The following is a 144,179-nucleotide window of genomic DNA, read 5'->3' as shown; positions in this document are numbered from 1 at the left end:
TTTACATTGGCCCACTATATTTGATGTCATCATGTTAACCAAGCCAGATGAGAAGTGGCAAATTATCTGAATGCCTTGGCAGGATACATATGCTTCAAGAGATAGCATTTGTACAGAAAAACACTAAAAAGATTCAGGGGTTCACTACATTGGTAAAGTTTTTAGGGGTTTAGTGATCTGAACACGCTGGGTTATGGGTTATTCTGCGCATGCTGGGTTATCCTATCTAAAAAGTTTTTGTGCTTTACACCTTACACAAATAAGAAAAAAGTGCAATGCTTGACAGGCATCTCTGGGATTAGGAGGTAGCATACTCCATACTGGAATACTGATCTTTGTATGCAGTGACACAGAAGAATCCTAGATTGAGTGGGGTCTGGAACACTTCTCCAGTAAATCTCTTAAACTAGAATTTCCATCTCAGGCTCTGCTTCTAGGGAACCTTACCTGAGACAGGTGCTTCAGAAGAGACCACGTTGTTTAGAGCCAGGAGACAGGACACCTGGGTCTTAGTTCTATTGTGTTTTTTCCGTCTGAATGACCAAGGCATGTTATTTTGCTCTCCAGGCTTCCATGTTCTTATTTGTAGAATGTAGGGCTTGTGTTGCTTCAGCATTTCTTAACTTTCTTCCATCAGATAACAGACATGACAGATAAGATTTATATACATGACACACTCCCAAGGGTGTGTCCCTCTGCACCCATAAGAGCGGCTGCAGGTTATGTGCAGTTCCCAGCAGGCTGGCTATAACTCCACCCCTCTTTCCCACTCAGGAAGCGATATTGGAGTGCAGAGTGATAAAAGTGAAATCACAGGGTATGGACAACCTTGAATATGTTCTAGTTTGCTTTTTAAAACATCATTCGCAATCTATCATACTTCAATGTGTTCTTAAAAATCATTTTAACAAACCTCACTATGGGTGTTTCTTGACAACATGGTTCAGAACAAGTGGTTAAAAATACTCATTAAGATTACTTTCTGTCTCCAAAGTTGAGATTCTGAAAATCAGTCCCCACAAATTGAGTTCTGAAATCTTTGCATGCCAGTGCCCCTGTGATACCTTAAACAAAAACACTTCTTTGTATATAGAAGTTTGATAAGCTGAATATGTATCTGATAAGAGCTTCTTTCAGTTAATTACCTCCTGTTTACTGATTGCCTACTTTTGCACTATTTGTAAGATTCCAGAATTCTAAAATGTGCTTACTTGATTCAAATTTAGTGTCTTCATAGAGGCATTTCAAGAAGTTCACATTAATGAGTGTCAAAAGAGAAAAGGATTCTGTAGTCAAAGAAGTTTGGATCAATTAAGGTTAATCAGATGTCTTTGCTGCAGAACTTAAGTCCTTTAATCTAATTTGTTAAGATGCTTTGGGAATCTCCAGGAGATAAATTTAGTCTGTGATGTTTCTCCAAGATTTTGAACATGAAACCCCATAGAATAAATGCTCAAGGAACATACTTAAGAAAAATAAAAGAGCTTTACAGCAATATTAGCTTTCAATGGTTCCCAAGTAGTTTGAGATAATTCTGCAGTGATACCATCCATGCTGGCTTTCCAACCACCAAGAGAAGTATGCTCCTGAGTGATATACAGTGTTGCCTACTCAATATGTCTTACTCCCTTTCCATCCACTGTCCAGATTCCCCAAAAGCAAACAGTAGCTCCACGCTAGAAAGTATATTGCTACCCTTCTCAGGTACTGACAGGCTTTTTGTGAGAAAGTGAACCAGAGGTCAAAAGATACAGTTCTGCCCCAGAATAAGACCACACACCTACAACTATCTGATTTTTGACAAACCTGACAAAAACGAGGAATGGGGAAAGGATTCCCTGTTCAATAAATGGTGCTGGGATACCTGGCTAGCCACAAACAGAAACTGGACCCCTTCCCTAAACAATATACAAAATTAACTCAAGACAGATTAAAGACTTAAATGTAAAACCCAAAACTATAAAACCCTGGAAGACAACCTAGGCAATAAAGGACATAGACACAGGCAAAGATTTCATAATGAATACACTAAAGACAATTGCAACAAAAGCAAAAATTGACAAATGGGATTTAAACTAAAGAGCTTCTGCACAGCAAAAAACAAAAATAAAAAAAACTATCAACAGAGTATACAGACAAGCTACAGAATGGGGAAAAAAATTTGCGAACTATGCATGTGGCAAAGGTCTAATATCCAGCATCTGTAAGGAACTTAAATTTCCAAGAAAAAACCAAACAACTTCATTAAAAAGTGGGCAAAAGACATGAACAGACACTTTCCAAAAGAAGACACACATGTAGCTAACAATCAAATGAAAAAAAGTCCAACTGATCATTAGAGAAATGCAAATCAAAACCACAAGGAGATACCATCTCACACCTGTCAGAATGGCTGTCATTAAAAAAGTCAAAAAATATTAATAACAGATGCTGGTGAAGGTGTGGAGAAAAAGGAACACTTGAACACTGTTGGTGGGAGTGTCAATTAGTTCAACCATTGTGGAAGACAGTGTGGCAATTCCTCAAAAACCTAAAGACAGAAATTCCATTCAACCCAGCAATCCCATTACTGGGTATATACCCAAAGGAAAATAAATCATTCTATTATAAAGACACATGCACATGTGTGTTTATTGCAGCATTATTCACAATAGCAAAGACATGGAGTCAACCTAAATGCCCAACAATGGCAGACTGGGTAAAGAAAATGTGGTATGTATATACCATGTAACACTATGCAGTCATTAAAAACAATGAAATCATGTCCTTTGCAGGGATATAGATGGAGCTGGGGCCATTATCCTTAGCAAACTAACACAGGAACAGAAAACTAAATACCACATGTTCTTACTTATAAGTGGGAACTAAATGATGAGAACACATGCACACATAGTGGGGAACAACACACACTGGGTCTCTTGGAGGGTGGAGAGTGGGAGGAGGGAGAGCATCAGGAAAAACAACTAATGGGTACTAGGCTTAATACCTAGGTGATAAAATAATCTGTACAACAAATCCCCATGACACAAATTTACCTATGTTATAAATCTGCACATGTACCCCTGAACTTAAAATAAAAGTTAAACAAAACAAAAAACCCCAAACATCTAGTTCTGGACCTTGGTCTGGCACTAAGTAGCAAGGTGACCAGGGATGGGAGACTAAGAATTATATTAATGAAGTGCAATATTTAAAATAAAAATATTTGTGTTTGTGAAATGTGATGATGTTTTTAAAATATTGTTCAGAGATTTTTTTTTTTTTTTTGAGACAGGCTGAGCTCAAACTCCTGGCCTCAAGTGTTCCTCCCACTTCAGCCTCCCAAATTGTTGGAATTACAAGCATGAGCCACCATACCTGACCTAGGGATGTATTTTTTAAAATAAAGTCAAGCAACTGCCACATTTCCAGGTACATAGTCTGTGAGCATCTTGAAGATAAGAACCTGGAAAGTAATATTGTCCCGTTTATTAAACATTCTATGCCTGAAATACGCTAAGCATTTTTCTTTTTCCTTTTTTTTTTTGAGATGGAGTCTCGCTTTGTCACCCAGGCTGGCGTGCAATGGCATGATCTCGGCTCACTGCAACCTCTGGCTCCTGGGTTCAAGCGATTCTCCTGGCTTAGCCTCCTGAGTAGCTGGGATTACAGGCACACACTACCACCCCTGGCTAATTTTTGTATTTTCAGTAGAGACGAGGTTTCACCATGTTGATCAGGCTGGTCTTGAACTCCTGACCTCATGATCCACCCACCTTGGCCTCCCAAAGTGCTGAATTATTTTTCATTCAGATCTTTGCTCATATGCCACTTTGTCAAAGAGGGCTTTCCTAACTATCTTACTATCTTTTCTCAAATACTTTCCCTGCCATCCCTCTCCATCCCTAATCAGATTTATGCTTTATAGACTGTATCACTGCCCAAAATTTTATTCTATTATATTCCTACTTATTGTCTATCTCCCCAACTGAAACTTAAGCTCCATGAAGACAGATATTTTGTATGTTTTGTTCTGTATTGTATCCCTAACACCTAGAATAGTACTCGGAACATTACAGATCCTCAATAAGGTATTTATACAAGGAAGTAATCAATGAATGATCTTGTAGAATTCTAACCACAATCCTATGAGCTAAGTCTGTTACTGTCTTCATTTGGTAATCAAGGAGACCAGGCCACAAAGAGATTATGTCACTTGCTCAAGGAGATAGTATGAAGGAGTAGAGCCTGTATTCAGATCCAGGTCTGACTTCACAGCTTCAGCCACGAGGCCATATAGCCTTTAAATGAATATATTTTTGCTTCTCAGAGGTGGTATCCGTGCTCCCCTCAGGAAGGGGGCTCATTAAAGTGTAGATTATTGGGGTTTACCTGATATAGTGAAACAGAATGGGTGGAGGGAGAGTAAATGGTAAGGAAAGGGATGAGGTGAAAAGAAAAGAATCATCTGTCACAGATATCAATTCCCAAATGGATGAGTCTGGCTCCTTGACTCCTGTCTAAACCCTCCCAGAGAGAAAGAGATGCAGAAGCAGCAGAAGCAGCTGTTTTCACAGCAGACCCCATGAGATCTGGGATGCTTTGATGCCCAGGTAGGAAGATAAATGTCAATTTGGCTCCTTTTGTGTTACTGGCTCTGAGACTACCAAGAGACACAGCTCTGGCTGATGCCAGAATTATTATGAAGGACATAGAGGGACTCTCAGGTATCAGACTTCAACACAGAGGCTGGAGTGGAAAACAATAGGGCTGTGTGCAAATGCCTATAAAACATCACCTGGGACTCCCAGAAAGCCTTGGAAAGTGGGCAGAATTTGCCAGAATCTGAGTTTCCATGTTTAAGTGTGGGCAAGTGCTAGCTACTGACATTAGAATTATTATTGTGATTGTGATTTCATTAATAGCCACAAATATTATTTTTCCTCTTTCAAGGTCTCTGTCTTCTTTGTGTGGTTGGATCTGGGGTGGTTCTGCTCCCTTGGGCCAAGCTGGTCTACTGGGCTTTCCCCCTCATGTGAGCCAGAAGGGCAAGGCCAAGGTGCAATATTAATCTTTCCTTCTCAGGGACTATCTGTATTTCTCTGGTGGTTTTAAACAGAAAACACACACATGCAGATACACACACATGCCTTGAATTACACGGGAAGATTCAGAATCAACTCAGAAGTCCCACCTCCTGGTGTTCTCTCTCTTTGGACATGGGTGAACTGCAGAGAGAGAAAGGAGCCTTTTGTCCTTCCATTGGTCCAGGCCCAAGCATCTTGCTGTGCCTAAATTCCACACAGTGTCACAGGATTTGAGTGAAGTTGCCCTTCATTTCTAGTAACCAAGCTTTCTTGAGAGGCCGCTTCTGCATATTGAGCTGTTAACCCGCCACTCCTTTATTTACATATCAGTTAGATGAAGTTCACCCACTCAGATTGTGAAACACCTTTCATTGTTTTTGGCGAGTCACTCTTCAGGTGCAGTTAAGAAGTCTTCATTCTTGGGGGTTCAAAAGTGTTTCATACCAATGTCAACTCCATTGTCATGGCCCTAAGTAAAAACTGTGACCTGAGAGATGAGAAAAAGTCCCAATAGGTGAGGTAAGTAATTAAACAAGTGACTGCATTTTATTGTGTAAATTACACTACATTTACTGTAAAGCTAAACTGCCAATAACCCTTATAAAGTCTCAAAGGCAATGACTTAACCATGAATAGTGAGTTCCAAAGATGCAGAACAGAACACGTTTGTCCTTTAAGTGCTATTGGGAAAGAGAAACTAAATTTGAAAAAAGGCAGCTTTCCCAGTCTCCAGTCACTGAAGATTTGGCTTGGCTTCAGAGGTGGAATTCTGGTTTCCCCCAAAACCTCCCCAGTACTAAGTTATGCAAATCTTAGGTGTAGCAAGAGTTGGGCATGAAATCAATTGCAGTTGTGGACTGTTGGTAGGTTACGTGTGACTTGGTAGAATGTTATTTCTCTTCTTCAGGGCCATTTTGCTCCTTATTTCCCTGGATATGATAGGCATGTGATGATCACTCTCAGACCTATGTGTTTACAGAACTCCAGGGAGCACCATAACCATAGAATACAATTCAATGTTGCCTCCTAGAGTTGGACAATACACCAACCCTGATGCCTTTATAATGGGGCCATTCATTAGTCTGCCAAAAACAATGTCCATAGCCGGTTGGATATTCCATTCTAGCATGCTTTTCCTACCATCTGGTTCAGGTTAAGTGATTCTTTTAGCCTCAGTTTTTTGTTTACCTTTACCTGTTCTTCATTCAGATTGGGAGCTTTCATCCAGTACCAAGGGTTATGATATGCAACATATGTCACAATGAAGACTGGTGGGGAGTGAAAGAAAGACTATTTTCTAAGCTTTTCTAAAGAGGCTGGAACATTTGATCTGAAAAAGGTGTGAGAACTGGCTTTGTGATAGAAAATAGTGTTTTGGATCCCAGATCTTGTTTCTTGCATTGAGATGAAATAAGCACATGGTGTTCCTGGCAGGTGATGGGAAAAGGCAATCTGTGCCCCCCATATTCTCCAACCTAAATAGGTTGGTTTCTTCTTTCAGCAGGCCTTTACTTACAAGAACAGCTGGTTTCTTTTGGAAGCATGCATCCAACTAATCCTCCACACAGATACTTGGCTTCAACAGGGAAAATAAGTTTGCCATATTCGGCATTAAACTTGATTGCACTTGCCTCTAGGCCTTTAAACAAGCAGGGTTGCTTTATCCATTAGATTCTATAGGCATAGTGCCTAGGCTGAGGCCCAAGAACATTTCAAGAGATGGTTAAAATACTTGAGACCTGGAGGAGAAAAATAAAGAAAGAAATATTTTGATTCCATTGAACAATGTGATACCAAAATTTTTAAATGTGTAGTGACATAGCTGCAAATTATGACATAGGCCAATTTCATCAATTATTAAATTAAGTATTCACAAACATCTCATTATAGTTGCAAGCATTTGTGGATCAGTTTTTCTCACTTGAAACGTCTTACAGGTACCCAATGATTGCTAAGAAATCATAACCAATTGTGAATCAAAGGAATTACTAATACAAAAATAATTTGAAAACCAAATTAGAAAAAAACTACATTTTTTTGCCCCCAAATTATATTGGATGTGTGTACATTTGAATATGTTTCATAAGATATGGGAGGAGCTGCCTAGGACTTAGGGACCCCCAAGTGCTCTGGGTAAGGGTCATTTCCCTTCCCTGGGATACTCTCTGTAATTGTCTATACAGTTCATGTTCTTTCTCTGCTTTCAACTTTTAAAGGAAATTCCCTTTTCTTTATTCTAATCCACTGGGCTCCTTGACTATTTCTTTAGCAACCAAATGTAGAGAGACTTCACATTTGCTTGTGTTATGGACAACTTACATTCTTATATTTTTATTTTGAGGCCTTTCTTGAATCTATTATATGTATTTATTCTATATTTCAACTAAAGTGAGATACTTGGATGGAAAATCATTTATTTATTTATTTATTCATTCATTCAATGACACTACCATGTGCTGGGTGCTTAGAATATAAAGTTGAGTAAAGCAAAATACTTGGCCTCTTCTTTCAAGACATTGACAACCTCGAAAATAAGGTAGGCAGGAAAGCAGATAAATTGCTGCACAATTGCCTCCTGGCTGTTGACTATCTGTTGCTCAGACTGCTTCTGGGCTCAACAAGTTTTTATTTATTTAATAAGCAGTTTCTGTGTGTCAGCACTATTCTCAACACAGATGCTGTTTAATACTCTCATGAATTTATTTCTCAAAGCAGTCGTATGAGGCATTACCATTATCCCCATTTTGCAGATGAGGACAATTGAGACACAGAGAAGTTAAGTAATTTGCTCAGGGTCCTTTACACAACAAATAAGTAGCAGAGGCAAAATTTGAACCCAACCAGCCTGGCCCCAGAGCCCATACTGCTGGTTTGTAGGTTATGAACTAAACCATATGATCAGTACTAGTGGGGTTCAGAAAATGTTTCATAACTAATTAGGCACAGTTCAGATGAAATAGGCAGGGAAGTCTCCACTAAGGAAGTGATATTTCAATTGTTTGTATGAATAGAAATTTGTCCAACAGGTACATTTGGAGTACAGGATTAAGGAAAGGCATTCCAAGTAGAAAGAAAAGCCTATGCTATAGTCTATATAGATAAAACAAATATGTGCCAATATTTGTTTTGAGAAATGCAGATAGTGTATATGGCTGGTACTTATTTTGCTTAGAGGGGATTGATAGAGATGGGACATGAAAGGAAACCAAGGAAAATCTAATCTTGTTGATCACTGTAAGGAGTTTGGCTTTTGGTCAGTTTTGATTTGGGTCTGTTAAATGTTGATTGCCTCCCCTCCACTTCTACCCCTTCAGTGAAAGAAAATATTGATCACTTTAACTATGCAGAAAAATGATTTTAATATGAATGGAAGAAAATGCCACAAAGTCACAAGTCAACCAACAAACTAGAATAAAATATTTGTACTGCACAGCACAGTCCATTTTTCTTAATGTACTAAGTGTGAATACAAATCATTACAAGATTTAAAAAAAGACCAACAAATCAAGAGACAAGCACCGAAACAGAATTTTTTTTAAAAAAAAGGCATTTAAACATTAGTAAAGGTGCTTTGCCTACTCACAATAAGAGAAATGCAAATGAAAACAAGAATAAGATATCATTGTCACTGTTGGTTCAGCAAGGACTGAAAATTTGGTAACACCCTGGCCTGGCCAGAGTTTGGGGAAACAGCCACTCATATTGCTGGTAGGATGGTGACCTGACACAACCTCTATGAGGGTAATTGGGCAGTATCTACCAAAATTACACACGTACATATTTTTCAACCTGACAGTTATACTCCTAGGAATTTATTCTGCAGGTAGATTCACACATGGATATGATATACTTACAGGGATATGTATGTTATAACATCATTTGTAATAGGAAAACATTGAGGAACAAACCTAAACTAATAAAATTAAATAATTGATTAGGTCTCTTACAGTGCATCCATATCATAACATTCTTTGCTGTCTTTTTTTAAAGAGAAAGAGGCGGGGTCTCACTTCATCACTCCAGCTGGTCTCGAACCCCTGGCTTCAAGCAATCCTCCTGCCTCAGCCTCCCAAAGTGCTGGGATTACCTATGTAAGCCATCGTGCCCAGTCACTTTGGTGTCTTTAAAGAGCAAGTCTGTCTGATATGTATCAATGTGGCAGAATCTTCAACACCTGGTTTTAAAAAGTAGAGTACAGAATGATGGGTTAGGTTTGTTACCATTTGTATGTGAGTGTGCGTTTAAGGAAATATACACATATAGGCTTGAAAGTGCATTAAAGACTTCTGGAAGAAGTGTAGGAAATTGGTACACTGGTCGCCTCTAGGAAAGGAAACATTGCAGTTAAGAAGAGAGGGATGGTGCACTTCTACTTCTTATTTATAAGTTTTAAAATGTTGGTGACCCCACCCCTTTGCATTGTTCTGCATTTGGCAGGAGGGTCAGTTGATACATGTTTCATAGATTTAACTTTCCATAACACTCCAAACTAGGATTCTGAGAAGAGGGAAGAGAGTGAAGAACTTGACCATGATATGCTGGAGCTGCAGGTCAAAGATGGCACAGGAGGTTACTGCTTCTTCCCACCTGCTGGTGTGGAGCCAAGGCACCAGCCTCCCTGCAAGACAGGCAGGTGGAAAAGAACATGGTTCTAGGGAAAGATGTGCAGTGGAGCTCCTTGGAAGACTTGTGTTTACTCGCCTTTCCCAATGCTGCCTTTTTGTTTAATTAAACCCAGAGATAAATGTTGTGAAACTCCTGCCTGGCCTCAGTTTGCTTACAACCCTGAGTATGTGTCCCCTGACACATTCCAACATGTAAGTAATCTTCGCTGACCCTAATTGGAGCAAAGCTTTTGCTGAAAGGAATGAATTACGTACCTATTTTTAGTGAAGTATCTGGTATCCATCTGCTTTGGTTTAATATGCTTATGTAACCTCGTTGAAGGACTGATTTCCTCAGTTAATAAGGATGAGTGCAAAAGACCAGAGTGCCCACTTAAGAGAGACTATGTTTAGACCTCTCAAGGAATAATTAATAAAGGGAATCAAGGGTCAAAGATTATTTCAACTGACAAGTCTAGGCCCTTCTCATTAGTAAAAACTGCCCAGTTGCCTTGCAGTATTTTCTTTGCCAGGAGACAACTCCTATCCTAAATGTTTAAGTGACTTCTTGTTGGGCTGGTTTCGGAGGATTAAGCTCAGTGTAATTTCATCCTTCCCAGGTGTGAGACACTTGTGTGTGCAGTAATATGATTCTGTACTGTCAGGGAAAAGAGTGTGTCTTTGTCAGCAGTGTTTGACAGTCAAACCCCTGAATCATGACCTCACTTTCAGGTAATCACTCTTCGCAGGCTTAAAACCCCTGGCGTTACCACTTGCCCTTATGCTGAGAGACTTAAAGGTTTGGCTGCTGGCACGTGGTCCCCCTGGTCAGCAGAATGGAGATGATCTGTGCTGGCAGCCCAACTGGACTTCAGACAGCATTCCCTTCCCAGCTGTTTGGATTCAGTTTCTAAGTGCTGAGCAATACCATCTCTATGTTCAAGAAGGGCAAAAACCAAAATGAGTAGTAATTATTTGGATTTGCTTTAGCTGGTAGTTAGATCAATTCTTCTTCTGATGCTTTGGGTAATGTCCTCAAAATGATTTCCTACTGAATGTTTACAATTTCAACATGTAATACATACTCTGGATAAAGCACTAGCTCACAAGTCATCTCATCAACAAGGTGAATCCTATCTCTATCTTGGTCCACATGGAGACTAGCACATGTGATTGACAGGCAGATAAGGGCCGTATTGTCATTTGGCTGCACCTGTCCATATGGCGAGGGATCGGAAATGAGAAATGGTTGTATTCTAAGCTGGATTATAGAGCTGTGTTACTCTAAGTCTTACTGTCTTACAGTAGCAAGGAGCAAGAAGAGTCTTGAAAGAACGGAGCCTTAAATATCATAGGTCAAGCCCCATAGTTTCACAGATGAGGAACTATTGCCTCAGAGACAGAAAGCAACTTACACAAAATCACAGAGAAAATGCGAGTGGCCTTGCTGGGGTTAGAGTCAAAGTTTCCTGACACCCATCTAGTGGTCTTTCTGCTACATCTTTTTGTTTCCACAGAGTTTTACTGACCCCTGTATTAAAGAAAAAAAAAGATAAAGGAAAAAAAGCATGGTCCCTTGTTCTATGGTTTAAGGTCAGTCTTGTTCTTCAGCATCAGCACTTTAAGGATTTTTTTTTATCAGAAGTCTCCTTATGGTTAGCCTGAACCAGATGAAAATGCTGCTTTTATGAGTCAAAAAGTTAAATATAGTAAATTTCAGATAGTTCTACCTGAGAATTTTTCATTTAGAAAGTGGCAGTTAACGCCGGGCGTGGTGGTTCACGCCTGTAATCCCAGCACTTTGGGAGGCTGAGGCGGGTGGATCACGAGCTCAGGACATCGAGACCATCCTGGCTAACACGGTGAAACCCCGTCTCTACTAAAAATACAAAAAATTAGTTGGGCGCATGGTGGTGGGCGCCTGTAGTCCCAGCTACTCGGGAGGCTGAGGCAGGAGAATGGCATGAACCCGGGAGGCGGAGCTTGCGGTGAGCCGAGATGGCGCCACTGCACTCCAGCCTGGGCGACAGAATGAGACTCCGTCTCAAAAATAATAATAATAATAATAATAATAATAATAATAAATAAAAGGAAGTGGCAGTTAACATAGTTGTCCTTGAATTTAGTAAATTAGCAAATCATGTTCTCTTATTGGATTGCTTATTTAACCAAACCCTGCCCCCTAAACCTATATGGATACTTTCTACTTTTCCCTTTCCATGCAGAGGGAAACATAAAGCAATGTAAGAGGAATAGAGGAGGCTCACCATAGCTAAGACTTTCGCAAGGCTGCCAAATATAAGGTATTGCCAAAGTCTTCTGTGTTCTTGGCCATTAAACTTTAAGATATCCCTTCCTTAAGTCCAGTATTTATACCACCAAGACCAGGTCCAACTTCTTGATAGCACATTCTCATAGCACCTAATAGTTCTCTCTTGTAGCACTTCTACTTTTTCACTTACTTCTAAGGTTATTTTACTAACTTCTTCCAGATCCATGCGGGCAGGAACCTGACTGGTTTGCTTATGCTGCACTTGGAGCACTTAGCACAGTGTCCAGCATACTCAGCAAGTATGTGCTGAACGAATAAACAAAAGTCAAATGGTCTGATTTATTTCTATCCATCCCACTTGGTGAACCTTATGTCAGAACATTTTTGTTTATTTATTTATTTGTTTGTTTGTTTATAGACAGAGTCTTGCTCTGTTACCCAAGTTGGAGTGCAATGGTACAATCATAGCTCACTGTGACTTTGAACTCCTGGGTTCCAGTGATCCTCCTGCCTTAGCCTTCAAAGTAGCTAGGACTACAGACACACACCATCATGCCTGGCCCAGAATATTTTGTTTAAATTTAAATCCAATAATGGAAATCTGTGAGAAAACCCAATAATGTCACTTGGAGAGGCTCACCTGTCACAGGCCAGCCAGTGACCTACACCAGGTGCCAATGAACTCAGGAGGCAGGGCTCCCCTTGAAATTTCTTTGTATGTCAATAAGACTAATATGTAGGGTAACTTAAAATTTGGATCTTAAGCTTTCAGGGACTTTAAAATCCATCAGCAAGATATCCTCATAAACATTTGGTCATCATGCTTTCCAACTATTGGGAAGAGCATTCTGGAAGTCCCCATAATCCCCCTGGCTGGTGCAAATGAACACACAACAGGCCAAAGAAAAGTCCAGCTATGGACATCAGCTGGTAGAGCCACTTCAGCAAACAGAGGCAGGAGTTGGAAGTGAGAAGGGCAGAAATGGAAAGTCTGGTCTCCCCCAGTTCATGAGGGTCAGAGAAGTTTGTATATATTGGGTCAGAGTTAGAACCAAATGGGGTATAGTAGAAGGTGCTCTATAACAGATCTGGGCAGTGGGGAGGTCCTTAGATTTTTGAGCCAAACCAGAGCCTTCGCCCCTTGTCACTGACTGGTCCCTTTTGAAGAAAATTACCTGACCGTAAGACTAATCCATAGACTGTCAATGATCTAGGAAGGCCAAATCCACACAGACTAACCTAGATGCTGCCCTACCTGCATTCTAGAGTGGGATCTGATATCATACCTGATGTTCTTGGAGAGAATGAGACTTCTAGTGATTTCTTTGTTTGCCTAAGCCGAGGCACAGAGAGAGATCTTTTCCCAGCCAGAATAAGTACAGCGTGACTTGGTGCCTTAACTGCTCTTAACCACCTTACACTTTTCCAGTCAAGATCATTATCTGCAGGCTGGGCATGCTAGAAAGTGGAGTCTTCCCTACTGACATCTCAGCAGTATTTATGATCCTCTCTGCTTATGGAACATGAGAAAGCCAGGCCTTGGGGTACAGCTGAGACAGAATGCTTGCTTGAGAAACCAGCTCATCAAACAGGACTTACTTGAGATAATTGATCTAGGCTTCAGTTGAAACTGATGGTGGCATAGACAGAATTTCCCATGTCTGTCTTTTCACTTCCAAACTTCTTCAAGGAGTGGTCTATGTGGCTTCTCAAGGTCTTCTCCTTAACCCTCTAACATCTGGCTTCCATTTTTCAGTTGTCCTGCCCAGGCTGGGCAATCTTTGCTGTTGGATCTAGGTTGGTTGGAACTTTCAGAGGTTGCTACTGTCCTTGTCTTCAAAGTCCAACTAAAGGCAAGAGGAAATATTTTGCAGACTTCTGACTTGGGTTGAATCTGATGGTTGATTTATTTGAATGTTACATTGACTATGGGAGAGACAGATTCCAAATTTGACTTCTGAGTTGGGTTGAATCTGATGCTTGATTTATTTGGATGTTACACTGACTGTGGGAGAGACAGATTCCAACTTAGACTTCTGACTTGGGTTGAATCTGATGCTTGATTTATCTGACTGCTACACTGTGGGAGAGGCAGAGTCCAGCTCAACCCCACATTCTGAACTGTGAGAACCAGGATATATACTTTGTTTAAATTTCCAACTGTGTGATGGACCACATTCTCTAAATTAATAGGTAGAGGCATCTGAACACCAAATTGTAGTCCTAATTTGTTATAACTAAAGTCCCTTTTGATTGTGCCCTTTCTACATCTTATCAGAGGGACACATAGTGGAAGATTGTTAGTCTGAGATTAATAAACACTGAAAGGTTGATACACAGACACTGGAAGGTTATATGAGAAAGCATGTGCTGGATTTTAAAGTTTAAGAACTTAAGGCAAATTTCCTAGAGTACACCAATTCTCCTTTTTGCCAAATTCAAGAGTGAAACAGAAAACAAAATTTAAAAAACAAACTACTGTTTATTAAGCAGTATACTTGATGCTTTGCATATATTATTTTATTTAAACAACCCTTAAAGGAGGCATTTTTGTCCCCACTAAAGGAGATTTGACCAAGGTCACATCACCAATAAATGGTGGAGGTAGGACTCAAAGTTAGGTTTTCCTGAAACTAGAGTCCATGTACTTAACACTACTATACTGCACTTTTTCCCCGTCAGTCTTATTCTTGGTTTTTAGCAGCAGATGATATTGTACATTCTCTCTTCTCTTTGAAACTCTCACAAGTTAAACTAAATGTTATGCTCCTCTGGTTTTCCACATACTTCCTCTTTCTCCATTTCCTTTGTTAGTTCCTCTTCTCTCTCTTGCACTCCAGAATGTGCCCTAAAGCTTAGTGTTTCTTCACACCTTTGGAAAGATGACCTGTACACAGGGCTTCAATTTACACTTCCACATCCCACCAGACTCTGAATTTCAGGACAGTGGAGACCTGATCTATCTTATTCACTGGCAAATTCCTAGCATCTTGCAGAGTACCTGATACATAGTAGATGTTTAATAAATGGTCAAATGAATGGATGCATGAACTACAGATCTGCTGATAATTCTCAGATACTCTCCTGAAGTCCTGATACATATTCCTTGGTAACTACTAAATCTTTCCTCCTTAGTATCTTGCTATTGCTGTGAAATGGTAGTAAAAATTTGGTGAAGCCATTGAGGGTTTCAACAATTTGCTGGGGCTACCACACCAGCTGGACTCTCTCATGTTTTCCCAATGGAGGTGGCTTTATTACCAAGCTGGGATATAGACCTTCTACAGAGGAAAATGGCAGCCTGACTCCTTCCAATGATATGGGTTTGAGCTTCTTTGAGAGGGTCCCAGTGCAGCCTCTGGTTGGAGTCCCTGCTAAGTAGACATGGATAAAAGATGGCTGGATCTGAAGCAACTAGTAGCTCATTTGGGGTTGACAATACCACCACATTCATTTGGGTCAATGCATGCTAGTGTTAGGTGCCCAGGGAAGAGTTAATTCCAGGTGAAGTGTAGGCATGGAAGAAGAATGAGCACATAGTTGTGAAGAGTCACAATCCTAGCAGGGCCTCCAGATCTGCCTCCTGGCTGCCTCCTCCTGCTTTGAGTCCTCAGATATTTCCATGAAACTTGGCTGTGAATGCCAAAGTTGGTGGCTGTCCTTAATTACTAGGGGTGTGGTTCACTGAGCATTTGCTTAGTCTGAAATAATCAAACGACTTATTGTGGGAAGGATGATCAGAGAGAGCCTTAGAGGCTGGATGACCTCTACCTGCTGAGTTACCCTGCCCACCTAATTGCTTCATACTATATCTGTACTATGTGCTCCCTGATGGTCATTAACATGTGACCAAAGATCTTTGTACTTCACGCTTGCCATCATATCTATTCTCACACTTTCTACCCTAAGACAATTTGATTCCAATTTCCCAATCTTTCCTCTTCTAGGCCCCTGATCAGCCAGCCAGGCCATTTGCCACTGCCAGTGAATCTATAACTTTGGGCCATTTCTTTTGTCCATACAAAGTGGGTGACCAGATTCATCTCTTGATACTCTTTCCATTGGAAGAATTTTTCCCTCACCACTATCTTTCAAGGCCACCCCTGAGGGGATGTGTAGAGCAGCTGCTGACCATTTTTCGCTTGTAGTACATACTGAGTGGGCCCATCTAGAAATCAAGCCCAGGCTTTTTACTCCTGTGTCAGCTGGTTGTAAGGAATCCCCCAAGTGAACATAGGGAGCGAAGGGTGGGGCACTGGTGCAATAACAATGATTGACGTGAAAGCCTGGATAACTTGCTGTTGCAACTTGCTCATGACCTCTGGCCCAGCTAAGGCTTGACCCCAGGTGTACCACTTCTACTCATGATTAATTGTGGCTGGGCCTGTCTAAACTATGACTTGTTGGGGTAGACCAGGGGCCTCCCACCACTAGGCCATGGGCTGGTACTAGTCCATGGCCTGTTAGGAACTGTACAGCACAGCAGGAGGAGCAAGCAAGCAAAGCTTTATCTGTATTTATAGCTGCTCCCTATCACTTGCATTACCTCCTGAGCTCCACCTCCTGTCAGATCAGCAGCGGCATTAGGTTCTCATAGGAGGGTGAACCCTATTGTGAACTGTGCACGTGAGGGATCTAGGTTGCACATTCCTTATGAGAATCTAATGCCTGATGATCTGTCACTGTCTCTCATCACCCCCAGATGGGACCATCTAGTTGCATCTAGTAGCTCAGGGCTCCCGCCAATTCTACATTATGGTGAGTTGTATTATTATTTTATTATATATTGCAATGGAATAATAATAGAAATAAAGTGCCCAATAAATGTAATACACTTGCGTCATCCTGAAACCATCCCCCTCACCCCGTCTGTGGGGAAATTGGCTTCCATGAAACTGGCCCATTGTGCCAAAAAGATTGGGGATCACTGGGTTTGACAAAACCCAGTTCATGATGATGAGTGTTCTGGATGCAGGGTCACTTGGTGCATTAGTTAGGGTTCTCCAGAGAAATAGATGGACATAGACGGACACACACACACACACACACACACACACACACACACACACACACACAGAGTGGGGAAATAGAGAGATTTATTGCAAGGAATTGGCTCATGTGACTGTGTGAGCAGGCACCACCAGAATTTACAGAGCAGGCTGGCAGGCTCTCGGAAACACACGGAAAAGCTGATGTTGCAATCTTGTGCAATCTTAAATCCAAAGGCAGTGTGAATGCAGAATTTCTTTCTCCTCAGGGGACCTCCAACTTTTCCCTTAAGGTCTTCAACTGATTGGATGAGGCCCACCCATATTATGGGGGGTAATCTGCTTTACTCAAAGTCTACTGATTTAAGTGTCCATCATAATAAAAAATAGCTTCAAAGCAACATCTAGACTGATGTTTCCCCAAATATCTGGACATTGTCGCCTGGCCAAGTTAGCATATAAAATTAACCATCACCCTTGGTATCTCAGAGGCAAGTTCCATATTTATTAGGGCCCAGTAGCACACTAGAGTTTTTCAAAAGGCAAATAATTCTTCCTTGCAGATGGCATGGCTTTGCTCCAGAAATCTGGGATCTGCATAACGATTGTCCCACTGGGACTCACCATAAACTAACATGACATCTTTTCCCACCATAGGTACTCAAACATCATACGGTCTTCTAGGTCACTGGCTCAAATGTTCAGGAGTTACTGTAGAGCCCTTTTCTGCTCTGGGTTCCCTCAATGATGGTAACTTTCAAGACACCCAGCACATGGACTGGAGCCGCATTCCCAAGTGTGAAATGTGCTGACTTCAGAACCTCAAGAGGTCTACAAGGAATTGTGCTTCTTTCTTCCTAATGGGGAGTACAAGGTGTAATATCTGTCTTTCACTTTGGGTGGGATATGCTAGCATGCCCATCATCATTGGATCTTTAAAAAATTTCGCTGATGTTGAGCTTCTGAATCTTCCTAGGACTTACCTCCCACCACTTGAGCAGATGCTAGCTATTTCTTGATCATTCAGCCATTTAGCACAATGTCATCAATGTAGTGGATCAATATGAGGTTTGGTGAGATACTCAGAAAGCCCAAATTTCTTCAGACTGCATTACAAGAGTGAGAACTAACACAGCCCTGGAGGAAACTGTAGCTCTGTTGCCTATTTCACATGAAACTAAACTGTTTCTGGTCTTTTCTTTTTTAAGAGACAGGATCTAGCTCTATAGCCCAGGCTGGAGTTCAGTGGTACAATCATAGCTCACTGTGGCTTCTAACTCCTGGGCTCATGTAATACTCCTGCCTCAGCTTCCTGAGCAGTGGGGACTGTAAGTGTGAGACACTACACCTGGCTTCTGATCTTTTTTTCTGATAGAAATGGCTGGCTCCATGCTGTGTACCCAAAGCCATGTTCACCTGCTCTAGCACAGGTGCCACATCTGGCACAGGAGCTACAGCTGTGTTTGTGTAGTCTACTCTCATGCTCCAGGAGATCCATCTGATTTCTGGAGGGGTCCAGACTGGTGAATTAAGTGGAGATAAAATGAGGATCTCTACTCTGGCCTCCTTTAGATGCTTAAGGGTAGCATTAATTTCTGTCATCCCTCCCAGGATATGAATTTGTTTTGTATTTAGTATCTTGGCTGAGGGCAAGGTGGGAGTAGATGGAAATTTCAAAGGCTGCTACTTGGCCTTCTCTGCTATGATAGGCTGCTTTTACCCGACAGGCCAAGGATTCAATGTGGGAGCTGCACCATCTATCAACTATGTCTATTCCAATGATATATTTGGAAATGATCAGTAGGTAGGCCCACTGTGAGCTAGACCTCAGTCAATAGTCCACTTGTAAACTGGTCCCATATGATTATCTTGTAATAGGGAGGATCAAGATGACATTTCAGGTCTCCAGCTATCAATATCACCTCATATTCTATGTCCAACAGTAATCACATGCTTGGGTATTCCCTCTGCCCCCAGTGTAGGGTTATCCATAGGCCCCTTGGGTAGAGGACTGAATCAATATCTCTTGCGTTGCCATGGTGTTGCAAAGCCATTTTATCTGGAGACTATCCTCTCTTTTCATCAGTGGGTTCTGGGTCTCTATAACAATTGAGGTCATGAAACTGGATAAGAGATTGTGTTTTTACTGGGGTGACTGCACTCAGCCTCCTGATCATCTAGTTTTGATTTCTTCTCAAGGTACAAGTTGAGTGTCAGGCCTCTGAATATTTGTAGGGTTTATTTTGGGGTGCCTTTGTTGACTGTCTCTCTGTTTTGCTCCTGTGGATGCTGGGGTTTTTTGTTGTTTTGTTTTTTTTCTTTTTTTGTTTTTCTTTTCTTTTTTTTTTTTTTTTTTGAGACAGAATTTCACTCTGTCACCCAGGCTGGAGTGTAGTGGCACTATCTTTGCTCACTGCAACCACTGCCTCCTAGGTTCAAGCAATTCTTCTGCCTCAGCCTCCTGAGTAGCTGGAACTACATGCATGCACCACCATGCTTGGCTAATTTTAGTATTTTTAGTAGAGACAGGGGTTTTACCATGTTTGCCAGGCTGGTCTCGAACTCCTGACCTCAAGTGATCCACCCGCTTCAGCCTCCCAAAGTGCTGGGGTTACAGGCGTGAGCCACCGCGCCCAACCTGAAGCTGTGTTGTTTTAATCATCTATATAATTCTGCAGATGAGGCCCCCTTGGCTGTGATTTTGATCTTACCACTCATTATGAAATAATTGTGTCACCTGGTTTTTGACGGTGAAAAGCTGCTGACAGGTGTCTATTGATTTCTATTGTTTTGGGGTCTTATCACCATTGGTACCTGTAAGCTGAATGCTGTAATGATGTCTCCCACTTTCACCTGGGATAGTTGGTAATGCTGGGATCCCTTTCACCAGTGCTTTCTGTAGCCTTGATAAATAGCATGTCCAGGCCTTCCCATGAACTCTAATAATCTAGTGTGCTATCTGGCCTTACACTGTACATCCACTCCAGCCTGCCCACTTCCCTACATCTTTTAATCTATTCTTCCACCATGTGCTATGGAAATTCTTATATCTTAGTTTCACTCAGCATGGGTCCTTGCTTTTGCCACACTTCTAGGAGCCATCTACGTGGCAGGTTGGGCCCATCTGCTGGGATCCTAGCCAAAGTGTTAAATCTTGTATTTTAGGAAAATAAACTCTTTCATAACCAGCCTTATGTCCCAGCTTTCTTGATTGAGCACTCTTGGGGTTCATTTCCATGGACCTCCCGTGGCGCCTGCTGGTACCTGCTAGTTAGGCATTGCAGCTTCTTTGGGGACTCTTTCCTTTCTTGTCAGAACTAGCGCAACCCTGGCTGGGTTATTCTGTGACTTAACCCTCGTTATGCACCTCGTGGCCAGAAGGGGAAGTGAAAACAGATGCTGGGGACATTATATGTTGCCCTGAGCTGGAGAGGCAAGGAAGGAGTGCTAGCTCTTAACAGGGAGGGAATTCACTTTTGCAGGTTTGGGAAGTGCAAGAATCTGAGCATTAAAGATTTTCAGAGCCATCAATGCTGGTTTCCCCATCCCTTGTGTCAGATACCTATTTTTTCCCAACAAGGGCCTTGGCCTTGTCATGGTAGACCTGCCTTAGTTGGGAGTATAACATTCTGAATCTCAGGTATTCTGATGATTAAAACCTGAGCCTGTTCTTCAGCTTTCTCTGCTTTCCTATTGCAGAAGAGTCTTTTGGCTATCAAGGAAGCCCTCTGGCTTCCACTCTTCACTTTTAATTGCCCATTAATCACTCTCAGCCTTTCGTTATCTTTAACAAAGCAACAATCACAGTAATCATCCACTCCCACTGTTATTGTTGTGACTATTTCCTGCATAATTTTCAAATGCCTGATATATGGTGTGTACTGGTGTTTTCCCTTCCTTAGTGTGCTATCCCACTTCACCACTGGTGAAAGTTTCAATAATTGGACCATCACCTTATGCCAGGGGCTATCTACCCCACCCACTTCTAGATGGGATCCTCAATGTCAACTTGGTGGTAAGATATTCAGCTCCAAAGCTATCTTATCACCTACTTTCTTAGACCACTCTTGCTACTGACTGTCACAGGCTGAGGTTCCCCAGGAAGCAGTCTCTGAGAGAAAGTTTAGTATGCAGGATGTCATTATTAGGTGATGTCCTTGGTATCAACGCATGTGGATAGGATGACTCATTTGTCCCAGTTTTCCTGAAACAGCCTTAGTTTTAGCGCTGAAAATCCAGCATCCCGGAAACCCCCTCAGTCCTACGAAAACCAGGGCTGTTGGTGGTCCTGCCTGTGAAAGGGAGGAAGCAGAAGCAGAATCAAATTGAGGAGCAGTCAAGCTGCGATACAGGCCTGAGAGCCTCAGCTGCCCCAGGGAGAGCTCTGGAACTAAATTTGGCACATCAGACATGTCCAGCATCAGGCTGAAATGGCTGAGTCCTCGTACTCCTGCTCCCTCAGTCACTGGATATGGGCTTCCCTGGGAAGGGCATGGCCTTGGGTAAGCAAATCTGCAACTGAGATATCTGAATGGGGCTGACAGCACTCCTAAGAGTTGAAGCAATAAGTCCTCCCATGAAAAGGGATCTGGGTGGTGAATCCTTGTGTCCAATGCAGATATGTGTAGATATATTTTTATATTTGCATAGACCATCTGTGAAGGGATGTGCAAGAAATTGATACTGTGGTTGCCTCCAAAGAGAGGAAGTGGGTGACCAGAACAGGGTGGGAGGAAAAATTACTGTAAGGATATATTTTAGATTTTGAATATGTATATTTTGAATTTTTAAAATCGTGTTAAATGTACATGTTTATTACACACATGAATTTAAGCTGAAAAATCAATTAAAAAAGTGGAAATAACTTGAGAGTTTTCACAGATCTAAATAATTTCTCTACCATATCTCTTGTTAACCAAAGGAGTAAAAATATTTAAATTCTCCTACCAAATTTATGCTCTTATTTTTAAATCTAACCCCAAATAGCCAACCTGTTAGCATTGATACAGGAGCTAGAAAGAAATTATTTAGGCAGATAATGAGGGACAAGACTCCTCAGCAAGATTCCCCTTTTAACAAAAAGGAGCCCCCAAATAATTTCTAACAAAAATAAGCCTGAAAAATTGAACTGCAGACATTGATAAGCAAGCTGGAAACTTGCACGGTGAATGCCAGCAGTTCTGCCAATAGAAAAGGGCTACCTGGGGCCAGGCATGTTCAGCATGGAGGCTCCATCTTCCCTTTTCTTTGTGGCCACATGTGCAGTAAAGGAACAGGCAACATGGCGCCAGCCAGGTAGAGAATCTATCTGCATAATAAAATATTAGAGTGGAGGTGGGGGGCAGCCAGATTTTCATGCGCTATGCAAATGGCACACCTGGTCTGACCAATCTTTCATGCCCCATGTAAATCAAACACTGCCTACTCAATATAGGTCATCTATAAAACCTCCTGCACTTCACCACAGAAGTGACAACCCACTTCTCTTTCTTTCACCTACTAAACTTCCGCTCTGAACCTCACTCTTTGTGTGTCCATGTCCTAGTTTTCCATGGCCATGAGACAGTGAATCTCGGATATTTACCCCAGACAATGACACTGTTCAGCATGAGATAAATAGTAATAGTAATAAACTGGTTTGTTAAGGAATTGCCAATTTATTTGGCACAAAATCTGAATAGTTTATCTACCAACACATGGCTTTAATTTTGTTTTAGCTTTAATCTCACCCTTCAACTTTAATATCTGTATTTCTATTTCTTCCTTTCTTTCTCTTTTCTCCCACATCTTATTATGTAAATTTTAATATTATCTTATCCTATGTTGTGAAATATATATTTTATCTTTGTCTCAGGTTTCCTGGCATACAACTCCTAAAAATCCTTGGACTCTTCAAAGTGATGTGTCTTTTTGTATGCTAATGATTGACTGATGGCTGGCAGTCTCCAGGTAGCTTCAGGATGGGGGCTGGCCACCAGAAAGACCAAGGCAGGATTAGAGGGTTGAAACTTTCAGCCCCACTTCCTAACCTCCAGGGAGGGAAAAAGGGGCTGAAGGTTGAGTTGATTACCAATGGCCAACGATTTAATCAATCATGCCTACATAATGAAGCACCCATAAAAGCCCAAAAGGACAGAGTTTGGATAAACTTCCAGATACCTGAACAAGTATAGGCTTCTAGAGGATGGCATGCCTGGAGAGGATATGGAAGCTCTGCATGTGATTCCCCTGTGCCTTGCCCTATGCATGTCTTCATCTGTGCTCTTTGTAATATCCTTTATAGTAAACTGGTAAACATGTTTCCCTGAGTTCTGTGAGCCACTGCAGCAAGCTAATTAAACCCAAAGAGGGAATGGTGGATATTCCAATTTATAGCAAGTCAGTCAAGCCCAGGTCACAACCTGTGGCTTGCAATAGGCATTGGAAGTGGAGGGCAGCCTTCTGGGACTCAACCTTCAACCTGTGGAATCTGATGCTGTTTCCAGTTAGATATTGTTGAAATTGGATCGGAGGACACCCAGCAGATGGTGTCTGCTGCAGAATTGGTTGCTGGTGGGGAAAAATCCCCGACATTCATCTTGGTAACCAGAGGTCACAGAAGTTTTCTGTGTTGTTGAGTGAGAGAATGAAAAAACAGTTTGATTTTTCCTCTCTATATCTTCAGAGATTCTCAATCCTTTTCAGAACGAGTATGGGTGTATATAAATGTAATATAAATGCTTTAACACAGGGGTTCCCAACCTCCAGGCCGTGGACCTGTACTGGTCTGTGGCCTGTTAGGAACCGGGCCACACAGCAGGAGGTGAGCAGCAGGCAAGCGAGCATTACCCGCTGAGCTCCGCCTCATGCCAGATCACTGGTGGCATTAGATTCTCATAGGAGTGGGAATCCTATTGTGAACTGCACGTGAGGGATCTAGGTTGTGCACTCATTATGCGAATCTAATGCTTGATGATCTGAGGTGGAACAGTTTCATACTGAAACCACTCCCCCTGCCGCCATCTGTAGAAAAATTGTCTTCTACAAAACTGGTTCCTGGTGACGAAAAGGTTGGGGACCGCTGCTCTAACACCATATATGTGTTCCTGAAAAATCTATGCTGTACCAAAAATAATAAGGCAAATGGAGGAGACAAGGTTGAGGAAGACACTAAAAACTTATGAACTATGAAACCAGAATATCAATAAAAATATTACTAATAAAAATGTTACCACAGTTAGCTTTCCTCTAGTATTCATGGCTGTTAATCATTTGCTTCCTTATAATTTCCTGGACTTTTGCTTCCTCCTTTAAGATGTATTAGAAGGCATTTGCTTTTAAAAAACTCAATTTTCATCAAATTTTAAAATCGTATTCAGTCTGTAGCCTTCCTAATCCATTGTTTTATATAACTAGAAATATCTTCTTAGTGTCTTTATCCATGCCTGCTCCAGATAGCTTAACAGAATGAAAATTACTGAAGGTCCCTAAAGCTACTAAATCAGGCTTTTTTTCCCAATAGAGAATAAACTTCTGCAGATTTTCAGCTTTTTTTCCAAAATGTTTTCATATATCTTTAAAACTTTCTCATTAATTATAAGAAATCTTGCCCTGATTGCTTTAAAACAATGTGCTGAGAAAATTGTGTATGAATCCATGCAATTTCCGTATTATACCAATGTACCAATATCATTCCTTTATTTACCAATTTTGTATGAAGTAATATACATAAAAGACTTGAGTCTCATCAAGATTAATGCGAGTTAGCCTTTTATTTCATACAATTGCATAGCATTTGGTTTGATATACTATTAGACATTGTGTAAGACTCTATTATGAAATAAATCATCTCAAAATAACTTTTAAAAAAGCAAATCTGTTCATCTCTTCTGACTCAAAAGGCTGAAGGTGAATCCAAAGGTACTGCTAAATCCAAGTACTAAAATGCTGTAGTAGAACTATTTCTATATCTTGGCTCTGCTTTTTATACTTTTCTTTGTGTGTTGGTTTCATTCTCTTCAAACACAGACAGGCTTTCTTTATCCGGTAATGGAGGTGGGTCCTGGCACCTCTCCTTGAGTTAGGAACCTAAGACTTTGAACCCCTCTGTAGGCAGGGAAATGGTGTGCCATGACTGGCCAAGACTGGCCAGGTCCGGGTCACGTGGTTATGGCTGCAGCAAGAGGGCAGGCAGAATACTGTGACTGACATCATCCCAGAGCCTCGCGGGATGTGGGTGAGTGGAGGTGGCTCCGATGAGTGAGGGAAAGTGGGTAGACACCAACAGCAGCTTACCTCTACATACATACCAACACTTGAGCACTGAACAAGTACTGAGTACGAAAGAAGATTTGCTGAAATTTGGAGTTACAAGACCCTTAGAAAATGCCAACCAGAAAATGAAAGTTAAGTGATTCTGCTCAAGGTCAACGTAAAATTATTAAAAATGCTAATGATACAGGCATGAGGCGAGGAAATACTAGGTAGAAGAGGGCAGTTCCCTGGCAAAGGCCCCACCCTCAAGCCTGGAAACCCATGGACCTAAATGGGAACAGGCATTCCTGCCTTTACACCCAAATGTTGCCTTTTCTAAGACCACTCTGGCCTGCCATGCCCCTATTCTGTGCCCACATAAACCCCAAGCTCCATGAGCAGAGGAACAGAAGAGTAGCAGAACGACAGAGCAGCAGAGTGGCATGGCAGAGAAGAAGAGAAGAGAAGGAGCGTCTGAACATCAAGAAGAGTTAGTTCAGCTGGGGACAGTCAGAGAGGAGATCGGCTGTGGGACAGCTGAACTCTGGGGAAATATCACCTTCCCACTCCATCCTCTTTCCAGCTCCCCATCCATCCCACTGAGAGCTACCTCCATAACCCAATAAAATCCCTGCACTCACCATCCTTCAAGTCTGAGTGACCTGAATCTTCCTGGACACTGGATGATATGGTTTGGCTCTGTGTCCCCATGCAAATCTCATCTTGTAGCTCCCATAATTCTGTGTTGTAGGAGGGACCTGGTGGGAGATAACTGAATCATGAGGGCAGGTCTTTCCTCTGCTGTTCTCATGATAGTGAGTAAGTCTCACAACATCAGATGGCTTTAAAAATGGGAGTTTGCCTGCACAAGTTCTCTCCTCTTGCCTGCTGCCATGTGAGATATGCTTTTCACCTTCTGCCATGATTGTGAAGCCTCCCCAGCTACGTGGAACTATGAGTCCAATAAACCTCTTTCTTTTGTAAATTGCCTGGTCTCGGGTATGTCTTTATCAGCAGTGTGAAAACAGACTAACACACCGGACAAGGATCCAGGTACCAAGAGGGCAGGGTGTAAAAGGCTGTCACCCTGACTCTCTACTGAGCTGGTTTAACACTTAGCCGTCCACGAATGGCAACTGCTAAAAGAGCATTAATTGTAACACACCCCTAAACGCTACCGGGGCTGGAGCCCAAAATCACTTGCCCCACCCTGGCTCTTGCCCCCGCCCACCTGTGTGCTCCCCCTCCCAAAGGAGTTCGAGCCTGCAGTGGCTGAGCACATGAGCGACACCCCTGTCGTAAGTCCTGTGAGGGATCAGGGAACTTTCCCGTTTCACTAACATATGCTGAGAAAATGGGTGTCAGGTGAGAAAGTCTAAGATTAAGACAGGAGATTAAAAGAAAAAAACAAAAGATGTATGTTTAAAGAATAAAAAGGAAGAGAAGAAAAAGGCAAAGAAGAAGGTTATAAGGCAACAAATAAAATCTCTCAAATTAAGAATAAATGGACAGAAGGAATTGAAGGAAAGAAAAACTAGAAGGAAAACCTCAGTCCTAGGGTGTGAAAGCATTAAGAAGAATTATGAGTGATAATAGACATATATTATTATAGATTCGGCTTATTGTACAGTTTTTTTATTTCATATTGGAACTATAGATGATTCGTTTCTTAAATAAATAGGAAAAATGCCTGAACAATATGTGAATGGCATTGAATTATTGAAGATTAAGGCTTATAGTTAAGGCTTATACTTAAAAATCACATTTATTGGTAAGCTTGATGAGTCAGAATCAAGCAATGGTAAATGGTAAATGGCTAAATGGTAACAATTTTTACCAAGTTACTATGGGCCAAAGTAATATCCTTCAAAGTGCCAGCCTTCACAACATAGCAAGGTTTTTAAACAATGTCATTCTTGGCTGCAAAAGGAGCCAGCAACTTGAAGTAGAAGTTCAGTTTTGCTTTCTGGATAAAAAGAGGTAAGGAGAAAATCAGAATAAAGTTCTGAAATTTAGGAAGATAGAGGAAGGAAGTCTTTTTCAGAGTGTTTCTATAAATGGCACACATTGATTGCTGATATGACATTGATGAATGTTGATCAAAATGACTTAATTCATTCTATTGTGTGATAAGAGCACTAGAGATGTCATACAATTAAATTAACTGCAATAATTGCTAAAAACAAGGAGACTTGAAGGGCAGAATTATACCTGAAATCCTGTAAATGGCTTTGAAAGTGCCTTTGGAAAGTGTCACTTACGTGCAAAGCTTTTAGAGGTTTTAATTTAAAGCAGAATCAACACATTTTTAAGCTACATTAAACAGGGGTCATCAGGATCTTCATATCTGTGAAAGACTGCTAGAACAAAGTGGAAAGAGCAGAAATGTGCAGGCTTATCAGTTTAATTTTTCATTCCTAAAAATCGTAGAGGGAGATAGAGAAATAATTGCTTCTTGATAACATCCTAATATTCTTTTTTTTTTTTTTTTTTTTAGGATGGCTGGGCAGGGTTCTGCAACACAGCAGAAACCCCAGGCTTCCCAAGACCCAGGATCAGAACTGTATAATGTCACTTCTGCCTCATTTTGTTGGACAAAGCATGTCACAAGATCATCTCAGTGGTGGTGAAATTATTATTATTATTTTGAGACAGAGTCTCACTTTGTCACCCAGGCTGGAGTGCAGTGGTGTGATCTCGGCTGCTCACTACAACCTCCGCCTCCCATGTTAAGCGACTCTCATGCCTCAACCTTACCAAGTAGCTGGTATTACAGGTGCATGCCACCACAGCTGGCTAAATTTTGTATTTTTTTTTTCATACCTTAAGTTCTGGGGTACATGTGCACAACAAGCAGGTTTGTTACAGACGTATACATGTGCCATGTTGGTGTGCTGCACCCATTAACTTGTCATTTACATTAGGTATATCTCCTAATGCTATCCCTCCCTCCTCCCCCCACCCCACGACAGGCCCTGGTGTGTGATGGATAACATCCTAATATTCTAACATGGTGATGTTAATCACCTCTAGGCATATTGTTAAAATATGTATGCAGTTTTACTAAAATGTTAGAGAGAATATGCCTGAAATTTATATAAGGAATAAAAACAGATAAATCAACCTGAAAATGTCCCTATGTTTATTATCTTGAATAATTTCAAGATGCATGAATAAAATGCATAGATGTGCATTTGCTGAGAGGGATTCATTCATCCAGGTTGAGAAAATGCCACACAATTTAGAGCCAAAGGCCTAGGACAAATTCCCAGCTCTACTGCTCACAGGTCTTGAGCAAGTTAACCTTTCTGAACCTGTGTCTCATTGTTAACATGAGAGTTTATTCAAAAAGCAAGGATTTTTTGATTGTCTACTACGAGTAGGCACAGGGCTATGGAAATAGATAGGACATGGCCCTATCTCGCTAGAAGCTTATGTTTTTTGGTGGATGGTGATAACTGACATCAGGATTGTTGACAGGATGACTAGAAGGGTGAAAGTGCTTGCTAAACTATAATATTTCATGCAATTATTAAACACAGTTAATGTATAAAGTGATTCATAGTTTGCTACTGGGAAGACTTACACAAATTAAATACATTTAGTAAAGAGATATCAGATAAGCTCAACAAGATTTTGTAATCCTACTCTTCCCAATTCCTTCCTTTGAGATGTAATACATTACTGATTTATTTATTAACCACCCCATCCATTATTAACCACCCCTTCCATTCTGTCCCAAACAGGAATTTAAGACTTTCTCAGTCCTACTCTATTAACAACAATAACCAATTATGCCCCATAACATAAAAGTTAACATGACATTCATTCTTCTTAGGCTCAATTCTCTTAAAATGGAATTTGGAGGAGGTTACATAGACACTTCTTTTTACTCCTCAATCCCATTTAATATTGCTGGAGAACCAAGAGTCATTCATTCAACATTTATTGATATTTACTTGCTAACGAAGGTTTACAGTAATATCCCTTGAGGGATAAAGATTTCCTACCCAGCCATGGGCAGAAATATTCAGTACCCTGAGGATGTCTACTCCATTCTCTTGCCTGTTGGAACCTTCTTGGGGTGTCCTTTAGATCATTTATATCAAACAGATAAGCTTACAGATGGTCATCAAGGCTTTGACTAGGAGCATTTGACACCAACACAACACAACTTACTGTTTCATAAGTTTCCTCCTTACACTAATGTTTTTTTTTTTTTTGGTGGGGGGATGTCTAGGGTATTTTGCTTTTCACCCAATTTTTATAAAACAATGCAAGCCTAAATAAGCATAAGATTATACACATATAATACTTTTATGTTTAGAGCATGAGAAAGACATGTTTATTAAGAGAAAAGTTTAACCATGCATGAGTAAAGAGAACAGATCCTAACTGTCTAGTGGGTTCCAATCACAGTGTATTGAATTATTTTAAAGTTAACCTAAAGGGATTGTGTACCAGGAAAATAGCCCTTTTTCTTTACTTGTATTAAAAGCAATAGATGCAATTAAACCTGAAACTGACAATGAACAATTGTGAAACCAATGGAAAAATTTGCGGATGACTTAAAACACATTGTTCAAGATAAAAGGCTGGTGATGACTTGATCAACATCCTCAAGAAAAGAAACAAAACATGATTATCTGAGGACATGGATAAACACTATTGAATAAATGAAACAATCTTAAGTTCACAAATCACATATACAGTACTATATCTGATGGGTTATTTTAAAGGATTTTTTATGATAATTTTGACTAGTGGAAATTTTTACTTAACTTTCAAAGCTCTACTGTATATATACATAAAAAAATTTTCCTGGTTTCATTTCCAAAGATGTGGTACTTATTGCAATAATGAAGTAGGAAAAGTAAAAGGTACTTACTAAAAGTATGAGTAAAATAATAGAACATATTAAAAATTGTTAGAACCCTAAGTCCCTAATACTCATATCAGAAGCCAAATACACTTTAAGAGCATATTTGTGTTTATACCTTAAGACCACAAAAGAACACCTATTTCAGTGATTATTATCCAAAACTTGATGATTTAGTGCTTATAGATTACAGATCAGTGAAATGGAAACCAAAATCTGTTTTGTTTTGTTTTGTTTTTTGAGATAGAGTCTTGCTCTGTCACCCAAGCTGGAGTGCAGTGGAGCGATCTCAGCTCACTGCACCCTCCACCTCCCTGGTTCAAGTGATTCTTGTGCCTCAGCCTCCGAAGTATAGGGGACTACAGGTGCCTGCCACCATGCCTGGCTAATTTTTAAAATATTTTTAGTAGAGGTGGGGTTTCACCATGTTGGCCAGGCTAGTCTCGAAACTCTTGACCTCAGGTGATCCGCCTACTTCAGCCTCCCAAAGTGCTGGGATTACAGGCGTGAGCCACTGTGATGGCCCTTGTAGTCCTGCTTTAAAGAAACTTGGTGGGAGAATTCAAATTGCCTCTTGAATAGTGATGTCAACATTATTAGTTCCACATCTGACCATCTTGACTAGAACTGCTGATGAGACATAGCAAAATCTTCTCAAAAGGGAAATATTTGAACAAATTGAGATATAAAATGAAACACTCCTTAAGATTATGACTTTACCTTTCTGATTTTGGGACATTCTCTGGGGAGCTATGTTATTTTAAAGTATCTCTCACAAGAAAGTTGGGTGGGACCAAAAGGCTCTAGAATCATTTGAGAAACAAATGATAGTCTCTGGACTAAAATGTGTTAATCCCTTATTCAATCTGAGAGTGAATGGCATGTCCTGCACTTAATGAAATAAAAAATGTGTTTGATCTAGATCTCTTACCAGTTTAATTCTGCATTCATAACCAAATTTTCCTCTTATTTAAAGAAGCTGGAATAACTGAGAGAACAACAATCACAAGGGCATGTGAAGAATGCCTGCTTCCCCCTCCCTCATTCAATGAACACCTGTGTGGCAGGCACTGAGGATTAGCTCCCAGCCTGGATTTGTATTCATCTTTGGACCTCGGCCCCTAGCAGTCACACAGGAGGTATCATATTCTTAAAAAAAAAAGAGGATATGAACTAGGGGATACAGCCTTCCACCAGCTGTTCCCCCACCTCTAAAGCAGGTTTTGCAATCTTTTCTGCACTCCCAGGAAAGAAATATACAACTGGAGATGTGCTGCTGCTGCTGCATAGTTTAAATGGTTTACCTGCATGACAATTACTTTGAAGATAGCTAGGTGAGGTGTTTTTAGGAAAGGAAGTTTATATTTTGAGTGCATACATAGTATATGACAGGTACTATGTTAAGAAGTTTACCTATTTTCTCTTATTTAAATTCTACATATTTATTATTCCTATCTGAGCCTCAATTTTCTCATCTAAGAAAATAGGTATAATATCTATCTCAAAAGACTATTATGAGAATTAAAAGGGATTTTAAAAAACACTAATATTTATTGAACATCTACACTGGATTAAGCATTGTGGTTTGTTCCTCCACATACTTTATCTTATTCATTAGCTGCATTTTAAAATGAGGAAAATGAAGTTAACCAGAGGTGGCTAAAACTATTTTTCCCCAGTGGAAAAACCTCTGCCAAGAACCCAGAAAACAGGCTGGGGGCAGTGGCTCATGCCTGTAATCACAGCACTTTGGGAGGCCGAGGCGGGCAGGTCATTTGAGGCCAGGAGTTTGAGACCAGTCTGGCCAACATGGCAAAACCCTGTCTCTACTAAAATACAAAAATTAGCCGGGCGTAGTAGCATGCCTGTGATCCCAGCTACGTGGGAGGCTGAGGCAGAAGAATCGCTTGAACCCAGGAGGTGGAGGTTGCAGTGAGCCAAGATGGCGCTACTGCACTCCAGCCTGGGCGACAGAGCAAGACTCTGTCACAAAAAAAAAAAAAAAAAAGAAAAAGAAAAAACAAACCAATCCAGATACAGGCAAGGTTGCAGGGAAAAGGGAACCCTTACATAGTGCTGGTAGGAGTGCAAATTAGTTCAAACATTGTGGAAAGCAGTATGGCAATTCCTCAAAGAGCTAAAAGCAGAACAACCATTTGACCCAGCAATCCTATTACTGGGTATATACCTGAAGGAATATAAAGCATTCTACCATAAAGACACACGCACACAAATGTTCACTGCAGCACTATTCACAAGAGTAAAGACACAGAATCAACCTAAATGCCCATCAGTGCCAGAATGGATAAAGAAAATATGGTACATATACACCATGGAATATTATGCAGCCATAGAAAAGAACAAGATTATGTCTTCTGCAGGAACATGGATGGAGCTGGAGGCTATTATTCTTAGCAAACTAACACAGTAACAGAAAACCAAATACTGCATGTTCTCACATCTAAGTGGGAGCTAAATGGCAATAACTTATGACTACAAAGAAGGAAACAACAGACTCTGGGGTCTACTTGATGCGGGAGGGTGGGAGGAGGAAGAAGAGCATAAAAGATAACTATTGGATACTGAACTTAATACCTGGGTGACGTAATAATATGTACAACAAACCCCTGTGACATGTGTTTGTCTATGTAACAACCCTTCATGTGGGCCCCCAAACCTAAAATTTAAAACAATTTTAAAGAAAGTACTTTCTGATTACATCATCGCTTTGATCAAGATTTGTTTGGTTAAGGGAATTTGAGTTGATACCACCTGACCTGAATTTCACAACTGATCCCAATATAAAATGAGTGCCCTATTGTAGACTACAGGGAAACACTAAAGTTAATAGGGGAAATCTACAAAATTATTTTGACATTAACATTGAGGGATAAATTTGGACTTAATGTTTCATATATATTTTCTGACACCAACATTAAAACAAGAAAGTGCCCATTCCACAATGAGGAAATTTTCCAATGAATTTTATTATCACCAACATCTTTAAAAATTAAGAGGAATTCTCTGAGAGTATACATAAAAAAGAAATTAAAGGCAAATATTTTGCTGTTAAGGATTTAAAAATAAACAGAACCATAGAGTAAAAAATTTTCATTTCACTGTCCCCTCATTTAAAATTATAAGAATATAAGCAAATAACATCCAATGTCAGAAGAGATTCAGGGTGACCATTTGCAGTATTTAGTGGTAAATTAGTAGCATCATGAAAAATTTCAATTCATTTAAAAAAATAGCTTTCATTTAAATAATAATTACGTTTAGCTTTATCTCTGTATATAATTAGACTTTCTTTTGGCTTAGACAATTCCATTTTCTCCAACTGGGAGCTGTGAAGGATCAAGTCCTACTTTCTTCATTGATACGGCAATATCAAATAAATAGTCATAACACTCACACCTGTAAAAGAAAAAGCAAAAATAACCATTGTTTATTGAAACAGAGTTCTCCAATCCTAAAGAACCACATTTCTCCTCTCTTGCAGTTAACTCTGCTTTGTTCCTAGTACAGATTTTCTCTCAATTCTAGGCCAAAATTCTATTTTGCCCTCAACATTTTCAAAACACAGAAAGGAATCATATTAAGTCATGCAACAATATTACATACCTCTCAGGAAATAAAAGAGAGTTTAAAATATACTGCCTACATAAATTTACATTTTTTTAAAACTAGATGTCACTTTCTAAAATAGAACTTTTGTAACTTGGGATCTGTGTCTTCTTACTCTATCAACATTCCTAGAGCCTTGCCAAACAACAGCTTATCCAATCAATACTTCTTCATGAATGGATACATAATAAAAATAAAGTTATCTAGAAGTAATGATAAACAATTTAAATTTAAACCAACTGACATACTTTGTTTTCTTTCACATTTAGAGGGTGGTAACTTGTTCCCCATGTTCTTTGATTTACACTCACATGGTTTTGGCCTTCTCCCATGTTTCCCCCCACACATATACTCCATGACGTCTGACCAATACTGCACAGGAGTCTGGGTATTCATTCATTGCATGAGCCATTCTATCTTTGAGGTCTTTCTCCTCAGGTGTATTCTCAATAATGGGTACCACTAACATATCATCATATCTGTAAGACAAAACAAGCCATTTTTTTCCATTAAAACAAATCAAGCGTTGATATGTATACAATATGTAATTTTTTCAAGTGACCAGTTAGACATGCTCTTTGTATCTGAAAAGCCACTCCAAATTATGAACAGGATATTGCGTGTTATTCTGGGTACCTTGTATAAACATCTCTATCAAAAGGTACCTTGGGAATGTGGCAGGCTTGGTCTAATCCTAAGCCTAAGTGGTGGAAATTTGTAAAATATACCAAAACCTAACAAAGAAATCATCAAGATCATACAAATGTTTCCTTGAAGCAGGGACAATCACAATATTTATTAAACAAGGAGATGGCAAATGATACATTTCAGAATCAGAAGCACAAAAAAGATTAAAAATTGAATTATATATTAAGAATTTCCCAATTAATACAAAATCACTGTATTTCATTTCTGCAGAATCCCAAAGTATCTGAGATAGGCAAATCAATAAACACAAGCATGGTCTGTGGCACTAGGACAGCAAGAGCGTTCTAGAGATAACTATTAAAGGTATGATGCTTTCAGAACATTCTCAAATCTGTAGCATTAGAACTTCTTTTACTTCCACTTTCCTCTCAGGAAATACATGTGATGAAATCAGAATGTAATATTTAAACACATAATTGTCACTGGCAAAATTAAGTCTATTCTTGAAGTCATTTTTAACCTATAAAACTCAGACAAGCTTTCCTTTTTACATGAATTTCTCTTGTCTTGTTAATGTAACATCTGCTTTTTCATTACTTCTGTAGTGCTAAAACTTAAAAAAAAAAGTTCTAGCTGAAGTATTCAGAAATTGCTACTGTAGGGCAAGCACAGACTAAGTAGTCATCATGTGACTGATAACTTGGCCACCCATAATCATTAAGAGTATAGAGTTGCCCATTACTTCACTTAAGTAAAGCAGAGGTAATTATAGAATATTCTTAACTATGGCTGGGTACGTTGGCTCATGGCTATAATCCCAGCACTTTGGGAAGCCAAGGCAGGTGGACTGCTTGAGCTCATGAATTCAAAACCAGCCTGGCCAACATGGTGAAACCCTGTCTGTACAAAAAATACAAAAACCAGCCAGGTATGGTGGTGCATGCCTGTAGTCCCAGCTACTCAGAAGACTGAGGTGAGAGAATGGCTTGAGCCTGGGAGGCGGAGGCTGCATGAGCCAAGATCGAGCCACTACACTCTAGCCTGGGCGACAGAGCCAGACTTAGTCTCAAAAAAAAAAAAAAAAAAAAAAGGAAAAAAGTATCCTTAAATATTGAATGAATGAATTGCTAGTCTCAAATCTTTCTTAATATTGGCCAAGAGAACCACAAACTTATATTTTTCTCTAGCATGCACTCAGTAGTCAGAAATATTTTCAGGAGCAAAATAATTTCACAGCAAAATAAGACCTGAAAACGAATTCAGGCCAATCCTCCCACTTTACAAACATGACACTGATCCAGACAAGTTAAATCAGAAAGAGAGCCAGGATAGCCCTTTGACCCTCAAAGAGTATTGTTTTCACTGTACCATAGACACATTGCTTCTGAAAGGGAGTACAATTATAATATAAATGTTATGTATATGTATACATTATACAACTATATTATACATAGTATACATGTATATTATACACATTATATATATATATATCATGTATACCTATATATGTGTGTATATATATGTATACATGTATATATATGTATACAGGTATATATATACACATGTATACCTATATACGTATGCCTATATATGTTATGTATACCTATATAGGTATACATAACATATATAGGTATACATTATATATGTATATATAATATATATACATATACTAATATGCATATATAATATACATATATTTATATTATATACATATATAATGTATATATGTATATTTTATATATATAATACATAGTATACATATATTATATATACATATATAGGTATACATTATACAGATACATATGTTAACCTTCCCTAGTAAGAACTAGTACAGTTACTAGTACAGAAACTAGTACAGAAACATGGTTTCTGTCAATGTCAGACCACAGATATGATGGTGCTCCCATAAGATTATAACGGAGCTGAAAAACTTCTAACCTGCACGGACCTGGTGGACTGAACAAAGGGGGCGAATGTGGGAATAAAAGATAAAGACAAGACAGTACGTTTGGAAGAAGGGGTCAGGGGCACCTTGCCTCTAGTGGACAAGGGCCCCGAGCTGTACACAGCCCTCCGTATTTATTGGTAAAAGAGATAACGAGAAATGGGGGGCAATTGTCGGGCAATTGTCAGTCGGCCGCTTTGGTTCACAGCAGGCTTGTGAGACTGCATCCTTTGAACAATAGGCTCTAGATTTCTCAATAGATAACTTCAAGGAGCCCGGTGCCAGGGAGTGATGTCCCTCAGCAAACCTTTTGGTGGCAGGCGCAGTGTGAGTTTGCTCACATCCTGCATTCATGATAAACAGTTTGCTGTTTGATCATATAGCCTCCAGTGGAATGCTGAGTTGATCACGATCCCTTTGGCCTTTTCGGCTCCTATCGCCTAATGACCACATAGCTATCTTAGGGTCACAGCACAACATATTATGCAAATGTCTGTGGTGATGCTGGTAAACAAACCTACTGTGCTGCTAGCTGTATAAAAGTACAGCACATACAATTATTACAGTATGTAATACGTGATAATGATAATAAATGACTATGTTAGTAGTTTATGTATTTATTACACTGTAATTTTAAAACACTGTTTTAGGGTGTACTCCTTCTACTTATATGGTTTTTAAAAAGTTAACTGTAAAGCAGCCTCAGGCAGGTCCTTCAGGAGGTATTCCGGAACAAGGCACTGTTATCACAGGAGATGACAGCTCCATGCATGTTACTTGCCCCTGAAGACCTTCCAGTGAGACAAGGTGTGGAGGCGGAAGGCAGTGATATTGATGACCCTCAACCTGTGTACACCTAAGCTAATATATGTGTTTGTGTCTCAGATTTTAACAAAAAACATTTAAAAAGTTAAAAAAATTAAAATAGAAAAAAGCTTATAGAATAAGGATATAAAGAAAATATTTTTGTATAGCTGTACAATGTGTGTTTTAAGGTACTATTACAAGAGTCCAAAAGTTAAAAAAAAAAAAAGTAAAAGCCCAATAAACTAAAAAAGTTACAGTAAGCTGAGGTTATTATTAAGAAATGTTTTCAATAAATTTCGTGTAGCCTAAACATACAATGCTTATAAAGTCTATAGTAGTGTAATGTCCTAGGCCTTCACATTTACTCACCACTCACTCACTGATTCACCCAGAACAACTTCCAGTTCTGCAAGCTCCGTTCACGGTCAGGGCCTTAGACAGGTGTGCCACTTTTTACCTTTTACATTGTATTTATTTTTACCAAACCTTTTCTATGTTTAGATACACAAATACCTACCATTGTGTTGCAATTGCCTACAGTACTTTGTACAGTAACCCACTATGCAGGCTTGTAGCCTAGGAGCATTAGGCTATACCATATACCCTGGGTGTGCAGTAGGCTATACCATCTAGGTTTGTGTATGCACACACCGCTGTTCACACAATGATGAAATCACCTAGTGACACATTTAGCAGAACATATCCCCATCCACAGTGACAAGTGACTGTATTTTAAAGTTGTTCTTTATATAAAAGATAAACTTAAAAAAAATACAGTAGAGAATTTTAAACTCCATCCTTTCTTACCTCATCCAGCTTTCATTGCCTTTCTTTTGATTAGACTCAGGATTCTCTTCAAATTCAGATAAAATAACACTGCCTCCTGAGCTGTGATAATGACTCTATTACTCATTTTCCAGCTAGGCTCCAACAGAATTGCAAAGGGCCACCATGCTTGGCCTCTCCACAAAATTGCAAAGACTCTCTCTTATGCCCTGTTCCTCTACCTTACCTTTTCCCTCTTTTCAGAAAAACTGATTCTTCTGACCTATTTTTATTTCTTCACCAAAACAATAAAATTCATATGAAACTGATAGTACCCATAAGGCCTCTCCTTCAGCCCCAGATACGGAAGAGGCAATCTGGGGCTCTACTTTCTTCAGTATGTACACTTCTCTTAATTTAAATATTTAACTTTTGTAAATAGGTGTTTCACAGTCCTGAGGAATGCTTTAAGCACACAATAAATATTAACTGAAATCAAATCAATTTCTCAGTGCATTAGTTTAAACATGTACATTCCATTACATGGAGTAAGAATATGATATTGTGGTAATAACACTTTAGTAAAACTGGCACCGTTTTCCTCTAAACAAGGCAAGGTAGAATCAAGCCCTTTAGGAAATTAAGAGTGAAGGTTCAGGAATAAGAATGCTAATAAACTCAAATGAAATGCTTAGCTTGTCCCTGAACACTGAGAACATGTTTCTTCATGCCATTATATTCTAGAATTATGAAGAATTACTACACTTTTGTGGACTGATGAATTTATTTAAACTGATCTAGAATGGTAATCTATACTTACTATCTATATCACCTTCCACACTGAAAAATTCTAAAAATATAGAGATCTACTTTATTAAAAAAAACTTACATAAATATGAAAATATTCCAGAAATACTAAATTAAATCATCATGAAGTATAAACTTTAGTCACTGGTCAAATTTCTGAAGACAAAGTGAAGGTGAAGATATCTTTGGCTGCCTCAATACAGGAACATAGTCTTTCCATCATGATAGAGCTCTCAGTCAAGATTTTTTTCAGTTTACTTAAACAAACATTTCATTATTCATATTGCTAATAATTTATCATGGCTGGGGTAGGGGTGGGAGAGGAGGGAAGACATCCCATTTGTGTCATGAGAATAGGTCTGGAAGTGTAATATTAAATGGAGTATTATTTAACACAGATCCCACGACATCTCATTATATGCATAAAATGATCAGTATTCTATTTATCAAAGAGAAGGAAGAATTCTTTTCAAATTATTTAAGAAAAAGGAAAAAAAAATACCTGTAATACCCTCCGGAAGTACATTTCTTTATTCCTTTTATCATCTCTTGATGCGTAATTTTAAACTCCCGTCCTGGAAACAGAAGGGTGGCCATCACAGCAGCTTTAGAGTGGGTATGAATCACTGCACCTGCTCCTGAAGGAGGAAGAAGAAAGCCGCATGCTCAATGAAGACTGAATTACAGCTTTTAAAGAAAAAAAGTCCATATAGTTTTACATATATTTACATATGGTTATGGGCTTATTTTTCCTGGCATGGAATAAGCTGGTGGTAGGCAGGAGGGTAAGTGGAATAATGGACCTTCCTCATAGGTTGATGTGAGAACTGAGTAAGTTCATGCACTTAAAGTTCTTGCACATGGTGGGTATCCAAGAAATGTTAACTGAAATAATAATTACCATTATTTAGAGGAGCCTACTCTGCAAATATTCTTTATGTTGAATATATTTTCTTCATACCTCTCATTGTGTAAGCATTCATGAAAAGAGGAGTACACTGGCTTTTTTTTAGCTTCTTAGATGGCGAAGGTCCACTTATGTCCTTTTCATTTATATCACAAACAAACATGTCTTCAGGCTATTTATAGAGGGAAAAAAAGAAAAAAGAAGTCTTGTAAAATATCAGTTAGAAATGTTCCTTTTCTTGTGTACATATACATAAGAATACAAGAGAGTTTATCTATAGTATACATACTTGTGTGTATATTTAGTATACATATACATAGAGTGCTAATATATGTATATATTTAACTTACATTTTAAATATATAATTATAGTTTCTCAAAATAATTTAGCAATTTTGAGAAATAAAACAGTGATTTCTACTAGTAAAAATATTCTCAAAAGTTTAATACAAATCCCAAAAATTAAAAAAAATTTGAAGACAAAAAATGATATGGAAAATTACTATTTATGTAATGATTTTACTGCTGTCATTTCAACAATTTAGCTTCTCAACTTTGCCATATAATTTCACAACTGTATTTCAGAAAGCCTATATAAAGAAATGGACATTCCAAAGATGGGTGTTACAATTTTTTTCCCCACATTTTGTTAAGATAAAAGCAAAATTTTGAGTAAAATTTTCTAACCCTTGAGAAATTTAGCTGGTACTCAGAAAGGTTAATCTCAGTAAGGTATATTCTTATTAAAGTTTAAGAAATTATGTAGCTCTACAGGTTTTTCTTTTTTTTAACTTTTATTTTAGGTCCAGGGGTACATGTGGAGGTTTGTTACATAGGTAAATTGCATGTTACAAGAGTCTGGTGTACAGATTATTTTGTCACCCATGTAATAAGCACAGTAACTGCCAGCAGTTTTTCCATCCTCACTTTCCTCCCACCCTCCACCCTCCAGTAGGTCCCAGTGTGTATTGCTCCCTTCTTTGTGACTGTATGTACTCAATGTTTAGCTCCCACTATAAGTGAGAACATGCGGTATTTGATTTTTTTGTTCCTGCATTAATTCACTTAGGATAATGGTTTCCAGCTCCACTCATGTTGCTGCAAAGGACGTGATCTTGTTCTTTACTATGGCTGCATACTAATCCATGGTATATATGTACCACATTTTCTTTAGCCAGTCTACTGTTGATGGGTATCTGATCCACATACAGTAATGCATGCGTATTTCTGTAGCTTTTATCTGCCAGGATTTATTAAAAAACTACAATATAAATGTTTTATTAACAAAGCAGCTTTTCTTTTTTCTTGTGTTAGAAGTTAAATAATTATGTGTTTGCTTTAACTAGATTTGGGATATTATTCCGGCATTAACACAGAATAAGACTTCTCAAAATTTGAAACAAAGTTTCATAACTTGAAATCTTGAAATCAGAATAACTTTGCTATTAGGAAATATGAATTAATTTGGTTCATCTGAGACCATCAATCTGATTATTCCACCAGCCTGATAAAGATCATAGTGTCATAAAGCTGCAAAGTTATAATTGCTTTTTACTGTGATTTAAGATTGCACTATTCACTTTTGCCCCCTATAGGTTGAATGAGATTTCAAAACATACACTGGTTGTATGGAAGATATCTACCACCTTAAAAAACATTTAATAATTAATAAATGTTTGTTGATTAGTTATTCAAATTGTTGTCATAAAATGAATGTTTTCTCTTAAAATTAATTCCATTTCATAAAACAGTAATTAAGAAGAAAAGACACTGAGGTTAAAGAATCCCATTACCATACCTGAATTCGTTCCTTTTGCACTCCTGAAGGAGCAATGTAGATTTCATCGCTGGTAACACAAAACATACAAATTGGTATTTATTTATTTCCTGCTTTTGCACAAAGAAAAGTTTGCAGTCCAATCATGCATGTTCTTTATAAATCAAGCAATACAGCCAGTTGCTTGATTTAATTATGGATTTTGGCTGCATAGAAAGAAAGCCAAACTACATCAATGCCTTTGTAGTGCTGGTGGCATAGTAGAATATTAGTTGTTGCTTTTGTCTTCTACGTTTCATATTTTTTTTTTTATAGTGCAAAGTTGGTGGTAACCAGGCTTTTATCCTGTTAGGGGAATAAAAATCTGAAAACATAAGTCTTCAGCGTCTTTAAACATGAATAAGCAGAGTTTAACCTATGTGAAATACAGTTATTCTAAAATCCAATCTGGAAAATATGCTCAATAGAAGTATATTTCTGTCATGCAAAGAATCAGGTTTGATTTATTGTTTGAAATGCTCTTATTAAACCATGAAGTTCAGAGACCTCTGCTGGACAGTTTCTTAAATTACGGTTTTAACACTGGGCTACTTTTTGGATAGAATCACATGCTTCCCATTTGAAAAGCATACATATCTTGGAAAAAAATTTAGTAATAAAGCTAAAACAACCACAAAGAGTTCAAAATATCAGAATGGCTACATGTGAAGATCTCTTTGTACAGGATGTTGGACTAAGGGAGATGCTATAGCCTACTATTTACCACAAGGTGCTCTCAAATTTGATTTGGAAATTAATTTCAAATCTTCCCTAAATTCCCTCCACCCTCAACAACAACTAAACAAACGCCCCTTGGCTCACATATCAGGTTTTTTCTCTTCTCGCTGGATATCTTTGATAACTTACCAGTTTCAGTTGCTGCCAGAGAGTATTAATGAGCTACCGCATATATGCAAACCAAGAAAATGCCAGTACCTGCATGCTCTAGTTTCTGCTAGTAAGGCACAGACATAGGGATATTGAACAAATATCAAACATTTCATAGTGTAAATGAGGATGATGGCCTATATATCAAGCTGCTGAAGTTCAGGTTACTAATTAACCTGTAGGCTTGGAACCAATAAAAATGTAAGTTGAAATCAAAGTTTCTTTAAGGTTCCATTGATAAAGTCTAGAAAACAAATGTCTGATAATGTGAGTGGAAATCCAATGCACTGTAAGCTGCACGCGAGCATTCGCTTTGATGAAGTGGCTATTGTTTCCGAGTTCTGCGACATAAGGATAACATAAAGGGACATTCCTCTGCAACCAGTGAGAATGGGTTGGGATCATACTATTCACAAGGGCTCTTTGTGAATACCAGTGATCCAAATCTTGTGTCCTTGTGTAACATGGAAGAAGCTCTAGGATGGTACATGGTCCACTTACCTCCACAGATAAGTGGACTTGTGGGTCTTCTTATGTGGGGAGAAATTTATGCAGTCCTGGGAATAGACTCAAATAAAGTACAAAATGGTCTGCTGGTAAGTAAAACCCATCTAAAAAGTAGGAAAACCAAGGGTACTCTGTTTATTCAAGTGACTTGGTATAATGTAAATGTCTTTGTAAAATGGAAATTAATTTAGACTTTGATGAACTTTGGGTAATTAAAAGATTAGCCAAATGTTTTAGAAAAATACATTTACACCTACAAAGAAAGAGATATCTGGATAAAAATATAAAAATGACAGAGCTTTTTAGAATAGAAACATGCCAAATATTAAAGTGAAATATCTACTGGGTGCTTTAAGCCACAAACAGAAAGCATTTTGAATTTCAAGTTACTAAATTTTGCAATATACTTCTCTGTACTCCTGCATTTTCACTGTGGTAAGCAAGGGCCAAACCCCAAGAGGTCAAAATACATCTATGTTCAGTTGCTTCTATTTTTATTTGCTTTCTGGTCAGTTAAAAAATAATTTAAATCTTATAGTGCCTCGACTATTTTGTCTACAATATGACTTTATTAATTGTAGTTCTAATCACATGCAACAGGATCAGTCTCTCTGACACCTGTCAATATTACTCTGTGAAAATAGGAAATTATAAATTTGAATGATAGGGACCCAACCTAAACACAGTAGTTATTGAGTATCCTGGAATTGCCTTGATTACTATTATTTTCTTGGTCATTTATTTCCTTCTTCTGACTTAATTTTTGGTACCACACACTTGTAGCACAAGCTGGAATGGTCCAGTCAAACCTTGGAATCAGTAAATCATTTTATGTTCCCAAAGAGCTTATTGTCTGTATTATTCTGGAAACATAATTTATTGGGTTTGCACTTTATTCCAAATTTATTTGCCCTAAGCATCAAAGAGCCAAACTTTCACTAACAACATGAGAATAGTATTGCTGATAACGCTAGTGACTTATTAAGTCATTTAAATATTAGGGAAAAAAACCAACATTTTACTACAAAATATTCATTTTACTATGTAAAGCACAAATTTAATAAGATTCCAAATACAGTGCCATGTGACTGTGGCTCTTTCCTTCATTAAGAACTAAGGATAAAGCATTTCACATATAGGATGAAAATTTCCTATGAGCTGATTGTAGTGCTATAAAAGCCCATTTAATTTTAAAAGATGCGCCAATGAGTGGTTTATGGTGGTCACATAAAACGGTAGTGCATGGATTAGTAAAATTCTACCAGAAAGAACATAGTCCTTTATGGCTTTTTGATCAAAAAAATTTCATCTTGAGTCCTGCATTCACCTATTTTTAACTTTGCTAGTTTTTTTAAAGAGCCAGTTGGAAATGGTTATTTTAGCTATTTGGTAGAAAGCTTTATTTTATACATACACAAACTATTTCTGAAATGCAAATAAAAAGCAGTTAACTAAAGACAGCACTTAGAATATGATTTATTATAAATAATACAGTTGGGAAACTGTATTACTGGGACTCCACTTCTAAATGGATACATGAAACAAGAATAAATGTTGTTATCATAGGATTTGCTGTGAATAGGCCATCTTGAAAGTTTTGGCAAAATAATGAGAAAGCTTGAGCAATGCTGTATTTACACATTGGCAACTAGGCTGATGGTAAGAGAGGAGGCACAGATGGATTTATTGATCTACCATATGGAACATAATCTTACTAGACTAAGAGCATACTTTTATCCCTAACTGTGCCAGTTGTTAACAGATGAACCTCTTGTCATTTCCCAATGTTCAATGAAAATTTCATGAGTTAACTCAGTAAGTTAAAGCAGATAAAATTATAATGGCATCATCTTGTGGTGTACCATATAATCCCTTTTGTTCCAAATGTTCTGATTATATTTTACATTCTATTCCTTAATATGCAATGCAGCCTCCTTGGGGGCATGACTATATATATTTAACAGCACATAAATATTTTAATAATCCAATTTTGTTAAAGAAAGTGAATTAGAATGAAGTAATAAATCAACATCACTCAATTTAACACACAGCCTCCAGACAATAATATTCCTAACACATTTCAGGAGGAAAAAAAGATTAATCCTGTATTGGAAATCCTTGAATGAGATTCTATAATCTTAAGTTCATTGATAGCAAGTTACTTCTTACTAACAGTTACTAATACTTACTTTATTTCTTCATCTTCTTGAATAAATGACACTAAACAAATACAACGAGCAATTGAATACTATTTACCCTTTCTGCTTCAATTTAAGTCCAGTACATCTTGTTTTGTCCTCTGAGGAATACAGATTAGCAGGCACTATATTCATTAATGACACAGGTGCTTAGAAAGCATACTGCCGTTCTTTTGATTCAATAAAAAATAATTATTAGGATTTTTAATGATTAGTCATCTGTACTTAAGTGACTTTGAAATATGTATCTGGGAGGCCAAGGCAGGTGGGTTGCTTGAGCCTAGGAGTTCAAGACCAGCCCATGCAACTTAGTGAGACCCAGTCTCTACAAAAAAAAAAAAAAAAAAACAGAAAAAATTAGCCAGGCATGGACCTGTAGTCCCAGCTACCCGGAGGATGAGGTAGGAGGATTGTTTAAGCCTGGGAAGTCAAGGCTGCAGTGAGCCATGATTGCCCCACTGCACTCCAGCCTAGGTGACAGAGCAAGACTGTTTCAAAAACCAAAGTACCTGAACCTTTGAAACAAATACTATCTACCTGGAGAGGATCCTCTAGAATCTCAGGTATATGAACATACTTGGTAGCACGTTATTTAACTCTGGTACTCAAAAACTGAGGATTAAGTTATTGTGATTTGAAATTGTGGATCTTCAGTCTTTAGGTATTTGACATATCTGCAGCTTTTGTACATTGCTTCCATTCAGTTATACAAATGTCCACTTGTCCATTTAGAAACTAAAGACCTTCAGTATCACATAAAACTGATCACCAGTTGTTCTTTGGACATAACACATTAGACTCACTGTGGTCTACTCAAATGGAGAGTTCCCAGTAATAAAGGCTGCCAGAAACTTACCCATGCTTCAAACTAATTCCTCCTCCAGTCCCACTGACCCAGCCCAAATGGTAAAACTGTTTGCAAAGTTCTGGGATCAGGTATCTTGGATGCTCCTTGTCCTTAAAAAGAAGGAAATGATTTTTAAAACAGACATCATTTTATCAAGTAACTATTCCAGCTGGTGTTTCTAATAAGAAGCCAATTTAAGAAAGTTTAAGAAAACATACTATAGAAAGAGTACAGTGAGGGAAAAAACTATTACAAACATATTTTGTTTTTAATGTTTAGAAAGTGGATCTACTACATTATTTGGCAACCTGGGATTATTCAGTATAGGGCCATATAGTCCAACACTAAGGAACAGGCTGCAAAAACAAGGTGGGGAAATGCCTAGTATACATTACAAAGCATCAACTGAAATGGCTGAAAGAAAATAGAATCTCATGCTGAAGGACAGTCTGTCCAGAAGATTTATTTACACAAAACACCTTATTTAACTAGGCTTGATGATATATACATGAGATATTATGATAGTTACATGTTCAACACATACTCTGTGTGTTGGTGCAATGGTATTTTTGTTCCAAAAAAGTCCTTTTTCCCACAATGATTTTAGTTTCTCTTATTGAAAAAGCAATATATACTCATTATAGAAAATAAAGTGAAGCAAATTACAAAAAACACTAAGAAACAATCTCAATTAATACTTGCTTAACCCATTTTATGAAGATACGTGTTTATGAGTGTATGTGTGTGTATACAGACAGATGGCTAAATATCGAGCCTTATTTTTATAAGTCCAATGATTACTTCTTTAGAAAAAAAAGTCCACACCATTTTCTCCTGCTTTTTTGTGGTTTAAATTAATGAAAACAAAACAAAAAAATAAATAAAGAAGAAATACAATGAATTCCATTTTGGGCAGTATAATATACAATCCTTATCTTAAAAATAAGTACAAGTGCTGAATAAATTATTTTTAAAAATATTTCAAAATAAGTTGTTGAGCTGGCAAGAAAGTAAAGTTTCACAGGGGCCATAAAAAATGAGAATGAGACTCTCACACCAGTTAGAATGGCTATCATTAAAAAGTCAGGAAACAATAGATGCTGGAGAGGATGTGGAGAAATAGGAATGCTTTTACACTGGGAGTGTAAATTAGTTCAACCATTTTGGAAGAAAATGTGGCGATTCCTCAAGGATCTAGAACCAGAAATGCCATTTGACCTAGCAATCCCATTACTGGGATTCTACTATAAAGACACATACGTATGTTTACTGCAGCACTATTCACAATAGCAAAGACTTGGAACCAACCCAAATACCGATCAATGATAGACTGGATAAAGAAAATGTGACACATATACACAATGGAATACTATGCAGCCATAAAAAAGGATGAGTTCACGTCCTTTGCAGGGACATGGATGAAGCAGGAAACCATCATTCTCAGCAAACTAACACAGGAACAGAAAACCAAACACTGCATGTTCTCACTCATAAATGGGAGTTGAACAACGAGAACACATGGACACAGGGAGGGGAACATCACACACTAGGGCCTGTCAGCAGATGGGGGGCTAGAGAAGGGATAGCATTAGGAGAAATACCTGACATAGATGATGAGTTGAGGGGTGCAGCAAACCACCATGGCATGTGTATACCTATGTAACAAACTTGCACGTTCTGCAGATGTATCCCAGAACTTAAAAGTATAATAAAGCAACAACAACAACAACAAATGAGAATGAGACTACCTGGGAGAGAAGTGAGCTCCAAAGCCAGAATGTTCCTGAAGGTATTGCAAAACTCTGGTGACCCTGAGCTTCAATTTTGATAGCCATGTAAGCCACTAGAAACATGAGATAAAACCCAGGGCCTGATCAATTCCAGGGAACCTAATGAAAAATCCCCACATAAACTGGAAACCCCAGTGAGGTCTACCTTCAAGGTAACAGTGAACAAAATGAGATTCCCTGTGGAGAAAATCACAACAAGGAAGCATGCCTTTACAGATCCGATCACTGGGTAAAGGGGGAAAAACATCTTTGAGTTCAAAAAGGGATCATTATTTAACAGGCTGAATTCTCAGCTACTTAACTGAATACTTGAAATTGTGGTGTTTTTCCCCAGATTTAGTGCTAATGTTCTACTTACTCATTTTAAGTATTACAAATGATGACTGATGGAGTAACCTTCAAAATATAAAATTAAAAACATGAGAATCTAGAAATTTCTAAAAGTTCTGATTCAACGTAGACTTGGAGTTAGCGGACTTAAAAGTCAAATCCACATTACTGGATTTATTGCCTACATGACTTTGGGTGTCAGTTTACTTATCCATACAATGAAAATGCTGTAAGGATTAAAATGAGATACAATGGACATAATGCAATCTGCACAAAATCTGACACAGTCAATGTCAGTTTCCTTTTCATTTTAAAGAGCTGAAAATTCTTGAATTAAAATAGCAAAACTATTATAGGAGTTATTAAGAAATTATTTTAGACAGACAGGGTAAGGTTGGTAAGGTTTTGTTTTCTTTTAATAATGCAGCTCCAAAAACATTTCTTTTCTAGCAGAAAAGCGGCTTAAAGGGCCAGGCTGACAAGCTTCGATGTGCAAACGCCAGCCATTAGAAACTGGGTCCATCCAATATGGCGATTCCCACCCTCTTCTTGTCACCACGTGTGTCAAGCATCATGGCCACCCCAGATATCTTCACTTGTGCAGAACATCATGGTGGCCTGTATTTGAATATTAAACGGCTAGGGTGGGAGGGCTAGTTTTTTCGTGGGCTACATGAATGACATATCTGGTCAAACCAATCCCCTGGGCCCTATGAAAATCAGACACCACCTCCTCCAGCCTCCTAATAGAACCGACTGTTTTCCCACTGCACTTGGGGTTTTCTCTCTCTGCTTGGAGCCACCCTCCATCTCTGTACAGGGGAGCTTCTTTCTTCTTTCTTGCCTATTAAACTCTCCATTCCTTAAAACCACTCCATGTGTATCTGTGTTATTTATCTAAATTGGTGCAAGACAAAGGGCCCTGGTGTTCCTTCAGTTATCAGAGCCATATCATTTTGGTGCGTTGGCCAAGAATCCGAGGTACAACATTCATCGGATGGTGAGTATAGGAGCAAACTTAAAATCTGTTTTATCATTCTGAGGGGCTCTTGGCCTCTATTTTAAATCAAATCAAATCAATCAACAGGCATCCTTCAGCTGGTTAAAAATATGCTTATCATGACTGCCATTCTAAGGCCTCAGATGTTAGGCTTGCTGGTGAGAACATGGAGAATCCTCCCAACATCCACGGGTCATTGGGAGTGTTGGCCGTGTTTCGAATCAGTTTCCTTTCACGGGGAAACCTTACCATTGTGTGAGGCTGGGGAAGTTCTGGCCAGGACACACCCTGGCGTTATTCAAAGGCCTCTGGGTCGGACCCAGCCTCCAACAGCCCATTTCGGGTTTTGGCAGAGAATCCCCAGCTATCCTGTCACAAAACTTTCCTTCTTTTTCTATCCACGGTCAATCTCTCTCTCTGATGTGCGGGAATTTAGTAACCAGGAGTTTAGCTCAGGAATGCTGTTGCAATCTTCTAGGAACAGAGGGTTCCTTTCCTCCCCCTCCTCCCCGCACCCACCCAGAGTGAGCGTCTCTCTCTCGATCTCTCTGCCCTTGGTCTGGAGAGTGCATGGCATTTCCAGGTCTCTCTACTGCTTCTCTGGCGAGCACGTAGTATGTCTTTCTTTCTTTTCTTTTTTTTTTTTTTGAGGCGGAGTCTCGCTCTTTCGCCCAGGCTGGAGTGCAGCGGCGCGATCTCGGCTCACTGCAAGCTCCGCCTCCCGGGTTCACGCCATTCTCCTGCCTCAGCCTCCCGAGTAGCTGGGACTACAGGCGCCCGCCACCGCGCCCGGCTAATTGTTTGTATTTTTGGTAGAGACGGGGGTTTCACCGTGTTAGCCAGGATGGTCTCGATCTCCTGACCTAGTGATCCACCTCGGCCTCCCAAAGTGCTGGGATTACAGGCGTGAGGCACTGAGTCTGGCCGTGAGCAAATAGTATTTCAGCCAACAGTGCCACCTAGTGGAAACAGAGATCCTCTTCATGAGGCACATTTTTTTTTCTTTTATGGTAACACTGCAGCTTCCTTTTGCACCACTAGAAATCGGGCTCTAAGCCTCTTCTGTGAACAGGAAAATTCTGCTTTCAACAGATAGGAGTTAAATGTCTTCTGTGGCCAAATTTTAGTCTCGATATTGTCCCATCAGCAGGAAAATGGCCATTTGGTTCCCACGTTCCTTTAAGGCACCTATTCTGTCTCTGATTAAGGTAGTACTGAACTAGTAAGGGGATTTTAAGTCCAGAAGTTAACTGGAACCATTTTTCTAAGGGTAAATGCTTTAGCATGGGCCATAATAGCAGGATATAGAGTTCAATCTAGCATACCCCCTCTATTAAAGGGGCCTTGCCCAATTACATAGTTTTTCTTGAGATCTATTTTTTTTAGGGAGGTACACAGGTCGCAGAAGTCTAGGAGGTCAAAGGGAAATACAAGCAGAGGACTAGGGCTGCTTGGGGAAGTGCGACTAGGCCCAAAAGTCTAGTTCCTCTGGTGCCATGGCTTGGCGGGTCACACCTCTGGTGCCATGGCTTGGAGGGCAGCACATTTAACAGGGAGGTAGGACCCAGGAACCAGGGAGGGAAAATAGTTGGGGGATGCCCCCACTGTTTTCTTCTCCACCCTGGGTCATATATAGAAAGGAAGGAGACTAAAAGGACACTTTTATTCTCACTTCTCTTTCTAAATGGGTAACAGATCATCTTTAGCATGCAGTCCCCTGGAGTGGATTTTAAAACACTGTGACTGCTTCAACCCTGAGACTTTGAAGAAAAAGTGCCTCATAGTCTATTGCACAAGAGCATGGCCTTCTTATCATCTTGGAGACAGACAAACCTGGCCTGCTTGGTGGAGCCTTGATTTTAATATCATCCAACAGTTAGATCTTTTCTATAAACAGAAGGGCAAATAGACTGATGTCCCCTATGTATAGACTTTCTTTGCCCTGTGAAACCCAGACCTTTACAAGTTCTGCACAACTGACCCAGTTCTTTTACCAGCCATGGCAGGCAAGCCCATAGGCCTTCCCCAGAGCTAAAGCAGGTTCCAAAGGAGCAATCTGAGACAGCTATTGAATGTCCCAATCCTTCCAGTCCCCCTCCAATTGTACCATCGGCTCCTCCAGCTCCACCATTTCCAGTATATCCTATTCTCCCCATTTCACTCTTACCTCTGCAGGAAGTGCTTGATGGGAATGGTGCCATGAGGGTTCAAGTTCCCTTTTCATTACAGGACCTTAAGCAAATAAAGGGAGACTTAGGCCGATTTTCTGACAACCCAGGTAGGTATATAGACATTTTCCGAAATTTAACTCAGGTATTTGACCTCACATAGAGGGATGTTACGTTGCTGCTATGTCAGACCCTTACTGAAGCTGAAAAGCAGGAAGTTCTGCAGGCAGCAGAAAAATATGGAGATGAGCAACATGCCTCCTGTAGCAAACTGAGAAGACAAAGAGGAGATAGGGAAGGTGAGGAAGAAGTGGAAACTCCATTCCTACTAGGAAAGGAAGCAGTTCTGGTAGACAACCCTGACTGGAACCCCAGTAACTCAGGAAATGAATGGAAAAGGAAGCACCTTTAAGGTGTGTATTAGACGGCCCATGGAAAACCAGGGCCAAACCTCTCAATTACTCTAAACTGACCATGATAGACCAAAGACCAGGTGAGAATCCCACAGCCTTTATGGGAAGGCTGAGAGAGACACTAATAAAACATACCTATTTATCCCCTGATTCAATCAAGGGACAGCTCATTCTCAAGGACAAGTTTATTACACAGGTAGCTCCCAATATTAAAAGGAAACTATAAAAGCAAGCTATAGGGCCAGACAGTACCCTAGAAAACCTCCTGAGAAAGCCACTTCGGTCTTTTACAATAGGGATCAGGAGAAAACCCCATAAAAGGAAAGGAAAATACAGGAAAACAACAGAGGCTCTAGTAGCAGTGGTGCAAGCTTGCAAAGTCCAGAATCCCCAAGGTGCATCCACTAGCTGTTATCGATGTGGCAAATCAGGGCATTTTAAGAAAGAATGTCCCAGTAGCAAGACAAAGCCACCTCGACCCTGTCCAGCCTGTGACAGAGACCACTGGAGACAGATCTGCCCCCAGAGACGGAGGTCACTGGGTTCAGAACCAGTCTCACAGATGGTCCAGCAGGACTGATGGGTCCTGGGGCTCAAACCCCTAGCTCCAGCGACTCAGACTGACATTACAGCACAGGAACCTTGGGTGATTCTGGAAATCAAAGGAAGGAAGGAAGGTAGATCTCCTTCTGGATACTGGAGCCAGTCTCTCTCTTCTCCTCTAATCCAGGCCTCCCCTCTTCCCATAGTATGACTATAAGGGGCGTCTCAGGAAAAATTCTAACCTGATATTTTTCTCAACCTCTTACCTGCAGATGGGGGGACCTACTATTTACACATGCTTCTAAAATCATGGTTGAAAGTCCTGCTCCTTTATTAGGAAGAGATAGTCTAGCTTGCAAGGGGGCCAGCATCCGTACAGCCCCAGGACAAACTCTTTGTCTCCCCCGATGGAAGCTAACATTAAACTACAAGTGTGGGCAACTCAAGGAAGGATAGGTCGAGCTATAACCACTAGGCCAGTCCAGATCTATCTTAAGGATCCCACTTCTCTTCCTAACCAGAGACAGTATCCCCTGAGCCCAGAGGCTAGGAAAGGGCTAGAAGCCGTTATTAATAACCTAAAGATGCAGGGCCTCCTCAAACCCTTTAATAGCCCCTGCAACACCCCAATATTAGGAGTGCAGAACCCCAGTGGGGAATGGAGACTAGTTCAGGACCTTTGCCTCATTAATGAAGCTGTAGTTCCAATGCATCCAGTGGTACCTAATCCCTATACCCTGTTAACTCAAATACCTGAGGGAACTAAATGGTTTACAGTCCTAGATTTAAAGGATGCCTTTTTCTGCATACCATTACATCCTGATTCTCAACACCTGTTTGCCTTTGAAGCTTTCCCTCCGTCCAGACTGCCCAGTTAACATGGACGGTGCTGCCTCAGGGATTTTGAGATAGTCCTCATCTGTTTGGACAGGCACTGTCACAAGACATTTCTGAGTTCTCTCATCCTCAAGTTAGGGTCTTGCATTAGTTGATGATATTCTGCTCTGTGCCCCAACTGAAGAAGCTTCTCAGGAAGGCACCGAAGCTCTTCTCAACTTCTTAGCTAACAGAGGATAGAAGGTTTCAAAATCCAAGGCCCAGCTCTGCAAAACCTCAGTGAAGTATCTAGGATTAGTACTGTCCAAGGGGACCAGAGTATTAGGGGAAGAGAGGATTAAGCCTATTTCCTCCTTCCCTCGCCCCCAAACCCTCAAGCAACTAAGAGGATTTTGGGGCATTACAGGATTTTGTAGACTATGGATACCTGGGTATGGTGAAATAGCCCGTCCATTATATAACCTCATAAAAGAAACTCAGGGAGCTAAAACTCATCTTTCAACCTGGGAACCTGAAGCTCAAAAGGCCTTCAACCAGCTAAAGCAAGCCTTGCTCAAGGCGCCAGCCCTCAGCCTTCCTGTAGGGAAGGCCTTCAATAAAGGAAGGGAAAGGCCCTGGGAGTTTTAACATAGGCCCGAGGACCAGCTCAACAGTCAGTTACCTAAGTAAGGAACTTGATTTGGCGGCTAAAGGATGGCCAGCATGTCTCCGAGCCATTGCCTCAGTGGCTCTACTGGTCCCAGAAGCATCCAAACTAATCCTGGGAAATGATTTAACTGTTTACACCCCACATAACATGGCAGGACTACTGCACTCTACAAGGGAGCCTTTGGGCTAACAGCCAACTCCTTACATAACAGGCCCTGCTGTTAGAAGGTTCCAACATCCACTTAAAGACTTGTTCTCATCTAAATCCAGCCACCTTCTTCTCCGAGGAAACTGGGGAACCTGAGCATGATTATGAACAAGTCATAGTACAGACCTATGCAGCAAGGGAAGATACTGGGGAAACTTCCCTAGAGAACTCAGACTGGACCCTCTCCACAGATGGGAGCTCTTTTGTAGAACAAGGAATATGCATACGCAGTGGTCACTCTAAATGACGTCATCAAAAGTGCATCTCTCCCTCCAGGCACAAGTGCTCAATTAGCTGAGCTAATAGCTTTTATAAAAGCAATCAAATTAAGCAAAGGAAAGAGAGCTAACATTTACACTGACTCCAAGTATGCTTTCCTGGTTCTCCATGCTCATGCTGCCATTTGGAAGGAAAGGCATTTCCTTACCACCAATGGACCGCCTATAAAATATCACCAGGAAATTAACAGGTTCTTATCCTCTGTTTTTCTTACACAATAAATAGCAGTGATGCATTGTAAGGGACATCAAAAGGGAACAGATGAGGTAGCCGAAGGATACAGATTAGCTGATCAGGCAGCTAAATCAGTGGCAAGGAAGCCTCAAGACATCTACACACTTCACACCCCTCTAATCTGGGAAGGCTCCATAAGAGAAATTAAACCTCAGTACTCCCCTACAGAAATAGAATGGACCACTTCGTCTCAAGGGTATACCTTTTAGTCCTCAGGATGGCTACAGTCAGAGGATGGCAAACACCACTTGCCAGCTTCCAGCCAATGGAAAATCCTTAAAATCCTTCACCAAGCTTTTCACTTGGGAAAGGATAAAACTTATCAACGTGCCCAGAGATTGTTTTCAGGAGAGAACTTACCAAAAACAGTCAAGCAAGTTATTAATACCTGTGAAGTCTGTCTTAAAAATAATCCCCTGAAAAGGTGACTCCTTCCTCCTCAAACCCAAAGAACAGGAAGTTATCCAGGGGAAGACTGGCAAATAGACTTCACCCACATGTCAAAGACAAAGGGCATTCAATACCTGCTGGTATGGGTAGACACCTTCACTAACTGGGTAGAAGCATTTCCATGCCATACACAAAGAGCCTATGAGGTAATAAAAATGTTAGTTAATGAAATAACTTCCTGCTTTGGTCTACCGAAGTACCTTCAAAGTGACAATGGGCCCTCGTTTAAGGCAGCTGTCACACAAGGGGTCTCAAAAGCACTAGGCATAGAATATCATCTCCATTGTGCTTGGAGACCCCAATTCTCAGGAAAGGTGGAGAAAACTAATTATATTATCAAGAGACACCTCCGAAAATTATCCCAAGAAACTCACCTTCCTTGGGTCACTCTTCTTCCCATGGCCTTAACGAATAAGAAATACCCCTTCAGAATTAGGTCTTAGCCCTTTTGAGACGCTGTACAGATGGCCTTTTCTTACCAATGATTTTCTATTAGATTGGGAAACCTCTGAGCTAGTTAAGCATGTAACCTCTCTGGCTCAGTTCCAACAGGAAGCGACTAGCAAAAGCCCAACCCCAGGAAACTGGACCACCTCTACTTAACCCAGGAGATTTAGTACTGGTAAAGGCTCTCCCTTCTCTCTCTCCCTCCCTAAGCCCAGGCTGGAAAGGACCTTACACTGTTCTTCTTTCAAGCCCCTAGGCAATAAAAGTTACAGGAATCGACTCCTGGATACATTATATTGGAGTCAAAGCCTGGAGACCTGAGGGAGGAACCCCTGACAGCCCAGAGGAACGCCTTGAATATCAATGTAAAGAAAGAGGCAATCTAAACTGAAAATCACAAAAGATAAGTAACTGAATGAAAACTACTCATCTTAGTCTCACCCCTACCTCATCAAATACTTCTTGCCATTTCCACCTCTCCTGAGATTCGCTGCCAAATATTAGAACTTCTTTTTGATGGAAATTATTTACTATGCCACCCTTGCAGGAATTGTTTTACTCACTCTACTATTTGCAGTAGGACTATATGCTGTAGCACCCTCAGGGTAGAATATCAGACAGAGAATCTCAATTACTGTAGCATTCTGCTTAATTATTATTCTCATAGCAGGAATAACAGTTATGAAAAGGAAGTAAACATGAGCGTTTTACTATCACTCAGTCTGTTAGGACTTTTTATTGGACTTAGTAATACATCACACCCTTTAGCTCCTGCAATATCTGCCATGGTCCATTTGTACAACAAGACTAATTGTTGGGTCTGTCCTAAGTGGTTTGCTCAGTTCAGCGACGCTAAGGAAACTTACAATGACCCAGAATTCACCGTCTTAGGATTCCCTTTATTGGCTTTACCTTTACCCTTAAAGACCTAGCAGGCATAAATTAGACATGGTATGGGAGCAACACTCTGCTCCTAGTGCCGGAGAACACTCTGCCTGAAGATAAGCTTCACATCCTCAGGCTGGGACAAGACCTAGTAACAGCAAATGCCTCCCTCTGCTTTAAAAGCAGTGAGGAAGGACCATGCTTGGGAGATCTCAGATATTGTAACATCATACTTGTAATTGCTGTTAGTTCAAATATTTAGGGAGGAGAGTGCAACAAGGGTGATCTAAAAGGATCAGAAGCCCTAGTTGGGGGGCTTTCAGAATCTAGCCTCTCATTCTGGTTGGAAGCCCCAATGGGAGTGGCATGCTCTAAGTAACCACCTTGACTATATTGTAAAGAATAACAGATAGGCCTTTCCAAACATGCCCCCTCATGGAATTCCAGACCCTTGTATGATGTTTGCTAATAGTAGTGGCTTACAGATCTGTGGGCAAACTGGAGGCATCTGGACTGACAGCCCTTGCCACAGGATCATCTGAGATACTGGCCAGGGCATATTATGTCTCTAATTTTTCGAAACTCCATTTGTGAGGTGGATGCTTCTCACTTGGCATGTCAAATTCCAAATGGCATCGTAAATATTGTAAATATGGATATCCTTATCCCAAGGATGCCCCTATTATATGTAAAGAATGGAAACTTCCAAGATAACAGAAAAATCTGCCAGTGTCTCTCACAAGCCACAACTTAGAACCGTCTCTTCAAGGAACAGGGCTAATTTTTTTTTTGTGGCTCCTGGATACATTTAATCCTCCCAAGGCATTGGAAGGGAACTTGTACTATAGCAGCACTAGTTCCTGACTTATTATTTTTAAATTCTACCAAGATGGCAGCATCATCTGGAGTCATCCCTAATTGAGGCTCTTTTCTAGAGACTACACTATCTTGAATACGCCAGAGAAAGAGATCTATCATTTCTATGCCCTCATAGGAAGATTTAACTGAAAGAGCAGACTGGGGAGGGCATGCACACGACAATCCCATCTTAGAAAAACCATGAATGGGAAATTCTATAGCCAGAGGTCTAGTCTGGATTATGGGCATCCCTCTCCTTGAAAGATCAGTACTTAATATTTCTATTATGATGCAATGAGGGTGGAAGGCAACTATAGGTGCCATAGAGGCACAACAGCAATCCACAGACTCTTTCTCCTCGGTAGTAGCACAGAATAGATGGGGCTTAGACATCCTTACAGCTGAAGTAGGAGGTACCTGTGCACTTACAAATAAAACATGCTGCTTCTGGATTAACACCTCTAGTAAAGCAGAGGAAAATCTACAGCTACCTAAAGATCAAATCAAAATCATTAAGAGGCTACAAGAACATGCAGGCTTCAGCCCCGGGTGGCTACAATTCCTCTTTAATGAATTCTAGTCTTCTTTATGGAATTGGTTAGCTCCTTTATTAAGCCCCCTCTTACTTATATGTCTTGTATTAATATTTGGACCTTGCATACTCAATACTATAACTCAAATCATTTCCTCTTGCCTAGAAGCAATCAAACCAAATGGTGCTGCAAACCGAACCACACATGGACATGCCATTCTTCCAAGGACCCTTAAATCAACCCCAGGGGGAGCCCTAGCTGTTGTTCCCCACTTGATGTCCCCTTTCGGCAGGAAGTAGCCAGAAAGAGTCCTTGCCCAAAACCCCCTAACAGCAGTTAGGGTGACATCTCCTCAGGGAGGTAATATTACAGGAGTTATTAAGGAAAAACTATGTTGGTATTTCTTATATCTGTCCTTAAGAAATCTAGCCCAGCCCGAATTACCTATGCCTGTATAATTTGCTACTTCCTTATTTAGGGATATAAGTGATATTTTAATTACATCTTAAAGTACAGCTAATGGGAAGACTCCTAGTCTTCTGACCCTTAAAACCATCAATTTGCACAGCAAATAGCAAACATTACAGAAAATGGTGTTTTATTACAGGTCTCCCCTTTCTCTTTTGTCTTTTCCAGTGCTGCGGTATTACAGCAATTAGCCAGCTTCAAGCTACAGTAGTAACAATGACAAGGCAGCTGCTGTTTATACATTTTCAATCCTTGAGACCCATAAAATTAAAATTTCAAAGAGAATTATCAGTTAGCAGGCACCAACAGAGATATACTTGGTGAAAATGAAGTCATTTAAACTGTCCAGAAGAAAGTAACTACCAGAACATATATTTTAACAAGAATTGACAAGAAGGAAAGGTTCAGTTGGTATCTAGTTCTCTCCTGAGTGTCAATATTACTTTCCTACTATTGTTAGATCTGGTTTTCAGTTAAAATAATAATTTTGAAATGTGTATCTAAAGATTGATTACAATCAACTATTTATAGTAGAGGTTCCAGTGAGGAGGAAACACATTTAACAGCATTTTGTACATATCAAAATCATTAACATCTAACAAGTTTTGATTTGGTATTTAAGTTTTCCAATTTTTCAATCTAGTTATTTTAAGGAAATCAGCCTGGCTTGTCTCTGAGATACTACTCACAGCCAACAATGGCTCTAATCCCCTCCCCCATCTTTTCTTTCAACTTAAGCAAATATAGGCATATATTCCTCAGATACAGGTTTTCCTGGGAGACTCTCATACAAGTATAAAATAACATGCATGAGATCTATTAGTAACTCATCAATAAATGGGGAAACTAGTAAGATGTTACAACTGATTCAAAAGGAGAATTCAAAACATACATATATAAGTAACGAGGAATCCTGACTTAGCAAAACTGGATACTGTTCACAGGTTAACAATAAAATGAATCTCCATTGAACACAGCTTGCATTTCCATGAACAATAATCACCTGCGTTAACTGTCAGGCTTCCACAACTGAGAGTTGTAAAATAGCATAATAATAACTCCAAGATACCCAGTAAATACTCTTTTTGTTTCAAAGTCTTTCACTTATTTTCCTGACACTGGCCTCAGGAGGGGACTGAATGCAGGCACAGTAAAGATGAGTCGTACTTTCTCTCTGTCCTTGGTCTTCGTTTCGTTCTGCACACTTGTTGCACTTGTCTCTCTATGCACCTTGGTTTTCTTTACTTGAATGCCGCAGCTCTCTCTTCTACCTTCACCACACTTAAAAACCCTCCTCCTCCTTATCAGTCAAGTGTTGACTAGAAATCAGAAGACATGGAGCCTGTTTTTAGCTTTGACCCCACTAGCTGTGTGCCCTAAGGCAAGTCAGTGATACTTTCTGGGCATCAGTCTCCTTCTATTAATAATCTGGATCAGTGATCTCCAGACTTCTGAATTAACACCAGTAGTTTGTTCTATGTTGGTATTTCTTATATCTATCTTAATGAAGGATGGTGGGAGTATATGCTGGGTAGGTGAAGAGGAGAAAGTGCATTTCAGTCAGAGAGAATGCTTAGTAGCTGGAAGTGGTTATAAATTAGGTTCTGCAGGATGGAGGTAAAAGGGAGGCTGAGTCTAAAGGGTCTTCTATGCTATGCACAGGGATTTGGCCTATATTTTATGGATGACTGAAAACCACCAAAGAGTTTGAAACATAAGATATGTGATAAGAGTCTGTTTTTGAAACATTTGCACAGTGTCAGTAAACGAAAGAGGCTGAAAGGCAGTGGCCAAGAAAGCAAAAGCCCAGAAGAGCAGGGAGGCTGCTGAAAGAGTTTAAAAAGGAAGCTGGAAGGGAGGGACTGTGAAGATGCATTTGGAAGACAAATGACTTGGGGTGAGAAAACTGAAGGAGAGAAATGAAGGCTTCAAAGACTCCCAAGTGTGTGGTCAGCTGAGTAGCTAAGTGGATGATATCATTCCCTGGGATGTGGGTCAGAAATATTACCATGTGCTGAATGAACACTCTTCTAGGCCCTCAGAATTCAGCCATAAACTAGACCTGAATTCCTAGGGCCTGACCTAAAAGAATTCACACTCTGGGGAGGAGTTTTTAAAAAGTAAACAGAATACATAAATAAATTGTAAAAAGTGCCAAGCAGGAAAGAAACATGGGACTTGGAGAAAAATGGCAGGGATCAAGTTTGATTAAGGGAGTTAAGGAAGGCCTCTCTGAGCAGGTGGCATTTAATCTAGGACCTAAAAGACGTGAACTAAGCCAGTGTGTGATGAATGAATACGTGTGTGTGTGCAAGGTTTTGTGTTGAGAGAGGCAAGTACTCCAGGCAGAGGAAACAGCAGGTGTGAAGGCTCTGAAGTGAGCAAGTACTTCACAGGTAGAAGATCAGTTGGCTAGAGCAGAGTGAGGAAGTGCTGAGGGTGGCGGAAGATAAATTTGTAGGGGCCAGATGTGGAAGGGCTTGAAAGCTGATGACAACAGTCTTACCAGAAAGGAAATGATTCCTAATAGGAGACATGGGGAGAGGGAGAGAAATAATTACAGAAGGTGAGAGGGCTTGGAGATCCTGAGCTCTAGTGGAGGAACTGGGCTTCTTCCATTTCATGAAATAAGAGAGAAGCTGGGTTCACATTCCAGCAGATTGGTAGGTTTTGTGGTAGGAAGGTGAGGAAGTTCATTACCTAATGACTTCTATTGTCTTAAGTATAAACAAAGTCATCAGCTGAGAGTATGGCGACAGGGTATGTGAGGCTTGACAAGAGAATAAAAGGTATAAAATAGTCATCTTGGGGAGTGGAACACCGAACTACCAGAGAAACAAAGATGGGCTGTTGGGCAACAGTAAGTGCCGATCTGAGGTTGAAATCATGAAGCAAGGCCAGACAACAAAGTTGTGCAATATTCTCCAGCAATGTTCAGCTGCTCAATGCCAGCCCAAAGAAATGGGTGGCAGGGTTCATCCTGGCTAAAGGTTTGGCTATGACAACTCCATATGTAAATTAGGTCAACCATGACCTTAAGTAACAACTGTTTCAATAGACTGGGTGTGGAAGCAAGATCGCAGTGGGCTTCACTCACTTTCATTTAGAAGTAAATGAAACTTGGAGGCATGGAGTTCTAATGACTCTTTCAATAGTGTTGCTATAAAGAAGGGCTAGACAGGGAAAAACTGGTTAATTAAGACAGTTTTCTATTACATGCTAAGGGGTAACATTAGGAGACAGGGAGAGATTAAACATACAGGAGAGCAGAGGTCTAAGAGGTCAGCCTTTGTTGAGATAGAGAAGCCGGCATTAGAAAAACAGGAATGGGAGGAAAGGTAAAGATGCAGGTAAGTATGTAATAATATTAACAATGTAATATTAAATATGTAATAATACCACTGATAATAAGAATTGCTAATATTTCTTTATAGAGTGCTTATTTTGTGCCAGGCATTTTTCTAAAGCCTTTATATGGAATACTTTACTTTATCCTTATAACAACCCTATTGTACTAAGACAGATTAAGTAACTTGTCCAAGGCCACCAAGATAGCAAGAGGCAGAGCCAGAATTTGAACCCAGGCAGTCTGATTCTAGATTCTGGTCCTTAACGTTTACATTATACTGCATGTGGAAAGAGGAAGACATTAAGAAGTTCAAACCTAATAGCTTTCAGTTTCTTTGTGATTTTGGAGGCAAGGTCACCTTTGAAACAGGTGTGGGGTAAAGGATGAGGTGACATGGTGAGGTTCTGGAATAGCTACTTAGGTAAATGTAAAAGGAAACTCCCCAGAGGACTGTCATATGCTACTCAGAGGCCAGCTGCAGTAAGACACCAGAATATTTGTAGAGACACTAATTCATATAGTTGAATATACCCAAAAAAGTGTATGGTAAAAGGGTAGGGGTTGGGCAGAGAAGGATATGACCATGGGAATGGGATGTTAGAGTGAGTGGGAGGTAAAGATGAACAGCACTGATGAGGTCAAGGAAAAGGACAAGGTATTGGATGTACTTGTGCTGCAGAAATATCAAACAACAAATATTTGTTCAGTGTCAACATATATAGGACACTGTGATAGTTAAGGTAAAATTAAAAAATAGAAGTAGTCCCTACCTGGTTTTTCTCTGCAACTAAGCAGAGCTCCCTATAGGGTAGGGAATGGGCTCTTGGTATAGCTATACCTACCACAGTGCTTTGCTCAATAAACATTGGTTGCATTAAGATCACATCTCTTACATTAAAAAAGGTCCTGTATCAGGTTATGGTATTTTGTGGACTGCTTCAGGCTCACAGGAAGTTGTTTATTTGGTCTACACAATGCTTAGAAAGAGTCTGAGCCTAAATTTTAAAATCAAGAGATTTCATATAAAATCTGAGTTTCCAGTTTCCCTTAAAAAAGCAAAACTAAACAATGGGCCCATAATACTCCCACACAGCAAAAACGATCAGTGTCGTGTAGTGCTACCTCTTAAAACAGGGCATATGCTGGCCCTAGTATCTTCGTTTTGGTTTCCATCTGGCCAATCTAAAATGCCATATTCTCCATGAAGTCTTCCATGAGTCACTGTATGAAATGACCTTCCCCTCCCTCTATACTTGCAAAATACTTTGTCATCCCCTAATGGAACTTTGTCCTTTCCCCCCATGCCCCACTGCCCATTACTGGTATATATTAATTATAAATATGCATTTGCAACTGTGCAAGTTTCTGAAGAATAGGAACAACTTACTCATGTTTGCATTTTTCAGCCTGGACTTTAATATACGGTTTCTGAGTAAATGCTTTCTCTTTTAGGGAAACACTCCTTGACTTTTGCTGATGTTAGAAAAAATCAGTTCAAGGGCCAGTCAGTAGGGATTTAATTTCAGAGCTGTAAAACCAGGTTAGAGATTATTGTTATAAGCTGAGTCTGACCTGAAAATAATACACTTGATGCCTGAAGAAACTTTAGAATACAAGAAGAAAGTACATGAAACATAAGTCACTTGGGGACGTTACTGCAAAGGATAATAAAAATTATTGAATGGGCTACAGAGTGTTCTTTTATAATATGTGTTCAGAAAAGAGTGTCTATCAAAGACAGAATAATAAAAATACACAGATCTTGAGAGGGAAGGTTTTGGTGAGCAAGTCTTCCAAATCTTTATCTCCAATCCAGTTCTCTCTCCTAGCTTGAAAGCAATACCCAGTGTGATGGTTAATACTGAGTGTCAACTTGATTGGATTGAAGGATACGAAGTATTGATCCTAGGTGTGTCTGTGAGGGTACTGCCAAAGGAGGATTAACATTTGAGTCAGTGGGCTGGGAAAGGCAGGCCCATCCTTAATCTGGATGAGCACAATCTAATCAGCTGCCAGCGTGGCTAGAATACAAGCAGGCAGAAAAATGTGAAACGGGAGACTGGCCTAGCCTCCCCGCCTACATCTTTCTCCCGTGCTGGATGCTTCCTGACTTGAACATTGGACTCCAAATTCTTCAGCTTTGGAACTCAGACTGGCTCTCCTTGTTCCTCAGCCTGCAAACGGCCTATTGCGGGACCTTGGGTTCACGTGAGTTAATGCTTAATAAACTTCCCTTTATATATATATATTCCATTAGTTCTGTCCCTCTAGAGAACCCTGCTTAATACACTCAGTGTATAGTACCACATACTGAGGCTGTACCTCAAACTCAACATGTCCACAACACGCCCATCATAAACTGTTTCTTCCTCCTGTATTCTCTTTCTGGTGGACCACCAGGCCCCAATCACTGGATCAGAAACCTAAAAGTCATTCTTGATTTCTTTTCTCACTACACACATCTAATCAATAACCAAGACCTCCTGATTTTACTCCCTCACTCAGACTTCCAGCATCTCTTGCTTGGATGCCTGTGGCCACAGCTTCCTAGTCTGTCTCCATGCCTCTAGTCTTTTTAACTCTAGCCAGCAATCCCCAGGCTTTCTTCAGTCATCTTGCTGATTATCTCATTGCCCTTAGTTTAAAAATCTAAGATTTGCTTAACAGGCCCTTTAGGTCTGGTCCTAGTGTGTCCAGAATTGGTTCCTTCCCGTGGGCTCTTGGTCTCGCTGACTTCAAGAATGAAGCCGCAGACGCTTGCGGTGAGTGCTACAGTTCTTAAAGATGGTGTGTACGGAGTTTGTTCCTTCAGATGTTCAGATGTGTTCAGAGTTTCTTCCTTCTGGTGGGTTCGTGGTCTTGCTGACTTCAGGAGTGAAGCTGCAGACCTTCACAGTGAGTGTTAACAGCTCTTAAAGGTGGCGTGCAGGTTGTTCATTCCTCCCGGTGGGTTCATGGTCTCGCTGACTTCAGGAATGAAGCCACAGACCTTCGCAGGGAGGGTTACAGCTCATAAAGGCAGCGGTCTGGAGTTGTTGGTTCCTCCCAGTGGGTTCGTGGTCTCGCTGGCTTCAGGAGTGAAGCTGCAGACCTTCCCCGTGAGTGTTACAGCTCATAAAGGTAGTGCGGACCCAAACAGTGAGCAGCAGCAAGATTTATTGTGAAGAGCGAAAAAACAAAGCTTCCACGGCCTGGAAGGTGACCCAAGTGGGGCTGCCGCTGCTGGCTTGGGTGGCCAGCTTTTATTCCCTTATTTGGCCCCACCCACATCCTGCTGATTGGTCCATTTTACAGAAAGCTGATTGGTGGGTTTACAAACCTTTAGCTAGACACAGAGCGCTGATTGGTGCATTTACAATCCTTTAGCTAGACAGAACAGTTCTCCAAGTCCCCACTGGACCCAGAAGCCCAGCAGCTTCACCTCTCACTAGCTTTTCTCTTTAGCTTCATCTCAAGTCTCTGGCCCCTACTTTATGTTCCAGAACACCAAACTTAATATGGGAACACACCATGTCCATAATCAAGGATAATCCTGAGATTGTGTACATGCTACTTCCCCTACTTGGAATATCCTTACTTTCATTGTATGTGGTTATGTCTTCCTGATCCTTTAGGCCTCAGTAGATACTTTCACTTTTTCCTGAGGTATTCTCTAACCCATTCAAGTGTATGCTCCTAAACTACCTTGAACTTTCCCAACTAAGTCATATCGTCATATGTCATACTATGTCATACTGTCATACCATCTTTGTCTCTTTGCTAATTTGTCTCTTCCACTGTACAGCATGTTCTAGGGGAGAAGGAACCAGATGCAGCTTGCACTCTTAAATCCACAATGCCTGGCACACAGTAGGCGCTCACTAAATATTTGTTGAATTAAACACTTACAGTTGAACATTCCCCTTCCTTAAGGCCAAAGAGACTGTCTCTTTCAATTGCCCATGACCCCCTAAAACTACAATGAAATTTTACGACTTCTTAAAACTTTTCTTATTGCTGTTTTTATGTATTTGTGCAAAACCAGACAAATACAAATATCTAGAGGGGGTCATGTATTTAACTAGATATGCAAATCTAGTGTGAGTAGTGGAAGCTGTGGTAACCTGGCCAGCACCCTCTGTAAAGGTGGTGTTCACTAGTAACCACAATCCAGATCCCACGAAAAAATAAGGGCCCAATGTCACCATGTGTTCTGAGGTTTTAAAAGAAGCTGAAATGGTTCTGGATTTTAAAATGTCGCCTTGGCTGGGCGTGGTGGCTTACACCTGTAATCCCAGCACTTTGGGCAGCTGAGGCGGGTGGATCACCTGAGATAAGGAGTTCGAGACCAGCCTGGCCAACATGGTGAAACCCAGTCTCTACTAAAAATACAAAAATTAACTGGGCGTGGTGACACGTGCTTGTAATCCTAGCTACTTGGGAGGCTGAGGCAGGAAAATCGCTTGAACTGAGGTGGCAGAAGTTGCAGTGAGCTGAGATCACGCCACTGCACTCCAGCCTGGGCAACAAGAGCAAAACGTGTCAAAAAAAAAAAAAAAAAAAAGAAACGTTGGCTCAAATTTTTCATGCACATTGAGTGCAGCAAAAAAAACATGCTTGTCCATCAAGCTGTCTGTGGGCCATGTTTGGTTTGAGAATCCTAGTTTATTCTCGGGTCCCTTAAGGCTCTCTTTGATGCTCATTTTGATGGCATTACACTAAGGTTTACTGATTGAGTGCACGAACACTTCTCCATACACACTTGCCTAGGAACGATCTCTCTCTCATCCAATCTTGCCTATCCAGCATTCTATTTTCAGAGTCGTCTTTGCTAATTTGGGGAATTCATTTATTCAAACAAGAAAGTGGTTGACAAATGTTTAGCAATGAAATCTCCCGCGAGTTACTACTTTTTAATTAGGATTTTCAACCCTAAGAAAGATATAGATAGGAGGAATAAGATAGGGGGAATAAGGGAGCTAATTTTGAGGGGTTTCCCTGCCTCTTAGGTGGGGTTTATCATTTGTGCTGAAACTGCTTATTCGTCTAGTTCTCCAGACCCTGGGCCATTTATCTTACGTATCCCTATCTCTGAGCGCGTAGAAGGCGCTCCAAAAAACTGTTGGTTTGTGTAAATGACCGAAAACTACATGCAGCCTGAGGGTGGATTTCCCTTTGACTTCGGCTTAAGGAAGAATCGTTCCCATGATCATCCCACAATTCATCAAAACGGAGATAGGCAAGGAGCAACTGCTCAAAGGCAAAGCGCTGGCAGCCGAGGCACAGCTCCGGTTCGGCAAACGTCTCCCGAGTGCCAAACGTCTCCCCAAACGCCTAACTGGTCGTTAGGGCGCAGAAAAGAAGCTCGGGGAGCGCGGTCTTCGCCTCAGCTCCACTTCGGTGCTTCACGATTCCTCCTCCGGCCTGCCTTCCTGATAAATACCCGCTGAGGTCACCTAAACGCTCTCCTCTCTCAATTATTTGCTTCTTTCCAACGTTTGGCGCCCAGCTCTCGCCATCGGAGCGCCCCGCCCGGGACCACTGATCTCCTGGTGCCGCGCAGCCTTGCTTCCGAACGCGAAGGTCGCGGTGCGCCGGGGTAGCGAACGGCCAGGCCCGAAGCCCCGCCCCACAGCCAAACGCCCGGCCCGCGACCCCGCGCCCAGCTCCAGCCGCCGGGTCCCGTCTGGGCCTCTTCTCCTGGGAATACCGGGCACCGGTGGCCCCGCCCCTACCTGCGCGCCGCATCTCCAGGAACAACAGTCTCCCTCCCGAGCGTCACAGCCAGACATGGCCCAGACCAGGGACCCGCGAGGCCTCCAATCTCCGCACGGCTTTACGCGCGGCGCTCAGCCTGGGATGAGGCAGCGAGGCCGCAAATGCAATCAGGCGGCGCTGAGGGCAGCCCGGGGGCGGGGCAAACGAGGCGGGGTCGGGCGTCTGGTAAGGCCCCGCCGGCTGGGATATGCAGCGGCGCACTTGACTTCCCGGGAGGCATGGCCAACGTGGTTGGAGGCGGGGCTAGGAGGGCTTCAAGTCTGAGAGACCTAAAGGCACCGCGAGCGTCTGGGGGCGTGGCCAACCATGCGGGAGGCGGGGCCTTGATGCTGGACATCAGGCTGTGCTGCGGGCAGCCAGTGAGAAGGCCGTGAAGATGGCGGCCTCCTGGAGGCTGGGCTGTGATCCGCGGCTGCTGCGTTATCTTGTGGGCTTCCCTGGCCGCCGAAGCGCAGGGCTGGTGAAGGGGGCTCTTGGGTGGTCTGTAAGCCGCGGAGCTAATTGGAGATGGTTTCACAGCACGCAGTGGCTTCGGGGTGAGTGGCCGGGCTCGCTCAGCTTCTCTGTGTAGCTGAGTGATGGGCCTGGGACAGGGGCAGTTATGATTGAGAACCTGCGTCTGGGTGTGGAGGTGCGCGGCCTCCTTATTCCCTTCCCTCTTTCTCCGGGTGGGGTCCGCCGACTTGGCCTAATGCATGCTGTGAAGGGCTTTCTTGGCAGCTGGGAGAACTCGACTCTGCCGTAGGCCCCCTGGTTTGTATGGCTTTGTGACCTTGCCTTGGAATTTGGGTTATTTGTGAGGCGTGGAGAGGGTTCCCAAACTCTCCTCCCTCAGCCCCCTTTCCAGTCAAGGCTCAGGTTTCTTTAGGGTTGTCAAACGTCTCGGACGAGAAAAAGCTGCCCAAGGTTGCCGAGATTGAAAAGTCAGCGTTGGGAGTTCTTACTCATTCTCTAGGCCTCGCTCTGTTAGGAGGTGTTTTCATTGAGGCCAGTCAAGTTTTACCCCACGCCATGACTCGTGAAAAACTTAAATTTGTAAATTCCTACGGCATCACAGACAAAGGTCCAGGAGAATGTTTCAAGCAAATATTCTCTTGAAAGAGCGAACATTTAGGAGATAAATCATACCAAAAAGTTTATTATAGAAAATTGTTGTTTAGTAATGATATTGATACAGGTAACACAATTATTGCAGTATTTAACCGTATGCAAAATGGCAGGCCAGGTATTATTTTTCTTTATTTTGGGAGAGGGTTGGAGGGAGGCGTGGATGGAGAATAGGACTGACGTTTTTTAGTGTGACGTATTACCTGCCAATCATCGTTCCTGGCACTCTACAGAATGAATTTTAATTTAAATAGGTCTAGCAGACGTTGCCTTCATATTCTGAGCTACCTGAGGCTCAGAAAAGAAGAAAATCACACAAAGTCATATGGTAGGATGAGTGTATTGGGGTTCCTAAAGGTTCCGTAATGGGAACAATTTATTTCATTTTTGGTGTAATGTTTCATAACATATTCCTTGGAGCAGAGGTGCTTTAACAGTGTGTGCAGAATTCCTTCTCTTCCCTCCTCCAAGTTTGTTGAAATTAAACATTTTTACAGCTCCTAGAGATTCGGTCTGGTCTGGTGTGGGGCTCAGGAATCTGCATTTTACAAATGTTGGATGAGTTTTGATGTTTTATTTTGACATTTAATGGAATGAGCTTTGAGACTCACTGCCTTAGAAAATCGTGGAATATTAAAAGTTTAGTATTGGATATAATCTAGGAAGAGTGTTCTTAATCTTGTTTATCAAGCAGATCCTTTTGAGAATCTTTGAAAATACTACAGATTCTCTATATAGAGAAAGTACCATAAATGGTCACACACAAAAATGTGTACAGGCTCACACCTGTAATCCCAGCACTTTGGGAGGCGAGGCTGGAAGATTGCTAGAGCCCAGGAGTTGGAGACCAGCCCGGGCAACAAAGTGAGACACCCATCTCTACTTAAAAAAAAAAAAAAAAAAAAAGCCAGGTGTGCTGGCATCCCAGATCCCAGCTACTCCAGGGGCTGAGGCAGGAGGATCCGTTGAACCCAGGAGTTAGACGTTTCATTGAGCTATGATCCTGCCGTTGCACTTCAGCCTGGGAGACAGAGTGAGACCCTGTCTCGGGGAAAAAAAAAAAAAAGTATGCATAGGCCCAGTTTAATGCCTTTAGAAACTCAGTTAGGCAAGCAATCCTTATCTGCATCCTCATGATGTTTTTTTACCTATTCCCCATCCCCTAGACATATACCATGAACAACTTGTCTACCCCAGTTTGAATACCGTCTGTCAGGAAGAAGGCACGGCATCTCAAGGAAAGCCAAATTAGTTTTCTAGTGCTGCTGCAACAAATTACCAGAAATTAGTGGCTTAAAACAACACAAATTCACATCTCATAGTTCTAGAGGTCCAAAGTCCAAAATGGATGTAACTACGCTAAAATCAAGCTATTGGTAGGAGCTGCATTCTTTTCTGGAGGCTCGAGACCCCATTCCCTTAAGTTTTCCAGATTCTAGAGGCTTCTAAGATTCTTTGACTCATGGGCTTCAAAGTCAGCAATGGCTGATTCAGTCTTTATCACATTACATCACTCTTAATATTCCCCCCTGCCTTCTGCCACTTACAAGGACCCTTGTGATTACATGGGGCTCATCTGGATGATCCTGAATATTTTCCACATCTCAAGGTTGAGTAGAAACCTGAATTCCATCTTTAACCTTAATTCCTTCTTGCCATGTAACAGCATATTCATAGGTTCTGGGTATTAGGACGTGAACCTTTTGAGGCATGGCATTCTATATGTGAAGCTGTGGAAAGTATTTGGAAATACTAAGTATTTGGAAATGTTGAACTTTTTTCCTAATACCGAGCCAAAATATATCCACTTCTGACTTTCACCTACATACAGATTTTTGTTTTGCCATGCAGAAAACACGTGGCAGTCCTTGAACTATTTGTTTTACAAAGTGTGAATTTACGATGGTGTTTTTTCTCTGAGCTTGGTAGAAACTGTAGTTTTATAAAACTAAACAACTATTTGGATTACTGTAAACTATATAAATTAAGTACATTTATTGAACTGTTTCGTCTTTCACACAAATATCTTTAAAAATTTGTCAGTCAGAACTACCTTTGGAGTTTTAATTTCCTTAAGAGGTGCTGGCAGCATTTTTATGAGCTATGACATATGCCATTTTCTTAGCACTTCCTAGAATTTGTCATTCACTTCTCACATAACCTAGTAAAGTTGGCATCATCTGCATTTAGTTGGACAAAAACACCAAGGCTTAGAGAAATTGAGTCTCCTAAAGACACACAACTGTGTTAGTGAACTGAAGTGCATGTATATATTTATATACATATATTAATTTGTTTAACAAATCTTTAATTTGTATCATTTTCTCAACAGATTTATTGAGAATGCAGAGACTATCTTTTTCACCACTTATATTATTGAAGAATGAGTGAAGAAATTAGCATCTATTAGGTGCCAGGCACATGGTAGCCTGCTTGGGAAGTAGTGGCCAGCTGAATCAAACAGATTCTCAGTATTTGCCACATGGCACATTTAATCATACTTAGCTCCTGGACGTGCCATCCAAAATTCTATATAGGGCTGATCCTTAAGGTATTTATAGTCTCTTTGGGAACATAAACAATAAAGGTATGATTTCAATAGTGTATACAGTAAGCTCAGAGGGGGTAAGTTTGAAATGATCAGGAAATAATATATAAGGCAGCTTCTTAGAGGAAGAGGTGACAGCCCTTACAGGCTGAAGGAACAGCAGAAACAAAGACCCAGAGACCAGAGTGATCGTTATATAATTGACACAGCATCTGTAAACAGTTTTTCAACCTACCCTAGACAGTTAACTTCAGAGAGTTTAAATAGTGGTCCTTTCAAAGTAGGTAGCATGATTTGGAATATAATTGGTTAAGATGTTAATTAATAATATTGGTTTTAAGTTGTCTCTGAAGAATAACATGTTGAATTTAAAATAACCTGTGAATAGAAAAATAACTGAGGTTCAATCTTGGCGATTTGCCTAGTATATAATTATAGGCCATGCATAGTATAGATGTTGAATAAACATATCTAAGGAAGCTAATAATCTAGGAAGTTATAAAAGAACGCTAGAGCCTACAGTAGGATTCCAAGTTGGCAGCCAGGGAACTGACCCACATTGTTTTAGCAGAAAAACTTATGGCAAAATTTTAAAATCAGGAGACTTTACAGAAAAATCTAGATTTTTGTTCTCTCTTTAAAATTGATAGTTAAATCCTATGTGGTGACAATTATCTAACACTGAGTAATGATTGTTCTTTTTAGGTAGGAAATTGCTTCCTACTTTGTCACTATGCCCCCTACTCTGTATTACATCTTAGCAAGGCTGAATGTCCCTTGGTATTTGCATCACCTCTAGTTGTCACTTTTTTTTCTTGTACCCTTATCTCTACAGAAAGCAGAAGACAAAAGACCAAGAAAAATGGGAGAAATAAGATATTGTGTATATGTGTAAAGGAGGAAAATGCTTATCCATTTAATATGAAAATGAAGGATGTCAGAATCTAAAGAAAAAACCTGAAGATGCTGGTCCTCTTCTCTCACCTGCCTGTTTTTTGTAGGCATCTGAGTTTTTGACAGCAGTGCTATAACAAGAAGAGAGGGAACTTCTTTGATAGAGTTAATGGTATGGTATTTCTGCCAAAACACGGATACTCTTTTAGGCCTGGTTCTTATTAAGTGCTTATACACTGAGAAGATTGATACTCTCCTTCGAATTCTCTGTGGAAACAGAAACATGTAGAATAGCTCTAGTAAAAGTAGGATTTATTAAAAGGATAGAACATCACTTATAAAATGCTGCAGGGCCATGGGGAAACCATAATTATTCCATCTATTTCTTCTAGGGCTCCTATTGTTTGTCTTCTTTCTCTTATTTACTTTGTTTTCCTGTGCAGACTTGCGATTATCAGTCTGTTTACTCCTGGCTTTTCTTTCTCAGTGTCAGCTTGCCTTGCCTCAATGGTGATTCAGGCCTTTATGCACAATGCGCTGTCAGTTTAGTTTAAGTGCTCACCATCATTTCTGTAATCTCCTTTCAAATTCCTTGAATAGAGAAACTGACTGACCCATTGTAGACCAGTTGTGCTGTAGGGCATGCAAGGCTGATTCTTTCGAAGGCTACGATTTGGACATTTTCTTTAAGAAAGTAGTTGAGAATCAATGATTGACATTTCTGTTGTTATGACCATCTGACTAAAATAGGCCAGTAATGCAGTAGTCCTTTATTTTAATTGTTTCTGCGCTAAGTAATGACCAAGCAAAGTGTATCATCTAAGCAAAGCACATCTAGGCTACTCAGCTAAGATGTTTGCCCATCCAAAGAAAATAGGACAGGGGTAAATGAGATCTTACTACAGGCAGCAACAGGAGGACTAAGAAGATTTAGATGATCAGGAAACACTTTGTATATGTTTACTTTGTTTTAAAGGATTTTATTCTGTCTATGAAAGCAGGGTATTAGAAGTAGCCATCACATACTGAGCTCTCACTATATTTGCATTACTTCTAACCATCATAAAAACCCTGCAAAGGTTTGCCAGGTTTCACAGGAGAAGAAATAGACTCAGAGAGGTTTTAGCATTTAACCCAAGGTTAGTGGATAAGTGGATGACCACTTTGGAACTGTGCATGTGATGACATTCAGAGGAAGAAAAGAGGACCTTTCTTCTTGGATGTCTTTTTTGCAGAACAAGAAACATCTTCTGTTACCACAGCAGAATTTTCTTATATTGTATTGACCAGAATTGGGTCGTATGCCCTTTCTTAAGCTAGCCACTGGCTTGACTTCACTGTGTAAAAAATGGATAGACTTTGGCTAATCAAGGGGATGGGTGTGGAATCACTAACTCTGAGTACATATGCACAAGAAAAATATATTGCTGAACAAAGTTGAGCTTCTACCAGCAAGAAAGAAATTTGGGGAGTAGGTTTGGGAATAATAAGTAGCATTTGTTGAGCGCTTACTATATACTATGCACCCTTGTAAGCACTTTACATGAATCAGCACATTGAATACTCACAACTAATACTATACTCTGGTAGATAGTTCAAGTTTCAACCCAGATCTGACACCAATGCCTGTTTCCTTAACCATAGTCTACCTCAGTATCAAGTGATAGCTTGATTATAGATTTCAGCAGAACAGTGTCAGCATGCTGACGTTTTAAAGTTCACCATGTGTACATCCTAAATGAACATTTTTGCTTTTTTTAAAAAAATGAAATCAGACATAGTAATAACTGCATTGTAGACTAGCATTTCTGTGACAGCCTATCATTTTAGAACAATTAAGGACACCAAAATTCTTGACTACGTATAAGGGTGGCAGGACTATTTAAGAGAGTTAGAGTATATATTGACTTCTCCTATCTGTAAATTTCTAAGGTGATGTACTCTTAAATATACCTTCTTATTGTTGTCTTGAGCTTAATTTGCGTTTTACAACAAAATGTGTAAGTTCCCAAAGTATCGTGTGTGTGTGTGTGTGTGTGTGTGTGTATGTATATATGTATTCTTTTGCTAGGCTATAAATGGAATGGTAATTTCTTTTTGCTCTTCTCCCAAGATGGCGAAGTAAAGTGAGATTCATGTAGAATTTTAACTTTATAGTTTAATACCAAGAAGGCCAGTATTCCAAGCTGAAATCTCTTCTAAAATGTTTGGTTTATTTCATTCAAAGGAAATGCATTCTACACCATGTGCTATCTAAAAATTCTGGCTAACCTCTTTTCTAATGTGCCATTGGATACTAAGTAGAAGTATAATAATATAGAATCAGCAGATTCTATAAACAAGATGGGATATATGGTGATTCATTTTTTTGGTAGGCAGTACATTTACTATAGCTAGTGATCTGCTTGATATCTTTCTGTTACTGTATAAATCAAGGACTTTATTCTATTATATGAAACATTCCTAGGGAAAAATTAGGATCAGCAAATGTATAATTCAGGAGAGATTGCTTGGGAATCTATTAGCCCTGGTTTTTGGAGGGGAACAAATCTGTTAAAAAACTATAAAAGCTATACCACTAACTTCTTCAGGGAAGTGCATACATACACAATTTTATATATAATTCTGAGTCCAGAGGACTCAGATCTCCCTGTAATTTGTCCATAAATACCACCTAGTCTAGAGACTATTTCCATCAACATTTTGGTCATTTCCTAGCTGTTTTTTGGATAATAGCCATCCTAATGGATATTAAGTAATACTAGTACAGATTTTTTTGTTGTTGTTTTCCAGTCTTCTTCAGGTAGAATCTCAGCTCTCATAATTCTTTGATGGTCTAATGGCATTTTTATCTACTACTGTCTAGTACCTGTGTATTTATCTTCTCATCTAAATTGTAATCCTTTTGAGGTCGAGAATCTGGTTTGGTCTAGGGCTAGGATAACAAGTGTTCAGTAGGCATTTGTTGAATGCCTGATTTGGCTTTTAGCTTTGGAAGTGAATAGTATGAGCACTGAAGGTAAAACATTTGCTGATGATTTTAATGAGAGCTTGGTTTTCAAGTATGAAATGTAGTTGGAATAGAGATCAAGAATTAGTGTACTTTAGTCGTGAGAACACTGCTGAATTAGGTAAAGGAGAGAGTAAAAAGGGAACCTTCAAGTTTAGGCTGGGAAAGTGAAAGGAACCTGTGAATGCATCTGTCATTACTCCAAGAAGGAACTGTGATGTTCTACAATATTGTGACATCTTACAATATTATAGGATATTGTGATACATCTACCCAGCTATCTGGATGCCTCCAGAATATACCCTCTTAATTATTTCTATACTGCCCATCAAAAATAAATAGCTAACATTTTTGAGAGTTATTCTTTGCCAAGCCCCATGTGTTACCTCCTTTCTTTCTTTTTTTTTTTTTTTTTTGAGATGGAGGCCTTACTCTGTCGCCCAGGCTGGAGTGCAATGGGGCGGTCTCGGCTCACTGCAACCTCTGCCTCCTGGTTTCAGGCCTCCCAAGTAGCTGGGACTATAGGCATGTGCCACCATGCCTGTCTAATTTTTGTATTTTTAGTAAAGACGGGCTTTCACCATGTTGTCTAGGCTGGTCTTGAACTTCTGACCTCATGTGATCCACCCGCCTCAGCCTCCCAAAGTGCTGGGATTACAGGCATGAGCCACTGCTCCCGGCCTACCTTATTTCTTTACAAAAATCTATTTATGGCACCATTTTAGAGAAGAGGAAACAGACATAGATTGAATAAATAACTTGTAGGTGGTGGATCTGAAATTTGAGCCTTGGCAGTTTGATTCCAGTACCTGTTCTCTAAATCACTATGGTATTCTGCTTCTCCTTGAGTTTTTTTTAATTAAATATTTAAATAAAATATTTCATTTAGCACAATAGTACATGCATATAGTTTAAATAGTACTGAAAGGCTTGTAACAGTACAGTGGATCTCTGCCCCATCTCACCCAACTTTCCCGGTCTTCCTTAGAAGTAACTAGTTTTGTCTCTTAACTTTCTTCTGGCATTTGCCCATCTTCCTGTTTCTATTTTAGCCGTTCTCTGTGGATGACTGCCGGTCAGTGCCGCCCTCTGTTTTCCCTCCCCAATGAAATTATTTTGTAATTCTTGGTCAAATATTCAGTGTTTACATTAAACAAATATTATGCACAATTGAGGATTGTCCCGTATTTTGATTGTTAGCTTTCTTTTTGCTGCAGTTATTGCTGCCTTTTAAATTTTTAGTTATTTTTTTCTGTGATAATTTCTAATTTATCTCACACTATGTAATAGCTTCTCCACACAGTTTTCTGTAATGTCAGCCACATCAGGTACTTTCTCACTTAACTTATTTTTGCAGTTTTTATATATCCTTAGCTATGTAGATTGAACTTCAAGCTCTTCTTTTTGCCCTCTGGAGAGAAAACAAGCTTCAGTCTTCTGTTGAATGAGGGTAGGGTTGTTACCTCCCACTGGATTAAGAGAGGGGATCCAGGTATCTAGCTACTTTTCAAACAGCAGCCACCCAAATCCTCCCTGGCTTAGGATACAGCTTTCTAGGGTCTCTTTAATTGATTATTACATATCTATTTACTTTTCTGCTTCCAAAATTGTGTGCCATTGTTCCTTTTCTCTCTGTCCTTGTGGGTTTCTGTTTAAAAATAACAAAAACAAACAGCACATTTTTAAACTTAGGTAAGTTTGAAAGAGGAAGTAAGATTGGATAAATTTATTGTAGACATGTATGAAAATGTAGGTTATCAGAAATAAAAGAAATAAAAAGCCCTTATAGTAATATCACTAGCTAGAGATGACTACTATTGTCATTTTGGAGTATTTCATTTCAGTCTTTGTGTGTGTACAAGCTGGGCAGGTAGAAATTGGATGATGCCATATACAGGTTTGAGCATCTCTAATCCAAAAATCTGACATCCAAAGCTTTTTGAGCACTGACATGATGCTCAAAGGAAATGTTCATTGGAGCATTTGGGATTTTGGACTTTGAGATTAGGGATGCTCAACCAGTAAGAATAATGAATGCAAATATTCCAAAATCTGAAAAAATCTGAAATTAAGAACTCTTATAGTCCCAAGCATTTCTGATAAGGCGTACTCAACCTATATATTGCTTATGGGTTATCTTTTTTATGTTTGTTAGCATGCCAAGACCTGTAAATGCTGCTTTCACACAAACTGTTGTGCATTCATTTTCTATTGTGGTCCATTGACATTTTCAGTCTATTTTTACTCCAGTACCACACCAAAATAACTATTTGAACAAAGAAGACTTATATGACAAACGATCCTTTAAAACAAAAAATACTGTAACTGCCTTTATTCCAAGTGTTAATATTACTGTGTGCCTAGTGCTTGCTGATTTTTAAATTACTTTTACTTTATTCTGCCTTATTTCATCCAGCCTGCAGATGGCAGAATTGTTTCATTTGAACAGCAATTTTGAAGGCTCCGTTTTATTTAGTGTGTTCTGACATTGGAATGAGAAGTGATTAAATGAACAGTCTCTCTCCCTATTAGAGAAGAAGCGAATTAATGTTAGAGACAGGGAGCCACACTAAGAAAGTACTGGGTAATTTACTTTTTCATTTGGTCTATCTTCATTTCATGATTTTTGCATGCTTGGATTATAAATGAACTAGAGCCTATAAATGAACTAGAGCCTATAAATGAACTAGAGCATGATGTTTAAGCTGTACCATATGTAAACTGCTGAATTTCCTTAATTACTTTAGTCAGAGTAATGGAGCTTAAATCTGCTCATATTAACCATAAAGCAGTTTGTTCTGCATTTGTATTTTAAGAGTTTGCTTGTATTAAATTTTTTTTTAATCTGGAGACCTTTTAGCGTTCATGAATAAATCATCAATTTAAAGCTTTGATATAATTGAGTTTGCTGAAGTATGAGCGTTTTGTTCTTAGGATAAAAGAAATACTTTAGGGAAGAAGAAACTAGAATTAGATTAGTGTACCATATTTGAAATTGAAGTCAGAATTATGCTGTAGAAAAATTGGAAGAGTCCATTTGAAGAAATACAGAAATTGCTTAGAGGGATTACTGTAAAATTCAGTGATTGGTAAATTGCTCATGTAGCAGAAATGGCAGGGAAAACAGCAATAAGCTAAGCAAAAAATTTTAATTGTGTCATTCTGTTGATGTAAAAAAAGAGTAAAATAGTTATGAGTCATGAGACTTTACTTTTAAAATCAGCAAGTTTAAATATAAACTACTGGACCACATACATTACAATAGTCATTTAAAAATTTTTAAAAATGTTTTGTAACTGCTGTGGAAGGGTAGACTTCACAAGCCAATTAGGTATAATTTGCTAGCTTTATAAGAAGGAGCGGAACACTGAAGTGACTACAAAAGCATTAAATTTTAACTAAATTTTGAGAACTTTGTGAATACTAATTGAAAAACTTGTGTAATGAGTGCAGCAAACTACTTACCTGTAGTTGTGGGAAACTAATAGTAGGAAACGTAATTGGTGCATATCTTAAGGCCTTCTTAATTTGACAGGAGAATAGTAGAATGTACAGCTCACTGGAATGAGGAGGGAGTCTGCATATAAGTTCAAATGCAAATTAATTAATATTAGGTAAAGGATAAAATTCCATTCCAAGGAGTCTGGAAAAGTCTACACTATCTTAGTAGAGTTGACAGCAGCCTTAAAGGGCGGATATTAATTGTGTGCAGGCCTGTCACTTCAAGCTGATATTATGATTGTGTAATTACTTTGCCATCAGAAAAATACGTCTGGAAAAGATACCATATAGTGTTCTAATCAAAAGAGGGTATGCTAGAATGAAATATGTACTTTTATTAACACATTAATGCTTATGAAATGATTTTTCTAGCATGAAAGCCTGAGGATAGATTAGTTAGAATAACTACAAAATATATTGCACATTTAACTCTCCATAATAAGCGAGTATAATCTATCAAGAGATAGTATTGAATAATGGAGATGTCCAAAATATCTTTCTTTGGTTTTTGTCATCTTCATTTCGGAGTAAAGATAATGATCTACTACAGAAGTTTTGTATTATCATAATTCAGATAAGCAATTTCAATTCATTTCGTGAAGGGTGACTAAGGAACGATTATATTCTTTTTATTTTTAAAATATGAAAATTTTTGAGGTTCTTGATGTGGTAACTTGAAAGATAATACTTAATAAATGCAGAGGTTTCATAATATAGTCCTTAACGTCAAGAGTAATGGAAATGTGAAGGTTTCTTAGGTGAGAGATTATAATAGGAGATAGAATCATAAAATAAATATGAATTGTGTCATGACAACTGGAACCAAAGCATACAAATATTGGAGAGAGACTTTAAGAGAATTAAGTTAGTATTTGTCGTAAATTGGAATCTGGCTATAGAAGCATTGAGGTCCATTTAGTTGCTTCTTTGAAATGGAACTTTTTGATATATAAATGTAATATGTATATATTTATGAAATATTCTGTTCATAATGCCGGGCTTGAACTTTTTGATAGAAAGAACATATTGGGACTTTTTTTTTTTTAAAGCCTTTGTTTTCGAAAAGAGGCTGGCCTCTTACCATGGTGCTATTTAAAAGATAGGAGTTTTTTTGCCCACCCCGCCCCTCCTTTTTTTTTTTTCCCAGAACAAGTGAGTTTGTTATTCTGAGCGTAACAAAATAAATGCTGAGGCTCAGGCTGACAGTACATTCTTTAAGCAACTGTTTTTGATTTCTTCATCAAGCCATGTAAAAAATGAAAATGGCAGTAGACACACCACATAGTGTAGAGGATTAGAAAGCTCATTCTGTTATCTCCAAATGCATTTATTGTGTTAAGCTTTATGCACGTTTTAAGAATCCTTGCAATGAAGTGTAGGACTGTTATGGTTTAGATTTGGAGATGCATCACTAATGTTATAAGTTTGCCTGTGTGTGAGAGAGAGTGTGTGTATGTGTTTTCCAAGTGCACTTCCCTAATTTTAGTTCACTCGAGAATTTAGTTCTCCAGCGTTTTATAGACAAAACATTATGGTTTTACTTAGTAGTTTGCACTATTTTTTGCCTATCTAATATTTTAATGTGCCTATTTTAGTTCACAAGGACTTACTTTACTAAGTAAAAAATGCAAAGATTTTTAAAGCTATCTTCTAGTTATAATTTAGCATTTCAACTAGAGGTAGCTTGGGAATTAAGTGAAACTGTTTCAGCTACAGTTATTGAGAGTCATGGTGGACTGGAGTTGGATGGCCTTTGTTCTTCAGTGTCTTCCAAAATAACCGTGTTTCATAATTAGGAGTTAGGAAACTCATTGTGGCTATTTTTCCTCCTGTTTTTCAATATATAATGCACTTAGAGATAACCTGTTCTCTTATGCATTTGAAATATTCATTGTCAGTAGTAAAAGTGGTTTTTTTGTTTTGTTTTTCTCAGGCAGAGTCTTGCTCTGTTGCCCATGCTGGAGTGCAGTGAGCTTGGCTCACTGCAATCGTCTCCTCCCAGATTCGAGTGATTCTCATGCCTCAGCCCCCCAAATAGCTGGGATTACAGGCGTGTGCCACCACGGCTGGCTAATTTTTAAATTTTAATAGAGTGGGGTTTCGCCATGTTGGCCAGGCTGGTCTCAAGCTCGTGGCCTCAAATCTGCCCACCTCAGCAAAAGTGGTTTTTTAATACAAGAATTCTGCATGTTCAAGGTGGGGAAAAGGCTTATAAGGATATTTGATTAGACATATGAAGAATGCTCTCACATGGATCTGATATGTCTGGTTTGCTATATTTGGATTTCTGAGTGAATATAAGCTATCAATAACCATTAATTAATTGATGATCCATATTTGTAAGGAACATCGAGATGTAAAGTTAGCACAGCTTTGAGAGTTTAGCATGCAGATTCGCATCCTGTAATCAGTCTGGATTGTGGTTTTCTCATTGATGAAATGGGCATATTTGACTTGGATTTTGGTTTGGGCTGTGTCATTTTTGGGGCATTAGGAGTGATAATTCTACTTTTCCAGCCTTCTTAGAATTTGGTGCTAGTTGAGAGAGAGAAAGGTTAAGACAGACAGAGATCAAATGCTGATAGTTACATTGGATTTGAGAATGTGACTTAGATCTGTGGCCTTCTAAGACTGGGCTTCTTAGTACAACTCCACTTTAGACTTTGAACTTTCTGTTTTACAGGGACACTGTGTGTGTACAAAAAGCAAACACACATGTCCGAATTGCTGCCTCATACCCAATGGGCCCTGATGGCAAGAACACAGAGAGGTGGGCCTGTGGAGCTGCTTTTGAAAGGCAGCGGCGTGTGTGTCTAGCACGTGGATGGAGGAGCTCATAGGAAACTGCAGGTTGTCTATAATCAGGAAGTTCTTAAAATAAGGAAGAGAGTGAGGCAGGTATGCATGCTTGCATTCTTTCTCCAGACCTTCAGAGTGAAGGAAAAGTGGAGAGGTACAGAAACTTTCCCTTAAATACTTCAAAGAGGTGGAAGCGCCTTTATCATGAAGCCATAGGAAATCTCCATTTGAAAATGCAGTGCAAGTTATTCAACTTCCCAAGAGAAATATTCATTCTCATTTAACATTAGTGCTCAATTTCCTTGCTTTTAACCCTAAAACATCAGTGGAGACAAAAGAAGCCCTGTTCTTCCACATTTGAAATATGTTAGCTGTGCTACAGTGTTTTGCTTGTTTGGGTCTGGAAAGTTGAATAATCTGAAGAGAGAATAGGGTCTATGGAAAACTACAGGGGATGGATGTATTTGTTACCATGGTATTTTATTAGTAAATTGTAATCTAAAAGCCATGTTGCTCTTGAATGTAACCCTGGATGGTGGATTGGGAAGTGCAGCTGGACAAATACATAGTGTTTCCTTTTTCAATACCTAAGGAAAATGTAGTTATGTTTCATTGGGAGATCATTCTGGTTTGAGGTCTACTTCTCTGGATCCCCAGTTGAATTGTGGCATGCAACAAAATGTGAGGTTAATTTAACCACTTAAATTCTGATCATCCTTGACAAGGCAAACTTTTCCTTTCACACTTATTAGTAGGAACCTTTGAATCTTGAATACTATAATATTAGATGAAAATAAAAACAGCCAGTTTCTTAAAGTCTGATCTTGATTATTCTGTTGTAGATCATCAGAACTGTGTTTTTGTTGTTGTTGCTGTTTTGTTGTTGTTGTTGTTGTTTTATTTGCCTTTTTCTTTGGTCATTTTACCTGTAAATCTTTTTTGCAGAAACAAAAGGGAAAGGAGGAGGTGAAACCTAAATCAATCCTAAATCAATTTTTCTCCTTTTTTTTGACTTATAAGCACCTGGCTTGAGAAGATGCATAGAACACTGGGGAATTATGAAAACAGAGTTTAAAATATCCCAAAAAACACTTTTATGGTTATAAAAAATTGAATTTTATGTTTCCATACTATTTACTGGAGACTTAGTTTACCAGTTGGGAATCTTTTAGACTTTGGAATACCTTCTTTTTCAAATTGAATTTGAAATTAATTGAACTTATATTGATGCCTCATGAGGTGCATTATTTGTTGTGGCTGATCTTTCCTTTTTTCAATTTCAGGTGATCCCATTAGGATACTAATGCCATCACTGTCTCCTACAATGGAAGAAGGAAACATTGTGAAATGGCTGAAAAAGGAAGGTGAGGAGGTACCTTCCTAATGTCCTGTGTGCATTGTTATCTGGTTATTTTGTTTTTTTTTTTTTTTCTAATCTGTCCTGTTATACAGTATGTGATATAAATTAAATAAATTGTGTTCCTTTGATAGTTAATGTAAGTTTGGTTGAATAAAATTTTCCCATGATAAAGCAGCAAAGGTTTTCTGGGTTCAGCATATATCCTTACACAAGCACAGAATGGTAAAAAATATTTTAAGGCTTTTTCCCCAACTTTTAGTCCTTATATCTAGCTTTTAGTTTCAACGTCATAATTTTGACATTCTCCTTAATTTATAACTTTATCATGATTGTGTGTGTGTGTGTGTGTGTTCTGGGAGGTAGGCAAGTTCATTATAAATTTTATTGGAAAGAACGAATAAGTAGAATATAAGGAAAACCCTCAAAAGCAGATTAGCGGAGGAGGGTTGTAACCCTGTTAATTATTGAAGTATAGTATTAAGCATTTCTAATTAAAACTCTGGGATTGGTGCTTAAAAGACAGACCAGTGCAGCTGAGTAGAGAATAAGGAAATAGATGCAGTTGCACATGAAATTTAAGTATATAATAAAGGAAGACAATATTAGATTTATTCTTTATGTTATATGAAGGATAAATTACAAATGAATTATACACTTATTGTATAAAAATGAAACTATGCAAGTCTTGAATTCTTCTATACCCGGAAGTGGAACAAACACCCTAACTATAACTCAAAATCCAGATTATAATATGGGAAATAAAATTTGATGGTAAAACTACTAACTTTTATATGGCTAAAAATACAAGTTAAGTAAAAAAAGAAGTGACAAATTGGACAAGAGTATTTGTGATTTCTATCACAAAGGGTTAATATCCCTAAAAAATCGATAAGACTGTCAACAAGAAAGTGGGCGATACATGAACAGATGGTTTACAGAAAAATAGTTGCAAATGGCTCTTAAACATAGAAAAAGACGCCTAACCTTTCAACTGGTAAGAAATATGCAGACACTTTACCGAAATGTCATTTCTTACTGATTATATTGACAGTAGTTAAAAAGTTGGACAAGCTGTTCTCTTGATGATGCTGTGGAGGGAAGGGAAGAAGCAGGCTGGAGGAAATGCTAAATGGGGTAAATACTAGGGAAGAGAATTTGGCACTATTTAGAAAAATTACATTTATGTTTACCCTTTGGCCCAGCAGCTCTACTTCGAGGGATCTGTCTCAGTGTTACACCAGCAAAAATAAGAATAGACACAAACACACACTAGGCTGTTTATCACAGCACTGTTTGAAATAGCAAAAGGTGGAAATAATCCAAATGTTGGTTAGTACAGGATTTGTTGAATAACTTTTACTATATCTACAACTGTAAAAAGGAATGAGGAATATCTCTTTATACTGCTATGGAGTGATCTTCATTGAAAAAAGCAAGGTACAGACAAGTGAGTATAGTATATATCATTTATCAAAGAAAGAGGTGGCAGTGCTAATATTTAAGAAATTAGAAAGGATAAAATAAAACTTTAAAAACAATAGATGGTTATCTACAGAGTAATGGAGGGAATAGTGTGGGGGAGAAACTGGAAGCTGGACTTCTGAATATATCTTGTTTTGTCTCTTTGACTTTGAGACCATATACATATCTTGCACAATTTTAAAACAAAATTAAAGTGTAAAAGAGCCCTAAAGATTGAAATAATGAGACAGGTGATTCTAATTCATTTTTTTCCTCTGTCTTTTTCTCTCTCTCAATTTGCTTACATAACCATACAGAGAGGCAGTATTTCAAATGTCAGATATTTGATTATATGCCCCTAATAGATTATAACTGAAGGATAAAGCGTCTCCAAAAGTATAATCCTCAACTGTTAGAGTAATCATATTATGCTGGTTATGTTGGTATTGTTATTCTAAGGCTTTTGTGTGTATTTTATGGGATAAAGCAAATGACTGGTTAAGATAATATCATTGGAAACTTGGATTTTTAGTGTAGTTTAAAGGAGAAACAGGTAAAAGTTTCTAAGGTTAGGAACGAACCTGTGATGGTAAATTTTCTAGCTCTTTCCCCTGGCAATGCCTGGAAACAAGGACCAATCCAGTCGCAGTGAGCACCCCTAGAACCCAGACTGTAGTCTCTAAATATCAGTTCCCACTAAAGTAAATGAAGGCTCCTTGGAGAGTAGCTACTTGCAGGCCTAGGGCAGGAGATGTGCAGATGAGCTTTTAATATCTTGTCAGTTCAGAAAGCAAGGAAGCTGTCAGAAACTCCTGAGGGCATCTTAAAGGACTTAGGAGCCAGAGATGAGATAGTTTGAGGATCACTAAGGATAATAAGGATAATATATTTAATGTATTTCAATACATTAAATATATTTGAATCCTAAGTTCACAGTAATACTAAAGGAAAAAAATTAATAATAATTGGTTAGCTTTAGAGGGTGCTAAGAAATTAACTCATTTTGAAAACGTAATAAATGGAAAGACTCAAGCATTTTTCTCTACCTCTTCTGCTATATGAACCATAGCTCTGAGTAACCAAGTAATTGATGAGAAGTTTCTCATTATTAGCATATCGCAGTTGTTAAAAGATAGAAGAATCATAGAATATCACTGTATTGCCATTTTGCAATCTCTGGTAAAATAGTATAGCCAGCAATCATTAATAGCTGCTAACATCACAAAAAGAGAGATAACCAGATATTACATGTTTCCCACTGTGAAGTAGTCTTGTCTTGCCAGAAAATTGAACCAAATACGTTCAAGCCTATAGCTCTATCATTTTCCAGGAAATACAGGGAAAAATATAACATGTTCAATGACACCATGAGAAGTATATCAGCAAAAGCTAGACTGAGGAATTCTATATGCCAGTTTCTTCAACCAATAAATTTCAGGGTGGTAGGGAAGAGCCCGGGGGAGGAAGGTGGGGGAATCTATAGTATACGAGAGATTTGAGACCAGTGCCAATGTATGGACCTAATTTTAATTATGATTCAAGCAAATAAAACACATGGAGACATTTGAAAACTGGCTGGATATTTAATGATATTAAGGATTTTTTTTTTTTTTTTTTTGAGATATGGTCTCACTCTATTGCCCAGCCTGGAGTATAGTGGCGCGATCTCTGCTCACTGCAGCCTCAACCTCCTGGGCTCAGGGTGATTCTCCCACCTAAGCCTCTTGAGTAGCTGGGACAACAGGCATGTGCCACCATGCCGGTTAGTTTTTTGTATTTTTTTAGAGACAGGGTCTCCCTGTGTTGCCCATGCTGGTTTTGAACTCCTGGGCTCAAGTGATTCTCTTGCCTCGACCTCCCAAAGTGCTAGGATTACAGGCATAAGCCACCGCACCGAGCATAGGAATTATTAATTTTAAAGGTTTAATAATATTTTGGTTATATTTTGATTATTTTAAAAAAATAATCTCACCTATAAGAGATGTGAGATGAAATACTTATGCATAAAATACAGTATCTCCGGGATTAGCTTCAGAATAACCCTGGTTGAGGTTGAGAGGGTAGGGAGGGATATAACTGAAACAAGATCGGTCATGAATCACTTGGCAGTTGTATAAGTGAGGTAAAAGGTATATGTGGCTTCATTGCTTTTCCTTACCACTTTTGTATAGTTCAAAATTTATTTTTTATATATAAATTTTTTAAATATATTTTTTAAAAGTTGTGCATAGTGCTTTCAGGATATAATTTGAGATGAGAAACTAGTACCAGATGAATTGGAATGTTGATATTATTAAGAGAATATTTGATACAATACCATCTATAAAGCTGTATTATGTCACTGTTTCTGGCAACCATTTTGCCAGATTTTAAGTACCTAATATGGTGCTTAGAAAATAAAGACTGAATAAAAGAGGTGAGTATGTTACAGTGCTTATACAGAAGGATAGAGGAACAGTTAATGTGAAGGAAGCTGGGCTTTTTGTTTTTCTGGCAGCTACTTTCTTTTCCCCTTTTTCCTTTGCCATGTGTGGTGGTAGAGTCTCCCCTCCAGGTATTGGCCACTGGATAGCCTCTTTTAGCACCCTATGTAGCTGTCTTTCTCTGTGCTTGACTCATTCTGTATCAGGTTAAACTATTGTGGAGGAAAGAGGATGAGTCTACAGTACCTATTAGGGATTGTTAGACAGAAAAATAGAGAAATTAGAGGTGACTGAATGAGTCCCCCACAGCCATTATTATGCTTCACCTGGAGCAATGGTGAATCAAGTGTTAAAAAAGGAAAGAAAGAAGGGAAGAGCAAGTAGAGAATGAATAACATGGTTTGCGGAGGACTTGTCTAATTCCAGAGACTAGCCCTGGCAAGGACTTCCAGGATATCCTAATGTGATTTAGTAGGCACAGACGTCACTCATACAAATGTTGGTATTGAGTGGTCCAGTCTAGTGCTTGTAAAATAGTAGCAAAAGAGTTTAGGCAGTGGGCAGGACACCAGAGTCTGGAAGAGCTGTGTTGTGATTCTAGAAGGTCTAGCCTTTCATGGCATCACTTTTGCCACTAATGACAGATGTGGGGATCAGGAAGAGGGCTGACAAGTATTTACTTGAGAACACTAGCCAAATGAGCTGGGGAGTTTGGGACAAGGCCTCACTTCTTTGAGAGAGTCTGGGGTGTAAGGAAAGGCAAGAAAAATGCTGTCGGTTGAGCCACTAAGGAGGTTAGGAGGTATGGTGCAGTGAGGTTATCCAAATGAACATTGCTGGTCCTTGATGGACCCAACCAAGTCTGATTGGACATATTACTTAATTCTGTTCCTCAGTGGGGAATATGTCTGAGTTTGTTCATGTTTGTGCTTCCCATAATGACTAACATCATAATTGGAATAGAACTGCAGTGCTGTAAGTGGTCAGTTAGTAAAGGTAATGGCAGAGGGGAAAGTAAGCCAAAAGCAGGGTACATGACAAGGATCCAAGAAGGCTTTGCAGATGAGGTAGTATTTGAACTGGTCCTTGTAGAATAAATGGGCTTTTTAAAAAAATGAGAAGGACATTCCAGCTAGAAAAACACGGGCAAAGTCTTGGAAGAAAGATGTCACTGAGACATACTTTAGCAACAGCAGGTAGGTCTGGCTGCATTGGGGGCATAATGGCTGTAAGATCAGATAGATTATTGGAAGGATCTTGAATGCCAATCTGCAGTTTATCAGTCTGTGAGAGTTCTTATCCTAAAGCCAAAATATATCCACATTCATGGTTTCTTAATAGGAAGTGATTTCTTTTCTTTTCTTTTCTTTTTTTTTTTTTTATTGAGACAGAGTCTCACTCTGTCACCCAGGCTGTAGTGCAGTGGCCCGATCTTGCTCACTGCAACCTCCACCTCCCAGGTTCATGTGATTCTCGTGCCTCAGCCTCCCAAGTAGCTGGGACTACAGGTGAGCACCACCATGCCTGGCTAATTTTTATATTTTATATTCATATTATATATAAATATAATATGAATATAAAATATTATATATAAATATAATATGAATATAAAATATATTTTATATTATATTTATATTATATTAAATATGAAATATATATTTTATATTTATATTATATTAAATATAAAATATATATTTTATATTATACTTATATTGTATTAAATATAAAATATATATTATATTATATTAAATATAAAATATATATTATATTATATTAAATATAAAATATATATTATATTATATTAAATATAAAATATATATTATATTATATTAAATATAAAATATATATTTAATATTATATTTATATTATATTAAATATAAAATATATATTTAATATTATATTTATATTATATTAAATATAAAATATATATTTTATATTATATTTATATTATATTATATTATATATTTTATATTTAATATTTTATATTTTTAGTAGAGACAGGGTTTCACCATGTTGGCTGGTCTCGAATTCCTGACCTCAAGTGATCTGCCCACCTCGGCCTCCCAAAGTGCTGGGATTATAGGCGTGAGCCACTGTGCCTGGGCAGGAAGTGGGTTCTACATACTTTTCTGAGCCTTATTAGTAGCATTGCATTGAAAGGAACAGGCCCTAAGAGTAACCTGGTATGAAGAGATAACTGTAGGCAATTTAAAGTAGCTTCCTTTTCCTGCTCCCATTTGAAAAGCCAACACTGAGGACTCCTAATCAATGTGATGATCTAAACAGAAGGGGTAAAGCATCTGCTCTCTATCGGATATAATATTATAAGTAAATCTTTTCAATGTTAAATAGTGCTGGAATGCAGAGAAAGGAAATCACCAAGTGTCCCCACATCTGGAGTGGTGAATGGGAGTTGAGGCCATGTGCACCACTAGGCCTGAGCTGGAAGGCTGGAGTTACTGACTTTTTTTTTTTTTTTTTTTGGTGGCAGGGTGGGTGGAAGGAGCAAGGAAGGGAAATCAAGAATCAGGTTAAGATTTGAATATGGTAAGATTTGAAATGCATATTAGACATTCAAGGGAAGGTGTTCAATAGACAATTGATATAGGAGTTGAAGTTCAGGAGTGAAGTCTGACTTGGAGACAGAAATTTGAGAGTCATCAGCATGTGGATGGAATTTAATGCCATGTGATAACAGGCAAATTGATTTTGAATCTATATGGAATAAGAATGCCTACTCCCCTAAAGAGTCCTCCTGAGGGTCAAATTTATAGTACTTGCATTTTCTGGGAACCCACAGGTAGAAGTGAAGTTGTCCTGGGCTGATCGCCTCCGTGGGTTACCTGGTAGAAGCCATTATTCTGGAACAATACAGCTTCTAATCCAAACCATATAGAATTTGCAGATAAAGTCTCACTTACCAAAAGTCACAATCCCACATTTAATAACGTATGTGGAAGAAGTCTTTTAGGAGTGAAGTCAGTAGGCATAACAAGTAGCAGGACTGGATCCCAAGAACTTCAGTTAATTGGAATAACAAAAGTCCAGGCAGATTTGAAAAGGATAAACAGAACTTCTAGTAATGAAAAATATAGTCTCTCAAATTAAAACCTCCCAAACCTCAAGGGTGGGCTGAAGTGTGATTAGACAGGACTGAATGAAGAATTTGTGAACAGAAGGACGACTAGAGGAAATTAGGTTGCATGTAGCACATAGAGACAGCACGGGAAAATATGAAAGAGAAGTTGACATATGAAGGGTAAAATGAAAATTATTCAGTAACCCAATAGGAATTTCAGAAGAAGAAGAAAAAAAGAGGAAAATGGGAAGAGGTAATTTTCAAAGAAAAACATGGCAGAGAATTTTCTAGAATTTAAGAAAGATATGTGTAATGTAAATGAAAGAGCCAGTACCCCATTGGAAAGCATTTTGAGCAATTGGCTCTGCATGGCTGCTGCTATCTTTTAAAATAATTGTCAGTATTTAAGAAAGTTTTACCTTTATAAATAATGTAATCAATTGGAATCTGTTTTTAGGTTTCTTTTCTCTGATGAATTACAGAGCTTTGGCTATTTCCATATTCGATATGACAGGGTGTTGGTGTCATTAAATAATGATTCAGACACAGAACAGTCTTTTAGGGATTATTTTAAAAAGATTAACTTTCTTCACACTTTGAGAATTTATAGGTAAGCAGATGAGGGGATTCTTGGGCCACATTTGTCTTTCAGACTTCCAGCTCACTGGCAATCTAATAAGTTATTCACACGCATTAGAATATGAGCAGTAAGATAAAGAGCCAGGAGACATATGGTCTCATTATTCTGTCTTTTTTGCTTTTGATTACAATGTGCTATTTTCATGTAGGACAGGCCAGGATATATTTTAAGTCCCTGGAGCATGTTTCCCTGAAGGTTGCTCTTAAAATTCTGTGTTCTGCCAACTGAAGGGAAATTTGTTTTTGCCAAAACACGGTAAATAATTGAGAGCAATCTTAATCCTTGGTTCTTAGTGGTTCACTGGCTTCTTTTTTAAGCTCATCACCTTTGTCATTTGTGATCTTTTGAGTATAATTGGCTGCTTTTCATTAACACTTATTTACTGTATACATGGGTGTCAATATATGTTTAAGTATGCCTGGTTCTTGGTACATTTATGATAACTTGCTTTATTCATTTTATATTAAAAACAAATTTATATTCTGACACCATACTTTTCATATATTTTTTTCTCTTATTAACTATTTTTTGTTTGTTTGATTTTTGAGATCTTTTTAAATGTATGGTCACCATAAAACAATGAGTTTAAACCTTTATACATTGAGAAAATTGATATTTTTCATGAAAAATGATAGTGTTGCATCTAATTATGAATCTAGTTTACTTCTAAGCAAAGACTAGATAAGTATTTGAGAACATTCAATGGACAGCAGTTCAGTCTTAAAAACCATTAAGTTTTTTCAAAAATCTGAGACTGATTCACAGCTTCTTTTACTAATGCTGTGTGTGTGTGTGTGTGTGTGTGTGTGTGTGCGCGCACACGCGCTCGATGTTTTACACCAAGAAGGTAAGGGTGCAAAGAAAAAACTCTGGCCCAGGAATCATGGTTTTTCCTTTCGGGTTCCTCCTCTGCTATGAACTACCTGGGAGTGAGTTGAACTAGATGAAATCTAAGGTACGGAATATCCTGAATTTATAATTCTATGATAACTCATTTTTATTTTCTTTTTTTAAGTAACTGAAATATGCAGTATTATAGCATATAAATTATTTCTGTCTTTGATGAACTCATGAGTCTAAGAAAATAGGTTTTATAATGACTATTAGAGTACTTCATTTCAGTCTGAGGGCTGACTAAAACATTATACATCATAAAATTAGTACAGAAAACACTCTGAAAGTGCTAGGTAACACCCACAATTTCCAAATCTTTTGAAAGGTCAATTGAGCTATCATTCGGCATTTTTATTACAAGTTTTTTATTTGGAGGGGGCATGTGCTTCAGATATTTTCAGTTTAAACTGCACCTAGTTTATTTTTTCATCAATTGAACTGTCAAATCTGTTAAAATAACAAAAAGGAAAAAAAATTCTTGTTCTCCTTTTGTAAGAGAATATTTGAGGTTATGAAAAACCTTGTTTTTTTCCCTCAAAATATTTGAGATTTTTCTGCTCTGCCACAAAGCACTGTGGAACAAAACCAGGCTGAGATAATTCCATCAAGCACTTAGCCACCTACACAGTGCCTAGAGTGTACGTAGTAAGCATGCTTAACAGTGGTGCTTGTTGCTGCGGTATTCCTTATGTCATGAGACAAGGGATTTTTTTGTATTTCAAATAGTTTTTGTCTAATATACTGTTACTGTATAAAATTCAGAAATAAAACCATTTTGAAGAAAGCCTTATCCTAATCACTACATGCCACTAGAGAGTTATATATATTCTACTATAGAAGACACTTTGGTTCTGTTATTTCTGGGAATATGTATATGTTTGTGGTGCTAAAATGGAAAATTTTGAAAAGTCCATTTCACAAATAGCTTCCTTTTTTTGGTGTACTCGGTTTTCACAGCTTTATTGAGGTATAATTTACATACCATAACATTTACCTATTTTAGGTATTCAATGATTTTTAATAAATATATAGAGTTGTGCAGCCATCACCACAATCCAGTTTTAGAACACATTTCTGTCACCCCAAAAAAGATCCCTGCTGCCTGATTGCAGTCATTTTTTTCTCCCGTCTCTATCCCTAGACAATCCGGATCTGCTTTTTGTCTCTAAAGTTTTGCCTTTTGTCTCTGTTTCATATAAATAGAAGCATGTAATATTTGGTCTTTTGTGACTAGATTTTTTCAGATTTAGCATCATTAAGGTTCATCCATGTTGTAGCATTTATCAGCTGTTCATTCCTTTTGTTACTAAATTATATTCCGTCATTATGCGTTTTTACATTTATTGCTAAATCTTTGTATTATAACAGAATTTTTAAATTAGTGAATGGAATTATAGATTATAGTTTTATTCAGTGGAAGTTTCTGTGGTGATGAAAATGTTCTGTGTTAAACTGTCAAATACAGTAGCTACTAGACTTAATGTAAGAAGCCAGAGGGATGTGTGGGCGGTTGACCTTGTCTAACAGGGCCCTTCTTAAACTACTCATGCCTTCACCCCATAGGTCAGGACCTCATCTGGCCTAGCAACCAGGTTGTCTCAGGTCTTTGGCCATGCAAATATTATCCTTCTTTGTGTGTATGTGAAGTGAAAAGGAATGACAAACACTGACTAGGAGTCCCTCCTCTATATTCCCATTCTGCTGTAGGTACTAATTGGATGGGATTGTCATTGCCTGCTTGTTGTACTGTTCTTCAATCAGATTAGGAACTTCTTGAAGCAGGTCTGTCTTATTTTATTACTGTTTTTATCATAGTGTCACACACAGTGTCATTCACATGGGACAGCTAGTAAATACTTGTAGAGTCAACAATTGAATTATTTTTGTTTCTGATTATTGTTGTCATTATGGTTCAACATAGCACTAAGAAGAGGAATTTTTCGTTAATGTTCATGTTGATCTGATAACTTGGTCTTACAGATAAAAACTAGCTCTCTTCCACCACCACCACCACACACATCTTTGACGTAAAGACTTTTATTCTTAATTTTTGGCAGAACAAAATTATTCTGTGAAAGCCTCAGGACTTATTCCATTAATAAAATAAACATCACCATTAACTGTGTTTGACCAAGGCTATGCTTAATATCTAGAATTTAAAGAGAGAAAGGGAAGCCTCCGTATACTTCAGTCCTCAGCTCTGGCAGCTGCCCATCGGACAAAGGAACAGGACGATGATGCTGGCGTCGGTGCTGGGGAGCGGCCCCCGGGCGGGCCTCTGCTCTGGCCCCTCCTGGGGCCCGCACTCTCGCTCCGGGCCCGCTCCACTTCTGCCACTGACATGGACCACGAGAAGATGGTGCAGGAACACTCCAGGGCCGCCATCTCTTTCTTCAATCAGTCAGCTATGAACCTGACAGCTGAGAAGCCATCTGTCATCTCATGCTGTCCAGGACCCTCTATCCTAGCTGCTCAGTCTTTTCCACTCTTCTCCACTTTAAACTCTTTGTGGACAGAACCTTCTCTTTTTGTTGTTTTCATACCCAGTGCTTAGTACAGTGCCTTATACACTAATGTTTGTTGAATGATCTGGTAGAAATGACAGAATATGGAATAAATGTGTCTTGATTCTGGTAGAAATGACAGAATATGGAAAAAAACCGTATCTTGATTCGGGTAGACATGACAGAATATGGAATAAATGTGTCTTGATTCTAAATGGTTGTATAGCTAACATTTTATTTTTTACCTAGAGATGTTGTAAAGTGTTACATAAAGATGTATGTGAAGCATTAACACTTCCAGCCCCATGACTTAAAAAATATGTATCTATACATTTAAAATTTTCCTGAGAGTCAGAAAGATTAAGTAACTTGGTCAAGATCACTAGTAACTGTCAGAGCTTGGAATCAAACTCATATTTGAATTAGGAGAGGTTCCTTGTAACTACTCTGCCAAGGAGTCTTTCCAAGTTATAGCACTAAATTTTTGATCACAGCTGAAACTCAGTAGATTTGGAATATTCATGGCTCCTTATTTGGTCTCAGAGTTTTCTTTTGGCATTTACATGATGTTTGATTATTGAAAGATAGAACTTTGGTTTTGTGATGAGTTAGGGGTAATGCTTCCGTATTTAATATTACTATGTTTTTAAAACTTTCCTGTGATTTATTGGTAAAGTTTTCTGTTTCTTTTCCCCACCTCCCTCTCTTTTGTCCTCTCCTTTTTTCCCTCTCTCTCCTGCTTTTCTCTTCTCCCCTCTCCCTTGGCATTCTCACCTAGCTAACATATGTCTGTGTTATGTGAATAGATATAGGTATAGTTTTTTAAAAAAGAAAAAAAGCCTATCTTTTTAAATATCAGAAGCATGCTGCAAATCAAATGTTAGAACCAAAAGAAATGTAAAGGATAATTTGATGTATACCTTGTGAGGAAATAAGGATTCGTGAAGTTATCATGTTTTTTTGTAAAGCATTTTAATCTAAAATTCATTGGGTATGGTGCATTGGCCATGAAACCTGAGGAATGGGGATGGGAATATAAAACATTTAAGTGTCCTGTCCGTATTGTGAAGAAGCTCATAGTCTAGTAAATAGAGGAAATCAACAATTTAATAAAGTAATTAGCAGTAATATAACATTTTATATGCAATTTGTGATTTTTAAATAAATTAGACCTACTATAGGAATCTGGAATATGAACAAAATTATGTAGGTCAAGTTACTCAGGGAAAGTTATATAGCTGAAGTCAAATCTGTAGTTCTTAAAGTGTGGTTGGAATTTGAATACCGATGAACACAAATGATGATATAGCATCATTTTGTTTTTCTGTGGCTAGAGTCTGTTTTCTAGGCGTCTAAGAGGTATTTAATTGCTGGGTTTACTAGTTCTATAGTTTCTCCCATGATTATAGCAGAAACCTTTGAGGGTGTGCTTTTTTTTCCTTTTGCAGTACAATCTGTTTTAACCACTAAAACATTTAAAGAAGTATGTAAGATGATATAGTCTGACACTGTAGCTTTCTCTATGACATACAAAGGTCATTTTTGGTCTCTTCCTGCATATCTTAACCAGCCTAATCTCTTGTGACTTCTCTCGCATACTATTTGCCAGTTTCTCTGAAGTTTCCTGTTCTCTCTGCCTCCAGGGCTATAAGTATATTACCTTCTACCTGGATCACTGCCTGTTTACAGATTGTCTCCTCCTCACCTCTTCAGGCTCAGATTAGGTGGTCATTGTATTCTAGGAAGCCTTTTCTCACCTTACAAAAACTGAATTAGATGCCCCTCCTGAACATTCCCAGAGCATCCTAACCTCACCTTATCCTGCTGTATTTTCCACTTTACTTGTCAATGGATATTAAGCAAGCTTCTTGAGGTCAGGAATCTTAAATCTTTGCTGTTATTACTGTCCACTGCTATATCCTCAGTGCCTACATATGTATATATATTTTATATATAATATATAAATATATGTAATACAAATACACATATATTTTATATATAATATATAAATATATAATACAAATACGCGTGTGTGTGTGTATATACATATATATATATATATATATATATATATATATATATATGTTTTTTTTTTTTTTTTCAGACAGAGTTTTTGCTCTTGTTGCCCAGGCTGGAGTGCAATGGCATGATCTCGACTCACTGCAACCCCCTTCTCCCAGGTTCAAGTGATTCTTCTGCCTCAACCTCCTGAGTAACTGGGACCACAGGTGCCCGCCACCTCTCCTGGCTAATTTTTGTATTTTTAGTAGGGACGGGGTTTCACAATGTTGGCCAGGCTGGTCTCGAACCCCTGGCCTCAGGTGATCCACCCACCTCGGCCTCCCAAAGTGATGGGATTACAGGTGTGAGCCACCACCCCTGGCCACCCCAATATATTTTTAATAAATGTTTGTTGACTAGGGACATCTCTTTGGAGTTAGACAAAGGACCTTTTAGGTGGTAAATAAATATCATCTAACATATCAATTTATTTTTTTAAAATAACTTATATTAGTGTCTCTGAACTATTTAACCTGAAGATATAACTATCAATTTGAACATCTTGGTACACAATGAAGTACTTTCTGTACTGTGAACATTCAGAGCATATTTGTTAATTTAGTGTTTCAGATTTTCTTTCATATTCTCTTATGATGCTTGCCTGTTAATATTGCTATTCCAGCTATTTTTGGTGTGTGAGGAGGTGTATTTATATGTTACATATTTTTTATCCCCTTGTTTTTTATTCTGTTTTTGTGTTAGGGCTATCTCTTGTAAGCTACATTTACCTAGATTTTATTTTCATATCCATTTTGATAATCTCTACTTTTAATGGGTGATTTTAATCCATTTATATTTATTGTGATTACGCATACATGGGGACTTATTTCTACCATTTTTTGTGCATTTTTGTTTTTATCCTCTGCCTTTTCTTTCCATGTGCCTGCCCTCAGTTAAATAATCACCTTATTTTTTATTTTTCCTCTGTTTTTCTAATGCTGTAGATTATATTTCTGTTTTTAAATTTTAAATTAAATTTTGCCAATAAAATTTAGTGTTATTCAGTATTTTTCTCCTATTATAAGTTGATGCAAAAGTAATTGGGATTTTTGAAAGTAATGTGGTAAAAATAAAATTATTTTTGCACCAGCTGAATATATCAAAGTTGTTAGCATGCTTTACCATCTAAACATTTCCTTACCTATCTTATTATTTTTTAGAGTTTGAGTTTTACAGTTTTTAAACCCTCAAACATTACTTTAAAAATACTAGTAGTTAACATTTCAGTCATTTTCACAATAACTTGTTTTTTATATCCCATGGGTTCCATCTGCTTCCACTTTTCTTCTTAATGAACTGCATCTTGTAAGAGCTTTTTAAAGAGATATTTAAGAGGTGGTAAAATTTCCTAGCCTTTATATGTCTAAAGAATACTTCTCTTTCATTCTCAAATGATGATTTAGCAGCATACAAAATTCTAGACAGTTATTTTTCCTCAGTTTTTTGAAGATACTACTTCATTGTTTTCTGACCTCTATTGCAGCTGCTGAGAAGTGTACTCTCAGTCTTTCTATTGAGATAATGTTTTTTTTCCCCTTTGATAGATTTTTAAAAGATTATGTTTTTATCTTTGATAGTATGCTGTTTCTTTACATTGTATCTAATATGGATTCATGTTTATATAGTCTAATACTGTTTTTTCTGTTTAATTTTTTATCAAGGTATAACTTGCATAAACTTTAGGCTCAATTAAATTTTATATACATGTATACCCATGTTACCACCACCTAGATCAAGATTTAGAACATTCTTGGCAAGTTACACAGATCCATATGCCCCCTGCTAGTCAGTACACCTATCCTAAACTCATTCAGAACTCTTTGATGATGAGAGTATATATCTCCAGTTCTGGGAAATTCTCAGCCACTATTTCTTCAGGTATTGTTTCTCCACCAGTGCCTCAGTATCTTCCCTCAGAACTCCATTAGCAAACATTGCAGCCTCAGTCGTTGTCACTTAACTGTTCTTTTCTGTTTTTTTGTTTTGTTTTGTTTTTGTTTTTAATGTTTGTATCTTTTTGTCTGCCTGTATGAAATTCTGGGTAGTTCATTAGTGCTACCTTTCAATTTACTAATTCATACCTTCACTATTCCCTGTCTAGAATATATTCTGTTTCTTTTTATTTCAATTACTTAATTTTTCATTTTTAAGATTTCTAATTCTTTTTTTATTTCTACCTGATACTATATATTTTTTTAATTTCTTGTTCTTGTGATGGCTCTTTTACTTTCATTTGTGTTTTTGGATGTCCTCAAGTACTTATTTTACAATCTTTTACAGATTGCACTAAATAAATTGCTTCTGAAAAGAATTTTTGTTACAATTATTGATTTTGTGGCTTGCTTTCTTAGCATTTGATTTCTTCATGTGTCTCAAAACTTTCTTTTGCAATTTACTTTTAAGTGGTGGAAAGTTTATGTTTTAATGTCTTCCCTCCTATGCAGTCCCCCCTCGACCCTTGCCACCATCCAAGGAATTTTGCAATTGATATTGAGGATATTGGCAGATACAGCCCTGGAGCGAGAGGATAGCTTGACTTTGTTCCTGGTATTGAGGCAGTATTCTGGTCCCCACCTTCCTAGACCCATGGTTGCTGATTAAAATCATAGTCTCAGTCAACAGGTTTTGATTGTGCATTTTATCAGCCTCACGTTATGAGTAGAAGAACCCTGACTTAGCCCTAGCTTCAAATAGTGAATCTGATTTGAGTCCCCTATATCCAACAAACTACTTTTGGTTCCCTTTAATCCCCAAAGGAAACTGTTGTACCTCTTTCCCCCTGTTTACTCTAAACCTGCTCCTAGATCCAGAAGCTAGTAAGCCTGGAATTTCTGGTCTTCCTCCATATTTTTGAGTTTCTAGATATTTTCTGTTGCAGAGAAGTGATCTGTATTTGACTTCAGTTGTGTCTTTGATTTTCTCTTTTTATGCTTTATATGCTTTATTCATTTCTACTGTGTGCTGCCAACAGGTTTTTTGAACTTGCCCTAAGATGTGAGCCCAGAAGTACTGTTAATTGTAAAACTTTTCTTCAGGGAATATAGTCAAAATGTTTGCAAAAGTAAGGGGGATATGGAGTCTGGAATTGGTTTGTTCAGAGGTGAATACACATTTGTTGCTGTTGTCTTTAAGGTTGATTTCATTTTTACATGTTCAGTAATCTTTGTAATAGCTTTTTTATTATCACAAGTATAATTTATGTCCATTATAGAGCTTTTGGAAATTACGGCAAAGCATACACATACACACACACACAAACACCCGCACATAATGAGAATTACTTGTATTTCCACAACCCAGAAATAGCTACAGAATATTTTTATATTTATTTATGTTTTATTCATACGTACATATATACATAGTAATATTTATATTTTAAAAAACAAAACAAACCCAGTCTTGTTTTGTAGGTGAAGCGGTGAGTGCTGGAGATGCATTATGTGAAATTGAGACTGACAAAGCTGTGGTTACCTTAGATGCAAGTGATGATGGAATCTTGGCCAAAATCGTGGTAAGTTTTTATTTTAATTGTCTTCAACAGGATGAAGATTTCTTGAGTGGAAAGTTCATTGTAGTAAAATTACCTTTTATTTTTGCCTCCTTATTTTTAATGTGTATTGTCTACTGCATAATGCATTTTTAGTTCAAGTGTTTAAAATGTTTTAGAGTTAAGGTCTAATAGCCTATTTTTCTGTATTTTCTAAATTTTCTGTAATGTGTGTTATTTTTATAATGGAATATTAGAGCTTACGTGAAAAGTAAGTGAAATAAAATGCATAGAGCTACATATGGTAGAAGCATGACTATTTAGCATTGTGTGGTATATTCCCTGATTGAGCCAACCAGCATGTTTGTTTCTTAACTTCTAGAACCTTTACTAGGTAGTATGGTGGAGCATCTAAGACTGTGGACTCTGGAATCACCCCGCTGACTGATTCATATTATATCTAAAAGGTTCTGCCAGTTATTAGTTATGTAATGATTAGCAAATTCTTCAACCCCTGGGCCTTTTTCTTCATGTTAAAGTAGAGATGATAATAATACCTACCTCATAGGACAGTAGGGAAGATTGAGAGAGTACCCTCTTACCCAATTGCTCGATAAATGTTACTTTTCCCATTATTACAATTGTTTCCTCAGCTCTTGGTGACCATTAGTCCCCAAGTCAGTCTGTATGTTTGCCTAATAATTTGTATTGGTTGGTTGCAACTGGATAATAAGTATCCATTTGTGCTTCTGGAGTTTGATTTGTACAGATGAGCTGCATGTCTATTAGCAGTCCCTCGTGGATGTGTTTTTAGTTCTGAGCCACCAGCTTACCTCTGCTTTGAGCATAGATATAACACCTTCCTTTGTATATTCTATTCAAAGACTACACTTCAGAATGCTATATTCTACCTGCAAATCTAGAGACAATTTTTTGTTTTTCTTTCTAGAAAATCTTCTTTTCCTTTTTTTTTTTTTTTAGCCACTTATGTTGTATTTTTAACTTCTAATATGTCAAACTCCTTTACTTGTCATCTCTCATATTAGATACTAGATATAACATTCCAGGTTGAAACATGTTGATAATACAGTTAACTTCCTTGTAGGAATATGAATCAAAGGCTAAAATTTCTGTACATTTGTAACTAGGAAAATATAAATATTCATACCAAAAATAGTTTTCTTGACTAATTTATGCAGCATATTGAAACAGATTGCTTGAATTACCATGTAATAAACCCAGCTACATTTTATTATGTGTGCTTTTGGCAAACTGTTCTTGGCCCCAATTCTGGATTGTTTGGCTGTGGAAATCTTCCAGAATTGATAGCATTTTTCCACTTAGCTGCTTAGTAATACGTTTCAAATTGCTAACCATGTCAGTGGGTCAGCAGTGCCAATTCATCTGGCCCCTATGCTCTGAAAAAGATTGGGAGTGGGAGTGCATATAGTTGATAGTGGCTTTGGTGGCACAGCTATTTTCTTGCCAAAGAAAAGACTGTCTTTTAGGCCTTTGTGGCTTCATTATTATTCCACATGCTTTTTGGATAATATTTGGGAGTCTGTTCACAACAAGATGTTGCAATTTTATCAGGGACAAACTAGTAAATCTTTTTTTCTTTTGTTTTTGTTTTTGTTTTTGTTTGAGACGGAGTTTCGCTCTTGTTGTCCAGGCTGGACGCGATCTTGGCTCACCACAACCTCCGCCTCCTGGGTTCAAGTGATTCTCGTGCCTCAGCCTCCCAAGTAGCTGAGATTACAGGCCTGTGCCACCACACTCGGCTAATTTTGTATTTTTAGTGGAGACGGGTTTCTCCATGTTGGTCAGGCTGGTCTTGAACTCCCGACTCAAGTAATCTGCCCGCCTTGGCCTCCCAAAGTGCTGGGATTACAGGCGTGAGCCACCATGCCCTGTCAAAACTAGTAAATTTTCATACAAAAATACTTCAGTTATTATACACTTGAAAGATCAGTTCATCAGCTTATTCTTAAAGTTAGTATTTAGCAAATTGAACAGCAGCTGTTTTGAATGATAAATTAATAAAGTAGAATCTTAGGATGACATATTTGGAGGGTTTATTAGAGGTTCTCTAATTTGGCTTCTAGTTTATTTGGGGTTGCTATATAATTTGGTACACCAATTAGGATATTTGTGAGGATGAAAAGGATGTAAGATGTTAAAATTATTTACATTTATGTGATGTTTGCAGTGTATTTATTGACTAGCAATATATTTATTGATAGATTTTTATTGATAGACCATTATTCAAAACAATTTTCAAAAGTAGAATTTTTTCTAAAAAATAACATCCATGGATATTAAAGCAAATTTAAAAAAAAAACGTTTTTTTAATTGATCATCTGAATACTAAAAATAACAGAATAATTATTCTTGGTACTATTCACTTTCTTCAGTTGGTTTCTTCACTTTATCTCACTCAAATACTGTCATTGGTGCTTTTCTAAAGAATACATTTTTAAATATTACTGTATTCATTAGATTCCCCTTCCCCACCCTTATTTTTTCATTAAGTTGCCCACAGTCCCATTCAAAGTTGCCTTTTAATGGTTTGAAAGTTTATGGTTGAAATTTAAAGTTGTAGAGCCTTCAAATGATTCTTCTGTCTAGACCATGATATTTTTAATTGAGAAAATAACCTCTCAGAGCTCAGAGCAGATTCCATTAAATGAAAGATATTCTCAACTCTAATTCTTTCATATTGAAATAGTTATGACACATTGTGAGGAAAGATAGTTTATGTTCCCCATGAATCAAAAGCTAAATTGTTACATCCACTTTATACCTTTTAAACTTGTTTTTTTAAAATACTGGCACCATCTTGAGGTGCTGCATGATAATTTTGATCAGTTGGATATAATTTACAGATTTGATAAATTATTGATTTGGTAGTGATTATATTGGACACCATCTCTGATGTCAGACTACATTTAAATCCTGCCTCTGCTACATACTCATCTTGTGATCTTGAGCAAGTTACATAGCCTCTTTGTGCCTTAATTTTCTCATCTATAAATGGGAATAATGATAATATTTACCTCAGAAGGTTGTTAGGATTAAATGAGTTAATGCTGTGCTAGAACAGTGCCTGGCACTTGAAAGCCAGACAACTGTTACTCAAGGGCTTAATGAATGTTTCTTCTTCCCCTCTGTATTTTAGCTTATCATTGATTTGTTTTCATTTTCAGTATTTCTTATGTACTTCCTTATAAACCAAAGTTCATTGTTCATATAAGATAAACAGTATACATTGAAGAATAAAAACAGTTCAAAATTGTATAATGGTTCACACCATGATGGAAAATCATAGTGATGAACCAGATAAGTCAGTCATGCGACTCAGGTCATCTCCACTAACTGCTGCACATGCTCTGTCAGTAGTCACTCGGTAGCTTTCAAACTGCTCTATTTTAAAGAATAAAAGTACTTAAATAATTACTTAATATACTGATTTTAATATCAGAATTAAAACAGACAATATTTACTTGCACCTTTAATGGAATGAACCCCCTCAATTTCTCTGTTGGACGTACTGCTGTAAATGTTTTGCATCTCATATCCCTATGTGCATAGATGAGATTAGGCGAGCTGTTTGTAGCACATTTGCAGGTGATTGATTGGTTAAGATGTGAGAATGTCTCTGGTACAGAAGCCTCACACTATTGACCTGGGCTTGAGGGATAGAATTCGGCCTCTGTCTGAGAATTATGAAGAAATAGTTTGTCACAGACCTTACTACCCATTTTCGTATATGTTGGTTTGCCCTTTAATGCTGCCAGTCACATGCTAAGCCTTTAGGCATGAATTTCTAACCTATACCAAGGGGACAGTCCCCGGTAGTCTAATCTTGATCCATGTTGAATGTATTGTTTTAAAAAATCCATAATTTGAAGGAAAACACCACAGCAATAACAACAACAATAATAATGCCTTTAACAATGAAAATGAAAACAAGTTACTAGCTATCAGACACTATTCTAAGGGCCTTACATATAACTCATTTATTCGTCATAACAACAATGTGAAATAGCTACTGTTATTTGCATCTTACAGCTCAGAAAACAAGCATGGTGAGATAAGGAAACTTTACTAAGGTCACATAACTAGTAAGTGGTGGAGCCAGCGTTGAAACTCAGGAAGTCTGTACACAACTGGGAGGGAAGGCTAATATTTGAAATGATAGACTCAACATTCAATATTTCAGTATCAATGAGCTCTAAGTTGATAGAGCTATGTGTAAAAACCCTGCATTTAATATTAAGAAATCATTGGCACAAGAGTAAGAGAGGGCTTTGGTCAAGTAAGCTGAGTGCATAAGAAAACTCTGGCATTTGAGGTGTCCTTAGCTCCAGATGCTTTGGTAGGGCAGAGTGTATCCATGGAGGTAGCTCAGAGAGGAAAGGGAACAGTAACAGAGGCCTGCTTGGCCTCTAAACAGTTTTGCAAAGAGTATTATTTACTTATCTGTACTAAGTCTACACCAGTTTTGAGTATTTGCCTACTACAATGTAAGCAAATGCTTACAGGAAATTAGCACACCTCTGAAAGATCTCTGCACCAAAGGAACAGAAAAGGTTGAAGAAATTATCTTAAATTCATATAGAGATTTTAATGACTTTAAATGGAATTATAATCAACTGTATTTTATCTTCTGTTATATATTCAAGTTGTATGGTAGTATATCACTTGTCCTTGTCCATTTTATTTGGGTTTCATGCTTCGTGGTGTCACTTTTTTAAATAGAAAAAAATGTGAATAGTTAAAAATAAATTTTATTTGATATTTAGATAATAGTAAAAATTGAAATGATGATAATGATAAATGCTGTTTATTGCTTACTTGTGAAGGTGTCAGTGTTATGTTGGTAGAGTATATATGGAATCATTTATATGATTTACAGTAAATGAAACAGAAGGTGAGGTATCACTTTCAGATGTAGTACGGTTGTCTGACTCAGATTTTAGAAATCTATTGATATTTTTAAAGCAAAACTGTTTTTAATGCTTTACATTTGAATGATGTTCTTTGTACTTGGATATTGATCCTATTCCTGATTCAGTTTTGAAAGGAATTAACATCAAGTGGACTTCATGTCACTTAATAGTGCTTTTTTGTATACATTTTTAAAGAAAATTAGGCATTCTACTTTGATTTTTGAGTTAGCAATTCACAAGCAGGTAATTAAACACTTTTAGAAGAAAAATATTGGTCTAATAATAAGCTTAACTCATCTTTTTGACATAGTAAAGAAAATGAACTCTGCAGAAGCAAAATTTTTTAGTATGTGGCAAACAACTAAGCAACTAAATTTTTCTTGGCTTTCTTGGTATTCTTCCATAGCTTGTAATTAATTAAACATTCCTATTCAGCTTTCTATACTAATTTCATATATATATATGTATTTTGCTTCATGAAAGCATTGCTGCTTTTCTTCCTCATTAGTAGTTAGTAAACTTAGCTTCCTAACCCCTTATAACTTATGCCTTATTAACGATAGTGAACATACCAGTAAGCATTGAAATTAATGTTACTCTGAAATGTCAAACTCATTCTAGAAGTTATGCTTTTCCTTATCATTACTGTATTAGTGGACGTCTTGCAGCCTATCATTTTATTGTTCATTAAATATAGCTAATGAACCTTATTTAGAGTAATTGAAAGGGAATAATAGAAGATTTTAAGGGAATGACATTTTCTTCCAGTACTGAACTTATAAAATATTGTTATCTGAAGGTTTTCTAGGGACTTCTTTTTAGTAAGTAAATTAGAATTAGCCCTTTCTTTATAAATTAGTGCTGCTGAAATGCTTAAAGTATACTTAACTTTTAAAAACATTGTCTTTGATTTTATTTAAGTGTTTAATTGGCATTGTCTGTGAAAAAAATGCTTTATTAACTGAGACACGACTGTGTTTCTGATATACTTATAAAAAAACCTATGAGGTTTTATTTTATTTTTCAGGTTTTGTAAATAGATATACAGGGAAATAATTAAATATAAAGAAGTAGACTATATTTAACATTAACCAGAATAGTTAACCAGTTCTATCTATACATTAGAATGTTCATCTTTTCAGACTAAGTTTACTGAAAAGATTCTTGCATTAGGTAAATTTTAGTAGATTGGACTAAGTTGGGGGAGTTAATCCCTTCTGAGCTTTTGGAATTCTGAAGCCATTGCATAGAAACTGTCTGGGAAAGACAAATGGTTAAGATATGTAGCCACAGGCTCCTATTTGGATTTGTATTGACATCAAAAAGAAGATGATAGTGATGGATCTTATATGTTTATTTGAAGGCTCTCAGAAAGAGGATACATTCTAGGTTTATCCTTTATTTCAGAAGGTAGCATTAGCAAGTGGGAAGAGGAGAATGGTGAAGGAAGGCATAAGTGGGAGAAAGTGGAGAAGGTGACAGGTGGAAGGCAGAGGCAAACTGTCTTGGAAGCAGATTGTAGCTCAAATTAAGATATCTTAAGGGGAGAATTACCCAACAAAAGAACAAACTACTTAATGCAGTCATGGGGTTTTACTTCTCTACAGTTACTTCTTTTTTAAATATAGGTTGAAGAAGGAAGTAAAAATATACGGCTAGGTTCACTAATTGGTTTGATAGTAGAAGAAGGAGAAGATTGGAAACATGTTGAAATTCCCAAAGACGTAGGTCCTCCTCCACCAGTTTCAAAACCTTCAGAGCTTCGCCCCTCACCAGAACCACAGATTTCCATCCCTGTCAAGAAGGAACACATACCCGGGACACTACGGTGAGTATATTATTTATTCAAAGGATGATGTAAAAAAAATAGTTATGGCAGTTCTTATGGAATTGTAATCATTATCATATTCACAGATTATTGTACATCACATAGGAAGTTGCTGTTCTCAGCACACTCAGACCTTAGAGTGTGTGTTTTTCTTTAACCATCATTGTTCATTCAGTAAATAAATAGTTATTGAATATCTGCTATGTTCCAGGTACTCTAAAAGCCCTGCTTGCCCAATGGAAAACCAAACAGTATGTGTCCATGTTGAGGTTGAATTAGGTTTTAGAAGTCTAAAATGGAATTCAATATACCAAACTTGATACTCTGTTCCCATTTATGGAGTTCTAATTACTGTTACAGGAATTCCAAGCTCGAATGTCTATCTGATATAAAATAGAATTCATGTTTTAACATGCATTCGTTTTCAAACTAGTCTGCATTATGACTTTCCGGCACAGACTAGAGCTCAATTTTGTCTGTTCTGTAACAAGACAGATAACTTAATACACATCATTTCACTTTAGTTTCACATTGCTTTAATAGAAGAACTCTGTAAATTCTAACATTTCATTTATTTAGTATTCTATATAATTATACAGCATTACTTTTTCTTTATGAGAAAAAGATCTTCATAAAGTAGACCTCTTCATTCTTAAGCATTTTTTCCTTTAGTTTATCATTGTCAGAAAAGAATCCACAGTGCTTTTTTTAGGGCGGGGCATGCGGAGGTGGGTGACGGAGTTTTGTTCTCATTGCCCAGGCTGGAGTGCAATGGTACAATCTTGGCTTACCGCAACCTCAGTCTCCTGGGTTCAAGCGATTCTCCTGCCTCAGCCTCCTGAGTAGCTGGGATTACAGGCATGTGCCATCATGCCTGGCTAATTTTTTTGTATTTTTGGTAGAGATGGGGTTTCTCCATGTTGGCCAGGCTGGTCTCGAACTCCTGACTTCATGATCCACCTGCCTTGGCCTCCCAAAGTGCTGGGATTACAGGCGTGAGCCACCGCGCCTGGCCTTTTTTTTGAAGTACTGATTTTAAATCCCCAGTGCAAAGTGTTTCTGACTCTGTTGCCTTGACTCCCATTTACTGTCTCCTCTTTCATTTACCCTAAAAATTGGAAGGCAGTCTCACTGATGCTTTCTAACTAATGGTCTTCTGCCCTTGCAAAGATAATAATAGTATATACCCTAATTAAGATCAGTCATCATCAGAGACGCGCATGAATCTGAGGCCCCACTGTGTAGGTTAAAAACCTACTGACCTGTGAGCTCTGCATACTGTTGGGCACACAGTGAATGAAAAAAAAATTTTTTTTTGGTTGGGTGGTTACTAATCCTATATAAAAATGTAAAATTTCAGATTCTCTTGAAAAATCTAAAGATTTAATAACACTGGGCCCATATCAAGAGTTATTTAATACTTCCCTGAAATGCAGCAAGTTCCACAGTTGTTTCTGTCTCTTAGCTTTAATTTCTAGATCCAGCCTGTTTTAATCTGTACTAGTCAGGCTTATTTTCTTTATCTGACTGTGTAGTCATTTGTTTACTACTTTGCTTACAAGAGATATACTGTTAGTCATGTAATCTGAGGTATCCTATATATATAATAAATATATATAATTGTGTATATATACAAGTCAACCTCAGCAAAACAACCCAATTAAAAAACAGGCGAAGAACTTTAATAGCATTTCTCCCAAGAAGATACATAGATGGCCAGCAGGCACATGAAAAAGATGTTCACTGTCACTAACCATTAGGGAAATGAAAATCAAAACCACAATGAGACACCCCTTCATACCCTTCAGGATGGCTAGTATCAAAACAAACAAACAGAAACCAAACCAGATCCAGAATATAACAAGTGTTGGCAAGGACATGGATAATTTGGAACCCTTGTTGTTGCCTAGTGGAAGTGTAAAATGCTGCAGCTACTGTGGAAAACAGTATGGCAGTTTCTTAGAAAATTAAAATTACCATATCATCTAGTAGGTCCACTTCCAGATATATATGCAAAATAACTGAAAGCAAAGACTGGAAACAGATATTTGTACATCTATGTTCATAGCAACATTATCCACAGTAGCAAAATGGTAGAAACAACTCGTAAGTCCAAAATTCTGTGAAATGTGATTCAGATTTTTAGGAAGGAAATTCTGATAAATGCTGCATGGATAAACCTTGAGAATATTATGCTGAGTAAAATAAGCCAGTCACAAAAAGACAAATAACTGTATGATTCTACTTATGTGAGTTACCTAGAGTAGTCAAATTGACAGAGACAAAGAGAATGGTTACGAGTGGTTGGGAGGAGGGAGGAATGGAGAGTTACTGTTTAATAGATACAGAGTTTCAATTTGGGAAGATGAACATTTCTGGAGATGGATGGTGGTGATGGTTGCACAATAGTGTGATTGTACTAAATGCCACTCAATTGTACACCTAAATATGCTTAAAATGATAAATTTTAGGTATGATTTGCCACAATACAAAATATATGAAGAAACAATAGAACAAAATATATGAAGAAACAATTGATATTTGTGATGAGCACCGATGTGAAAGTAATTAGTTGAAATAGCAGCTCTTTCCCCTAATGAATATTTATTCTTATTAAAATCATATTTAGAAATAGTAACTAAATTTTTACGGAAGTGTTTAAAGAATAAAATAAACCAAATTGGTACAGATTATTTGACTGTGACCATCTGTGGGAGTCATTTTAGCTGTATTATAAGATTTTTTTTTTTAATTATTTGCGAAACTGTTGACATTTAGATGTATTTGAATCAAATGTAAGTGTTAATTGGTTCTATTAACCTTCATATTTTTTTCTTAGGTTCCGTTTAAGTCCAGCTGCCCGCAATATTCTGGAAAAACACTCACTGGATGCTAGCCAGGGCACAGCCACTGGCCCTCGGGGGATATTCACTAAAGAGTATGTGTTTGCTTTTTGTAATAACCAATTCCATTATTTATTATGGTCATGATTTTTTGAAAGAAAATAAAAAGAGCTTATTCAGTCTTAAGATTTAAAAGGAGGTACACTGTTCTTTTGTACTTTTAATTGCTTTTATCATTATAAATTGTATTCTATGCAAGAGTTGTTTTCTGAATAATTATAGCATTACTGAAGAACAGCTGTAATTTGGTAACTAAGCAAGATCCTTAGAAGTAATAAATGCAGAAAATTAGAGTGCAGAACAGTGAAACTTTATACAGTATTAAATATATGAAATCATGCAATAACATTAACATTTCTAAAACAAGGTAATATATTTTTAAAAAATTATTTTCATTATCCCTTTGAATTTTATTCACTTGTACTGTTACTAACCTGCACATTGTGCACATGTACCCTAAAACTTAAAGTATAATTAAAAAAAAAAAAAAAGAAAAAAAGCAATTTCCGTATACAGTTTGGTCTCTTTTTAGATTTTCTTTTCTATTTCACTGATCCATCTGTCCATGAGTTAGTACCATACTTTTTTAGTACCACACTTGTAATTAGAAATGTTTTATTGTATGCTTTAAAATCTGATAGCAATAGCTTTGCTCTTTTTTTAAATCAGTTTTCTTAGTTCATTCTTATTTTATTATTCTTCCAAATGAATTTTAAGCAGTTCGTCTAGCTCCATGGGTAGGAGTGAGGGGTATTGTTATGGGATTGTATCACATTTTAAATTAACTTTGTGAGAACTGACATCTTTATCATGATGGGTCTTTCTGTTCTGCAACACTGGTCTTCCCATTAGTTTAAATGTTTGTGTCTTTCAAAACAGATGGCCCCTGTTCTGTTGAAACTTAGTCTAGTAGGGTAGACAAAGATTAATCAAATAGGCTTATGAACTAATGTAAGATTTCAGTAGTGTTATGTGCTACATTTTTATTGGCAGTAATAGTAAATGTTTCAAATTGAGTTGATGTTTTAAAGCAATGTACTCATTCCATGTTTATCTAATATTGATAGGAAATAAAAAATAATATTGGCCAGAATTTTTATAAGTCGAGAGAGAGCAATGGTTATTAAATTATAAGTGGCAGTGTTGGTCCAGGCAACGTTTTCTTTTTTCCACTGGGTTATTTTACTCTTCATGAAAGCATTGGCTTACTGTTGGGTGTTTATTTTATTGAAAGCAGTATATAGATTTAATTCTTAGATATCCTCATTTATCTGTATTACACTCTTACTAATTTGTTAACTGAATGTATGTGGTTCTATCACACACATACTGTGAAGTTCGTGCCACACCGCATGAGTTGGAAATCGGCTGTCCTGAGAGCTGACTGAAAGGCAACATCCAGGCAAAAATCCCAGACTGTGGGATTTTTAGTTAAAGGACTTAAAAGTTACACTTAGCTGTAAAAAATTAAAATTAAGAACCTTGGTTGCCAGTTAATCCCAGTTTTTTCCCCACACCAATCCTGATTTGTGTCTACTATTGGTATCTTAATCTTGTTAGTCTCTACCAGTCTGTGCCTTAGTAGCACTCTCTGTAAAAATGGGAGAAAGCAACTATTTCTATAACAAAGTAGATTTGCCTTGCTCATAATTCTGAGGATTAGGAGGAAGAGTCTGTATTTAATTCATTAATCTTCGAGGATTTGGTGAAATGTAAAATAATGATTACTGTACCTTAGGGAGATCAGTTCTGCAAATTTGTGTAAGATAAACTGGAGCAGAAAAAGATGAGATAAGGAGATAAATTAATAGGCTCCTAAAGTAATCCAGGTAAGAGATAATGAATACTTGAATGTGGTTAGAAGAACTAAAAGGGAGATTCCTGATATAGACAACATGGTAAGGATAGAGTCCAGAAGCCTTTGCAGATTAAATGTGGAGTGTAGGCCAGAGTAGCAACAAGTAAGGGAATGAATTTGGATCTGGTCTAGGTGATGATAGTTTTGTCTCCAGAAATAGAAATAATGGATTTGGGAAGCATTTGTTTTGGTGGAGTTAGTAATGTTTGAAGCTTATTCTCAGGACTTAGAAGCCATGTAGGTATTGGGATCAATGAGATGAAGATGTATCTCAGGAGATAGTTTGGGATTAGAGAGGTAGATTTGGTAGATAATAAAGTAATAGTTGTAATTGAGATCATCAGTAGGGAAACTAGAGGTTAAAATCCTTGAGTTGGAGGATACCTGGGAAATGTGGGAAAAGTCAAGGACGGTAGGATCTAAGAAAAGCCTCTTAAATTTGGTAATATGGTGTTCAGTAGTGTGACAGCAGTAAAATAAAGAAATACAGGTTTCTTCCTTTTCTTTCCATGTGTGCTTAATGCATATATGATGCACAAATATCTTTTTTTAAACCTGAGTTGAAAGTTATAATATAAATGAAACATTCCTTAAGAACAAAATGGTATTATCTCCTGAATACCATAAGGAAGCAGTATTAAAGAGTTAGGCTTTTAGTATTATTGCCATCTTTTCTACCCAGTTAACCTTTCTCTTCCCTGCCTTTATTCCTTAACTCTCCACGAGAAAGGCATCAACCTTTGGTCTTCCAAATAAGAACTAGTACAAAAGATTTCGTGAGAAAAATGGATCCTGAAAACATATACTATTGAGGATTTTTGCTTTTCTATACTGCTAAAAATGCCTGCATTTTAAGTTTATCATTAAGGTGAGCTTTGGAAAAAATTTTAGCCTAATGTCATCTTCTGCTGTGGTTGAAAAATTGCAGGCTTTGGCATAGCTGTCCCCAAAATATCTTAGCACACTTTTTTATTTTTTAATGTTTTGAATTTTTTTTTTTCTTTAAGAGAGAGGCTCCCACTCTGTCACCCAGGTTGGGGTGCTGTGGTGTATTCATAGCTCACTGCAGCTTTCAACTCCTAGGCTGAAGTGGTCCTATCACCTCATCCTCCCAAATAGTTGGGACTACAGGTATGCCACCATGCCTGGCTAACTTTTTAAAACAGTTTTGTAGAGACAGTTTCTCACTAGGTTGCCCAGGCTGGTCTCAAGCTGTTGGCCTCAGGTGATCCTCCCACCTCAGCCTCTCAAAGTGCTGGGAATGCAGACGTGAGCCACTGTGCCCAGCCCACACGCATTCTTGACACGGTGAGGACATCCTCCATACCGTGTCCACTAAAAGTGTGAGTAGAAAAATCAGTTCCAAATGCTGAAGGAAATGCCTCCAGCCCACTGTATTTGTGAAGAAAATCTTAGGTATCAGGGCTGCTATTTTAATTTTGCCTTAAAACAAGCATTGCTCAGAATACATGTTGTACCAAAGCATATAGACTTGACTTTGCTTGTACATGTGACTGTTTTAAGAAAGCAGTGTCAAGGCCACAATTAGAAGCAGAACACATTTAGGTTCTTTGCCTGCAGCCCCAATGTCTTTGGTACATCTGTGTCTGAAATCATAGTTGTAGTAATATTTGTATTCATCACACAGCATCAAAAATTAGGTAAGTATGACAGGCAAGTGCCTAGTGTGTTTTAGTGATATTTCCAAAATGAATTCATGTCACACCCAAATGAATTGCTGTCTCAGGGAACCCAGTAGAGAAGGTTCTACCTGAGTTAACTTCCAGAGCATCCTCTGCCTATCTGCCTATTTCTGCCAGTGGCCAGAATGAATTTGTGTGGTATATTTTTCTCCTAATTTTTATAGCTTTTAATGTCTACCTAATGCTCCAAGTTTAGTCTGATTATTTAATGTGCAGAAATCATTAAAACCATTTTCTGCCTCACAAAAAACTAAACCATTGGCTGTTACTAAACAATAATTAAGATTTATATTTCATAGGTATGTAAGTATAAAATCAGCCATGAAAAGGCCAGGTGCAGTGACTCACACCTGTAATCCCAGTGCTTTGGGAGGCCAAGGCTGGCAAATCGCTTGAGGCCAGGAGTTTGAGACCAGTCTGGCCAACATGGTAAAACCCCATCTCTACTAAAAATTTAAAAATTAGCCAGGTGTGGTGGTGCACACCTGTAATCTCAGCGACTAGAGAGGCTGAGGCATGAGAATCTCTTGAACCCAGGAGGCGGTGGTTGCAGTGAGCTGAGATCGCGCCACTGCACTCCAGCCTGGGTGACAGAGTGAGACTCTTTAAAAAAATAAAAGAAATAAAATCAGCAATACAAGTTTTTGTGAGCAAGAAGAAGCAATTTTCTTCTTGCTTCTTTATGATTAACCTACCCAAGAACCTTAATTACTACAGAGATAAAACTAAACTGCTTTTTAAAAAATAAAGTAGCAGTAATAGTTATGCTAAATATGTAATATTAGCATAACTAATATTAGCTAACTATTAGCATAACTATTATTAGCATAACTTAGCATAACTATTACATATTACTAAATATGCTAATAAGTAATAGTTATGCTAAAAATGTGTCAATTTAGTGTCAGCAACCTTTTTTTTTAAATAGATGTATTCAGGCATTAACGATACAGATTTTTGCACCCCAGTTAGACTGTTCCTGCTTGTGTTGATATTCTATTATTGCATAACAAGTTACAATAAACTTACCAGCTTAAAATAATACCTGTTTGTTTTCTAACAGTTCAATAGGTTAGAAGTCCTGGCATAGCATGGCCAGGTTCTGAACTCATGGTCTCACAAGGCTGAAATCAAAGTGTTGGCCAAGGCTGGGGACTCATGTGAAGCTTAGGGTCCTCTTCCAAGCTCATGTCATTGTTGACAGAATGCAGTTCCTTGGGACTATAGGACTGTGGCCCTTGTTTTCTTTCTAACTCTCTGCCAAGAACCACTGACAGCTCCCAGAGGCCACGTGCAGGGCCTTGCCGTGCGTGGTCTCCATAGGCGGTTCACAACATGCATGTTTGCTTCTCCCGGGCCAGCAGTTGTATCTCTTTACTTCAAGTCTCTTCTTCCAGGAAGGCCTAATTTCTTTTAAGAGATTACCTGATATATCTGCCCTCTCCAGGGTAGTTTGCCTTTTGGTCAACTCAAATGCAACTGATTTGGAGCCTCATAAATCTATAAAATGCCACTAATTTTGTCACATAATAGGCCCTAATAATGAGAGTGACATCCATCATATTCACAGGCCAGATACAGTCAAGAGGGGTTATATGGGGCGTGTACACCAGGGGCAGGAATATTGAGGCCATCTCAGAATTCTTCCTACCATGTTGCCATAAGTAAAGGGGTCTTCTCAAATATGCTCAACAGGTGCTCGCTTTTATCTGTCATCAATTTTTTGGAAAAATAATACCGAAATATTAACTGAGAAATAATTTTTTCTTAGATTTTGTGTCACCCTGAAGTTCTTTTTAGATTATATAAAACAAATTTTTTTTCTTAAATTGGAAAAAATACTTTCCAAAATACTTATTGGATATTAAAATGTTCCAAAAATTATTTCAAGAAAATATATTGCCTAATACCACTGTAACTTAGCATAGTGAGTTGAGGGCTTAGCATATTTAGTAATCTAATTATATCCTCTTACAAGACAAAAATACCTTTGTTTTACAGAGTAATATGAAGGCAAGTCTGTAACTAGTTATTTTTCACTCTAAAAGATATCATAGGTTAGATTTGTTATATTAGATTGTACTGATGGCATATTAGCAAAATTAAAAATGGTTTGATTTCCTGGTCATAAATAAGCTGATTTGCACCATAATAAACAATGAATAAACAATAAGTGAACAATGATGTAGGAAGTATCCTGGTGAAAGCCATATTTACAATAAACTTGACACTTTTTGAATGCCATGTGAATATTATTTCATGACTATAAAGGATGAGAGTGGTTTAATTAATTGTTCATCTACCAAATAACATCCACTGCACAGAAAAAAGACTAATTTCCTTTTTAAAAATCACTACTTATGCCCAATTTTAATAACATTTTAATTGTTTGGCTTTTGAAAATATGCAAATATTAGAACATGACAAATAATGGTCAGCAGACCAGGTGAGAGACAGGATTTAATTTTCTAGCTCAAATTATTGGTTTTTAATTATAACCTTGACATCTGTATATTTCTGTATCTTTTCTCCACATCTCACCTGCATTTTCTGAAAGTTCTGTTATATTCCTTATTGCTAATTATGGTTATCTACTTTGCTCTTATTTCCAGGGATGCTCTCAAACTTGTCCAATTGAAACAGATGGGCAAGATTCCCGAGTCCAGACCAACTCCAACCCCTGCAGCCACTCCCACAGCACCTTCGCCCCTACAGGCCACAGCTGGGCCATCTTATCCCCGGCCTGTGATCCCACCAGTATCAACTCCTGGACAACCCAATGCAGTGGTAGTGTTCTCTAAGTGAATTTTTATTTCTTTTTCTTGTTTTTCTTTTTTTTTTTTTTTTTTTTGAGACAGAGTCTTGCACTGTCACCCAGGCTGGAGTGCAGTGGTGCAGTCTCGGCTCACTGCAGCCTCTGCCTCCCAGGTTCAAGTGATTCTCCTGCCTCAGCTTCCTGAGTAGCTGGGATTATAGACGTGCACCACCACGCCCACCTAATTTTTGCATTTTTAGTAGAGACGGGGTTTCACCATGTTGGCTAGGCTGGTCTCAAACTCCTGACTTCAGGAGGTCCACCCGCCTTGGCCTCCCAAAGTGCTGGGATTACAGGTGTGAACCTGGATTTTTATTTTTCAGATTTAAGTGAGAGAGAAAATAAGAACAACTACTATGTGTTTTAAGAGTAGATTTAAAACAGATTAGTTTTACTAATCTGTTTCAATAGTAGCTAAGTGATAAAGATAGAACACTCCAAATGCTTTGTTTTACAGATTTCCTATCAGAAACCAAAATTTGTTTGTACGTTAACTTCCAAATAAACATTAGAACTATAATTAAATTTAAAGTTACCACCAGTTCCACAACTTCAGTAACATATATATTCTCTACAATCTCATGTTTCATGTCTTAAGTGTGATACTAATAAATAGTAGCTGACACTAGCTCCCTTTTGTGGATATGTTCTACTTTTTAACTAGGGAATTGATAATCTCACTATGAAGAACTATGTAGCTAGTCATTCTTCCCTTCTCAGATGCATGCAGTATAACAGCCCCTTTTTGTTTTCAAATTACTCCATTTTGCCTCTCTATGCCTTTCCTATTTAGGTTATTTACTTCCTATCAGAAGAAATGTAGGATAGCCAAGTTTATTTAAAATCGAATGAGCACTTAAAAAAATAAAAAGCAAAATAAATAGATAAGTCTGTACTCCTAGTGGAGAACTATATACCATATGATATTTTAAAAGAGTTGAAAACAGTACAACTTTCATGGGAAACAGATTTTTAAATATCCATTAATGATTAATATACTGCATACTTGAATAACCTACTCTTTAAGGACATGCAGTTGGACAGGATACTATGTATATTGAGTGTATAGTCCACTCTTTGACTATATAATGTATATGGACTATAAAATATGTATAATTCAATCATATGTATTTTAAAAGTAGGTTATTCAAGGCTGGGTGTGGTGGCTTACACCTGTAATCCTAGCACTTTGGAAGGCTGAGGTGGGAGGACTGCCTGCACCCAGGCATTCAAAGACCAGCCTGGGCAACATAGTGAGACCTCATCTCTACAAAAAAATTTTAAAATCAGCTGGATGTGGTAGCGTGTGCCTGTAGTCCAACTACTCAGGCGGCGGAGGTTGGGGAATCACTTGAGACCGGGAGATTGAGGCTGTAGTGAGCTATGTGCACTCCAGCCTGGGTAATAGAGGAAGACCCTGTCTCAAAAAAAAAAAAAAAAAAGTTATTCAAATTAGGAAGGTAAACCTTTCAGATTCTTATAGTATGTAGAGAGCATTTATTCTACTTGACCAAGTACTTTGCTAACATAAAGTGTTTAATTTCTTAATGATATTTGTAAAAATGAAATCAGCCGCACTTTCATTTGCTTTGTATTATCTTGAAGTGATTGTAATGAAATTCCAAAATAGAGTGAAGGACGAGAAAGGAATTAGATACAATTTAAAATCTATCATGCTTTTTTTAGAGGTCCAAGGAACAGAATGGAAAAACTACAGTGAAGTTATAGGAATATTTTATTATCTCATTCATACTTTCTATTATGAATCTCTAAGAAATAAGATACTCATGTTATTTTTAAAAATTACAAATCCAAATAGAAATAATTGAATTGCCTGTATAGAAGGTACCTAATCTTCTAATGTCCCTTGTGATTTCTTTGATCCATGAGTTGTTTATAAGTGTGAATTTAATTTCAAAATATTGGAAGACTCTTCAGTTACCTTTCATGATTTCTAGTTTAACTCCACTGTGTTTAGAGAATACACTTTGAGACACACTTCATTTTAAAACAATCTTCTCAAATTTATCGAGATTTATTTTATATTTATAATATGGCCTGTCTTGGTGGATGTTCCATGTGTACTTGAAAAGATGGTTCAACTTACAATTTTTTGACTTTATGATGGTGTAAAAGTGATACACATTCAGTAGAAAGCAGTGCAGTATTTCCTTGCAATGCTGGGCAGTAGCGGCCAACCACAGCTCCAAGTTAGCCATGTGATCATCAGGGCAAACAGCCGCTGCTCTGCAGTATACTGTGTAGCCAGATGATTTTGCCCAACTGTAGGCTAATGTAAATGTTTTGAGCACATTTATGGTAGGCTACGCTAGGGCTAACCTGTTATGTTCAGTATGTTAAGTGTATTAAATGCACTTTGACTTATGATGTTTTAAACTTATGATGGGTTCATCAGAGTGTCACTCCATCATAAGTCAAAGGGCAACTATATATTAATAGTTGGTTTGTTGATTTATTAGCTGTTTTATTTCAGGTGTTTTTTTCTTTTTCTTTTTCTTTTTTTTTTTCCCAAGACAGTCTTGCTCTGTTGCCCAGGCTGGAGTACAGTGGCGCAATCTTGACTCAGTGCAACCTCTGTCTCCCTGGTTCAAGTGATTCTCCTGCCTCAGCCTCCTGAGTAGCTGGGGGATTACAGGCACGCGCCACCACACTCAGCTAATTTTTGTATTCTTAGTAGAGACGGGGTTTCACCATGTTGGCCAAGCTGGTCTTGAACTCTTGACCTCATGATCTGCCTGCCTCAGCCTCCCAAAGTAATCCTGAGATTACAGGTGTGAGCCACCATGCCCAGCCCATTTCAGTTTTATTAAGTGATATTTGTAACAAAAGCTGCTTACAGATGGTGTACGTCTATGTCTGTCTTCTCTCTCCTCTCTCTTTCTGTGTATGTATGTACACACACATATATTGCTCCTTGTGTGTGTGGTATGTGTGTGTGTATGTATATATACACACACAAACACACCTGTGGAGGAATTATTCATTATTTGGTAGGTTTCTTTTTTATCATCTTAAACATAGTAACAAAGATATCCCATTCACAATTGAAACATGAATTTTATTACTTTTTTCTGTAGTTTTATGCTATAAAACCAAAACGTCTCAGATTTTTTTATATTCTTCCCTTATACTAAGAATTTTAATAGTGCTTTTCTTGTATTAATCTTTAATTAATAAGTTAGGTCATTGAGAATGAATTTCATTTATAAAGTTGCTTGTTTTTTTGTTTTATTTTTCTATTCCACTTGTGGTTTAACAGACAGGTTGCTATCTTTTTGCTCTTTTTGCAGGGCACATTCACTGAAATCCCCGCCAGCAATATTCGAAGAGTTATTGCCAAGAGATTAACTGAATCTAAAAGTACTGTACCTCATGCATATGCTACTGCTGACTGTGACCTTGGAGCTGTTTTAAAAGTTAGGCAAGATCTGGTCAAAGGTTAGTAAAATTGAATTTACTTAATACAAAACACATGCTAACTTAACTTTCATGAAATCCTTTATAAAATTATAAAATTAAAAGCTACATTGTGTAGCTTTTAATTTCAGTTTCATAATGTACTTGCACTCTATTCTGGGTGTATTTGTGCTAGAGAAAAAAAATTAGCAATGGTTTCCTTGAAAAAGTGAATTGGTTCCACAGTATTAAATAAATCACAGCTGCCTTTATGCAGAATAAAGCTTTCTGTTCTACCTTGCTTTTATTTCCTCTTTGTCATATTTGAATAATATACATTTAGTTAACATTTATTTAGCAGGCAGTTACTGAGTTCAATTCTCTGTTACATACTGAGCTTTAAAAATACAGGTTGAGCAACCCAAAATTCAAAAATTCAAAGTGCTTCAAGATGTGAAACTTTTTGAGTGCCAACATGAAGCTCAAAGGAAGTCCTCCTTGGAGCTTTTCAGATTTTGGATTTTTGGACTAGAGATGCCAAAACAGTAAATGTAATATTACAAAATCTGAAAAAATTTTAAAATCTGAAACACTTCTGATTCCAAGTATTTTGAATAAGGGATACTGAAATCTGAAGTACTATAATTTGGTTGGTTAGTTATTTTAAAAGCAAAAGTGGGCTTAATGTTTTGGTGTGCTTTAGCATTTACGTAGGTCAATTTTTTTGTAAGAACACATGAATGATTTGTGTAGACCAAATGGTTATTTTTTGTTTTGAATATCTTTTGGTATGGTATTTAAACAAAGCAGTCAACATTTCATTAAGTTTAAAATCCAAAACTTTTAAGGATGTGTTAGATTATAAATATCTTAGATATTCTTCTTTATGCAAATTTTGATTTTATATTTCTTGTTCAGAATGCATTTACAGATTATTAAATTTGTAATATTTCTTCCAAAAATCAATTATAAATAAGGTTGCTGAGAGACATACAGATTTTTTAGCATGAACTGATAGTTTTATTTCTTTATTTTTGACCTATATGGCCTTCATATTATTTTCTTGTCTTATTGCACTGACTAGGACCTCTGGTATAATGAATATAGATGGTAAAAGCAGATATTTTTGCCTTGTTCTTGATTTTGGGGGAAAAGCATTCAGTCTTTTATGTTAGCTATAGGTTTTTTGTAGAATATTATTTTCAGGTTGAAAGAATTTCCATTCCTAACTTGCAGAGAGTTTTAAACATGAATAGATGTTGAATTTTGTCAAATACTTTTTGTGCATCTTTTCAGATAACTTTTCCTTTTTCTGTCTGTTAATAAGGTGAATTACATTGGTTGATTTTCAAGTGTTGAATCAACTTTGTATTCCTCATATAAAACCCACTTAATGATTAACCTTCTCATATATTGTTTGATTCTGTATTCTAAAATTTTGTTTAGAATCTTTACACCTATGCCCATGAGAAATGCTAACCTGTAGTTTTCTTTTCTGGAGATATTTTTTCGGATTTGTTATCTTATCTAGTGAAGTGGGTTGGAAAACATTTCCTCCTCCTTTATTTTCTGGAAGAGTTTGGATACAATTGGTATTATTTCTTTTTTAATTGTTTAGTAGAATTCACTAGTGAATTTCTTTATGGGAAGGTTTTTAACTATGAATTTTATTTTAAAAATGTATGCAGCTTTTTTTTCTTGAATGAATTTTGGTAGTTTGTGTCTGTCAAGAAATTTGTTTGTGTCATCTAAGTCACTAGATTTATTGGCATAAAGTTATTTACTGCATTACCTTATTATACTGTCATTTTATCTGAAGTAATGTTTCTGTTTTTGACATTAGTAATTTGTGTGTTTTACTCTCTAGATCACTCTGACTAAAGGATTATCAGTTCTATTGATCTCCATCTCTTCAAAGAACCGGCATTTGGTTTTATTAACTTACCTAGTATTTCTGTGATATTGATCTCATTGATTTCTATTCTTTATTTTTTTTTTCTCTTTGTTTTCAGTTTACTTTGCTCTTTTATTTCTAGTTTCTTAAGGTGAAAACTTGGATCATTTATTTGAGACCTCTATTTTTTAATATAAGCATATAATACTCTTGAATTATCTTTAAGCACTGCTTTAGCTGTATCCCACAAATGTTGATTTTTTTTTTTTTTTTCTTTTTGAGACAGGGTCTTGCTCTGTCACCCAGGCTGGAGTGCAGTGGTGCGATCTCGGTTCACTTCAACCACCGCCTCCTGGGTTCAAATGATTCTCATGCCTCAGTGCCCTGAGTAGCTAGGATTACAGGCACAAACCACCATGCCTGGCTAATTTTTTGTATTTTTACTAGAGACGGGGTTTTAGCATGTTGGCCACGCTGGTCTCACACTCCTGGCCTCAAGTGATCCACCCACCTGGGCCTCCCAAAGTGCTGAAATTACAGGCGTGAGCCACCACGCCTGGCATTATTTTTCCTTTTATTCAATTGAAAATGTTTTCTCATTTATTTCTTTTGTGATTTCTTTGATCAATGAGTTATTTATAAGTGTGCACTTAATTTCAAAATATTTGAGGACTATTCATTTCTCTTTTATGATTTCTAGCTTAACTACATTGTGTTTAGAGAACACACTTTATATGATTTCAGTTTTCTTAAATTTGTTGATATTTATTTTATGTTTATAGTATGGTTTATCTTGGTATGTGTTCTTGAAAAGAATTTTTTTATTTTTGTAAGGGAATGTTCTATAAATGTCAGGCCAAGCTGCTTAATAGTGTTGTTTATGTCTTTTGAGAGCAGTGTTGATATTCCTCATTATAATTGTTTATTTGTAGTTTCTCCTTTCAGCTCTGTCAGTTTTTGCTTCATGTATCCTGAAGATCTGTTATTGGCCACATACACAGGAATTTTGTTTTCTTGAACAGACTAGTCATTATGTCATGTCCTTATCTATTCCTTGTAATATTCCTTATCCTCAAGCCTTCTTTATCACATCTGTAGCCACTACAGATTTCTTTGACTCGTGTTTCTATAGTATATCTTTTTGCATCTTTTTACTTTTTAAATGTAAATATGTTTATTTAAATAGGTTTCTTGAAGGCAGCATGTAGTTGGTTCTTGCTATTTTATCCAATTCTTTAGTCTCTTAAGCTGTTTAGACCACTCACATTTAATGGGATAGTTGGATTTAAATCTACCATTTTGTTCTCTCTTTGCATTCTCTTTGTCCCACCTCTTTTATTCTTCTTTCCTTATGTTTTTGGTTTTTTATTTTGTTATCATTCTATTGTATTTATTCATTTTATCTTCTTTTTTCTCTTCTTATCTGCTTTGCAATGGTTTTCATAGGGTTTACAATATAATTCTTTAATTTATCACAGCCTGGCTTCAAATTGTATTACACCCCACTCCATGTTTAATATAAGAACCTCATAACTATATACTTGCACTTCCTCCCTGTCATATTTTGTACTGCTTTTGTCATGTTTTACTTCTATATATGATGTAAGCCCCAGAATACATGTTTAATGTTTTTTGCTTTAGCAAATCAACTCTTTTGGAGTTTTAAAATGAGGGAAAAAATGTCTTTTATATTTATCTGTACTTTTTTTCATTTCTTTCTATAGAATTAAAGTGCTGTCTGCTATTTTACTTCTTCTACCCAAAGAACTTCTTTTAATGCTTCTTATAGTACAGATTGACAATAAATTTTCTCAGTTTTTGTCTGAAAAAGTCTATTTTGTCTTTCACATTTTTCCTTTTTAAAACAATTTTTTAAAGTGTAGTTGAATATATAACATGAGTCTTACCATTTTCAGTGTAGTTAGTTCATTGACATTAAGTACATTTACATTGTTTGCAACCATTACCACCATTCATATACAGAACGTTTTTCATCCTGCAAAATGGAAACTCTGTATACTCTTCATTCCTCTTTCCCACCACCCCTGACAACCACCATTCTTCTATCTGTTCCTATAAATTTGATGATTCTAAGTACATCATATTAGTGGGATCATATAGTACTTGTCCTTTTGTGACTGGCTTATTCCACTTGGCGTTATGTCTTCAGGGTTCATGCATGTTGCAGAATGTATCAAAATTTCCTTTTTAAGGCTGAACAATGTTCCATTGTATGTATATACCCTACTTTGTTAATTCATGTGTTAATGGATAAATACATTAGGTTGTTTTTACCTTTTGGCTATTGTGAATAATACTGCTATGAACATGGCTGTACAAATATCTGTTTGTGTCTCTGTTTTCAAATATTTTAGGTATATCCCCAGAAGTGGAATTACTGGATTATATGATAATTCTATTTTTAATTTTTTAAGGAGCTACTATACTGTTTTCCTTAGTGGCTGTGCCATTTTGCATTCCCACTAATGGTGCACCAATGGGTCAGGCATGATGGCTCATCCCTGTAATCCTAGCACTTTGGGAGGCTGAGGACAGGGGTTCGAGACCTGCCTGAGAAACAGAACGAGACCCTATCTCTACAAAAAAATTGAAAAACTAGTCAGGCAGATGGCATATGCCTGTAGTCCCAGCTACTTGGGAGACTGAGGTGGGAGGATTGCTTGAGCCCAGGAGTTGGAGGTTACAGTGAGCTATAATTGCAGCACTTCATTCCAGCCTGGCTGATAGAGCAAGACCTGTCTCCAAAAACAAAAATGAAGTGCACAAAAGTTGAAATTTCTCCACATTTTTGCCAATACTTGTTATTTTCTGTTTTTTGATAGTAGTCACCCTAATGGATATATCTTCATCATTTTTAAGAAGTATTTTTGCTGGATATAGATTTTTCAGTTAATAGGGTTTTTGTTTCAGTTCTTTAAATAAAGATACTATTTCTTTATTTTCTGTCTTAGAATGTCTGCTGCCATTCTTAGTATTTGTTCCGTTGTATATGATGTTTTCCCCCTGTCTGGTTGCTTTCAAGATTTTCTCCATTACCAATTTGGCTACTGTATGCCTAGATTTTTTTTTTTCTATTGTATTTACTGTTTGGGTTTCTCTCAGCTTCTTAGATGTATGGTTTGTTGTCTTCCTTTAATTGTGAAAAATTTCCAGTTATTTTTAATGCTATCTTCTGTTCCATGTGGTTTCTCTTTGGGGCTCCAATTTTAAATGTTAGACTTTTTGAATTGTCCAAAGCTCTTAAATGCTCTATTCTTTTTGTTCATTCTTTTTTCTCTTTATGTTTCATATTGGATAATTTTTGTTTACCTAGCTTCAAGTTCACTGATTTCTTTTCTTAGCTGTGTCTGCAAAGCTTAGCAGAATATATATTTTTTATCTTGGTTAGCGTGGATTTTCCCCTCTGGATTTCCAATTGAATGTTTTTTTAGTTTCCATTTCTCTGCTGCTAGTCGCCATCTGTTTATGCATGTTGTACCATACTCTGCCCTCTTTACTCCTGTACTCTGACAGTGGGTATTTACTTCCTGTGTTTGTCTCTCCTCTGAGTGGATTATCACTCTTTGGCATTCAGTTCACCTGTTTGCTTTGTAACCTCCGATCCCTAATGGGCTCAAGAAAAGTTATGATTTTGTAATTTATCCTGCTTTTTCTTTCACCCTGTCAGGATAGGAACAGCTTTCTTTTGCAACTTTCTACATCCCAGGTGAAAGCAGGACTTTTATTAGTTTATATACAGAGTTTCAAGATTTCATATAAAGACAACTTGAGAGCTTTTAAAAGTTCAAGGAACTAAATGAAAAGCTATTTTAAAGAAAGTGCTAGGTTTCTAAAAAATGAACCCTGGAAACACTCCTGTAGTTCTCAGATCATACTTGCTTAGTCATGATATAGAGGTTAATATGGAAATCACTTTCCTGTTTTCTTACTCTGATAAGGCAGAAAACAGTAATATTTCAGAGGAGATATGGATTAGTTTTTTATCTTTGCATGGTCCGGTTTTGGTACACCCTTGTAATTAGGAATTTTCTTACAAATCTTTACACCCCACATTATCTATCTTCACTCCTCTTTCTCATATAAAGTTACAATATATAACATTCTGTATGCATGCTTCACACTTTGCTTTTCTGTCTTGACAATGTGTAAATGAGAATGTTTGATATTACCTTACAAACTGTTTTCTACTCAGTAAATATAACAACATCTCCTTTCAATATGTTTGGAAAATCTCCATTATAAAGAGTTAAAAATAAAGGAATTCAAAGAGAAACCTACTTTACACATGTTAGATTTGAGATGCTTGTAAGCGATGCAAGTAGAAATTTTATGTGAGAAGTTGGATATATAAGTCTGAAGCCTCAGTATCTCAGAATTAGAGGTAGAATTTGGAAGAGTCATCATTATATAAATGGTATCAAAACCTTGGAATTGGAACTGGAACTTCCAGCCTGGGGAGCTGCCAACATTGAGAGGAAAGGAATAAAAATGAGTGAGTGGGCAGAAAGTGGAAGAAAACCAGGAGAGTATAGTGACATAGGAGCCAGTAAAAGAATATATTTCATTCAACTCAAGAATGTTCCTAAATGTTGGAGTATGCTGAATACAAAATTTTAAGGGAGGACTGTGGACTTAGGTGGTAGGTTTGGATGGTTTTAGAAGTCTTCACTGTGAATACCTGTGGGTAAGTAGATAAAGTGAGGAGAAGGCTGAGGGAGCCATGAAAGCTTAGCAGAGTAAGTTCATGAACTGTTACATTTGAATTTGCACAGACCAAATCTTCCTATGTGGTTATCATTAAAAGCCTGTAAGCACTGTAAGTCCATTTATATTTCTATTCCTAAAGGGGTTTTAAGCAAAAATGTTTATATATTTCTGGAATTCTGAATTAGAGGAGCTTTGATACTTTGCAGCTGATGGTTATCGTGGCAGTTTGACAGTATTTAGGTTTATGGTAATTCATCTAATCCCTTTCTGAAGTCTCCAGGATGCCTTTGGAATGAGCTGTTATTCACCTAAAATTCCATGATACTTCAGTAATAGGATAGGTTTTTCGCCTCATACCATTGACTAGATCTAGATCTTAAAGTCTTTTTCTATAAGCTCTTTCAAGAAAGAATCAAGTGTTGTTTACATTTTCCAACACTGTTATACCCAGTGGCAAATGCAAAGACATAAACAAATACTTTAGTTATGATCAGCTCTGTAGGAAGTGGGAGGACCCCAGCTTTATCTTAAAATCATTATATATACTGGAAAGAAATTGATTCAAATGCATTCACTGTAAAACTATGGATGGAGAACCTCATTTTATTAATCACACTAGGACCTATGCCAGCATTGCTTCATCTTTGGCTTTTGTTATATCCTGTTTTGTTAAGTTAAAAAGCAGTTAAATTTTTTTTCACCTACACCCCATTAGTAAAAAGAAATTTTCGAACACTTTCCCATATGTGTATATATAACTGTTTATATAAAGTTCTTACATGTATCACTGTTCTAGTATAATCAATATATTATAAAGCATACAGAGAATAAGGGCATTTGAAAAGAACGAGGAAGAAAATGAATCATCTTGTAAACTTCCTGACTGCACACACCACAGAGAGACCATTTGTCTTTTTCAAGACATAGGAGTTAGTTCTTTTTTTCTGATTGTGCTTGTAATGGGTCCTTCAGGTTCTTGTGTATGATATCTAAGCAATTTAAAAAATTGATAACCAAGGCCCAGAAGTAAACTTACATTCATGGTTAATATTATTTATCCAGGACCTCATATAATGCAAGTTTTTCTAATCATGGGAACCTTATTGACTAAGCAAACAAAAGCCTGTAATTTTTTATCATTGTTTGTCAGTACATTCCGTAATTTACAAGTTTGAAATTGTAATGGTCAATGTTAAAGTTATATTAGGAATACTAATTTTACTAAGCTTATTTTTCTTTCAGATGACATTAAAGTATCAGTAAATGACTTTATCATCAAGGCAGCAGCTGTTACCCTTAAAGTAAGTAGCAGACTTCAAATGATTTTGTCTTCTTAAGTAGTTTCATGTCGTGGAATTTTTACAATGACAAATAGAACTCTTATTTTTAAATCACAAAAATTTTATAATTGTCTTGCTAAAAATATCCTATCATTTGATCTCCCTCATTTTACTAATGAAGAAACTGTAAATCAAAAGGGCTCACAATGAATTAGAGCAGAATAAAAACCATTTATTCTAGGCATTAGAGCAGTAAACAAAAAATTGATTTCTGTTGTCCCCGGGGCTTACATTCTAGTTGGAGGAGACAAACTATTATACGTCAGATGGTGAAAGTGCTGAGAAGAAAAAGAAAGGATAAGGGGACAAAGTAACTAGGGGTGCTTTTTCAAAAGGGAAGCGAGGGAAGCCTCTCTGACAAGGCGATAATTTAGATACGGCCTGAGAAAACAGAGGGAGTGAGCCACATAGGTATGTGGTAAAAGTGCATTCCACACAGAGGGACCAGCAAACACCAAGGCTGCAAGCAGAGGATCGCATTAACCAAAGATGTGGTGCTGAGGGTGGAATATGCCTAGAGTGGAGAGGTGGGAGATAAGATTTAAATAACAGTGGGAGAGCATGAAGGGGAACCCAAGTACATGAGTCCTTGTTGGACATGGTGAGGACTAGGGATTTTATTATGGGTGAGAAGGAAGCCTTTGGAGGGTTTTGAACAAATAACTAATGTGATCTGACTTATACTTTAGAAACGAAAAGGAGAGGCTGCCCTGGGTGCTGTGTAGAATGTGGCCTGTGGAGAGGCAAGGGAGGAGACGATGAGCTCCCCTGGGAGGCTTTAGAAGATGACAGTGGCTTGGACAAATGTGGTAGCAAATGGAGCTAGGGTGAAGTGGAGATTTGGGTTATGTTTCAAAAGTAGAGCCAACAGGATTTGCTGGTGGATTGGATATGGGGTGTGAGAAAGAGAAACAAGCATTTTGGCCCAAGCAATGGGAGGAATGAGTTTTCCATGTACTAAGATTGGGAAAACTGGGAGGGGTATAGCTTTGGGGTAAGGAATCTAGAGTTTGGTTTTAGACATGTTAAATTTGAGGAGCCTAACAGATATTCCAGTGGAGGTGGCAGGAGGGCAGGTGAACATATAAGCCTGCAGTTCAGTGGAGGTGATGTAAACCTAGCTGGCTGGAGATGTAAATCTAGAACCCAGGCTTCCTGCCTTCCTGCCTTCCTGCCTGGCACTCTTTTTCATCATGCCTCCTTTCTGTAATGAGGCTATTTTCTGGGATCACTGCTTGTTAACAGACTGTATTTAAAGTACATTTATAATTAACTTGTTTTTATTTCTTGAAAGATACATTAATAAGGAGGGTTCCATGGTGTAATGGTTAGCACTCTGTATTCTGAAAAATACATTAATACAGAACTTAAAAAGCATGCCTTTTCAGCATTATCTAATTATTCATATAACTTTTCTCTTTTGATGAAATATTTTGAATTATATTAATGATTTAATTATTAATTGACTTATTGTGATTAATATCATTAATTGTGAATCATTTTTGTACTCCTGAAATAAATCTCTAATGGGCATAAGCTATTTGTTAATATTTCATTGGATAATTTTTGTATCCAGAGTCATAAGTGGTAATTTAAATTTTGTGCCAACATTATCAGACCTTTTTTCCCTAATCATTGGCTTCATTAAATGAATTTGGATTATTTCTTCTTTTCTTTCCTCTGTACACATTTCAATATTATATAATTTTTAATATTTTCTAGTTTCATAGAATTCACCAGTAAAAATATCTGAACCTGCTTCTATTTTGAGGAGGGGATCTTGGCAGCTTTCCCTTTTTTTTTATTCTTTCACCATAATTACTGATCTGTTTTAATTTTCAGCTTTTTTAAAAAATCAATTTTAAAAGCTTATATTTTCCCAGAAAATCACTCATTTAATTTAGATTCCCAAACTTACTAGCCTAGAGTCATTTAAATTTGTTTCTTATAATTATTTTAACATCCTCAGTGCCTGGGGTTATTCTGAACTCTATCTCACTTCTATTGCATATTTATATATTCTTAGCTTGTATTGTTTTGTTATGTATTTTTTCCTTCATTTCCTTAGATTCATTTTAGTCAGAAAACTTGAATGTGTAATTCATTTTAATTTTTTTTAATAAGGTTTAAGATAGTTTCTTTTTTTTTTTTGAGCAGCAGCAAGATTTATTGTGAAGAGCAAAAGAACAAAGTTTCCACAGCATGGAAGGGAACCCGAGCGGATTGCCCTAAGATAATAGATTTTTAATACAACTTTGACCGTGTCCCATAAGTCTTCTTTACATTTTGTAATTAAATTTATTTGCCAGATATTCTTCATTCATGAGGGTTTTGTTTAGTTTCTCTTTTACTTTAGTGTTGTCTATGAAGAATTTCAAATCTTCTGAGGGTTTGGGACTTTATTCTTTTAACATAGTGATATTGTTGAATGAGTGAAGGAACTAAGCCTTGAAAGATGGAAAAATGGAAGAGCAATTGAAAAGCAGTGTGAAGGTAGCCTTGAAATGGAAATGAGCGTAGCATGACAGTGAGCCAAGTGGAAAATTCATCTCAGGGGAGTGGTCACAAGTAAAATGGGATAGATAGAGTGGAATCAAATTGTATATTGCCATGCTTAAATGACATGCTAGGAGGCCTGGATCTTTTTCTTTAGAAAACAAAGAATTTTTGAGAACAGAAATTTGTTTTCAGTTTCTGTTTTTCAGCATCATTTTCACCTGTGATACAGGGCAACATTATTAATAGGCAGGGTTTCCAGGCATTTCGTCATTTGATGAAATCTTTTTTTTTTATTATTATAGTTTAAGTTTTAGGGTACATGTGCACAACATGCAGGTTAGTTACATATGTATACATGTGCTATGTTGGTGTGCTGCACCCAGTAACAACTCATTTAACATTAGGTATATCTCCAAATGCTATCCCTCCCCCATCCCCCGACCCCACAACAGGCCCTGGTGTGTGATATTCCCCTTCCTGTGTCCATGTGTTCCCATTGTTCAGTTCCCACCTATGAGTGACAACATGTGGTGTTTGGTTTTTTGTCCTTGTGATAGTTTGCAAAGAATGATGGTTTCCAGCTCCATCCATGTCCCTACAAAGGACATGAAGCCATCATTTTTTATGGCTACGTAGTATTCCATGGTGTATATGTGCCACATTTTCTTAATCCAGTCTATCATTGTTGGACATTTGGATTGGTTCCAAGTCTTTGCTATTGTAAATAAGTGCCACAATAAACATACGTGTGCATGTGTCTTTATAGCAGCATGATTTATAATCCTTTGGGTATATACCCAGTAATGGGATGGCTGGGTCAAACAGTATTTCTAGTTCTAGATCCCTGAGGAATCGCCACACTGACTTCCACAATGGTTGAACTAGTTTACAGTCCCACCAGCAGTGTAAAAGTGTTCCTATTTCTCCACATCCTCTCCAGCACCTGTTGTTTCCTGACTTTTTAACGATCGCCGTTCTAACTGGTGTGAGATGGTATCTCATTGTGGTTTTGATTTGCATTTCTCTGATGGCCGGTGATGATGAGCATTTTTTCATCTGTTTTTTGGCTGCATAAATGTCTTCTTTTGAGAAGTGTCTGTTCATATCCTTCACCTACTTGTTGATGGGGTTATTTGTTTTTTTCTTGTAAATTTGGTTGAGTTCATTGTAGATTCTGGATATTAGCCCTTTGTCAGATGAGTAGATTGCAAAAATTTTCTCCCATTCTGTAGGTTGCCTGTTCACTCTGATGGTAGTTTCTTTTGCTGTGCAGAAGCTCTTTAGCTTAATTAGATCCCATTTGTCAATTTTGGCTTTTGTTGCCATTGCTTTTGGTGTTTTAGACATGACGTCCTTGCCCATGCCTATGTCCTGAACGGTATTGCTTAGGTTTTCTTCTAGGGTTTTTATGGTTTTAGGTCTAACATGTAAGTCTTTAATCCATCTTGAATTAATTTTTGTATAAGGTGTAAGGAAGGGATCCAGTTACAGCTTTCTACATATGGCTAGCCAGTTTTCCCAGCACCATTTATTAAATAGGGAATCGTTTCCCCATTTCTTGTTTTTGTCAGGTTTGTCAAAGATCAGATGGTTGTAGATATGCAGCATTATTAAAATTGACACCCTAACATCATAACTAAAAGAACTAGAGAAGCAAGAGGAAACATATTCAAAAGCTGGCAGAAGGCAAGAAATAACTAAGATCAGAGCAGAACTGAAGGAAATAGAGACACAAAAAAATCTTCAAAAAATCAATGAATCCAGGAGCTGTTTTTTTTTAAAAGATCAACAAAATTGATAGACTGCTAGCAAGACTAATAAAGAAGAAAAGAGAGAAGAATCAAATAGATGCAATAAAAAATGATAAAGGCGATATCACCACGAATCCCACAGAAATGCAGACTACCATCAGAGAATACTATAAACACCTCTATGCAAATAAACTAGAAAATCTAGAAGAAATGGATAAATTCCTCGACACGTACACCCTCCCAAGACTAAACCAGGAAGAAGTTGAATCTCTGAATAGGCCAATAACAGGCTCTGAAATTGAGGCAATAATTAATAGTTTACCAACTAAAAAAAGTCCAGGACCAGATGGATTCACAGCCGAATTCTACCAGAGGTACAAGGAGGAGCTGGTACCATTCCTTCTGAAACTATTCCAATCAATAGAAAAAGAGGGAATCCTTCCCTAACTCATTTTATGAGGCCAGCATCATCCTGATACCAAAGCCTGGCAGAGACACAACAAAAAAAGAGAATTTTAGACCAATATCCTTGATGAACATTGATGCAAAAATCCTCAATAACATACTGGCAAACAGAATCCAGCAGCACATCAAAAGGCTTATCCATCACGATGAAGTTGGCTTCATCCCTGGGATGCAAGGCTGGTTCAATATACGCAAATCAATAAATGTAATCCAGCATATAAACAAAGACAAAAACCACATGGTTATCTCAATAGATGCAGAAAAGGCCTTTGGCAAAGTTCAACAACCCTTCATGCTAAAAACTCTCAATAAATTAGGTATTGATGGGACGTATCTCAAAATAATAAGAGCTATTTATGACAAACCCACAGCCAATATCATACTAAATAGGCAAAAACTGGAAGCATTCCCTTTGAAAACTGGCACAAGACAGGGATGCTCTCTCTCACCACTCCTATTCAACATAGTGTTGGAAGTTCTGGCCAGGGCAATCAGGCAAGAGAAAGAAATAAAGTGTATTCAGTTAGGAAAAGAGGAAGTCAAATTGTCCCTGTTTGCAGATGACATGATTGTATATCTAGAAAACCCCATCCTCTCAGCCCAAAATCTCCTTAAGCTGATAGGCAACTTCAGCAAAGTCTCAGGATACACAATCAATGTGCAAAAATCACAAGCATTCTTATACATCAATAACAGACAAACAGAGAGCCAAATCATGAGTGAACTCCCATTCACAATTGCTTCAAAGAGAATAAAATATCTAGGAATCCAACTTACAAGGGACGTGAAGGACCTCTTCAAGGAGAACTACAAACCACTGCTCAATGAAATAAGAGAGGATACAAACAAATGGAAGAACATTCCATGCTCATGGGTAGGAAGAATCAATATTGTGAAAATGGCCATACTGCCCAAGGTAATTTATAGATTCAATGCCATCCCTATCAAGCTACCAATGAGTTTCTTCACAGAATTGGAAAAAACTACTTTAAAGTTCATATGGAACCAAAAAAGAGCCTGCATTGCCAAGTCAATCCTAAGCCAAAAGAACAAAGCTAGAGGCATCATGCTACCTGACTTCAAACTATACTACAAGGCTACGGTAACCAAAAGAGCATGGTACTGGTACCAAAACAGAGATATAGACCAATGGAACAGAAATTTATTTTAAATAGGGAAGTAATGTATTGAGGGCCTGCTGATATATATCCCAGAGCTGGGCTAGAAAGTAAGGAATAATGTGATGTAATATTATTACCTGTTTCCACTCTCCTCCTCCCCTCAAGATCATGTTCGTTATCATATGAGGTAGGAAGTACAACAGACATTAAATAACCTTGCAATCAGGAAAGAAAGCCCTTTTCTCCCCACCATGATATAAAGAGATCAAAACATGTACCTCATCAGAATTTCTTCAAACTTGCTTCAAAAAGGTGGTATGTTTAATTATTCTTGGCAAACATAAAAGATAATTGACACAGAACTCCAAACCATTTTTTCAAATCAAATTTTTATTTATTTCCTCTTATCTAGCTATGTTCACTTTGGAAAATGCACAATGATTTTATTTTTCTGTAACTGCCTTGGTCTAAAGCTGCTTTTTTAGTAACATTTTTTTTTCTATTTCTAGCAAATGCCAGATGTTAATGTAAGCTGGGATGGAGAGGGCCCAAAGCAACTGCCATTTATTGACATTTCAGTGGCTGTGGCAACAGATAAAGGCTTACTTACACCAATCATAAAAGATGCTGCTGCTAAGGGTATCCAAGAAATTGCTGACTCTGTAAAGGTATGTCTTAAGAAAGAGTGTGCTTTCAAAATGTTAGCATATACTTCTGGATAATTACTTTCTGATAAAGTCGTGACGTAATCTAGTCAGACTGTGATTTTTGTATGTGTGAAGGGGAGAGTTATTTCATCAAGTGATTGTCACATATATATAGGTTTTTAAAGTTTTTATCCAAGTATGACCCATTGTAAGAAAATCTAATATTCAAAAATTAAGAGATAACCTATAAATGAATTAGGGAACAACTTCATGCTAAAGACAAGCTTTATTTTGCAAAGTCCAGAATTCAACCATAAAGATGCTCTATCAGGTAGGTTTTAAAGTTGAAGTTAAGCTGAAACTATATTTCTATGGACCTCAATATTAATAACATTTTATTCTTAAAGTGTATTTACTTCTTCTTTAAAATTGAGACCATTAAAAGAACTTAGCGGCCAGGCACGATGTCTCACGCCTGTAATGCCAGCACTTTGGGAGGCTGAGGTGGGTGGATCCCGAGGTCAGGAGATTGAGACCAACCTGGCCAACGTGGTGTAACCCCATCTCTACTAAAAATACGAAAATTAGCTGAGTGTGGTGGCGCGTGCCTGTAATTCCAGCTACTCGGGAGGCTGAGGAACAAGAATCACTTGAACCACCAGGAGGCAGAGGTTGCAGTGAGCCGAGATTGTGCCACCGTACTCCAGCCTGGCAACAGAATGGGACTCCATCTCAAAAAAGAAATGGACGTAATGTTCCAGAGGCAAAGTTACTTTATTTTTTCAGGATTTCTTGAAAAGCAGTTTTTGTAACTCCAATGTGTAGGAATCTTATTTCACCAAAAAATAGTACGTTAAATAGGCAAGAACACAGGCAGTAGGGCAGCTTTGACAGCCTCAGTAATTTCCAAGGGTATTTTTTGACAGAAGTATCACAAGTCTTAAAGTGATTGCATTGAAAATTTCTGATTCATTTGGGTAAGTGATTATCTTTCCATTTGCCAAGGACCTGTTGTATGTATAGTGGTAGAACAATTTGTATATTTATAAGGGAGATAAGAGGTAGAACGTAAGACTTCTTTGGGGAGCTGACAGTACATAAATGTGTAGACCTTCTTGCTCAAAAGAAATATGTGCAACTTAATCTGGTTTTAAAAGCATACCCATAAATACTGAGTTTACTTGGAATTTTAGAGGTCGATATAATTAAAGGTGAACCTACTAGAATCAGTATTTTTAGGTCTTTCTTCAGTCCTCTTTGAAAAGATTTGCAGAAGGTGTTTGAGCGATAAAAATGCAATTGTTAATTGAAAAATGAGGCTGCACATGGTGGCTCATGCCTGTAATCCCAGCACTTTGGGAGGCTGTGTCAGGCAGATCACTTGAGGTCAGTAATTTGAGACCAGCCTGGCCAACATGGTGAAACCCCATCTCTACTAAAAATACAAAAATTAGCTGGGCATGGTGGCACACACCTGTTATCTCAACTATTCGCGTGGTGGAGGCATGAGAATTGCTTGAACCTGGGAGGCAGAGGTTACAGTGAGCTGAGATCGTGCCATTGTACTCCAGCCTGGATGACAGAGCAAGACACTGTATCTCAAAAAAAAAAAAAAAAGAAAAGAAAAAAAGAAAGATAGCATTTATTTGGTCAGTTCAAAAGTCAAAGTAATAGAGATTGGTTTACTGAGATATAGTATGTTCCTTGTGTTTATTAAGGGTTTTCAGCGACAATGAGAATACTTGTGTCTGTGTTTTTGTGAAGGTTAAGTGAGATTAAGTGTTGAAACAACCTGTAAAATATAAAGTACTATTATAATGTTACGGAACTTTATTGTAGAGCTAGAATTTCCTTATTTTTATATACATTAAATTTTAAAAATTAACCATTATAGGAAGATTTCCTTGATTCTGAGCAATTTACCAAATTTACTGCTATAATACGTAACTCTTAAGTAGTTATATTAGCTTTCTCTATTCCTTGCATCCTGAAGACTCTAAGTTTAAGAGGTAAGGAGGCAGTCTCACCAGCCTGTCAGTTGGGCCTCACAGTAACGGGAAGGGCAGTCATACCGCTTTGGAGTGTAGTGGTCTCTGGTGGGCCTTGAGCATTTCCTGTAACCCCCAGCAGGGACTCAGGGTTTGCTGAGCTCTGGCTGCCCCTGTTAGCTTCTCATTCTACCTGCTTCTCTTTCCCACCCTGCTGTCTTCACTCTTGTTCTTACACTATGCCAGTCACTGGGCTAAGCGCTTCATTTAATCCTATTAACCCAGTACAGTTGGAACCTTAACTTCTCCATGAAATTGAGGAGATTGAGTTTTAGCAACTTTGATAAATTTGCCCGAGGCAATACAGCTAGAAAGCAGTGGCAATGAGGACTAGTTAACCCAGGCAGTTTGATTCTAGAGCCACTGCTTAATGAGCTTTCTATTATACCACCTCTCTCCTTGGTTTTACTGTTTACCTTTCTTTTTTCCTGTCTAACCATTCACTTCCTTACCTCCCCTTTGTCTTTTTCTCCCGCAGTTACCAAAAAGGAGGGTTTGGTTTGGTCCCCAAGTAGTACTTTCTTGTATGAAGTACTCTTGCTGAGCAGGTCTGTCATGCCAGGCCAGTGTGTCACATGGTACAGAGCATAACAACCTGATGAATATAATAACCTTTGGTTGTACTCGGAAAAAATAAGGGGACATTGAAGCACACCGAGGCCTCTCATGAGAAACAGGCACCTTGCATGGCTTATTTAGCATAATAGTTCTGTAGTTTACGAGAGAGAGAGAGAGAAAGAGAAAGAGAAAGAAAGTATATGTGTGTGTGTGTATGTGTAAGAGAGAGAGATCTGAGCTCCTGCAAAATTAGTTTTTTGTTGAAGTGGTTTATCTTGTAAGCGTGATTATTTTAAAAACTTAAATGTTGGATTGTTTAAACGGTGGCTTAAAAACTAAATATTTTAGATAGGCTCTATAGAGATACGTTCATTTAGCTGCTGTGGACGAATAGGCATTAAAAATATGTATGCACCAAGTAGAAACCCTGAGTGTGTGTGTGTGTGTGTGTGTGTGTGTGTGTGTGTGTGTGTTCTTCACGTCCAATACAGGTTTTGACTCAATTCCAAGTTAAGCAAGATTATATTGAATTCAGCTTTACTGAGCAAAAAACAGCATCTGCCTGAGTGTCCAAGTATAGTAGTGGGTCACCTTTGGTAATAAATGCGTTTTCTGTCCTGTGCTTTAATGTGGTTATATTTTACTGCATCCCCCAAAAAGGGTAGACAGTAAATGTTCTATTTATGGAATAGGGCCATTTTATACAGTTTGAGTCTTGTCAATATTTCTACATCAAGCCTTGTACTATGGCTTATTAAGAAAGTAGAATGTTTATGTATTTAAACAGATAAAATTTAGAATGATTTTAATTCCAGAGTAAAATCTGCTCCGACCAGAGAGAAAAAACTAATTCATATATGAATATAGTATTTGTAATCCTCTTGTTTAAAGACATGCAAGTTCTAGAAGTATTTGTACAGTTTAACAGTTTTAACAACTCTAACAATAATAGCAGCGGGCATACTTTGTACCAGTTTTTGCTGTAAGCCTTTTATATATATTAATCCTCTTTAAAACCACCCTATCAAGTACAAGATAATAATTTGATATGGTTGATGAAGCAACTGATGGGAAAAAAGAGAGGTTAAATAATTTGCCCCAAATCTTATTAAGTGATGTAGCCAGCATCTGAACCCAATCAGACTGTAGACTAGAGCCTCCTCCCAACCACTCAGCTTTGCTGCTTCTCACATACTAGTTACATAACTACTGTATGACTATAGAGGTCAGGTTATCAGCCTTCTGGAATCAGTAATGTTTTCTCTCAAAAAAAAAAAAAAAAAAAAAAAAACTTGAGAAGCAGCTCCTGGATTTTCAGAAATTAACAAGAAGAATAGCTAAGGACTCAACAGTTATACCAAATGCACCATAATTAGTTGATTCACCAGGTGGAAGAAAAGGAGTACAATCATTGGTTTTCTGTGTCTGTAAGACCAATCTTTTGGTTTGGAATTTGCGATATTGTAGTTCTCTCTTATCCAAGGTTTCACTTTGCATGGTTTCAGTTACCCGTGGTCAACCACAGTTGAAAATAGATGAGTACTGTACAAGATATTTTGAGAGAGACCACATTCACATGATTTTTACAGTCATAATTGTTCTGTTTTATTATTATTGTTAATCTCTTACTGTGCTTAATTTTTAAATTAAACTTTATCATAATTGTGTATGGGTAGGAAAAAATAGTACAGTCATGCATCACGGCAGGGATGCATTCTGAGAAATGCACGGTTAGGCGATTTTGTCATTGTGTGAACACCATAGAGTGTACTTAGACAAACCTGGATGGGATAGCCTGTTACACGCCTAGGCTTTGTATGGTACAAACCTGCAATACAGCCTATTACTGTACTGAAGAGTATAAGGAAATAGTGCTACAGTGGTATGTATTTGTGTGATAGGAATTTTTCAGCTCCATTGTACTCTTATGGGACCACTGTCATATATTTATGTCTTTAAGTGTCGTTATGCAGCACATGACTGTATGTATAGAGTTCAGTACTATCTGCCATTTCAGGCACCTACTGTGGGTCTTTGAGGTATCCCCTGCAGATAAGGGGGGACTACTGTATGCAACTGGGAGAAAAAAAGGGTTAAGAAAGAAGAGACCTGAGTCAAACGGGAGAGTACTCTGCCAAAGAACAGTGAAGATTCCCCAAGGAATGTGAGGTTGTGGTCTTAGCAAGTAGGCAGTGGATAAGAGAACCTGCAGCAAAGAAACCAAGGCTCTCTACCTGGTGAGGCAGGAGTAGTCTTTTTGAAAAGACTGTGGGATCATGGACAGGTTGAGCTCTGGCTTCTCACTAAGAGACATACTATCCAGTACACACTTCCCTGTGATCGTCACTTGGCTGGCTCTTTTTCATCATTGGTTTCTCAGTTCAGTTGCTAATTTCTTAGGCTTTCTGCAGCTTCCATAGCTGAAACAGTTTCCTAACACTCTTTATCTCATTACCCTGTTTTATTGTCTTCATATGGTTTATTAGTCTTTGAAATTACCTTGTTTATTTATTTGTTCACCCTTCTGTGTTCCCTACTGTCTGATGTTCACTGTCGATTGCCATTTATCTAATTCTAGAAGAGTGCTTGGGATACAGTAGTTGCTTGGTGAATTTATTTTAAAACAAATTTCAGTAAAACCTGTTTCATTGAAATTAATTTTTCAAGAGTTTGTGGCTCTCTGCAGATTCATCCATGAACCCCAGGTTAAGAACATCTGTACTACGCATTTACATCTTGACCCTCTGTAATCCCAAGGATGCCAGTGTGGGGGCTGTAGGCATACCCCAGCCAAGTTCAAGTTGGTATTCCTTGACTAAAGTAATGTAGTAACACACCTTGGATCCCATGTTATTCTTAATTCTTCATTACTTATAACAGTATTAAAAGGCAGAGGCGAAGTTTACCTTATAAGTACCCAGTAAATTTTTTTTAATGAATTAGCAAAGCATTTGATGTATTGTAGAAATATTTAGTGGTCATTTTTTATTCTTTCAGCTGGATGCTTCAGGTAACATGTACTTTGATTTTGAGTCCACATTGCCAGGAGATCCCAGTGATGATTACAAATTTATAAAACCAACGATCCTTCTTAGACTCCATAATTATTTCAGACTCTTACTAGAGTTCCTTGACAGGAATTTCCTGTTGATGTATTTAGGATCTACAGAGTTGTTGTTTTTAGTATGTGTGCTTGCAATCTAGTTATTAAAATGAATTTTTTTCATTTGTAGTAATTATGTGGTAATTCATCAGGATATGTTGAGATCATCTGCCTTTAAAAAATGCCTTTCAGAGTTCATATATGTGTCTTTTCAAATCATGTGAACAATTACATTGCTTAAGGGAGGAAAAATGCTTTTGTAGATTATTCTCTCTCCCGTTATTCCAAGAACTGTATAAGTCAAAATTCATCTCATTTTTTACTTTGAATCCAAATAGTTTTATAAATAACCACATCCAAATAGCATACACCTGTAATTGTTTCTGTTGGCAGTCAGTAACAGTAATGTGTTTTTAGATTTTTGATATTTTTAAAGACTTTCAATTTTTAAAAATTAAATAATCTGTGAATTAAAGTTATCAAATGTGATTGTAATAGTGCCTATGTTGCCTATGTAATACAAAATATTAAGTAAACTCCATATTTATTTTATCTACCCAAATGACAGTGACCTCATTTTTCTGTACCCTTCCTCTTAAGTTAATTCATTATTAATTTTTTATATATGATGACTCAACCTCTGTTCCCTTGCTTTTAAGCACTGAAAAATAAAAATTAACAGAAATGTGGTTAATTCCAAGTACAAGTGAGAGGAAAATTTAACTAATGTGTCATCTGTCTTGTCTTCTGTAAGATTTTTAGAAATCGATATGGTCAAGAGTGATATGAATCAAGTACATCCGTATATTCCTTGTGGCAGTGTAAATTGGACTAGCTCATTCAGGAAATGATTTAGCTATAGGATCAAGAACCAAAACAAGTCTATTCTCTAGGGCACTATAATTCCACTTCTGAAAATTTACCTGAAATAATTCAGAAGAAACTGTGAACCAAATTATAACACTGGGAAGTAACCAAGTAAATTAGGCAGATGCAGTCTTTAGGAACAGACATTAAAAAATCATTTCTGAAGGCTGACAATACAGAAGATACATATAATATTGAACAATTAAATATAAAATTTATTTTTTATAACCATTGTGAGATTGTGGATAAAGATGAAGCAAACTCTGAAAGATAAAAACGGAATGTTGGTTGTGGGATTGTGGGTATACTACTTTGGTTGCCATTGGATAATTTATTTAAAACACACAGATTGGCTAGGCATGGTGGTTTATACCTGTAATCCCACCACTTTGGGAGGCCGAGGTGGGTGGATCACTTGAGGTCAGGAGTTGGAGACCAGTCTGACCAACATGGTGAAACCCCGTCTCTACTAAAAATATAAAAAATTAGCTGGGCATGGTGGTGGGTACCTGAAATCTCAGCTACTCAGGAGGCTGAGGCAAGAGAATTGCTTGAACCTGGAAAATGGAGGTTGCGGTAGGCCATAATCACGCCACTGCACTCCAGCCAGGGTGACAGAGTGAGACTCCTTCTCAAAAAAAAAAAAAAAAAAAACTAAAAGACACTAGATTGATCAGAATGGATTCTTGTTAAAGTTTTATAGGCAAAATAGAAAATTTCATTGTGCATATAGGAAACTCTAAAGCATTCTGCATAGTAATTAATGGTACACAGGGTAATTCCCATATTTGAAAAATTGTTAAAGGAAGTGATTTTTCTAGAGTTTTGATTAACAGCTTTAGTTTCTTGAATTATCTGTGCTCTTGTTTGTTCTTATAATTAGAGAAAATTATTTTTATATAAGTAACATAAAATCAAATCAAGGCATATCAGAGATGAGAGTATATGATGTACAAATATTTCAAGTGACAAGATCAACTGTATAACATTTTGTTGGTTGTCCTATTCTGTTTGTATTTTTCTCAGGCTCTATCAAAGAAAGCAAGAGATGGAAAATTGTTGCCTGAAGAATACCAAGGAGGATCTTTTAGGTAAAATTTAAACTCTTAATTATCCATAGCATCAAACAGATAGATTAAGACTTATAAAGTCCCTGTCAGCCTTTCATTTATCTGAAATATTTTTTAAAATTTAAGCTAAAAATACTTTATTTAGACAATAGAATATCTGCAAATATTCTTCAGACTAGTCAGGCTTTCATATTAAAGCTAATAGGAACCTATTAGTGTTGAACTAAACGTTCGTTGGACATTGACTAACATGGAATGATAAATATGTATTCTTTAGTATCTGACCCCCCGAATATTAATGTCTGTAATATTATATTGCTATGTGAAACAACCACTTATTTATTATTGCAGCATATAATATTCTATTGTATAAATATACCAGAATTCATTTTACTGTTGATAGGCATTTGTGTTGCTTCCAGTTCACGGCTATTACAAATTATGGTGCTATGAACATTCTTATTAGTGTCTTATAGTGAATGTATGTACATTTTTTGTTGTATAGACCTAAAAGTAGAATTCCTAAGTTAGAAGCTTTAGCAGCTACTACCAAACAATTTTCCAAATGGTTATACAAATTTACACCTCCACCAACAGTCCTGAGAATTCCCGTTGCTCCACATTCTTGCCAGTGTTTAATAATGTTAGGTTTTAAATTTTAACAATTCTTGGGGTGTGTAGTGGTACTCTTTGTAGGGAAATGCAAATTAGTGATGTTGAGTACTTTTCACTCATCAGCTTTTTGGGTATCTGGTAATTCATGAGATAAAGTACCCATTGCAATCTGGTGTCCATTTAAAAAAATGATGTATAGTTCTTATTTCCGGATACACAGACCTTTGTAGGATATATGTTGTTTCAAATAGCTTTCACACTCTGTGACTTGCCTTTGGGACTCTCCCGGTGATTTTTTTAAATGAACAGAAGTTCTGAGTTGTAATGAATTCCTGTTTATCAGTATTTTTCTTTGTAGTTGGTACTGTTCGTTTTCTGTTAGGAATTTTTGCCTATCTCAGAGTCATGAAGTTACTCTTCTGTGTTATCTTCTAAAAGCATTTACGTTACTTTTCACATGTAGATCACAATTCAACTGAAATTGGGTTTTGTATATAATGTGAAGTTTAAAGTTCTCTTTTTTCCCCATGTGGATACTAAATTTACCCAGTATCATGTGTTGAATATTGATTTCTCCTTTTTCATAGCATTGAAAAGGTGATTATATATGTGTTGGTCTGGTTCTGTGCTATTTTTTTCCACTGGCCTGTTTGTCTATCCTTTGTTTACTACCACCAAGCTACAACTCTTGATAGCTGGTAATGAAGTCTTCCAATTTTGTTCACCCTCAAGATTGTCTTCTGGCTTTTCATATTTCCAAATAAATTGTAAAATTGATTTGCCATTTTTCACACACACACACACACACCCACCCGCCATTTTTCACATACACACACACACCCCTTGCTGGTATCTTGATTGGGATTGCATTAAGTCTTTTGATGATTTGAGAGCTGACATCCTTACAGTATTCAGTCTTCTAACCTGTGAATATGGTAGAAACCATTGTGTATTCAGTTATTTGATTTCTTTCAGTTATGTTTTATAATTTTCTGTGTAGAGGTCTTGTATATGTTTCATTAGATTTATTCTTTGGTATTTGTTTTTTGATACTATTATAAATGGTATTGTTTTAAATTTTTATTTTCTAATTATAGCAACTTGTATGTAGAGTCATGTGCCACTTTATGATGGGGATATGAGAAATGCATTGTTAGGCAGTTTCATCATGCAAACATCATAGAGTATACTTACGCAAACCTAAATGGTACATGCTGCTACACACCTTAGCTGTATGATATAGCCAGTTGCTCCTAGACTACAAACCTATACAGCATGTTACTCTACTGAATACCGTAAGCAGTTGTGACACAATGATGAGTATTTGGGTATCTAAACATATCTAAACATTTTTAAAATGTACAGTAAAAATGTAAAAAGTAAAACATGGTACACCTGTTTAGGGCACTTACCATGAATGGAGCTTGCAAGACTAGAAGTTGCTCTGGAAGAATCAGTGAATGAGTGAAGGCTTAGGACATCACTATACACTACTGTGGACTTTATAAACACTGTACACTTAGGCTACACTAAATTTATTTTTAAAATAAAGTAATTGCAATATGATGTTATGACAGCTATGATGCCACTAGGCAACAGAAATTCCTGAGCTCCATTATAATCTTATAAGACCACCGTTTATATGTGATCCTTCGTTATGTGGGACATGACTCGATATAAAATGGATTGTTGACCTAACTGATGACTTAACTAAATTTACTTATTAATTTTACTAGTTATCTATAGTCTTATTTTTCCTGTGTACACAATTAATTTATTTGTAAATAATGTTTCCTTTTTTCATTACTCATATATTTTTTCTTGCCTTACTACACTGCCTAGTAAAATATATAAAATATGTGCTTCACGGAAAGGGGACTTTGATTAAGGACATGCCTCCTTCAGAGCTTTTTCTTTTCCCCCTAGTATTTCCAACTTGGGGATGTTTGGCATCGACGAATTTACTGCAGTGATTAACCCTCCTCAGGCCTGCATTTTGGCGGTTGGGAGGTTCCGACCTGTGCTGAAGCTCACTGAGGATGAAGAGGGAAATGCCAAACTGCAGCAGCGCCAGCTCATAACAGTCACAATGTCAAGTGACAGTCGAGTGGTAGATGACGAACTGGCAACCAGGTTTCTTAAAAGTTTTAAAGCAAACCTAGAGAATCCTATCCGACTTGCCTAGTCCTCAAAGATAAGAAGTTGGTGTTCAGCTCAGTTGATTCAGTAGTTGTTACCAAGAAACGTATGTTATAGGAAAACAACTTGATATTTAAGTATGAAGTAGATGAAATGTTTATTTATTTAAGGTGAAAGCATTTGACCCAGGGTGTCTTCATCTTCAATTTGGGTTTAATGTTATAGAAATAAATGATGATAAACTCTAACTAATAAAGGAAAGAGAATATTTGGTTACTCAGATCCATTTTTAACCTCTGGTGCTGTATAAAGAGAATATTAAACTAAATGTAAATCAAATTATATGTTTGGCTTATTTGAGCATTTTGGAATATTTGAGAATGTATGATACATGTAAAATTAAAAAAACTATTAGAACTCTACCATAATTGTGTTGAAGGTAGAAGTGATCTTCAAAGAGATGGCCATTAACTTAGCAGTGGGACCTCACTTTTACAAGCACTGCTCTAGATATACTTGAAGAATTTAATATGTACAGAAGTTTATTCTGGATAATAAATAAATAAGGATCACACTGTATTAGGGGTTATGGCAACATTATTGAATTTTTTATGTACATAAAGCCATATGTTTAGGGTGGTTTCTATCTGTCGTGTTTTTCACTTATATAACACTGTGAACTTCTAAAGAGAGAGGATAAAAGAAGCATGAATGAAAAGAATGACATTTCAAAAAAATGGTTCAATGAAAAACTATAGCTAAAATATGTAAACCTTTCTAGGTAAACCGCTTGCCTTCATCTTGAGTTGGAATATATTTAAATAAATTGTGTTATCTCTTGCCAAACATTTTGTTAGTGTTTATTTAAAAACAAAATGTTGTTTCTTAATGCATTTCAATCAGTTTTGTATTGTGCAGTAAAATGTGAGAAAATATAAACATTTCTATTGTATTTTAAATGTTAAAACACAAAAGTTCAATAAACCTTGAAGTTGATTAGTAGTTTTTCTAGAACACCTTTAAAAGGGCTCTACAGGAGGAAAGAAGGAATTTAAAATTAGAATGACATTAGGAAAGTAACTGATAGGAAA

General features: G+C 37.7%; 2 protein-coding genes across 4 annotated transcripts; one reads left to right on the top strand and one right to left on the bottom strand.

Annotated features, from left to right (window-relative positions):
* Positions 1 to 33,009: 33,009 nt before the first annotated feature.
* APIP (APAF1 interacting protein) lies at positions 33,010 to 67,174 on the bottom strand. Of its 2 annotated transcripts, XM_054438600.2 has the most exons (8): positions 66,957 to 67,115; positions 51,090 to 51,154; positions 45,812 to 45,912; positions 41,345 to 41,393; positions 39,602 to 39,719; positions 39,143 to 39,278; positions 33,980 to 34,147; positions 33,010 to 33,458 (listed from the first exon to the last, which is right to left on the bottom strand). In XM_054438600.2, exons 1-8 carry the CDS (start codon positions 66,967 to 66,969, stop codon positions 33,359 to 33,361), a joined length of 750 nt encoding a protein of 249 aa, XP_054294575.1. In that variant the 5' UTR covers positions 66,970 to 67,115; the 3' UTR covers positions 33,010 to 33,358. The 2 variants fall into 2 exon arrangements, with proteins under 2 accessions (XP_054294575.1, XP_054294576.1); XM_054438601.2 differs by lacking the exon at positions 51,090 to 51,154 and having other exon boundaries at positions 66,957 to 67,174.
* PDHX (pyruvate dehydrogenase complex component X) lies at positions 67,126 to 143,934 on the top strand. Of its 2 annotated transcripts, XM_063671006.1 has the most exons (12): positions 67,288 to 67,535; positions 82,142 to 82,222; positions 98,691 to 98,791; positions 105,348 to 105,547; positions 108,387 to 108,485; positions 114,624 to 114,798; positions 118,138 to 118,285; positions 126,108 to 126,166; positions 132,551 to 132,709; positions 133,309 to 133,451; positions 140,291 to 140,355; positions 142,876 to 143,934. In XM_063671006.1, exons 1-12 carry the CDS (start codon positions 67,376 to 67,378, stop codon positions 142,920 to 142,922), a joined length of 1,437 nt encoding a protein of 478 aa, XP_063527076.1. In that variant the 5' UTR covers positions 67,288 to 67,375; the 3' UTR covers positions 142,923 to 143,934. The 2 variants fall into 2 exon arrangements, with proteins under 2 accessions (XP_054294573.1, XP_063527076.1); XM_054438598.2 differs by lacking the exon at positions 133,309 to 133,451 and having other exon boundaries at positions 67,126 to 67,535.
* Positions 143,935 to 144,179: the final 245 nt, after the last annotated feature.

Source organism: Pongo pygmaeus, chromosome 9 (genome assembly GCF_028885625.2).
Source record: "Pongo pygmaeus isolate AG05252 chromosome 9, NHGRI_mPonPyg2-v2.0_pri, whole genome shotgun sequence".
In the NCBI taxonomy this organism is placed as follows: Eukaryota; Metazoa; Chordata; class Mammalia; order Primates; family Hominidae; genus Pongo; species Pongo pygmaeus.
Note: the sequence above shows the minus strand (reverse complement) of the source record. Positions and strands in the feature narration are given on the sequence as shown.

Coding starts and splice junctions, on each gene's coding strand:
- APIP (XM_054438600.2), bottom strand. Junction 45,913..51,089: donor ATCAAGCACTTCCTGCAGAG/GTAAGAGTGAAA, acceptor CTTCTTTTTAAG/GACAAGGAGCATCCAAGATA. Junction 34,148..39,142: donor ACTTCCGGAGGGTATTACAG/GTATTTTTTTTT, acceptor TTTGTCTTACAG/ATATGATGATATGTTAGTGG.
- PDHX (XM_054438598.2), top strand. CDS start 67,376: ATGGCGGCCTCCTGGAGGCTGGGCTGTGATCCGCGGCTGCTGCGTTAT. Junction 67,536..82,141: donor CAGCACGCAGTGGCTTCGGG/GTGAGTGGCCGG, acceptor TTTCAATTTCAG/GTGATCCCATTAGGATACTA. Junction 108,486..114,623: donor CGGGGGATATTCACTAAAGA/GTATGTGTTTGC, acceptor TCTTATTTCCAG/GGATGCTCTCAAACTTGTCC.